This window comes from Stomoxys calcitrans, chromosome 1, assembly GCF_963082655.1.
Source record: "Stomoxys calcitrans chromosome 1, idStoCalc2.1, whole genome shotgun sequence".
Lineage (NCBI taxonomy): Eukaryota > Metazoa > Arthropoda > Insecta > Diptera > Muscidae > Stomoxys > Stomoxys calcitrans.
Window position 1 is genome coordinate 213,736,661 of NC_081552.1, and position 118,881 is coordinate 213,855,541.

A 118,881-nucleotide genomic window follows, 5' to 3' on the forward strand; every position below is an offset into this window, starting at 1 on the left:
TTACTCAAAATTTCACATTTTATTTTTTTGCATGTTTTTTAGCAAAGGTTATGAAAATTTTCAATTTTTGATGCGAAATTTTTTTTCGAGTTGATTATACAGCATTGAAGGTTGTGGCAAAAGATTCGGTTTAGCGCAACTCCTATGTTTTTTCTTCAAAAAAAATAAGCTCAAAATCACAAAATTCTTATCGAAAAATGACAAGAAAATCAACGAGAGTTTGCAATTCCTATAACATCTTTAGTTTTCCAAACTTCCCAATTTTTTAGACACCATTGGATTCGTGAAGAAGATCTCTTTCCGCAGAGGTGCTGGATGAAGCAATACTGTGAAATTTTCTATGAAAAACATCGCAAAAACTATTTTTTTTTTGGGTGTAAAATTTAAGGTCGTTTTCAAGGCCAGCAACGCTGTAACTCCTTCATTTTTTCGAATTTCGAAAATTTTCTACCATTCCGCAGTTCGAAATTCGAAGACGATTCGTCCAATAAACAGAATTAATTAAAATTTCACATTTTATTTTTTTGCATGTTTTTTAGCAAAGGCTAACCCCTTATGAAAATTTTCAATTTTTGATGCGAAATTTTTTTTCCAGTTGATTATACAGCATTGAAGGTTGTGGCAAAAGATTCGGTTTAGCGCAACTCCTATGTTTTTTCTTCAAAAAAATAAGCTCAAAATCACAAAATTCATATCGAAAAATGACAAGAAAATCAACGAGAGTTTGCAATTCCTGTAACATCTTTAGTTTTGCAAACTTCCCAACTTTTTAGACACCGTTGGATTCGTGAAGAAGATCTCTTTCCGCGCAGGTGCTGGATGAAGCAATAATGTGAAATTTTCTATGAAAAACATCGCAAAAACTATTTTTTTTTGGGTGCAAAATTCAAGGTCGTTTTCAAGGCCAGCAACGCTGTAACTCCTTCATTTTTCGAATTTCGAAAATTTTCTACCATTCCGCAGTTCGAAATTCGAAGACGATTCGTCCAATAAACAGAATTAATTAAAATTTCACATTTTATTTTTTTGCATGTTTTTTAGCAAAGGCTAACCCCTTATGAAAATTTTCAATTTTTGATGCGAAATTTTTTTTCCAGTTGATTATACAGCATTGAAGGTTGTGGCAAAAGATTCGGTTTAGCGCAACTCCTATGTTTTTTCTTCAAAAAAATAAGCTCAAAATCACAAAATTCATATCGAAAAATGACAAGAAAATCAACGAGAGTTTGCAATTCCTGTAACATCTTTAGTTTTGCAAACTTCCCAACTTTTTAGACACCGTTGGATTCGTGAAGAAGATCTCTTTCCGCGCAGGTGCTGGATGAAGCAATAATGTGAAATTTTCTATGAAAAACATCGCAAAAACTATTTTTTTTGGGTGCAAAATTCAAGGTCGTTTTCAAGGCCAGCAACGCTATAACTCGTTCATTTTTTCGAATTTCGAAATTTTTCTACCATTCCGCAGTTCGAAATTCGAAGACGATTCGTCCAATAAACAGAATTACTCAAAATTTCACATTTTATTTTTTTGCATGTTTTTTAGCAAAGGCTAACCCCTTATGAAAATTTTCAATTTTTGATGCGAAATTTTTTTTCGAGTTGATTATACAGCATTGAAGGTTGTGGCAAAAGATTCGGTTTAGCGCAACTCCTATGTTTTTTCTTCAAAAAAAATAAGCTCAAAATCACAAAATTCTTATCGAAAAATGACAAGAAAATCAACGAGAGTTTGCAATTCCTATAACATCTTTAGTTTTCCAAACTTCCCAATTTTTTAGACACCATTGGATTCGTGAAGAAGATCTCTTTCCGCAGAGGTGCTGGATGAAGCAATACTGTGAAATTTTCTATGAAAAACATCGCAAAAACTATTTTTTTTGGGGTGTAAAATTCAAGGTCGTTTTGAAGGCCAGCAACGCTGTAACTCCTTCATTTTTCGAATTTCGAAAATTTTCTACCATTCCGCAGTTCGAAATTCGAAGACGATTCGTCCAATAAACAGAATTACTCAAAATTTCACATTTTATTTTTTTGCATGTTTTTTAACAAAGGCTAACCCCTTATTAAAATTTTCAATTTTTGATGCGAAATTTTTTTTCGAGTTGATTATACAGCATTGAAGGTTGTGGCAAAAGATTCGGTTTAGCGCAACTCCTATGTTTTTTCTTCAAAAAAATAAGCTCAAAATCACAAAATTCATATCGAAAAATGACAAGAAAATCAACGAGAGTTTGCAATTCCTGTAACATCTTTAGTTTTGCAAACTTCCCAACTTTTTAGACACCGTTGGATTCGTGAAGAAGATCTCTTTTCGCAGAGGTGCTGGATGAAGCAATACTGTGAAATTTTCTATGAAAAACATCGCAAAAACTATTTTTTTTTTGGGTGTAAAATTCAAGGTCGTTTTCAAGGCCAACTACGCTGTAACTCCTTCATTTTTTCGAATTTCGAAAATTTTCTACCATTCCGCAGTTCGAAATTCGAAGACGATTCGTCCAATAAACAGAATTACTTAAAATTTCACATTTTATTTTTTTGCAGGTTTTTTAGCAAAGGCTAACCCCTTATGAAAATTTTCAATTTTTGATGCGAAATTTTTTTTCGAGTTGATTATACAGCATTGAAGGTTGTGGCAAAAGATTCGGTTTAGCGCAACTCCTATGTTTTTTCTTCAAAAAAAATAAGCTCAAAATCACAAAATTCTTATCGAAAAATGACAAGAAAATCAACGAGAGTTTGCAATTCCTATAACATCTTTAGTTTTCCAAACTTCCCAATTTTTTAGACACCATTGGATTCGTGAAGAAGATCTCTTTCCGCAGAGGTGCTGGATGAAGCAATACTGTGAAATTTTCTATGAAAAACATCGCAAAAACTATTTTTTTTGGGTGCAAAATTCAAGGTCGTTTTCAAGGCCAGCAACGCTATAACTCGTTCATTTTTTCGAATTTCGAAAATTTTCTACCATTCCGCAGTTCGAAATTCGAAGACGATTCGTCCAATAAACAGAATTACTCAAAATTTCACATTTTATTTTTTTGCATGTTTTTTAGCAAAGGCTAACCCCTTATGAAAATTTTCAATTTTTGATGCGAAATTTTTTTTCGAGTTGATTATACAGCATTGAAGGTTGTGGCAAAAGATTCGGTTTAGCGCAACTCCTATGTTTTTTCTTCAAAAAAAATAAGCTCAAAATCACAAAATTCTTATCGAAAAATGACAAGAAAATCAACGAGAGTTTGCAATTCCTATAACATCTTTAGTTTTCCAAACTTCCCAATTTTTTAGACACCATTGGATTCGTGAAGAAGATCTCTTTCCGCAGAGGTGCTGGATGAAGCAATACTGTGAAATTTTCTATGAAAAACATCGCAAAAACTATTTTTTTTTGGGTGTAAAATTCAAGGTCGTTTTCAAGGCCAGCAACGCTGTAACTCCTTCATTTTTTCGAATTTCGAAAATTTTCTACCATTCCGCAGTTCGAAATTCGAAGACGATTCGTCCAATAAACAGAATTACTTAAAATTTCACATTTTATTTTTTTGCATGTTTTTTAGCAAAGGCTAACCCCTTATGAAAATTTTCAATTTTTGATGCGAAATTTTTTTTCGAGTTGATTATACAGCATTGAAGGTTGTGGCAAAAGATTCGGTTTAGCGCAACTCCTATGTTTTTTCTTCAAAAAAATAAGCTCAAAATCACAAAATTCATATCGAAAAATGACAAGAAAATCAACGAGAGTTTGCAATTCCTGTAACATCTTTAGTTTTGCAAACTTCCCAACTTTTTAGACACCGTTGGATTCGTGAAGAAGATCTCTTTTCGCAGAGGTGCTGGATGAAGCAATACTGTGAAATTTTCTATGAAAAACATCGCAAAAACTATTTTTTTTTTGGGTGCAAAATTCAAGGTCGTTTTCAAGGCCAACAACGCTATAACTCCTTCATTTTTTCGAATTTCGAAATTTTTCTACCATTCCGCAGTTCGAAATTCGAAGACGATTCGTCCAATAAACAGAATTACTTAAAATTTCACATTTTATTTTTTTGCATGTTTTTTAGCAAAGGCTAACCCCTTATGAAAATTTTCAATTTTTGATGCGAAATTTTTTTTCGAGTTGATTATACAGCATTGAAGGTTGTGGCAAAAGATTCGGTTTAGCGCAACTCCTATGTTTTTTCTTCAAAAAAATAAGCTCAAAATCGCATAATTCATATCGAGAAATGGGAAGAAAATGAACGAGAGTTTGCAATTCTTGTGACTTCTTTAGTTTAGCAAACTTCCCGATAGACACCGTTTAATTCGTGAAGATCTCTTTCCGCAGAGGTGCTGGATGAAGCAATACTGTGAAATTTTCTATGAAAAACATCGCAAAAACTATTTTTTTTTGGTGTAAAATTCAAGGTCGTTTTCAAGGCCAACAACGCTGTAACTCCTTCATTTTTTCGAATTTCGAAAATTTTCTACCATTCCGCAGTTCGAAATTCGAAGACGATTCGTCCAATAAACAGAATTACTTAAAATTTCACATTTTATTTTTTTGCAGGTTTTTTAGCAAAGGCTAACCCCTTATGAAAATTTTCAATTTTTGATACGAAATTTTTTTTCGAGTTGAGTATGAAAAACATCGCAAAAACTATTTTTTTTTTGGGTGTAAAATTTAAGGTCGTTTTCAAGGCCAGCAACGCTGTAACTCCTTCATTTTTTCGAATTTCGAAAATTTTCTACCATTCCGCAGTTCGAAATTCGAAGACGATTCGTCCAATAAACAGAATTACTCAAAATTTCACATTTTATTTTTTTGCATGTTTTTTAGCAAAGGCTAACCCCTTATTAAAATTTTGAATTTTTGATGCGAAATTTTTTTTCGAGTTGATTATACAGCATTGAAGGTTGTGGCAAAAGATTCGGTTTAGCGCAACTCCTATGTTTTTTCTTCAAAAAAATAAGCTCAAAATCACAAAATTCATATCGAAAAATGACAAGAAAATCAACGAGAGTTTGCAATTCCTATAACATCTTTAGTTTTGCAACCTTCCCAACTTTTTAGACACCGTTGGATTCGTGAAGAAGATCTCTTTCCGCAGAGGTGCTGGATGAAGCAATACTGTGAAATTTTCTATGAAAAACATCGCAAAAACTATTTTTTTTTGGGTGCAAAATTCAAGGTCGTTTTCAAGGCCAACAACGCTATAACTCCTTCATTTTTTCGAATTTCGAAATTTTTCTACCATTCCGCAGTTCGAAATTCGAAGACGATTCGTCCAATAAACAGAATTACTTAAAATTTCACATTTTATTTTTTTGCAGGTTTTTTAGCAAAGGCTAACCCCTTATGAAAATTTTCAATTTTTGATGCGAAATTTTTTTTCGAGTTGATTATACAGCATTGAAGGTTGTGGCAAAAGATTCGGTTTAGCGCAACTCCTATGTTTTTTCTTCAAAAAAATAAGCTCAAAATCACAAAATTCATATCGAAAAATGACAAGAAAATCAACGAGAGTTTGCAATTCCTGTAACATCTTTAGTTTTGCAAACTTCCCAACTTTTTAGACACCGTTGGATTCGTGAAGAAGATCTCTTTTCGCAGAGGTGCTGGATGAAGCAATACTGTGAAATTTTCTATGAAAAACATCGCAAAAACTATTTTTTTTTTGGGTGTAAAATTCAAGGTCGTTTTCAAGGCCAACTACGCTGTAACTCCTTCATTTTTTCGAATTTCGAAAATTTTCTACCATTCCGCAGTTCGAAATTCGAAGACGATTCGTCCAATAAACAGAATTACTTCAAATTTCACATTTTATTTTTTTGCAGGTTTTTTAGCAAAGGCTAACCCCATATGAAAATTTTCAATTTTTGATGCGAAATTTTTTTTCGAGTTGATTATACAGCATTGAAGGTTGTGGCAAAAGATTCGGTTTAGCGCAACTCCTATGTTTTTTCTTCAAAAAAATAAGCTCAAAATCGCATAATTCATATCGAGAAATGGGAAGAAAATGAACGAGAGTTTGCAATTCTTGTGACTTCTTTAGTTTAGCAAACTTCCCGATAGACACCGTTTAATTCGTGAAGATCTCTTTCCGCAGAGGTGCTGGATGAAGCAATACTGTGAAATTTTCTATGAAAAACATCGCAAAAACTATTTTTTTTTGGTGTAAAATTCAAGGTCGTTTTCAAGGCCAACAACGCTGTAACTCCTTCATTTTTTCGAATTTCGAAAATTTTCTACCATTCCGCAGTTCGAAATTCGAAGACGATTCGTCCAATAAACAGAATTACTTAAAATTTCACATTTTATTTTTTTGCAGGTTTTTTAGCAAAGGCTAACCCCATATGAAAATTTTCAATTTTTGATGCGAAATTTTTTTTCGAGTTGATTATACAGCATTGAAGGTTGTGGCAAAAGATTCGGTTTAGCGCAACTCCTGTGCTTTTTCTTCAAAAAAATAAGCTCAAAATCACAAAATTCTTATCGAAAAATGACAAGAAAATCAACGAGAGTTTGCAATTCCTATAACATCTTTAGTTTTGCAACCTTCCCAACTTTTTAGACACCGTTGGATTCGTGAAGAAGATCTCTTTCCGCAGAGGTGCTGGATGAAGCAATACTGTGAAATTTTCTATGAAAAACATCGCAAAAACTATTTTTTTTGGGTGTAAAATTTAATGTCGTTTTCAAGGCCAACAACGCTGTAACACCTTCATTTTTTCGAATTTCGAAAATTTTCTACCATTCCGCAGTTCGAAATTCGAAGACGATTCGTCCAATAAACAGAATTGCATAAAATTTCACATTTTATTTTTTGCATGTTTTTTAGCAAAAGCTAACCCCATATGAAAATTTTCAATTTTTGATGCGAAATTTTTTTTCGAGTTGATTATACAGCATTGAAGGTTGTGGCAAAAGATTCGGTTTAGCGCAACTCCTATGTTTTTTCTTCAAAAAAATAAGCTCAAAATCGCATAATTCATATCGAGAAATGGGAAGAAAATGAACGAGAGTTTGCAATTCTTGTGACTTCTTTAGTTTAGCAAACTTCCCGATAGACACCGTTTAATTCGAAATTCGAAGACGATTCGTCCATTAAACAGAATTACTCAAAATTTCACATTTTATTTTTTTGCATGTTTTTTAGCAAAAGCTAACCCCATATGAAAATTTTCAATTTTTGATGCGAAATTTTTTTTCGAGTTGATTATACAGCATTGAAGGTTGTGGCAAAAGATTCGGTTTAGCGCAACTCCTATGTTTTTTCTTCAAAAAAATAAGCTCAAAATCACAAAATTCATATCGAAAAATGACAAGAAAATCAACGAGAGTTTGCAATTCCTATAACATCTTTAGTTTTCCAAACTTCCCAATTTTTTAGACACCATTGGATTCGTGAAGAAGATCTCTTTCCGCAGAGGTGCTGGATGAAGCAATACTGTGAAATTTTCTATGAAAAACATCGCAAAAACTATTTTTTTTTTGGGTGTAAAATTCAAGGTCGTTTTCAAGGCCAGCAACGCTGTAACTCCTTCATTTTTTCGAATTTCGAAAATTTTCTACCATTCCGCAGTTCGAAATTCGAAGACGATTCGTCCAATAAACAGAATTACTCAAAATTTCACATTTTATTTTTTTGCATGTTTTTTAGCAAAGGCTAACCCCTTATGAAAATTTTCAATTTTTGATGCGAAATTTTTTTTCGAGTTGATTATACAGCATTGAAGGTTGTGGCAAAAGATTCGGTTTAGCGCAACTCCTATGTTTTTTCTTCAAAAAAATAAGCTCAAAATCACAAAATTCATATCGAAAAATGACAAGAAAATCAACGAGAGTTTGCAATTCCTGTAACATCTTTAGTTTTGCAAACTTCCCAACTTTTTAGACACCGTTGGATTCGTGAAGAAGATCTCTTTCCGCAGAGGTGCTGGATGAAGCAATACTGTGAAATTTTCTATGAAAAACATCGCAAAAACTATTTTTTTTTGGGTGTAAAATTCAAGGTCGTTTTCAAGGCCAGCAACGCTGTAACTCCTTCATTTTTTCGAATTTCGAAAATTTTCTACCATTCCGCAGTTCGAAATTCGAAGACGATTCGTCCAATAAACAGAATTACTCAAAATTTCACATTTTATTTTTTTGCATGTTTTTTAGCAAAGGCTAACCCCTTATTAAAATTTTGAATTTTTGATGCGAAATTTTTTTTCGAGTTGATTATACAGCATTGAAGGTTGTGGCAAAAGATTCGGTTTAGCGCAACTCCTATGTTTTTTCTTCAAAAAAATAAGCTCAAAATCACAAAATTCTTATCGAAAAATGACAAGAAAATCAACGAGAGTTTGCAATTCCTGTAACATCTTTAGTTTTGCAAACTTCCCAACTTTTTAGACACCGTTGGATTCGTGAAAAAGATCTCTTTCCGCAGAGGTGCTGGATGAAGCAATACTGTGAAATTTTCTATGAAAAACATCGCAAAAACTATTTTTTTTGGGTGTAAAATTCAAGGTCGTTTTCAAGGCCAGCAACGCTGTAACTCCTTCATTTTTTCGAATTTCGAAAATTTTCTACCATTCCGCAATTCGAAATTCGAAGACGATTCGTCCAATAAACAGAATTACTTAAAATTTCACATTTTATTTTTTTGCATGTTTTTTAGCAAAGGCTAACCCCTTATGAAAATTTTCAATTTTTGATGCGAAATTTTTTTTCGAGTTGATTATACAGCATTGAAGGTTGTGGCAAAAGATTCGGTTTAGCGCAACTCCTATGTTTTTTCTTCAAAAAAATAAGCTCAAAATCACAAAATTCATATCGAAAAATGACAAGAAAATCAACGAGAGTTTGCAATTCCTATAACATCTTTAGTTTTCCAAACTTCCCAACTTTTTAGACACCGTTGGATTCGTGAAGAAGATCTCTTTCCGCGCAGGTGCTGGATGAAGCAATACTGTGAAATTTTCTATGAAAAACATCGCAAAAACTATTTTTTTTTGGGTGCAAAATTCAAGGTCGTTTTCAAGGCCAACAACGCTATAACTCCTTCATTTTTTCGAATTTCGAAATTTTTCTACCATTCCGCAGTTCGAAATTCGAAGACGATTCGTCCAATAAACAGAATTACTCAAAATTTCACATTTTATTTTTTTGCATGTTTTTTAGCAAATTATGAAAATTGTTTTTTAGCAAATTATGAAAATTTTCAATTTTTGATGCGAAATTTTTTTTCGAGTTGATTATACAGCATTGAAGGTTGTGGCAAAAGATTCGGTTTAGCGCAACTCCTATGTTTTTTCTTCAAAAAAATAAGCTCAAAATCACAAAATTCATATCGAAAAATGACAAGAAAATCAACGAGAGTTTGCAATTCCTGTAACATCTTTAGTTTTGCAAACTTCCCAACTTTTTAGATACCGTTGGATTCGTGAAGAAGATCTCTTTCCGCAGAGGTGCTGGATGAAGCAATACTGTGAAATTTTCTATGAGAAACATCGCAAAAACTATTTTTTTTTGGGTGTAAAATTTAAGGTCGTTTTCAAGGCCAGCAACGCTGTAACTCCTTAATTTTTTCGAATTTCGAAAATTTTCTACCATTCCGCAGTTCGAAATTCGAAGACGATTCGTCCAATAAACAGAATTACTTAAAATTTCACATTTTATTTTTTTGCATGTTTTTTAGCAAAGGCTAACCCCTTATGAAAATTTTCAATTTTTGATGCGAAATTTTTTTTCGAGTTGATTATACAGCATTGAAGGTTGTGGCAAAAGATTCGGTTTAGCGCAACTCCTATGTTTTTTCTTCAAAAAAATAAGCTCAAAATCACAAAATTCATATCGAAAAATGACAAGAAAATCAACGAGAGTTTGCAATTCCTGTAACATCTTTAGTTTTGCAAACTTCCCAACTTTTTAGACACCGTTGGATTCGTGAAGAAGATCTCTTTCCGCAGAGGTGCTGGATGAAGCAATACTGTGAAATTTTCTATGAAAAACATCGCAAAAACTATTTTTTTTTGGGTGTAAAATTCAAGGTCGTTTTCAAGGCCAGCAACGCTGTAACTCCTTCATTTTTTCGAATTTCGAAAATTTTCTACCATTCCGCAGTTCGAAATTCGAAGACGATTCGTCCAATAAACAGAATTACTCAAAATTTCACATTTTATTTTTTTGCATGTTTTTTAGCAAAGGCTAACCCCTTATGAAAATTTTCAATTTTTGATGCGAAATTTTTTTTCGAGTTGATTATACAGCATTGAAGGTTGTGGCAAAAGATTCGGTTTAGCGCAACTCCTATGTTTTTTCTTCAAAAAAATAAGCTCAAAATCACAAAATTCATATCGAAAAATGACAAGAAAATCAACGAGAGTTTGCAATTCCTGTAACATCTTTAGTTTTGCAAACTTCCCAACTTTTTAGATACCGTTGGATTCGTGAAGAAGATCTCTTTCCGCAGAGGTGCTGGATGAAGCAATACTGTGAAATTTTCTATGAGAAACATCGCAAAAACTATTTTTTTTTTGGGTGTAAAATTTAAGGTCGTTTTCAAGGCCAGCAACGCTGTAACTCCTTCATTTTTTCGAATTTCGAAAATTTTCTACCATTCCGCAGTTCGAAATTCGAAGACGATTCGTCCAATAAACAGAATTACTTAAAATTTCACATTTTATTTTTTTGCATGTTTTTTAGCAAAGGCTAACCCCTTATGAAAATTTTCAATTTTTGATGCGAAATTTTTTTTCGAGTTGATTATACAGCATTGAAGGTTGTGGCAAAAGATTCGGTTTAGCGCAACTCCTATGTTTTTTCTTCAAAAAAATAAGCTCAAAATCACAAAATTCATATCGAAAAATGACAAGAAAATCAACGAGAGTTTGCAATTCCTGTAACATCTTTAGTTTTGCAAACTTCCCAACTTTTTAGACACCGTTGGATTCGTGAAGAAGATCTCTTTCCGCGCAGGTGCTGGATGAAGCAATACTGTGAAATTTTCTATGAAAAACATAGCAAAAACTATTTTTTTTTTTGGGTGCAAAATTCAAGGTCGTTTTCAAGGCCAACAACGCTATAACTCCTTCATTTTTTCGAATTTCGAAATTTTTCTACCATTCCGCAGTTCGAAATTCGAAGACGATTCGTCCAATAAACAGAATTACTCAAAATTTCACATTTTATTTTTTTGCATGTTTTTTAGCAAATTATGAAAATTGTTTTTTTAGCAAATTATGAAAATTTTCAATTTTTGATGCGAAATTTTTTTTCGAGTTGATTATACAGCATTGAAGGTTGTGGCAAAAGATTCGGTTTAGCGCAACTCCTATGTTTTTTCTTCAAAAAAAATAAGCTCAAAATCACAAAATTCTTATCGAAAAATGACAAGAAAATCAACGAGAGTTTGCAATTCCTATAACATCTTTAGTTTTCCAAACTTCCCAATTTTTTAGACACCATTGGATTCGTGAAGAAGATCTCTTTCCGCAGAGGTGCTGGATGAAGCAATACTGTGAAATTTTCTATGAAAAACATCGCAAAAACTATTTTTTTTTGGGTGTAAAATTCAAGGTCGTTTTCAAGGCCAGCAACGCTGTAACTCCTTCATTTTTTCGAATTTCGAAAATTTTCTACCATTCCGCAGTTCGAAATTCGAAGACGATTCGTCCAATAAACAGAATTACTCAAAATTTCACATTTTATTTTTTTGCATGTTTTTTAGCAAAGGCTAACCCCTTATTAAAATTTTGAATTTTTGATGCGAAATTTTTTTTCGAGTTGATTATACAGCATTGAAGGTTGTGGCAAAAGATTCGGTTTAGCGCAACTCCTATGTTTTTTCTTCAAAAAAATAAGCTCAAAATCACAAAATTCATATCGAAAAATGACAAGAAAATCAACGAGAGTTTGCAATTCCTGTAACATCTTTAGTTTTGCAAACTTCCCAACTTTTTAGACACCGTTGGATTCGTGAAGAAGATCTCTTTTCGCAGAGGTGCTGGATGAAGCAATACTGTGAAATTTTCTATGAAAAACATCGCAAAAACTATTTTTTTTTGGGTGTAAAATTCAAGGTCCTTTTCAAGGCCAACTACGCTGTAACTCCTTCATTTTTTCGAATTTCGAAAATTTTCTACCATTCCGCAGTTCGAAATTCGAAGACGATTCGTCCAATAAACAGAATTACTTAAAATTTCACATTTTATTTTTTGCATGTTTTTTAGCAAAGGCTAACCCCTTATGAAAATTTTCAATTTTTGATGCGAAATTTTTTTTCGAGTTGATTATACAGCATTGAAGGTTGTGGCAAAAGATTCGGTTTAGCGCAACTCCTATGTTTTTTCTTCAAAAAAATAAGCTCAAAATCACAAAATTCATATCGAAAAATGACAAGAAAATCAACGAGAGTTTGCAATTCCTGTAACATCTTTAGTTTTGCAAACTTCCCAACTTTTTAGACACCGTTGGATTCGTGAAGAAGATCTCTTTCCGCGCAGGTGCTGGATGAAGCAATACTGTGAAATTTTCTATGAAAAACATAGCAAAAACTATTTTTTTTTTGGGTGCAAAATTCAAGGTCGTTTTCAAGGCCAACAACGCTATAACTCCTTCATTTTTTCGAATTTCGAAATTTTTCTACCATTCCGCAGTTCGAAATTCGAAGACGATTCGTCCAATAAACAGAATTACTCAAAATTTCACATTTTATTTTTTTGCATGTTTTTTAGCAAATTATGAAAATTGTTTTTTAGCAAATTATGAAAATTTTCAATTTTTGATGCGAAATTTTTTTTCGAGTTGATTATACAGCATTGAAGGTTGTGGCAAAAGATTCGGTTTAGCGCAACTCCTATGTTTTTTCTTCAAAAAAATAAGCTCAAAATCACAAAATTCTTATCGAAAAATGACAAGAAAATCAACGAGAGTTTGCAATTCCTATAACATCTTTAGTTTTCCAAACTTCCCAATTTTTTAGACACCGTTGGATTCGTGAAGAAGATCTCTTTTCGCAGAGGTGCTGGATGAAGCAATACTGTGAAATTTTCTATGAAAAACATCGCAAAAACTATTTTTTTTGGGTGTAAAATTCAAGGTCCTTTTCAAGGCCAACTACGCCGTAACTCCTTCATTTTTTCGAATTTCGAAAATTTTCTACCATTCCGCAGTTCGAAATTCGAAGACGATTCGTCCAATAAACAGAATTACTTAAAATTTCACATTTTATTTTTTTGCATGTTTTTTAGCAAAGGCTAACCCCTTATGAAAATTTTCAATTTTTGATGCGAAATTTTTTTTCGAGTTGATTATACAGCATTGAAGGTTGTGGCAAAAGATTCGGTTTAGCGCAACTCCTATGTTTTTTCTTCAAAAAAATAAGCTCAAAATCACAAAATTCATATCGAAAAATGACAAGAAAATCAACGAGAGTTTGCAATTCCTATAACATCTTTAGTTTTCCAAACTTCCCAATTTTTTAGACACCATTGGATTCGTGAAGAAGATCTCTTTCCGCAGAGGTGCTGGATGAAGCAATACTGTGAAATTTTCTATGAAAAACATCGCAAAAACTATTTTTTTTTGGGTGTAAAATTCAAGGTCGTTTTCAAGGCCAGCAACGCTGTAACTCCTTCATTTTTTCGAATTTCGAAAATTTTCTACCATTCCGCAGTTCGAAATTCGAAGACGATTCGTCCAATAAACAGAATTACTCAAAATTTCACATTTTATTTTTTTGCATGTTTTTTAGCAAAGGCTAACCCCTTATTAAAATTTTGAATTTTTGATGCGAAATTTTTTTTCGAGTTGATTATACAGCATTGAAGGTTGTGGCAAAAGATTCGGTTTAGCGCAACTCCTATGTTTTTTCTTCAAAAAAATAAGCTCAAAATCACAAAATTCTTATCGAAAAATGACAAGAAAATCAACGAGAGTTTGCAATTCCTGTAACATCTTTAGTTTTGCAAACTTCCCAACTTTTTAGACACCGTTGGATTCGTGAAAAAGATCTCTTTCCGCAGAGGTGCTGGATGAAGCAATACTGTGAAATTTTCTATGAAAAACATCGCAAAAACTATTTTTTTTGGGTGTAAAATTCAAGGTCGTTTTCAAGGCCAGCAACGCTGTAACTCCTTCATTTTTTCGAATTTCGAAAATTTTCTACCATTCCGCAATTCGAAATTCGAAGACGATTCGTCCAATAAACAGAATTACTTAAAATTTCACATTTTATTTTTTTGCATGTTTTTTAGCAAAGGCTAACCCCTTATGAAAATTTTCAATTTTTGATGCGAAATTTTTTTTCGAGTTGATTATACAGCATTGAAGGTTGTGGCAAAAGATTCGGTTTAGCGCAACTCCTATGTTTTTTCTTCAAAAAAATAAGCTCAAAATCACAAAATTCATATCGAAAAATGACAAGAAAATCAACGAGAGTTTGCAATTCCTATAACATCTTTAGTTTTCCAAACTTCCCAACTTTTTAGACACCGTTGGATTCGTGAAGAAGATCTCTTTCCGCGCAGGTGCTGGATGAAGCAATACTGTGAAATTTTCTATGAAAAACATCGCAAAAACTATTTTTTTTTGGGTGCAAAATTCAAGGTCGTTTTCAAGGCCAACAACGCTATAACTCCTTCATTTTTTCGAATTTCGAAATTTTTCTACCATTCCGCAGTTCGAAATTCGAAGACGATTCGTCCAATAAACAGAATTACTCAAAATTTCACATTTTATTTTTTTGCATGTTTTTTAGCAAATTATGAAAATTGTTTTTTAGCAAATTATGAAAATTTTCAATTTTTGATGCGAAATTTTTTTTCGAGTTGATTATACAGCATTGAAGGTTGTGGCAAAAGATTCGGTTTAGCGCAACTCCTATGTTTTTTCTTCAAAAAAAATAAGCTCAAAATCACAAAATTCTTATCGAAAAATGACAAGAAAATCAACGAGAGTTTCCAATTCCTATAACATCTTTAGTTTTCCAAACTTCCCAATTTTTTAGACACCATTGGATTCGTGAAGAAGATCTCTTTCCGCAGAGGTGCTGGATGAAGCAATACTGTGAAATTTTCTATGAAAAACATCGCAAAAACTATTTTTTTTTTGGTGTAAAATTCAAGGTCGTTTTCAAGGCCAGCAACGCTGTAACTCCTTCATTTTTTCGAATTTCGAAAATTTTCTACCATTCCGCAGTTCGAAATTCGAAGACGATTCGTCCAATAAACAGAATTACTCAAAATTTCACATTTTATTTTTTTGCATGTTTTTTAGCAAAGGCTAACCCCTTATTAAAATTTTGAATTTTTGATGCGAAATTTTTTTTCGAGTTGATTATACAGCATTGAAGGTTGTGGCAAAAGATTCGGTTTAGCGCAACTCCTATGTTTTTTCTTCAAAAAAATAAGCTCAAAATCACAAAATTCATATCGAAAAATGACAAGAAAATCAACGAGAGTTTGCAATTCCTGTAACATCTTTAGTTTTGCAAACTTCCCAACTTTTTAGACACCGTTGGATTCGTGAAGAAGATCTCTTTTCGCAGAGGTGCTGGATGAAGCAATACTGTGAAATTTTCTATGAAAAACATCGCAAAAACTATTTTTTTTTTGGGTGTAAAATTCAAGGTCGTTTTCAAGGCCAACTACGCTGTAACTCCTTCATTTTTTCGAATTTCGAAAATTTTCTACCATTCCGCAGTTCGAAATTCGAAGACGATTCGTCCAATAAACAGAATTACTTAAAATTTCACATTTTATTTTTTTGCAGGTTTTTTAGCAAAGGCTAACCCCTTATGAAAATTTTAAATTTTTGATGCGAAATTTTTTTTCGAGTTGATTATACAGCATTGAAGGTTGTGGCAAAAGATTCGGTTTAGCGCAACTCCTATGTTTTTTCTTCAAAAAAATAAGCTCAAAATCGCATAATTCATATCGAGAAATGGGAAGAAAATGAACGAGAGTTTGCAATTCTTGTGACTTCTTTAGTTTAGCAAACTTCCCGATAGACACCGTTTAATTCGTGAAGATCTCTTTCCGCAGAGGTGCTGGATGAAGCAATACTGTGAAATTTTCTATGAAAAACATCGCAAAAACTATTTTTTTTTTGTGTAAAATTCAAGGTCGTTTTCAAGGCCAGCAACGCTGTAACTCCTTCATTTTTTCGAATTTCGAAAATTTTCTACCATTCCGCAGTTCGAAATTCGAAGACGATTCGTCCAATAAACAGAATTACATAAAATTTCACATTTTATTTTTTTGCATGTTTTTTAGCAAAAGCTAACCCCATATGAAAAATTTCAATTTTTGATGCGAAATTTTTTTTCGAGTTGATTATACAGCATTGAAGGTTGTGGCAAAAGATTCGGTTTAGCGCAACTCCTATGTTTTTTCTTCAAAAAAATAAGCTCAAAATCGCATAATTCATATCGAGATATGGGAAGAAAATGAACGAGAGTTTGCAATTCTTGTGACTTCTTTAGTTTAGCAAACTTCCCGATAGACACCGTTTAATTCGAAATTCGAAGACGATTCGTCCAATAAACAGAATTACTCAAAATTTCACATTTTATTTTTTTGCATGTTTTTTAGCAAAAGCTAACCCCATATGAAAATTTTCAATTTTTGATGCGAAATTTTTTTTCGAGTTGATTATACAGCATTGAAGGTTGTGGCAAAAGATTCGGTTTAGCGCAACTCCTATGTTTTTTCTTCAAAAAAATAAGCTCAAAATCACAAAATTCATATCGAAAAATGACAAGAAAATCAACGAGAGTTTGCAATTCCTGTAACATCTTTAGTTTTGCAAACTTCCCAACTTTTTAGACACCGTTGGATTCGTGAAGAAGATCTCTTTTCGCAGAGGTGCTGGATGAAGCAATACTGTGAAATTTTCTATGAAAAACATCGCAAAAACTATTTTTTTTTGGGTGTAAAATTTAATGTCGTTTTCAAGGCCAACAACGCTGTAACACCTTCATTTTTTCGAATTTCGAAAATTTTCTACCATTCCGCAGTTCGAAATTCGAAGACGATTCGTCCAATAAACAGAATTACTCAAAATTTCACATTTTATTTTTTTGCATGTTTTTAGCAAAGGCTAACCCCTTATGAAAATTTTCAATTTTTGATGCGAAATTTTTTTTCGAGTTGATTATACAGCATTGAAGGTTGTGGCAAAAGATTCGGTTTAGCGCAACTCCTATGTTTTTTCTTCAAAAAAATAAGCTCAAAATCGCATAATTCATATCGAGAAATGGGAAGAAAATGAACGAGAGTTTGCAATTCTTGTGACTTCTTTAGTTTAGCAAACTTCCCGATAGACACCGTTTAATTCGTGAAGATCTCTTTTCGCAGAGGTGCTGGATGAAGCAATACTGTGAAATTTTCTATGAAAAACATCGCAAAAACTATTTTTTTTGGGTGTAAAATTCAAGGTCGTTTTCAAGGCCAACAACGCTGTAACTCCTTCATTTTTTCGAATTTCGAAATTTTTCTACCATTCCGCAGTTCGAAATTCGAAGACAATTCGTCCAATAAACAGAATTACTCAAAATTTCACATTTTATTTTTTTGCATGTTTTTTAGCAAAGGCTAACCCCTTATGAAAATTTTCAATTTTTGATGCGAAATTTTTTTTCGAGTTGATTATACAGCATTGAAGGTTGTGGCAAAAGATTCGGTTTAGCGCAACTCCTATGTTTTTTCTTCAAAAAAAATAAGCTCAAAATCACAAAATTCTTATCGAAAAATGACAAGAAAATCAACGAGAGTTTCCAATTCCTATAACATCTTTAGTTTTCCAAACTTCCCAATTTTTTAGACACCATTGGATTCGTGAAGAAGATCTCTTTCCGCAGAGGTGCTGGATGAAGCAATACTGTGAAATTTTCTATGAAAAACATCGCAAAAACTATTTTTTTTTTGGTGTAAAATTCAAGGTCGTTTTCAAGGCCAGCAACGCTGTAACTCCTTCATTTTTTCGAATTTCGAAAATTTTCTACCATTCCGCAGTTCGAAATTCGAAGACGATTCGTCCAATAAACAGAATTACTTAAAATTTCACATTTTATTTTTTTGCATGTTTTTTAGCAAAGGCTAACCCCTTATGAAAATTTTCAATTTTTGATGCGAAATTTTTTTTCGAGTTGATTATACAGCATTGAAGGTTGTGGCAAAAGATTCGGTTTAGCGCAACTCCTATGTTTTTTCTTCAAAAAAATAAGCTCAAAATCACAAAATTCTTATCGAAAAATGACAAGAAAATCAACGAGAGTTTGCAATTCCTATAACATCTTTAGTTTTCCAAACTTCCCAATTTTTTAGACACCATTGGATTCGTGAAGAAGATCTCTTTCCGCAGAGGTGCTGGATGAAGCAATACTGTGAAATTTTCTATGAAAAACATCGCAAAAACTATTTTTTTTGGGTGTAAAATTCAAGGTCGTTTTGAAGGCCAGCAACGCTGTAACTCCTTCATTTTTTCGAATTTCGAAAATTTTCTACCATTCCGCAGTTCGAAATTCGAAGACGATTCGTCCAATAAACAGAATTACTCAAAATTTCACATTTTATTTTTTTGCATGTTTTTTAGCAAAGGCTAACCCCTTATGAAAATTTTCAATTTTTGATGCGAAATTTTTTTTCGAGTTGATTATACAGCATTGAAGGTTGTGGCAAAAGATTCGGTTTAGCGCAACTCCTATGTTTTTTCTTCAAAAAATAATCTCAAAATCACAAAATTCATATCGAAAAATGACAAGAAAATCAACGAGAGTTTGCAATTCTTGTGACTTCTTTAGTTTAGCAAACTTCCCGATAGACACGGTTTAATTCAAAATTCGAAGACGATTCGTCCATTAAACAGAATTACTCAAAATTTCACATTTTATTTTTTTGCATGTTTTTTAGCAAAGGCTAACCCCTTATGAAAATTTTCAATTTTTGATGCGAAATTTTTTTTCGAGTTGATTATACAGCATTGAAGGTTGTGGCAAAAGATTCGGTTTAGCGCAACTCCTATGTTTTTTCTTCAAAAAAATAAGCTCAAAATCACAAAATTCATATCGAAAAATGACAAGAAAATCAACGAGAGTTTGCAATTCCTATAACATCTTTAGTTTTACAAACTTCCCAATTTTTTAGACACCATTGGATTCGTGAAGTAGATCTCTTTCCGCAGAGGTGCTGGATGAAGCAATACTGTGAAATTTTCTATGAAAAACATCGCAAAAACTATTTTTTTTTTGGGTGTAAAATTCAAGGTCGTTTTCAAGGCCAGCAACGTTGTAACTCCTTCATTTTTTCGAATTTCGAAAATTTTCTACCATTCCGCAGTTCGAAATTCGAAGACGATTCGTCCAATAAACAGAATTACTTAAAATTTCACATTTTATTTTTTTGCATGTTTTTTAGCAAAGGCTAACCCCATATGAAAATTTTCAATTTTTGATGCGAAATTTTTTTTCGAGTTGATTATACAGCATTGAAGGTTGTGGCAAAAGATTCGGTTTAGCGCAACTCCTATGTTTTTTCTTCAAAAAAATAAGCTCAAAATCACAAAATTCATATCGAAAAATGACAAGAAAATCAACGAGAGTTTGCAATTCCTGTAACATCTTTAGTTTTGCAAACTTCCCAATTTTGGATTCGTGAAGAAGATCTCTTTCCGCAGAGGTGCTGGATGAAGCAATACTGTGAAATTTTCTATGAAAAACATCGCAAAAACTATTTTTTTTTTGGGTGTAAAATTCAAGGTCGTTTTCAAGGCCAGCAACGTTGTAACTCCTTCATTTTTTCGAATTTCGAAAATTTTCTACCATACCGCAGTTCGAAATTCGAAGACGATTCGTCCAATAAACAGAATTACTTAAAATTTCACATTTTATTTTTTTGCATGTTTTTTAGCAAAGGCCCCCCCCCCCCCCCCCCCCCCCCCTTATAAAAATTTTCAATTTTTGATGCGAAATTTTTTTTCGAGTTGATTATACAGCATTGAAGGTTGTGGCAAAAGATTCGGTTTAGCGCAACTCCTATGTTTTTTCTTAAAAAAAATAAGCTCAAAATCACAAAATTCTTATCGAAAAAATGACAAGAAAATCAACGAGAGTTTGCAAATCCTATAACATCTTTAGTTTTCCAAACTTCCCAATTTTTTAGGTTGGATTCGTGAAAAAGATCTCTTTCCGCAGAGGTGCTGGATGAAGCAATACTGTGAAATTTTCTATGAAAAACATCGCAAAAACTATTTTTTTTGGGTGTAAAATTCAAGGTCGTTTTCAAGGCCAGCAACGCTGTAACTCCTTCATTTTTTCGAATTTCGAAAATTTTCTACCATTCCGTGATAATTCATATCGAGAAATGGGAAGAAAATGAACGAGAGTTTGCAATTCTTGTGACTTCTTTAGTTTAGCAAACTTCCCGATAGACACCGTTTAATTCGTGAAGATCTCTTTCCGCAGAGGTGCTGGATGAAGCAATACTGTGAAATTTTCTATGAAAAACATCGCAAAAACTATTTTTTTTTTTGTGTAAAATTCAAGGTCGTTTTCAAGGCCAGCAACGCTGTAACTCCTTCATTTTTTCGAATTTCGAAAATTTTCTACCATTCCGCAGTTCGAAATTCGAAGACGATTCGTCCAATAAACAGAATTACATAAAATTTCACATTTTATTTTTTTGCATGTTTTTTAGCAAAAGCTAACCCCATATGAAAAATTTCAATTTTTGATGCGAAATTTTTTTTCGAGTTGATTATACAGCATTGAAGGTTGTGGCAAAAGATTCGGTTTAGCGCAACTCCTATGTTTTTTCTTCAAAAAAATAAGCTCAAAATCGCATAATTCATATCGAGAAATGGGAAGAAAATGAACGAGAGTTTGCAATTCTTGTGACTTCTTTAGTTTAGCAAACTTCCCGATAGACACCGTTTAATTCGTGAAGATCTCTTTCCGCAGAGGTGCTGGATGAAGCAATACTGTGAAATTTTCTATGAAAAACATCGAAAAAACTATTTTTTTTTGTGTAAAATTCAAGGTCGTTTTCAAGGCCAACAACGCTGTAACTCCTTCATTTTTTCGAATTTCGAAAATTTTCTACCATTCCGCAGTTCGAAATTCGAAGACGATTCGTCCAATAAACAGAATTACTTAAAATTTCACATTTTATTTTTTTGCATGTTTTTTAGCAAAGGCTAACCCCTTATGAAAATTTTCAATTTTTGATACGAAATTTTTTTTCGAGTTGAGTATGAAAAACATCGCAAAAACTATTTTTTTTTTTTGGGTGTAAAATTTAAGGTCGTTTTCAAGGCCAGCAACGCTGTAACTCCTTCATTTTTTCGAATTTCGAAAATTTTCTACCATTCCGCAGTTCGAAATTCGAAGACGATTCGTCCAATAAACAGAATTACTTAAAATTTCATATTTTATTTTTTTGCATGTTTTTTAGCAAAGGCTAACCCCTTATGAAAATTTTCAATTTTTGATGCGAAATTTTTTTTCGAGTTGATTATACAGCATTGAAGGTTGTGGCAAAAGATTCGGTTTAGCGCAACTTTTTCTTCAAAAAAATAAGCTCAAAATCACAAAATTCTTATCGAAAAATGACAAGAAAATCAACGAGAGTTTGCAATTCCTATAACATCTTTAGTTTTGCAAACTTCCCAATTTTTTAGGTTGGATTCGTGAAAAAGATCTCTTTCCGCAGAGGTGCTGGATGAAGCAATGCTGTGAAATTTTCTATGAAAAACATCGCAAAAACTATTTTTTTTGGGTGTAAAATTTAAGGTCGTTTTCAAGGCCAACAACGCTGTAACTCCTTCATTTTTTCGAATTTCGAAAATTTTCTACCATTCCGCAGTTCGAAATTCGAAGACGATTCGTCCAATAAACAGAATTACTTAATATTTCACATTTTATTTTTTTTGCATGTTTTTTAGCAAAGGCTAACCCCATATGAAAATTTTCAATTTTTGATGCGAAATTTTTTTTCGAGTTGATTATACAGCATTGAAGGTTGTGGCAAAAGATTCGGTTTAGCGCAACTCCTATGTTTTTTCTTCAAAAAAATAAGCTCAAAATCGCATAATTCATATCGAGAAATGGGAAGAAAATGAACGAGAGTTTGCAATTCTTGTGACTTCTTTAGTTTAGCAAACTTCCCGATAGACACCGTTTAATTCGAAATTCGAAGACGATTCGTCCATTAAACAGAATTACTCAAAATTTCACATTTTATTTTTTTGCATGTTTTTTAGCAAAGGCTAACCCCTTATGAAAATTTTCAATTTTTGATGCGAAATTTTTTTTCGAGTTGATTATACAGCATTGAAGGTTGTGGCAAAAGATTCGGTTTAGCGCAACTCCTATGTTTTTTCTTCAAAAAAATAAGCTCAAAATCACAAAATTCATATCGAAAAATGACAAGAAAATCAACGAGAGTTTGCAATTCCTGTAACATCTTTAGTTTTGCAAACTTCCCAACTTTTTAGACACCGTTGGATTCGTGAAGAAGATCTCTTTCCGCAGAGGTGCTGGATGAAGCAATGCTGTGAAATTTTCTATGAAAAACATCGCAAAAACTATTTTTTTGGGTGTAAAATTCAAGGTCGTTTTCAAGGCCAACAACGCTGTAACTCCTTCATTTTTTCGAATTTCGAAAATTTTCTACCATTCCGCAGTTCGAAATTCGAAGACGATTCGTCCAATAAACAGAATTACTTAAAATTTCACATTTTATTTTTTGCATGTTTTTTAGCAAAGGCTAACCCCTTATGAAAATTTTCAATTTTTGATGCGAAATTTTTTTTCGAGTTGATTATACAGCATTGAAGGTTGTGGCAAAAGATTCGGTTTAGCGCAACTCCTATGTTTTTTCTTCAAAAAAATAAGCTCAAAATCACAAAATTCATATCGAAAAATGACAAGAAAATCAACGAGAGTTTGCAATTCCTATAACATCTTTAGTTTTGCAAACTTCCCAATTTTTTAGGTTGGATTCGTGAAAAAGATCTCTTTCCGCAGAGGTGCTGGATGAAGCAATGCTGTGAAATTTTCTATGAAAAACATCGCAAAAACTATTTTTTTTGGGTGTAAAATTTAAGGTCGTTTTCAAGGCCAACAACGTTGTAACTCCTTCATTTTTTCGAATTTCGAAAATTTTCTACCATTCCGCAGTTCGAAATTCGAAGACGATTCGTCCAATAAACAGAATTACTTAAAATTTCACATTTTATTTTTTGCATGTTTTTTAGCAAAGGCTAACCCCTTATGAAAATTTTCAATTTTTGATGCGAAATTTTTTTTCGAGTTGATTATACAGCATTGAAGGTTGTGGCAAAAGATTCGGTTTAGCGCAACTCCTATGTTTTTTCTTCAAAAAAATAAGCTCAAAATCGCATAATTCATATCGAGAAATGGGAAGAAAATGAACGAGAGTTTGCAATTCTTGTGACTTCTTTAGTTTAGCAAACTTCCCGATAGACACCGTTTAATTCGTGAAGATCTCTTTCCGCAGAGGTGCTGGATGAAGCAATACTGTGAAATTTTCTATGAAAAACATCGAAAAAACTATTTTTTTTTTTTGTGTAAAATTCAAGGTCGTTTTCAAGGCCAACAACGCTGTAACTCCTTCATTTTTTCGAATTTCGAAAATTTTCTACCATTCCGCAGTTCGAAATTCGAAGACGATTCGTCCAATAAACAGAATTACTTAAAATTTCACATTTTATTTTTTTGCATGTTTTTTAGCAAAGGCTAACCCCTTATGAAAATTTTCAATTTTTGATGCGAAATTTTTTTCGAGTTGATTATACAGCATTGAAGGTTGTGGCAAAAGATTCGGTTTAGCGCAACTCCTATGTTTTTTCTTCAAAAAAATAAGCTCAAGATCGCATAATTCATATCGAGAAATGGGAAGAAAATGAACGAGAGTTTGCAATTCTTGTGACTTCTTTAGTTTAGCAAACTTCCCGATATACATCGTTTAATTCGTGAAGATCTCTTTCCGCAGAGGTGCTGGATGAAGCAATACTGTGAAATTTTCTATGAAAAACATCGCAAAAACTATTTTTTTTGGGTGTAAAATTTAAAGTCGTTTTCAAGGCCAACAACGCTGTAACTCCTTCATTTTTTCGAATTTCGAAAATTTTCTACCATTCCGCAGTTCGAAATTCGAAGACGATTCGTCCAATAAACAGAATTACTTAATATTTCACATTTTATTTTTTTTTGCATGTTTTTTAGCAAAGGCTAACCCCATATGAAAATTTTCAATTTTTGATGCGAAATTTTTTTTCGAGTTGATTATACAGCATTGAAGGTTGTGGCAAAAGATTCGGTTTAGCGCAACTTTTTCTTCAAAAAAATAAGCTCAAAATCACAAAATTCTTATCGAAAAATGACAAGAAAATCAACGAGAGTTTGCAATTCCTATAACATCTTTAGTTTTGCAAACTTCCCAATTTTTTAGGTTGGATTCGTGAAAAAGATCTCTTTCCGCAGAGGTGCTGGATGAAGCAATGCTGTGAAATTTTCTATGAAAAACATCGCAAAAACTATTTTTTTTGGGTGTAAAATTTAAGGTCGTTTTCAAGGCCAACAACGCTGTAACTCCTTCATTTTTTCGAATTTCGAAAATTTTCTACCATTCCGCAGTTCGAAATTCGAAGACGATTCGTCCAATAAACAGAATTACTTAATATTTCACATTTTATTTTTTTTGCATGTTTTTTAGCAAAGGCTAACCCCATATGAAAATTTTCAATTTTTGATGCGAAATTTTTTTTCGAGTTGATTATACAGCATTGAAGGTTGTGGCAAAAGATTCGGTTTAGCGCAACTCCTATGTTTTTTCTTCAAAAAAATAAGCTCAAAATCGCATAATTCATATCGAGAAATGGGAAGAAAATGAACGAGAGTTTGCAATTCTTGTGACTTCTTTAGTTTAGCAAACTTCCCGATAGACACCGTTTAATTCGAAATTCGAAGACGATTCGTCCATTAAACAGAATTACTCAAAATTTCACATTTTATTTTTTTGTATGTTTTTTAGCAAAGGCTAACCCCTTATGAAAATTTTCAATTTTTGATGCGAAATTTTTTTTCGAGTTGATTATACAGCATTGAAGGTTGTGGCAAAAGATTCGGTTTAGCGCAACTCCTATGTTTTTTCTTCAAAAAAATAAGCTCAAAATCACAAAATTCATATCGAAAAATGACAAGAAAATCAACGAGAGTTTGCAATTCCTGTAACATCTTTAGTTTTGCAAACTTCCCAACTTTTTAGACACCGTTGGATTCGTGAAAAAGATCTCTTTCCGCAGAGGTGCTGGATGAAGCAATGCTGTGAAATTTTCTATGAAAAACATCGCAAAAACTATTTTTTTTGGGTGTAAAATTTAAGGTCGTTTTCAAGGCCAACAACGCTGTAACACCTTCATTTTTTCGAATTTCGAAAATTTTCTACCATTCCGCAGTTCGAAATTCGAAGACGATTCGTCCAATAAACAGAATTACATAAAATTTCACATTTTATTTTTTTGCATGTTTTTTAGCAAAAGCTAACCCCATATGAAAATTTTCAATTTTTGATGCGAAATTTTTTTTCGAGTTGATTATACAGCATTGAAGGTTGTGGCAAAAGATTCGGTTTAGCGCAACTCCTATGATTTTTCTTCAAAAAAATAAGCTCAAAATCGCATAATTCATATCGAGAAATGGGAAGAAAATGAACGAGAGTTTGCAATTCTTGTGACTTCTTTAGTTTAGCAAACTTCCCGATAGACACCGTTTAATTCGAAATTCGAAGACGATTCGTCCATTAAACAGAATTACTCAAAATTTCACATTTTATTTTTTTGCATGTTTTTTAGCAAAAGCTAACCCCATATGAAAATTTTCAATTTTTGATGCGAAATTTTTTTTCGAGTTGATTATACAGCATTGAAGGTTGTGGCAAAAGATTCGGTTTAGCGCAACTCCTATGTTTTTTCTTCAAAAAAATAAGCTCAAAATCGCATAATTCATATCGAGAAATGGGAAGAAAATGAACGAGAGTTCGCAATTCTTGTGACTTCTTTAGTTAAGCAAACTTCCCGATAGACACCGTTTAATTCGTGAAGATCTCTTTCCGCAGAGGTGCTGGATGAAGCAATACTGTGAAATTTTCTATGAAAAACATCGCAAAAACTATTTTTTTTGGGTGTAAAATTCAAGGTCGTTTTCAAGGCCAACAACGCTGTAACTCCTTCATTTTTTCGAATTTCGAAAATTTTCTACCATTCCGCAGTTCGAAATTCGAAGACGATTCGTCCAATAAACAGAATTACTTAAAATTTCACATTTTATTTTTTGCATGTTTTTTAGCAAAGGCTAACTAACCCCTTATGAAAATTTTCAATTTTTGATGCGAAATTTTTTTTTCGAGTTGATTATACAGCATTGAAGGTTGTGGCAAAAGATTCGGTTTAGCGCAACTCCTATGTTTTTTCTTCAAAAAAATAAGCTCAAAATCACAAAATTCATATCGAAAAATGACAAGAAAATCAACGAGAGTTTGCAATTCCTGTAACATCTTTAGTTTTGCAAACTTCCCAACTTTTTAGACACCGTTGGATTCGTGAAGAAGATCTCTTTCCGCAGAGGTGCTGGATGAAGCAATACTGTGAAATTTTCTATGAAAAACATCGCAAAAACTATTTTTTTTTGGGTGTAAAATTCAAGGTCGTTTTCAAGGCCAACAACGCTGTAACTCCTTCATTTTTTCGAATTTCGAAATTTCTCTACCATTCCGCAGTTCAAAATTCGAAGACGATTCGTCCAATAAACAGAATTACATAAAATATCACATTTTATTTTTTTGCATGTTTTTTAGCAAAGGCTAACCCCTTATGAAAATTTTCAATTTTTGATGCGAAATTTTTTTTCGAGTTGATTATACAGCATTGAAGGTTGTGGCAAAAGATTCGGTTTAGCGCAACTCCTATGTTTTTTCTTCAAAAAAATAAGCTCAAAATCACAAAATTCATATCGAAAAATGACAAGAAAATCAACGAGAGTTTGCAATTCCTGTAACATCTTTAGTTTTGCAAACTTCTCAATTTTTTAGACACCGTTAGATTCGTGAAGAAGATCTCTTTCCGCAAAAAAATAAGCTCAAAATCGCAAAATTCATATCGAAAAATGACAAGAAAATCAACGAGAGTTTGCAATTCCTGTAACATCTTTAGTTTTGCAAACTTCCCAATTTTTTAGACACCGTTGGATTCGTGAAGAATATCTCTTTCCGCAGAGGTGCTGGATGAAGCAATACTGTGAAATTTTCTATGAAAAACATCGCAAAAACTATTTTTTTTTTTGGGTGTAAAATTCAAGGTCGTTTTCAAAGCCAACAACGCTGTAACTCCTTCATTTTTTCGAATTTCGAAAATTTTCTACCTTTCCGCAGTTCGAAATTCGAAGACGATTCGTCCAATAAACAGAATTACTTAAAATTTCACATTTTATTTTTTTGCATGTTTTTTAGCAAAGGCTAACCCCTTATGAAAATTTTCAATTTTTGATGCGAAATTTTTTTTCGAGTTGATTATACAGCATTGAAGGTTGTGGCAAAAGATTCGGTTTAGCGCAACTCCTATATTTTTTTTCAAAATGCAAACTTCCCAATTTTTTAGACACCGTTGGATTCGTGAAGAAGATGTCTTTCCGCAGAGGTGCTGGATGAAGCAATACTGTAAAATTTTCTATGAAAAACATCGCAAAAACTATATTTTTTTGGGTATAAAATTCAAGGTCGTTTTCAAGGCCAACAACGCTGTAACTTCTTCATTTTTTTGAATTTCTAGAATTTTAAAGCATTCCGCTGTTTGAAATTTGAGGGCGGTTCGTAAAATAAACATAATTACATAAAATTTCACATTTTATTTTTTTGCATGTTTTTTAGCAAAGGCTAACCCCTTATGAAAATTTTCAATTGTTGATGCGAAATTTTTTTCGAGTTGATTATACAGCATTGAAGGTTGTGGCAAAAGATTCGGTTTAGCGCAACTCCTATGTTTTTTCTTCAAAAAATAAACTCAAAATCGCATAATTCATATCGATAAATGGCAAGAAAATCAACGAGAGTTTGCAATTCCTATAACATCTTTAGTTTTGCAAACTTCCCAATTTTGGATTCGTGAAGAAGATCTCTTTCCGCAGAGGTGCTGGATGAAGCAATATTGTGAAATTTTTTATGAAAAACATCGCAAAAACTATTTTTTTTTTGGGTGTAAAATTCAAGGTCGTTTTCAAGGCCAACAACGCTGTAACTCCTTAATTTTTTCGAATTTCGAAAATTTTCTACCATTCCGCAGTTCGAAATTCGAAGACGATTCGTCCAATAAACAGAATTACTTAAAATTTCACATTTTATTTTTTTGCATGTTTTTAGCAAAGTCTAACCCCTTATGAAAATTTTCAATTTTTGATGCGAAATTTTTTTTCGAGTTGATTATACAGCATTGAAGGTTGTGGCAAAAGATTCGGTTTAGCGCAACTCCTATGTTTTTTCTTCAAAAAAATAAGCTCAAAATCACAAAATTCATATCGAAAAATGACAAGAAAATCAAAGAGAGTTTGCAATTCCTGAAACATCTTTAGTTTTGCAAACTTCCCAATTTTTTAGACACCGTTGGATTCGTGAAGAAGATCTCTTTCCGCAGAGTTGCTGGATGAAGCAATACTGTAAAATTTTCTATGAAAAACATCGCAAAAACTATTTTTTTTGGGTGTAAAATTCAAAGTCATTTTCAAGGCCTAAAACGCTGTAACTTCTTCAATTTTTTGAATTTCGAGAATTTTAAGCATTCTGTTGTTTGAAATTCAAAGGCGATTCGTAAAATAAACAGAATTACTTAAAATTTCACTTTTTATTTTTTTGCATGTTTTTTAGCAAAGGCTAACCCCTTATGAAAATTTTCAATTTTTGATGCGAAATTTTTTTTCGAGTTGATTATACAGCATTGAAGGTTGTGGCAAAAGATTCGGTTTAGCGCAACTCCTATGTTTTTTCTTCAAAAAAATAAGATAAAAATCGCATAATTGATATCCTAAACTCAAAATCAAAAAAAAATCAACATGAGTTTGATTTGCTGTTACTTCCTTTGATTTTGGAACTAAACAAAACTGAAAACCCCATTAGATTCGAAGAGTAAGAGTTCTTTCCAGTTTTCTGCGAAAGAATCTATGGTACGAAAAAATCTTTTATTATTATTGTTATTTTCGAAAAATGAGGAAAATATCATGTTTAATGTCATACAAAAAACCCGAGTACGGAAATTCTGAAAATACTTCGTATTTTTGAAAATTCGAAAGCATTCCTGGATTAAATAGCAAATATTCCTTCCATAATAGTGCTGGTTAAAGCAATACTTCACAGTTTTCTTTGAATAAATTCGAAAATCGATCTTTTTGGGCGTAGATATTCAAGGCAATTTTCAAGTTTGAAAAATCTGTAACTGCTTCATACTTTCGAATATTGAAAAATCCAAGGGCAATTCTAGATTCGAAACTCGAAGAGGAATCTTAAGTTTTTGTCTGTGCTTTTTTAGTTTGATCTTTAAAATCTTTTCGTGATTTTTCGAACATTTTCCAGCTCGGGATCATATTCAATACTTTCTATTTAAAGAATGTTTTAAAAGTTGAGCAAGTGTGTGTTATTATTCAAAACACTTTGACTGGCTAGTGGATCATGATTTCGGATACGCCATGTATCCTCATTAACACCTTTTAATTGCTGTCATTTCCACAGATTTGCGAACTTCAAAATTTTTAAATACCATTGGATTCGAGAAGTAAAGATCTTTTGATTTGTTTTTAATTATAAAAAAGACAAGGTTGATCCTTCGTTTTTTTCAAATCTGGCAAATCCGAAAGCATCCGAAAGCAGGATTAGAGAAGAAATATTCTTTCCGTAAAGGTTTCCAGTTTTCTCTCAGTTATGTTTGGTTAGTTTGGAGTGGCAGACTACTTTTGTTCTTTGTGATACCACAGAAGTGACAGAACAGGCCTCTGGTGGGAATAAAAGCCACGATCGGCGCACTGGTAATCCGAGCCCGGTGTCAGGGTGCTTCAAAACATAGATACAAATAAAACTGGCATAAAATAAAAGAAACTTTAACATCACAGAGTATGTGTCATCCATCATCAAGAGTTTTGAAGAAATATAGGGTGAAGAGCATGTAAAGAAAGCTATTGAAAAGAGAGCAAACGATGAAAAAATAGACTTATAAATGTATATTTTTATAGGTCTTTTCGTGTACTTTTCCAGTAAAAATTTGCTGGAGAGTAAGAGCTATTTTACTTTCTTACTTTTAAAAAATTTGCAAGTGAAAGTACGCGAACGACTTTCAGTGAAAATTTGCAGAAAAACATGTGATCTTTCTTTTGGTTGGGTTTTTATTTGCTTGCTTGGGAATGCAATTTTTTTTAAATAATGCTTGTGAGGTATTTTCATTCGCCGTATCCATCATCTCCGTGCCGCTGGACAGCCATCACAAATTATGGTGCACGGAGCTACGAATGTCATCCGTGGCGTCAAGTCGCGCAAGGTGTTGGTCCCAGACGGAATATCTACACTTATGCTGAAGAATCTGGATTTGCCTGTAGTCGAGTACCTTACAACTGCCCTCAGCCTGTCTGAACACTATTATAGTACTCGATGTTTGGAAGATGGATATTGTGATCTCGCTACTGAAACCTGGAAAGGACACGAGCGTGGGGGAGTCGAACAGACCTATATCCCTTCTCTCATCAGTAGACAAGACGCATGAGGGATTACTTCTCCCGATCCTCTCGTTGGACAATTTCCATTCACTGTGCATCAGCAATTTCCATTCACTTCACAATTGCTTTACATTCCATCACCGTACACAATAGTAGGACTAACCATCTAATGCTTCTGGATATTGTGGCTTGACAAATAGGTACGACTACTGATGTAAGGCTAAGGGAGCTTTCTATTTGGTCATGTAGCGGCTACAGACACTTTTTAATCCTGGAAGATATTTGTATTCGTTCGTAATTGGCAGACTTATTTGCACAAATTTTTTCTAATCCCACTGTACGTCACTTTTCTAACTGCCCAGTCAGACCCATTCAATCTTACGGCAGCATCTTCCCTCCTTAACTAATTCAAAGGAACGGTGTTGGTTTCATCGTAGCTCTCCGAAAAGGATGATTCTGCCAAACACTTAAGAAACCGATAATCGCTCTTTTCTTGGTATCTGGAAGGATACAATGTTTTAATTTTTCAAGATTTTCCAAATAATTCCACAAATTTTACACTTACCTTCCCTTAATGTATGACAACCGACTTGATGTATAATTACATCATTTGGCGTGTTTTCTGTACCTGAGCACTGGCTGCTGCCTTTAATCTTTATTAAAAGTAAATAAATATGAAACAAATTTAAAAATTTCCAATAAACAATATTTTTATTTTTTACTTACCTCTGCCTTTTTGATGCATTTTGGTATTAGCTTTTGTATTTTCATGTAACGGCTGCTTTTCATAAAACAGTTGATCAGGGATTAGTCGGCATTCTCCATAAACGCATTATTTATACATAAAATCCAATTTTAATTAATATGACGCAGAACCCCTGAGTTTGAATCCTGACAAGAACATAAAAAAATTATGTTCTAATGCTAGCGAAATTTGTGAGGTACTATACCATTTGGTTTGGCAGCCATAAAAAAGCTTCTCCATAAAGAGGTGTCGTACTGCAACACGCTGTTCGGAGCTTTATTTTGAATCGGACAGCACTCATTAATATGTGAGAAATTAGCCCCTGTTCCTTAATGAAATGTTCATGGGCAAATTTGGATTTGCAATTTTAATTTACAAAAAAAAGAGGCAAAAAGGGCTAATTTCGACCGATCAAAGTATTGAACACCCATGGATACGTCTAGAAATTTATAGTTCTTAATATTTGATTTATTTTGAAGAAATAACATATGCTTATTGGAAGGTTAAAGTGTACTTCACGTACCGAATTTCAGCCAAACCAGATCAAAACTGAGACGTCTATGGTTGCTGTCAAATCAGCAGATCGGTTTATATGGGGGCTGTTGTTGTAGTGTGGTAGCAGTTTGTTGTGTTCTATCTTTCGTCCGCTTGATTCTCTTGAGTGTCAAGACCCAGGAACTCTGCGACTAAGATGGGGTGCGTCCACAGGAATCTGGCTCTGAGTCGAGTGGGTCTGGCAGGGCAGTTAAACAGGTGACGTGTATCGTGCGGTCTCTGGTTACAATCGGAACATACATCTTGCAGACCTGCTTGATATGCCGCTTGATCTAGAGGTTCTCTCTTGTAGCGCTGAACCTCACGCTCTAGAACATGTAGATCAACCTTAAGGCTTCTGGGCGGTGGATATCTATCCACTAGATGATGATTTGGATGGTCTTTGCGAAAACAGCCCAAAAGGTATTGCTTAGACAGCATATAGTTATGTCTTCGCTCTGGTAGAATCTTTGTCTCCTGATGGAGGTGGTCTACATGAGAACTGAGGAGACAGCCGTCGCAGTTCGGAGGGCGGCATTCTGACAGATCTGAATATTATTCCACTGCATGTCACAAAGCTGACGAGACCACACTGGCGCTGCATAACTAACCACAGACCAGCCAATTGCTTTGTACGTTTTCAACAAGGTTTCTTTGTCTGCACCCCAAGTACTGCCGGCAAGTGACTTGAGGACCTTGTTTCTACTTTAGACTTTATAGCAAATTGCTGTGGCACATGGGGATAATGTGTAAGAGCTGTCAAATGTGACACCAAGTATTTTGGGACACTTGATGGCCGGAATCATTTTTCCATCGACCATAACAGTCAGCTTAGTATTAACCTCACGCGTATTTGTAGTGAACAATGTGGCTGTAGATTTGGTGGCAGATATCTTGCAGCGAAATATGAGGCAAGTTCGTTAAGGTAGACGAACAAATAGTTTTGACGGTCAAATGATCACATGACGATCTTGCAATATCAGTTGACGCACAGCATCAATGGTTTTTGGAGCAACAACTGATTTTGGACGATCTCGGTTGAATTCACCATACCATCGATAAACACTGATCCTTGATGGAGCTTCAACGCCAAAATTTTAATTAAGTTCATCGATACACCGTTGTTGAGTTAATCTACGTCGAAAGTTGAAAAAAATAAACGCACGAAAATGTTCACGATTTAATTTCATTTTTTAGGCGAGATGAATCTTTTAAGGTACTGTAAACAACACAAATAGCGCTCACATGTCAAAACATTCTGAGTACGTCTAATTTCAAAAATGTCAAGCTTAACGATACAGCTGTCAGTTGGCAAATTGCAACACAAGGGTTGATCAATCCCGAAATATAAAGGGCAACCCTCGCACTGCCTATTCTTTCAATATAAGTTTTCGCTCCAAAAATCGGGATTTTTCGCAAATTTTTTCGAATAGTCTGGATAGACCCAGAAACTCGGGATAACCCCGTCCAATCCATGCGAACCAATAACCCCAGTACTACGGCACTCTTGTATTGTTTGATCCCTGATAAATGTTGCAGCGCTATCCAATGAGCGAGCAATGCTTTGTTATTACCAAGGTGACCGCAAATTTGTAAACAGGGCGAAGAAAATTCGATTCGCCCTTACATTTAAAATTTTCGGCAAATTTGCTTCGACCAATCAGAGCGAGAAGAAAGAAGTATATTATTATATAGTTGAATCGGACTGCACTCATTGATAGGTGAGAAGTTTGCCCCTGTTCCTTAGGGGAATGTTCATGGGCAAAATTTGCAGTTTGCAAAATTCTATTTAGCTCTAGAGGCTTTACCCACAAAACCCTCAACCCGTAGATAGCTACTAAGTGAAAGCTGATGTTGAAAGGCGGGATAATTAACGTATACTAACAAATGGCTCAAATAGGAGAAGATTGTGATTAAAGCACAATCACCACAAGGAGGGGTTGTGTACCCTTTTTTGGCCCTTGGATATCTGTGGAATTTTGAGGTCATTTGAAAAGGACGATTTAAGTTTGTTGGCTACGGGGATGACGCTGTTATCATGGTGGGCAATGGCCTTTACGTAAACCCCTGAACGATCAAGTTGGTACTATTCACCAATACTAGGTAACTTAGTATATTCTGGGGACCTCTCCTGTATGTGACGGCTCTGCCGCTTTCACTACTGAAGCTGATAGGGAATGACGTTGTTAGACGCGTAGCAGCAAACACAATTTTTAAAATATTCATTTTGAAACATATATTTTTGTATGGCGAATTTAAAAATTAATTGATTAATTGATCAGCTGGGTTGATGCGACCCACCTGATAAATACGCCTTGGTTATTACCTTATAAAAATTTTAAGCATGTTTCTTTTTTGACATTAAGTGTCACACAAAAATTTATTTACTTTTCCATTTGAATGTATTACAATATTTTTAATTTTTTGTTTACGGATTTCCCATACATATATAAGTATTAAATTAAATAGTAGTAGTAAGTTTTCTTTCTTATATTTTTCAAAAAATTTGATTAGCACAAATATTCTAGGTTTTACAGGCTCATCACTTAAATGCCTTGTTCCTCATATATGGTAATTGATTTTTATATGATTAGTCGTTTTCATAATTCATAATTTCTTAAAACGTTATGACGAACTTAACTCATATAGGTATATAAGTTTTTCTGGTAAGAGAGTTGTGGTACGAGTATGATGTTGGTTGTTGTTTGATTGATTTTGTGTGTATGAGTGTTGGTTCGTTATAATTTTTGCTTTAACTATAGCGAGAAGGAGGATGCAAACATTGTACTATTGTACGAGTAACAGCAATTCTACATAAATTTTAACGTATTTTGTGTTATCTTTTGTTTTAATTTTTCGATTTTCGATTTTCTTTCTCGTGGCTTTTCACTTCTATTTTGTTTTTAAAAGAGTTTAACCTCCTTAACTGCTGCTCACTAGCAAGTTTAATAAATGTATATATGTTGTTTGTATGTTTTATAACTAGTCCTTTGTTTGTATCTTATGATTTTTATTCATTTCAATTTGGTATAAAAGCATATTTGTATGTATGTATGTATATTTTTTAAAATAATAACAGAGAAAAAGTTCAAGTGTTGAAATAAAGCCAAATGGTTTTAAAATGAAATGTCGTACAGTACATTTTTTTTATTAAATAATTATAAAAACAACTTTCAGTTTAAATTAATGCACATAGATCGTTAGTTGGAAAAAAAGAAAACACAGTTTTTAATACATATTAAATAAGGGTGCTTCGAAAAATCATTGGTTGTTTAGTTAAAATTTTAGAAACGGAAGCAACAAAGAAGCGGTCGCTTTTCTTATTCTCCCCAAACCACAGAGGCTGGATTGACGTGACTCAGAATGAAATGGCCTATTGCACTGCACAAGCACTGCAATCGACTAGAGGGCTAGTTTTTGCAACATGTGGTTGGCTGCTGGTATGTTGTTTTTCTGTTGTGTTTGGTGGTTGATGATGAAAATTGTTTTAAGTGAACGGCTTAAACGTTAAAACACGTTGACCTGGTGATAATAACACTATTATTAATCAAAGGTCTGGAAGACCATAATTATTCTGTATCGTTCGTTCGTTACATGTAAGAATATTTTAACTATGGCTACAGTATACAACAAATATTTATTGAATTGGCTGGTTTTTTTTTGTGTTTCATGTTTTGAGAACGCTTCCATTTAGTTTTTTTTAATAGTTATTCTTCTGTGTGCTTAAGATTTTCCAGATTTCCCAGGTTTATGATGAAATTATAGCAACGTACATTTACGTTTTGACTTGGGCTGCAAGACGGGACACAATACTGAACGTATGGCTTCATCAAAGACGGTCTTCAGTCCTTTTTGTGTTAAGGCCGAACATTCCAAATACTTTACGGCTCCTATTTCTTTGGCCATTGCCAGTCCCTGTGGATAGGTAATGGGTGTCAATTTCTTGTCACGTAATTTTTCAATGGTGTTCTTGTCATCTCGCAAATCCAGTTTGGTACCCACTAATATTATAGGGGTATTTGGGCAGTGATGGCGTACTTCTGGATACCATTTTGCACGGACGTTCTCGAATGAGGCTGGATTAACCAGAGAAAAGCAAATTAGAAATACATCTGTTTGGGGATACGACAAGGGACGCAGACGATCATAATCCTCTTGGCCAGCTGTATCCCAAAGACCTAAATTAATGGGTTTGGCATCCACCATAACATTGGCCGAATAATTATCGAATACGGTTGGTATGTATTCTCCGGGAAATGCATTCGTTGTGTAGCTGATGAGTAGACATGTCTTACCTACCGCTCCGTCCCCAACCACAACGCACTTGATAGCCTGCATATTTGTTTCTTTTCGCTTTCTTTTTCTTTGTGTTGTGCTCTTTTTTTTGTGGGCAAAATAAATATATTCTATATGTGCTTAAGTACTTTTTATGTACTTCTTGTAAGATTTATATTTGTAAAGGAAAACTAATTCTTAATTCTTTTTTTTTTTGCACAATAGAAACTCGGGTTCACTAGGATGATTTTTCCATAGGTGAAATGTGTGTGTGTGCGAGCTCTAAAAGTCGACTAATCGATTTATCGACTAGTCGAAGTCGAAGCTAAAAGTCGACTTTGACTTGTGTGTTTGGAGATACGGGCCGTACACACCTTATGGTTAAATACCAATTGTGCTTAAACTAGGTATCTAAAAGTCGACTTTTTTGACTAGTCGATTAATCGAATTTTTGTGGGGAGTTTACACGGTATATCTGATGCGTGGATAACTGTATTGGTGAAAATTAATGTGTATATGTGTATGGATCGGGTCACCGTAGCTCGCAGTCAGGGCTGCCAGAGAAAAAAATTCAGAATTACTATGATTGACATTGTGTGACAAATCCGCATGATTGATTAAATTTGAAAAGGTAAAATAAAATGAACGCGATGAGCCTTGGTTTTGAGCGTCGCGGTGCAAAAATACAAGCCTGCAAACCAATCCCACAAAAGCAACACGAAAATTTTAAAGTTTTGAATTTTGACGATTAAAAAAACTATCCACATATGGCAGCACTAAATGACGCTCATTTTCAAGCGTCAAAGTAGTAAATTTTTTATCTCCACCGCGTTACTAATGTAGGATTTTTGTGCAGTGTGGCATTTTTACAACCTAAATAAAAACAATGCTCAACGCGTTCATTCTGTTTTGGCCTTAGAGGTCGATGTTGATTTTGAATAACTTTAACGCTTTGCTCGATTGTGTATCTTTCCATCATAAAAATTGAGTTAGTCTGAAATAGAGAAATGTCAAATGACATGCAAAAAAGTTTTTATGAACTAAAGGTATTGATTAGGTCTTCCACCCTTCGAAAATAGCACAATTAAATTGATTTAGACTAGTTTAAGACAGTGACGATTTTATGAGGATTTTTCTAAAAAGTCCTAGCAGCACTGCTCACTGGGTTCATTAAAGAAGGTTAGGTCACTTTTTCAAAATTTTTTAATTTCAGAGTTGTAGCCAAATCCTACTAGAGCGTCAAATGCTTTGTTTGGATTTTAAAGGTTATTCACATTTTTATTGTTTTAATTTATAATTTATATCATAAATTTGTTGCTCTTGTGGCTGCTACACATGATTATGCAAATAAAAACTAGAATGTCAATTCGGAAGTGTCCAGAAAATTGACAGCCTAGTGTGAATTTGCGCCACCATCACCACATTGTTGTATGGTTGATTTCGTTGTTGTTGGGCAAGCGACCCCAACTTCTTAAATCAACCATGGTAGCTCAGAGACTGGCATCCCCGCTTTTGATGCTAAACGCCTGGTTTCAAATACTGACGAGAACATAAAAAAAATATAAGCGGTGGGCATACCATTTGTATGCTGTCGCCACTTGTGATGTTTATTACCTTAGGTAATCAGCCGTTTAAACTTCTTTTCTAAAGGATGGTACTACGTTGTTTTAAGTGAAAATTTTCGGGAATCGGGTTTTAACCTATTTAAAATCCGGTTTTAGAAACTATAGTGATTTAGCGTTAAAAACTGATTTTTTTCTTAAAAATGCTCCTGCTAAGGGTTGGTATTCTTTTCTGCTTTCGGAATAATCGCAGAATTTTTAATTGTTCCGCGAGCGGAATTTGGCAGCAATCCAATGTTTTTGCTTCCATACCAAACTCGTTTCTTATCTGCACTTATTGTTTTCTCTACTATATATATTTTTTCTCAAATAAATAAAGAAAAACGAACCATTAAAACTAAAAAAACAAACAAAAATGATGCCGGCAATAGTTTCAAGTGTTGCCACTATAATAGTTTTTTGCCATTTTCCTTTCTATAAGCAGAGTACTACTTTTCCGCCTGTTTTTAGCCATAATTTCGTCGACGTTTTTTTATATGGAGTTTGACAGCATTCCGCAAATGACCCAGAAATCCGAAGCCTGGAGAGCGAATCGTACACATTAGCAAATGTAAGTGGGATTTAGAATTAATACTTTCCAAATTTGTGCATAAAAGTCCGCTGCAGTTGCTGCTTTACAGTCTCAGGCAAAAAAATGGGCTTTATTTTACATGGAGAAATCGGTGCTAATAAAATTACTGGCGACACATTCACCAATTAACGGACAGCAAAACAATTTTTGAACAATACACATATTAAAATCATGCACGCATAATTGCTGCGCGAGGTATGTCACTCAACCTTTAAGGAGTAAAGGTGGAGTTACATATTAGACCCGGAGAAAAATTGATATCAAAAGTGCTCATTTCAGTACCATACGGTAGTGATAATAAAGCAACACCGTATGGTATAAAAAAAATACCGGATGGCATGGATGAAACATAAAATGATTAGTACCGCTTTATACTAGTCTTATCACCGAAATAGTATTGGTTTTAATACCAATAAATTACTGGTTTTACCACCAGACCGTTATTGGTTTTAGTACCAAACCGTTATTGATTATTCCACCCTCTAATGAACAAAAAACCACATTAAAAATCATTTCAATCTAATTTTATTTCGATTACTTATGTTAATAATTACAAAAAGTAATGTTTCACCATGACCAACCTCAATTCTTTGTATTCAGCAATTGATTTCCAGAAGTGATTTTCATATGAATACACCAACACATCATCTTATTCCACACAAGAGACTAGCATGATGTAGACTGTCCTTATAATTTGTTATTTTCATCGCTTTCGAGAATTTGAACAGGTTTTTACGCAAATATGATACGGGAAAACGAGGTTGTAAAAAAGTCTAATGTACATTGGGGCGCCCCATAAGGTAGCGTGCTTGGATTACCAGTGCAGGGGTAGTGGGTTCGATTCCCGCCAGAAGCCTTGGTCTGTCGCTACTGTGGCATCACAATGGACCTAAAATTGTCTAAATGAGTCTGTAAAGCATCGCCACACTTCCTTAACCCCCACCTAGCCCTAATTCATCTTTATAATTAATAATATCGGAATTCATGTTAATATATATTCTTAGGCATATTTTGACGATTAGAAAATAGAGGACCTGCAAATTTCTACTGGGACTTTTTTCGCCAGCAGAAATTTGCAACTTTGAACATATGTTTTGTAAAGGTCAGCTGTTTTATGAAAAGCATGAAAATAAAGGGTGATTTTTTTGAGGTTAGGATTTTCATGCATTAGTATTTGACAGATCATGTGGGATTTCAGACATGGTGTCAAAGAGAAAGATGCTCAGTATGTTTTGACATTTCATCATGAATAGACTTACTAACGAGCAACGCTTGCAAACCATTGAATTTTATTACCAAAATCAGTGTTCGGTTCGAAATGTGTTCATTCACCGTTCAGCGATGAGGCTCATTTCTGGTTGAATGGCTACGTAAATAAGCAAAATTGCCGCATTTGGAGTGAAGAGCAACCAGAAGCCGTTCAAGAACTGCCCATGCATCCCGAAAAATGCACTGTTTGGTGTGGTTTGTACGCTGGTGGAATCATTGGACCGTATTTTTTCAAAGATGCTGTTGGACGCAACGTTACGGTGAATGAACACATTTCGAACCGAACACTGATTTTGGTAATAAAATTCAATGATTTGCAAGCGTTGCTCGTTAGTAAGTCTATTCATGATGAAATGTCAAAGCATACTGAGCATCTTTCTCTTTGACACCATGTCTGAAATCCCACGTGATCTGTCAAATACTAATGCATGAAAATCCTAACCTCAAAAAAATCACCCTTTAAAAAAGCTAACGACAAAATGGATCAAAAAGACAGAGGTAAGTAAAAAATATAAATATTATTTATTGGCAATTATTAAATTTGTTAAATTTTTATTTACTTTTAATGAAGATTCATGGCAGCAGCTAATGTTCTAAATTGGAAGGTACGTGCAAAATTTGGAGAATTGTTTGGAATATCTTGAAAAATTAAAACATTGTATCCTTCCAGACACCAAGAAAAGAGCAATTATAGGTTTCTTAAGTGCTTTGATGGAATCATCCTCATCGGAGAGCTACGATGAAACCAACACCGTTCCTTTGAATTTGTTAAGGAGGAAATATGCTGCCTTGGGATTGGGTGGGTCTAGCTAGGCAGTCAAACAAGTGACGCACAGTGGGGTTAGAAAAAATTAGCGCAAATTATTCTGCCAATCGTGAACGGATACAGATATCTTCAAAGATAATAAAGTGTCCGTAGCATATGACCAAATAATTATCTAGCCACAATATCCAAAAGCATTAGATGGTTAGTCCAAGGTATCTTTGTCAGCACAACAAGTGTACTTTAGTTACGGTGATGGCATGTAAAGCAGTTGTAGTCCTATGCAGCCTTCGAAATGCATGCTGATGCTCGGCGAATGGAAATTGTCCAACGAGAAAAGCGGGAGGAGTAGTCCCTTGCCTCTTGGCTGCTGATAGGAGAAGGGCGATCGGTCTGTACGGCTCTTCCCTGATCGTGTTATTTTCAGGTTGCAATACTGCCTATCTTCCAAACATCGGGTACTACAATAGTGTTCAGACAGGCTGAGAACAGTTGTAAGGTAATCGACTCCAGGCATATCCAGATTCTTCAGCATCAGTGTAGAGATACTGTCTGGAACCAGCGCTTTACGCGACTTGGCGCCACGGATGATGCACGGTTGTTGTTGTTGTTGCTGTAGCAGTGTGTTGTCCACTGAAAGACTCCTTTGGGGCAATAAAAAACGGCATCGAGTCAATGAGGTACGTACAACCGGCTGTCATGGAATTGCACAGTAATTTGTGATGGCTGTCCAGCGGCACGGAGATCAAATGGCTCCCCTTCTAGTCTTTTCACTCTGGGGTCAATAAATTGACGTTTATTTAAGGAAAATATCTCACAAGTATCGCCAGCATTTTTAATTAAAAAAAATGTTTTCCAAGCAAGCAAATAAAAAACAAACCAAAACAAAAATCAGCTGTTTTTCTGCAAATATTCACTGGAAGTCGTTCACGTACTTTTGCTTGCAAAATTTTTTAAAGAGAGTAAAATGGCTCTTACTCTCCTGCAAATTTTTACCAGAAAAGTACGCGGACAGACCTAATAAATCAAACATGTATGTAACATGTGTTGTTGACCAATCGCTAGTATATGTCGATAACATATGTCCGAGGTGCAGTTCAGAATCACATTTTATCCACGTCAAACATGTTCAAAAACCATACTAATTTGTTTACATTGGCTGGGTGGACCACTCATCGTTTGACGGCATACCGGAACACACCTTTGATTTTTTTTGGTCATTTAAAAAAACATCATGAGTGGTGATATTGTTTATATAGTAGAAGCAGCTAGAACACCAATTGGTAAGTATACCGAAAAAATTATCGCATCACACTTTATGATAGCTGGTTCCCTAATGCACGGCATTATAGGCGTGATCAATAAAAATACTTTAATAAGTTGTTATTGGTTATTGTTAGATAACTTTCTCTTTTCATTTCCATGTCATTAACTTTCGTCTGTGTAAACAAAGGCAATTTTAATGGCACTCTTTCCAAGTTGAAGGCTTCCGATTTGGGAGGAATAGTAATTAGAGATTTGTTAAAACGGGCCAATGTAAATGCAAATGAAGTCAATGAAGTCATAATGGGGCAGGTATGTAAATATAGATTTTATGAAAGATGATTTTTTAACAATAAATTGTTTCGTCTTTGGCATAGGCACTTACTGCTGGTCAAGGACAAAACCCAGCAAGACAAGCTGCCTTAAAGGGGGGCTTGCCAATTGAAGTACCTGCTTACAATATCAATATGCTGTGTGGTTCTGGCTTAAAGTTTGTAACATTATCGTTTTAGGAATACAGATTCTAATTTGGATAAACTCTTAACCTTTTTGTCTCTTTGTTCTATAGAACTGTTGCCTTAGGTTACCAATCAATACGTTGTGGTGACGCGTCTATCGTCATTTGTGGTGGTCAAGAGAATATGAGTTTGGCTCCACATGTCATTCATTTGCGTCATGGTGTTAAGATGGGGTCAGGCACCATGCTCGATAGCATGACACACGATGGTCTTACAGATGCTATGGAATGTATTCATATGGGAATAACAGCGGAAAACTTGGCAAAAGACTATAATATCTGTAGAGAAGATCAAGATAAATATGCGGTGCGATCACAAAACTTGGCAGAAAACGCTCAGAAAAATGGCTATTTCGATAAAGAAATAACACCAGTGGAAATAGTCGATCGCAACGGGACCACATTGTTTGACAAAGACGAGTACATAAAAACTGGAGCCAAGATTGAAAATTTGCAAAAGTTGAAATCTTGTTTTATCAGTGTAAGTTTATAAAATGTTTCTAATTTTCTTTACTGTTAATGTTTTTGGAAAATATTCAGGATGGTACTGTAACACCGGGAAATGCATCTGGTATTAATGATTCCGCTGCTGCAGTATTACTTATGTCAGAACAAGAGGTGCAGAAGCGGGGTTTAGTACCTTTGGGCAAAATTGTGGCTTGGGCACAAACTGGTATAGAGCCCAAAGTTATGGGCATTGGTCCAGTTTCAGCAGTTAATGCAGTGGTAAATAATATGATATGATTTATAACAAATAATACCAATAATCATATACTTTGGTTAATTCATATTGATATGATTAGGTGGAATTGATGCCATCTGGATTTCAGAATACTAAAATTAAAAATATAATTTTCAGCTTGCAAAAGCCAAATGGACGAAGGATGAAGTTGATTTATATGAATTAAATGAAGCATTTGCTGCCCAATCATTAGCTGTTCTAAAGGGCCTAGGTTTGGATGAAGCAAAAGTGAACATTAATGGAGGAGCCATTGCCTTAGGTCATCCTATTGGAGCTTCCGGAGCCCGTGTACTAGTCACTCTCCTATATGCACTCGAACGTACCGGTGGGCGCAAAGGTGTTGCCAGTCTTTGTATTGGTGGAGGAATGGGAATTGCTATGGCTGTGGAACGTGTATAAATAAAATTGTGCATTGTTATTCTAAAAACTTTTTTTACGATAGATTTTATTGTAATTGTGAATTTGAATGCATGGTTTGAGTCGGAATTTTTGAGTTACTTTCAAGTTGGAATTCACGTTGGAATTCATTTTACAATAAAATCTATAGGAAGAAATATATAAATTGTTGAACCAATTATGTATTGTAATAAATTTGTATTGTTTTTACTATCTAAAAAAAAAGTTGTTTCAAATTGAAAAACAGAAAATTCTTGTGGAATTTCACCTATATATGTTTCAAATGATTAAAAACATTGCAGCCTGCTTATAAAACTGGTAAAATCTCATACAATATGCCACATTTACTGATCTAAAACATTTTCGTTTTGCATTGATTGTCTTATAAATGGGAAATGACAAATAAAAAAGTTGTTAAAAATATTAAAGTAGCCAAAACTCATCTTTTACTGCTTATGATTTTTCATTGTAGGTTAAAATCTTGATCTCTAAATACAAGTTATAATAATTGCAGGCACATTTAATTTGTACTCTTAGTAGACATTTATCTACAAAAACACAACGATAGTGATGACCCTTAAACCCATTAACATTCATAATTTACTGAAAATTTAAATTTTTTTCTTATGGCCATAGGCGAGGTCTGTTTAATAGAAAGGTGATTTTTTTAATACCAAAAAGAATATGAAACGTCCAATCGTCTTGCTTGTCCGGACCAAAATAAAACAAGCACAAAAATAATGAACAAAATACCCAAAACAATGTCCCGTCCACCATATTACTTACTGCAACGTTTTCCTGTTCCCAAATTAAGGAAATTGAAGAGGAAACATTTGTAATATCAAAGGGGGAATACCTTCGTGAGAACCTAATTTAGTCAATCCCATGGCAGCCGGTTGCACGTATTGGATTGACCCGATGGAATCCTTTATCGGCAAGGTTAAAGAATAAAATAAAGCGTTTGAAAAATATTTGAATCCACTTTTAGTGAATAGAACACGCATTTTGTACCATATTTAAATAGATTTATAAATGAGTTTAATTCTCTTTTTGTGTTTCGTGTTACTTTTAAAAAGAGAAATCACAATAAAATATCAAAATTTCGCAAAATATAACCAGATCTTATTTAGTACAATTAAACATAATGTCTTTCACTTAATGACTGCTTTCAAAATTATTATGCTTACGTTTTTATTACATATTCAGTGAATGTGACTTGCAACAACTTTTAATTCGCATATACATACATACCACAAATTATCAGTAAAAACTCTTAATTGAAGAATTTATATTCAGAATGGAAAGGAAAAAGCAAAAACATACGGGCTTCACAATTACCTAATGGTTGGCTTAAAACGCTGTGAGCTAAAATTTTTTTATACATGTGCAACAATTATCACCTTACAATTGTTTGTCCAACAACTTAGCTACAGGTACATGCGCATCACACTTCATGGCATTCTAGGTAACGACCAGCGTGACATAGCTTTGGCAGGGCAGATTGAAGGCTACACGTTTTGCACAGTGAATGAGGATGCCCCCACTAGGATTACGAGAAGGTGCAGCAGCTCGCCAGACATTTCCATTGCATCCCCTGATCTCCTGAGGGACGTATCCTGGCAAGCCGTTATCTTTTTGGGTTCAAACCTCCTCCCCATAATCCTCACCATCGACCGACCACCCGACTTCATAACCTCTGAGCCCTGGACGTTTATCAATCAGAAAAAGGCCGATTGGGCTGACTTCAAAGAGTATACCAATCGCTCCTTCAGTGAACTGCCATCCCCCTCGGATGTGCTAGTGGCAGAGAGGAAATTTCGAAACATTATTAACGCAGCAGCCGCTCGCTTTGTTGTGCATCCCGAGAGTGACAGGGCATGGAGGAGCCGTATTCGTGGTCTCCGAGTCGATGGACAGCCATCACAATTTACCGTGGGCGCCAAATCATCCAAGGTGTTGGGACCCGACGGAATCTCTACATTGATGTAGAAGAATCTGGATTAACTTGGAGTTGAGTACCTTACTACTGTCCTCAATCTGTCTTTGAATACTCTTATACTACCCGAAAAAACCTAAAGAAATTGACCTCCCCCGGCAAACCAGAGTAATTCTGGCTTAATTACGTTCCGGCAGATGCAGCCGCCTCAACTCTTACAGAGCAAAGATTGATGCCGACGTGCAAGATGTATGTCCCGATTGTAACCAGGGACCACACGATATACGTCACCTGTTTAACTGCCCAGCCAGACCCACTCGACTCAGACCCAAATCCCTGTGGACGCAACACCATCTTAGCCGCAGAGCTCCTGGGTCTTGACACTCAACAGAATCAAGCAGACGAAAGATAGAACACAACAAACTGCTACAACAACAACAGGTTACATGGTAACTGACACGAAGTATTACCAAGTTCACATTGTTATATCTAGCAAACCAGAAATGATAGCTACATGGTATTTGTTTTTTTTTTTTGACAGTACATTATTTTTTAAAAAGTCACTGCTTCATTTACTTCTGAGTTTATTTAAGAAGAAAGTTATTCGTAACTTGATTAACTGTAAAATCACAACCGGTTATTGTCTGCAAACTCAAACACCTCAAAGTGTACAAAATGTTTGTGTATCGCACCTCACGGGTTGTAACTCTGAGCTACGATTTGTGTGCTATTCATCGTCATCACGAGAAGCAGATATTTATGTATTTAGACATTTACATTTGTTTCCTTGTTCGCAAGATCTTTCAAAATCATGCTTCACGTATGGGGATATCTCTTATAGTGTACTAGGTCTTGACATTTTGACATATATTTTTTAACTATATTTTGCGAAAATAACAAGAAAAACAAGTAAAAAGGCATTAGTTCGGCCGGGCCGAACTTTGGATACCCACCACCTCGGGTATAAATGTAAACCCCCTTCGTCACCAATCCGATGAAAATTGGATAACATATGCACCCAAATAAATATAAGTGACTGTTCAATTTTGTATTTCAAATTTCAACAAAATCAGGTAATAAATAAAGACCCTTAACCATATCGGCATATCGGTATATATGGCAGCTTTATCTATATATAGTCAAATTTTTAACATATTCGGGTCGGATGGTGTGTGGCCTCAAACTACTCACTGTTTTAAATTTCAATGAAATTGGATAAAAAAAAATGCTTTTATGGGCTTCAGACCCTATATCGGGAGATCGGTCTATATGGCAGCTATATCTAAATAAAGTCCGATCCAAACAATATTTGGGACGGATGTCGGGAGACCTAAAACTACCCACTGTTTCAAATTTCAGCGAAATCGGGCAATAAATAGGGCTTCAGACCCTTTATCGGTAGATCGGTCTATATGGCAGCTATATCTAAATATAGTCCGATCTGAACCATATTTAGGTTCGAAGTTGAGCGGCCTGAAAGTACTCACTGCTTCAAATTTCAGCGAAATCGGTTAAAAATTAAGCTTTTATGGGCTGTTGGCCATTTATCGGGAGATCGGTCTATATTGCAGCTTTATCTAAATATAGTCCGATCTGAACCATATTTAGGTCAGATTTCGGGAGGCTTAAAATAATCCACTGTTTTAAATTTCAGTCAAATTGGGCAATAAGAAAAGCTTTTATGGGCTTCAGACCCTTTATCGGCAAATCGGTCTATATGGCAGCTATATCTAAATATAGTCCGACCTGAACCATATTTGGGTCAGATGTCGGGAGGCCTAAAACTACTCTCTGTTTCAAATTTCAGCGGAATCGGATGAAAAATTAAGTTTTTATGGGCATTAGAGCCTTTATCGGAAAATCGGTCTATATCAGCTATATCCAAATATGGTCCGATTTGGCCCGTTCAAGAACTTAAGCAGCACGCATCAAAAAGACGTATCTTTGCCAAATTTCAGCTCAATATCTTAATTTTTGAAGCCTGTAGAGTGATTACAACAGATGGACGAACAGACGGACACACACACGGATCGTTAAATCGTCTTAGTATTTTACGGCGATCCAAAATATGTATACTTTGTAGGGTCGGAAATTGATATTTTGATGTGTTGCAAACGGAATGACTAAATGAATATACCCCCTATCCTACGGTAGTGGGTATAAAAAGTACAAGGGGTAACAAGGAAACAAATTAAGCCAGTAAGGAAGGGCAAAAGTCGGGCGGTGCCGACTGGATAATACCCTACACCTACCCTATAAATACAATGTGGGAGCTATTGGGTTGCCCAAAAAGTAATTGCGGATTTTTCATATAGTCGGCGTTGACAAATTTTTTCACAGCTTGTGACTCTGTAATTGCATTCTTTCTTCAAAATCTGAAGAACATAAATATATATGAGAGCTATTTCTGAATTGAAACCGATTTCGAACAAACTTCTCAAATATTGTGGTATTCATCGAGGAAAGCGTTGTGCAAAATTTTAGCAAGATTGGTCATTAAATGCGCTTGCAGTGGCTCTTGGAGTGAAAATCGGGCAATATACATATATGACAGATATATCTAAATCTGGGCCGATTTCTTTGAAATTCACCTGTAATGTCGAGAGTCATAAGAAAATCCTTCCTGCCAAATTTCGAAGTGGTTAACAAATATTCACTTTATTGCAATATTTCTCAAAATCGGACGAACATATATATGCGAGCTATATCTAACTCTGAACCCATTTCTATGAAATTCACTAATAATGTCGAGAGGCATAAGAAACCTTACTGCCAAATGAATAGGTTAACAAATGAGCAATTTCTTGCAATATTTCTCAAAATCGAACATATATATGGGAGCTGTATCTAAATCTGAACCGATTTCGAACAAACTTCTCAGATATTGTGGTGGTCATCGAGAAAAGCGTTGTGCGCCAAATTTTGACAAGATTGGTCAATGAATGCGCTTGCAGTGGCATTAGGAGTGAAAATCGAGCCATATATATATGAGAGCTATATCTAAATCTGAACCAAATTCGACGAAAATAACCAGTAATGTCGAGAGTCAAGAGAAAATCCATCCTGCCAAATTCGAGACAATCGGTTAACAAATGACCATTTTATTGCATTATTACTGCAAAACGGACGAACATATATAAGGGAGCAATATCCTAATCTTAATCGATTTTTCCCAATTTCAATAGGCTTTGTCTCTACGCCAAAAAAATGTGCCAAATCTGAAGACGATTGCATGAAAATTGCGACCTGTAGTTCGTACACAAATTAACTTGGACAAACGGACAGACGGACATAACTAAATCGAATCAGAAAGTGGTTCTGAGTCAATCGGTATACTTATCAATGGGTCTATCGCTCTCCTTCTGGGTGTTACAAATAAATGCACTATGTTATAATACTCTGTACCACAGTAGTGGTGTAGGGTATAAAAAAAAACTTCTTTAAACTCTGAGTCCTGTCGGATTAAGATTTTGCTTCAATGATTAGGAACCTTCTGTTTTTGTGCCGATTTCGACACCACTTGGCTGAATACCTTCTACATATCGCCAATAGTAGAGAGGGGATAAGCATCGCTAAATCTAGACGTTTAGAGGAGCTTAAAGGGGCTCATTGTCAATATAACCTTTCTCCTCACGATTCTGCAAAGCTAATGCAATAATTAGTTAATTTTTTGCATTATAGAAACCGCGCTTAGTTTTGCAATATCAATATTTTTGTAAAAAGAAAAACTGTCCTATTACTATAGGGTAGTCAAAGTTCGACCTAATAGAAAATTAAAAGTTGTTCTACATAATTAAAGATATCTGCTGAATTATATTCACTGTTTAATATTCACTCGCATTTGTAGTTTAACTTTTATTGACAACACACCAACAAATTTTTGTTGAAGTAAATAGGAAAAAACGACATGGTTGACACGGTCTACATAGTAGCTGCAACAAGAACTCCAATTGGTAGGAAATAGTAAATAAAAAATAAGTGGCTAAATAAAGACTTCATAAAGTGTAACAATATTTTATTAATATTTATTAATAAATTATTATAAAATTTGATTTATATCCATGCTATCCTAGGTAACTTTAATGGATCGCTATCCATGCTGAAAGCTTCCGATTTAGGTGGCTTTGTTATAAAAGAATTGCTGAAAAGATCGAATGTAGATGCAAATGACGTTGATGAAGTCATAATGGGTCAGGTAAATAAACTGTGTATTTATATCCACCACCATAGGGTTTGGTCATGCTAGTCTAAAATATAAACAGCCTATGTTTGTCATAAAAAAATCAAAAATTTTTTTGCATAAAAATCTTTTTTTCTATAAAAACAATTCTTGTTGTTTTAAACCCATTAAACAATAAATAGCAAATTTAACAAAAGAGACCCTACCTCAACGAACTTGCCTCATATTTCGCTGAAGGAAATCTGAAGATATCTGCCACCAAATCTTCAGCCACATTGTTCACTACAAACACGCGTGAGGTGAATACTGAGCTGACTGTGATGGTCGATGGAGAAATGATTCCGACCAACAAGTGTCCCAAAATACTTGGCGTCACATTTGACAGCTCTTACACATTCCCTCCACATGCCACAGCAATTTGCTATAAAGTCAAAAGTAGAAACAAGGTCCTCAAGTCACTTGCTGGCAGCACTTGGGGTGCAGACAAAGAAACCTTGTTGACCACGTACAAAGCAATTGGCCAGTCTGTGGTAAGTTATGTAGCACCAGTGTGATCTCGTTAGCTTTGTGACACACAGTCGAATTATATTCAGATCTGTCAGAATGCCGCGCTCCGATCTGCGACGGACTGTCTCCTCAGTTCTCATGTGGACCACCTCCATCAGGAGACAATGATCCTACCAGTGCGAAGACATAACTACATGCAGTTATGTCTTCGCAGAGACTATCCAAATCATCATCTTGTGGATAGATATCCACCGCCCAGAAGCCTGAAGGTGGATCTACATGATCCAGAGCGTAAGGTTCAGCGCTACAAGAGAGAACCTCTAGATCAAGCGGCATATCAAGCAGGTCTAGACAACATTCATGAAGACACGGTAGCAGATGCGGTAAATGGCTACCAAGTGGATGTAGTCCTTGGAGAACGACCGCCTCCCATTGCACCTCAACCTGTCTTTGAATACTCTTATACTACCCAAAGAAACCTAAAGAAATTGACCTCCCCCGGCAAACCAGAGCAGTTCTGGCTCAATTACGTTCCGGCAGATGCAGCCGCCTCAACTCCTACAGAGCAAGTATTGATGACGACGGGCAAGATGTATGTCAGATTGTAACCAGGGACCGCACGATACACGTCACCTGTTTAACTGCCCAGCCAGACCCACCCAGATCCCTGTGGACGCACTCCATCTTTGATAACCAAATTTGATAATTTGAGCCCTTCCAAGACTTAGGTCTACTAAATTTTACTGATATTTAATATTCAATACGTTTATGATCCGCAATACATCCATACACCTAAAGGGCCCAGATAGAGCCACAAATAGATAAGATCCAATATAAACCAATGTCCCAATTAGACTTCTTGAGGTCCTAAAATTCGCTTTTGTTTCTATACAACAATTCACGTATAATCTTGACAAATTTATATAAATTTGTAGCAGAACCCATGGTGGTGGACATTTTTACTATTTCCTCGTATTATTCCTTACTTATGATAGGCACTAATGGCGGGAGAAAGACAAAACCCTGCAAGGCAGGCATCTTCTAAAGGGGGTCTGCCATTCAAAGTTCCCGCTTACAATATAAATATGCTGTGTGGTTCTGGATTAAAGTAAGCATAGTAAGATTGAACGAAAAAAAAAACATACCAAACTAATCTAGAAAGTTGTCTCCAACAGGACAGTTGTTTTAGGTTATCAATCAATATGTTGCGGTCATGCTTCCATAGTTATTTGTGGAGGACAGGAGAATATGAGTGGGACTCCTCATGCTATATATTTACGCGAAGGTATTAAACAGGGTACCGGTACCATGTTTGATACCATGTTACATGACTGTCTCATCGATCCTGTGGAGGAAACGCATATGGGTATCACAGCGGAATGGCTGGCCAAAGATCAAAATATCAGCCGAGAAGAACAGGACCAATTTGCATTACGCTCTCAACATTTAGCGGAAAAAGCCCAGCAAAATGGTTATTTCGATAAAGAACTTACACCAGTGACATTGATCGATAGTCAAGGTACAAAGACATTTGACAAGGACGAATTTATCAAATTGGGAACTAAGTATGAAAAATTGCAAAAATTGAAACCCTGCTTTATTAAGGTGAGTTTGGTACTTTAGCCTTTATTCAGTGTTTTTGATAACTATCTGTGTTTACAATGCTTTAGGAAGGTACTGTGACTCCTGGAAATGCTTGTGGTATCAACGATTCTGCCGCAGCCGTTTTACTCATGTCTAAGCAAGAAGTGGAAAAACGAAAACTTGTACCTCTAGCTAAAATAGTGGCTTGGGCTCAAACTGGTCTCAAACCCATAGCCATGGGATTGGGTCCCGTCTCAGCTATTAACTCTGTGGTGAGCAAGATACCAATTACCACAATTTTTATTATTATCTAATGATTAATATATCACATTTAGCTTGTCAAAGCCAATTGGTCTAAGGAGGAAGTCGATCTATTTGAAATAAATGAAGCATTTGCTGCACAATCTTTGGCAGTGGTAAAATGTTTAAAATTGGACGAATCAAAAGTAAATATTAATGGAGGAGCCATTGCCTTGGGTCATCCTATTGGAGCTTCTGGTACTCGCATTCTCGTAACACTATTATATGGCCTTGAACGTATAAATGGACAAAAAGGTATTGCAAGTCTTTGCATTGGCGGAGGTATGGGAATCGCTATGGCTGTGGAAAGAGTTTAATAGTCTACCTGAAGTCAATAAATTGAAAATGTTAACATGTTTTTAAAAATGTTAAAATGTGATTTCTTTTTATGTATATATTCACTAACTTTGTTGAAAGTGCTACAATCCCCTTTTCTTGGCCGAGAACATACGATTTTTTTATGCCCTTTGCTCAGCGCTTCCTTTTTGACACAAATCTTGGAGTTTGTTTTTTTAATTATCTTGCCATCAAAGTTTTGTTCTTCACTACCTGCGTGAGCTATCCTAAGTTGTTCTATCATATAACTCCCTCGCTGGTGTAACTTTCTCCATTCTTACAACATGGCATAGCCAACATAGACGTTGCAATCTAATATGTTAAAATATTACAAGTCGGGTTATATGTACCTGATTCAGTTCATGTTTCCGATAATTTTCGTCAATGTGGGAAACCTTTGCTTATCTTCTTGGCAAGATCCGAACTAGTCGTTTGCGCTGAACGAAAAGTTAGCCTATGCGCAGCCTTTTAATGCAATATCGCTCATCTACTTGTTGAAGAGTAGCAAAACTCTAAAAATTGTTTTTACAGGCAACGCATTGTAATATCTCAATTCCTTTTACACATGATAAAACATGATAAGGAACGTATTTATAAAATTAAGCTGACCAAGTAAAAAAGTGGTAAGTTCGGCCAGGCCGAATCTTGGGAACCCGAAACCATGGATTCTGCTGAAAATTTCTACCAAATCAGGCAAAATTTTAAATTATAAACCGATTTTGACCATACTTTATAAGATTGTTGGAAATCGTAACATAACACTATATGTAAAAAATGCTGGGAGCTACCGTGCGCGTCCACAGGTTGCGGATAGTGGAATGCTACCAACGGAGTAGCTGCAATTGCAGTCGGCGGTATCGAGCGGAGATTCTCAGTGAGAGGTCGAGCGGCACCAGCTCATGCATAAATACTGATTGCCTATGATGTTTGATTTGACAATGCGTGTTATTGGCGCTTTTAAATAACCAATGTACATCATGTTCCGGTGGCGATTGGTTCTTTGGGCCGGAACGAGCTTGCTTACCTAAAGGAGCTTGGCGAGGATCGTCACCTCCACATGCAAATATGGCTACAACAAAAATAACCTTCTTCAATAACAGGTACTACTACCAAATTTCCTATAAACATTCCACTAAGGAAGAGGGAACACTTCTCCCATATCAAGTTTAAGCTCAATGGTAAGGGGCCTCCATTTTTATGCCAAGTCCGAACTGTGTGCCGCATAGTGACACCACAGAGAAATGTTAACATGGCAGGATACCTTAAGTGTGGCCAGCATTACCTTACCTTAATAGGCTATGACAGAACATTTGTTCCACTAGCGGAAAGTAGAATAGCGTTCCAAGCGCAGCAGTCTTCTGCACTCATTTTAAATCTCTGACACCAAGTTTCGAGGTGTCTCCCACCACTTGATCTTTTCATCGGGCTTTTGGTCTTCCCGGTTTGTTTGTACCACCGTGTTTGCCTTCAAAAGACTTTTGATACGTGTAACTATCGTCTTCATACAGCTCGTGTTTCATACGTCGCCTATATTCTCCATTAACGCCAGCTGGTCCATATATTTTAAGAAAAATCTTTCTCTCAAACGCTCCAAGCATTTTGGGAGTTGATACCATCCATTTCGTCTTGTTTTCATTTACAACCAGACCCATTTTCACTGATTCCCTTGCAATTCTTTCAAAGGCTGCAGTTACTACTTCCGGTGACCGACCTATGATAACGATGTCGTCGGCAAAGGCAAGTAGCATTTGCTGTCCTTTGAGTAATGTGCCCTATCTATTCACATCTGCACCTCGTATAATCTTCTCCAGCAGGATATAAAAGAGATCAAACGATAGGCTGTCTTCTTGTCTGAAACCTCGTTTGTTATTAAATGGTTCGGAGAGCATCAGCAAGTGCCATCCTACAGAGTATTATTAATTTTGTAGGGATTTGGTATCCCTACTCAAACATGGTTTTAAATACCTTTGAACGTAAAGGAGTGTCGAAAGCAGCATTGTAGTCAGCAAAGAGATGGTAGGTGTTGATTTGCCCTTCTCGGGTCTTTTCCAGGATTTGGCGCAGTGTGAATATCTGGTCCAGGGTGGATTTACCAGGTCTAAAGCCGCATTGATAGGGCTCAATTTTCTCATTGACTTCAGGGTTTCATCTTTCTCATAGTACGCTCGAGAGTATCTTGTATGCGATAGGGAGGAAACTTATACCTCTGTGGTGGGCACATTCCGTCTTGTCTCCTTTCTTGTGTATGGGACAAGTATGCCGAGGTTCCAATCATCGGGTATGCGTTCTTCTAGCCAGATTGCGCACATAAGCTGATGCATACGCCTTATCAACGTGTCGCCTCCGGTCTTAAATAATTCAGCGGGTAACCCGTCGGTTCCTGCTGCCTTATTGTTCTTTAGCCGGGTCAGTGCTATCTGGACCCTATTCTGACTAGGAGGTAAACATTCTATACCATCATCATTGATTGGTTCTGCGGTATCCTCTTCGCCGCCAACGTCGGACACTAGCAGTTGGGTAAAATGTTCTTTCCATATCCTCAGCATGTTATCTGTGTCAGTTACCACATTTCCTTCTTTGTCTCTGCAGGAGGATGTGCCTGCACCAAAGCCATCGGTTTGATGTTTAATTCTTTGGTAAAATTTCCGGACTTCATTCTGACTCCTGTACATCGCAATTCGCTCACACTCACGCCTTCCATTTCCTTTTTCTTTCTGCGGGACGTTTCTCCTCTCACCCGATACCTCTCCTTCATCTGGCGCGTCGCTACTGCTTGCAGGGTTGCTCTATATGCCGCATTCTTGGCTTCAGTAGCATCTCGACACTCATTGGGTTTCTTGGAGGAGGCTTCCGGTACCCAAGTACGGATTTCGCGGCATTTTCCATGGAGTAGGCAATAGTTTGCCACTGCACCATTATATCATCCGAACAAGGAGTGCTTTCATCAAGCAGTTGGGTCATTCGAGTGGAGTATGCCGCTGCCATCTGTTATGTTTGCAGCTTTTCAATGTCAAGTTTCCTTGCAGTGTAAGATCGTACTTTCATCGCCATGCTTAAACGGGTGCGAACCTTAGCTGCAACAAGGTGGTAATCCAAATCTATATTCTCCCCACAGATCGATCGTAGATCTAACACGCTGGATGATTGCCTTCCATCATCACAATGAGATCAATTTGGTTCCTCGTGTTTTGATCGGGTGACAGCCATGTGGCATTGTGAATATTTTTGCCGCGGCGAAATTATTAGCCTTAACCTATTACTGGATGTTATCTCGTGGAGGCTAAACTTTCCGACTGCTGGACCAAAGATCCCTATCCTTCCCTATCTTCGCATTAAAATCTCCCAGAACGATTTTAATATCATGGGCGGGGCAGCAGTCATATTCTCTCCCAAGGCGCTCGTAGTAAATATCCTTGGTCTGCTCGTCTTTGTCTTCCGTCGGGGATAATGGTATTACTTACGGAAAATGTTGACAAAACTTCCTTCTATTGGGTTGCCCAAAAAGTAATTGCGGATTTTTTAAAAGAAAGTAAATGCATTTTTAATAAAACTTAGAATGGACTTTAATCAAATATACTTTTTTGCACTTTTTTTCTAAAGCAAGCTAAAAGTAACAGCTGATAACTGACAGAAGAAAGAATGCAATTACAGAGTCACAAGCTGTGAAAAAATTTGTCTACGCCGACTATATGAAAAATCCGCAATTACTTTTTGGGCAACCCAATAAATTTAGAATACTAAGTAATAACATTTGACTCCAACTTTTATGTCTGTAACAATTTCTTCGTGTGTTTTGGCAAACTGTCAATCCGGTTGATGGCAAAATTGCGGATTGCATTTGATTTGAGTTTGTTGTACAAGTGAGACCACCTTTAATTGTTTCGCCATGCTACTCCGTATAGAGCATTCCACTATCCGCAACCTTGTGGAATGCTTCTCCTTGCTCTGATTAGTCGAAACAAATTTGCCAAAAATTTTAAATGTCAGGGCGAATCGAATTTTCATCGCCCTGTTTACATATTTTGACATATCAAGTTCCCAAAAAAGATGCTTTGTTGTAGCAATTCGCCGATGCGGCCACCTTATTAATTACGCCTTGATTAGGATGTTCTATTCAAATGACACAAATATGTTACTTGAATTTATGAATTTGTTTTGTTTTTGCTGTATTTGTTTTAGATTTTAAATATTTTATTTTAAAATTAGACAAATTTTACAAAATAACGATGTACTTTACTACCACTTTTACTACAATTTAAAAAAATAATTAAGATTAGTGTATTTATTCAGTATTCATTCATATGCAATTCAAGTGAGTGGCAGTGTACTTTATGGGGTCATAGATTAATATTTCGAGGGGTTGCAACGGAAGGACTAGATTCGTATGTCCCCATCCTATGGTGGTGGGTATAAAAATTGATTTTTATTGTTATAAAGGGTGATTTTTTTGAGGTTAGGATTTTCATGCATTAGTATTTGACAGATCACGTGGGATTTCAGACATGGTGTCAAAGAGAAAGATGCTCAGTATGCTTTGACATTTCATCATGAATAGACTTACTAACGAGCAACGCTTGCAAATCATTGAATTTTATTACCAAAATCAGTGTTCGGTTCGAAATGTGTTCAAATTTTGACAAATTTTGTTCAGCGATGAGGCTCATTTCTGGTTGAATGGCTACGTAAATAAGCAAAATTGCCGCATTTGGAGTGAAGAGCAACCAGAAGCCGTTCAAGAACTGCCCATGCATCCCGAAAAATGCACTGTTTGGTGTGGTTTGTACGCTGGTGGAATCATTGGACCGTATTTTTTCAAAGATGCTGTTGGACGCAACGTTACGGTGAATGAACACATTTCGAACCGAACACTGATTTTGGTAATAAAATTCAATGATTTGCAAGCGTTGCTCGTTAGTAAGTCTATTCATGATGAAATGTCAAAGCATACTGAGCATCTTTCTCTTTCACACCATGTCTGAAATCCCACGTGATCTGTCAAATACTAATGCATGAAAATCCTAACCTCAAAAAAATCACCCTTTATATGCACTCTTCAAGTGCATGAGCAATACGTGCTCTTATTTAAACCAGCAATCTTGTTTTGCAAATAAAACCATTGCTCGTAAGAACCAAACACGAAGAGTGCTTTCTAAAAATGCCTCACAGCATTACTATTTAGACTTTTGAAATATGTAATCCATCTCTTTATCAGTTCATACATCAACGAGTCTGGCTTCTCGTTTTGTGTTTATTTTGGGAAAACAATTACATTAGCTGTTAATATAGACAAAGGTCAAATGTATGTGCATACATGCTGGAGCGTTAGAATTAACTTAAATACTTAATGAAATTATGGTTTTTATAATCAGAAAGTAAGTTATATTGCATTTATTATTTAAGAAAATTCGTACAGCAAAAAAAAAAAAACTTGGACGCACCTTAATATTAGTTTTTTACAAATTGAGAATAGTAATCCCAAATAGAAAAATACATAATCTTATGGCCATCGGTTAACGATAACACGTGTCAAATTTGTATCTAGCATTTTCTAAGGGATACGGTTGAGGGTTTTAGATCTTATAAATAAATTCTTTAACAAAGTACATCTTTATACGGCTTTTAGCGCTAAAACATGAACTGTACCCTACACCGCAGTGATGTGGTGTGACGACAGCCTCAGGAACGTCTCCTAAATCGGTTAAGCCATGTCCACATTTCTTTTCGGTACCGTTCGTCTGTCCGTCGTTTTTATACCCACCACCATAGGAAAAGGGGGAATATTCATCAAGTCATTCCGTTTGCAACATATTGAAATATCAATTTCCGACCCTCCAAAGTATATATATTTCGGATCGTCGTAAAATTCTGAGACGATTTAACTATGTTCGTGTGTCTCCCCGTCCGTCTGTTGTAATCACTCTACACCTTTCTGAAATTTGGCACAGATACGTCTTTTTGATGCACGCTGGTAAAATTCTTGAACGGGCCAAATCGGACTATATTTGGATAAAGCTGCTATATGGACCGATCTGCCGATAAAGGGTCTGAACCCCATAAAAACTCTATTTTTTATCCGAATTTGCTGAAATTTGAAACAGTGAGTAGTTCAACGCATCCCAACATAGGACCCAAATATGGTACAGATCGGACTATATTAGATATAGCTGCCATATGGACCGATCTGCCGATAAAAGGTCCGAAGCCCATAAAAACTTTATTTTTATCCGATTTCGCTGAAATTTGAAACTGTGAGTAGTTTTAGGCCTCCCAACATAGGACCCAAATATAGTACAGATCGGACCATATTTAGATATCGCTGCTATACAGAACAATTTCCCGATAAAGGGTCTGAACCCCATAAAAACTCTATGTTTTATCCGAATTTGCTGAAATTTGAAACAGTGAGTAGTTCAACGTATCCCAACATAGGACCCAACTATGGTACAGATCAGACTATATTTAGATATAGCTGCCATATAGACCGATCTGCCGATAAAAGGTCTGAAGCTCATAAAAGCTTTATTTTTTAACAGATTTCACTGAAATTTGAAACAGTGAGTAGTTCTACGCCACCTAAAATAGGACCCAAATATGGTTTTAAGGGTAAAAAAACTCATAAAAGTTTTTGTTTATTTTGTTGTTGAAATTTTAAATACAAAATTCAACAGTGACTTATATTTATTAGACCACGCAATATCCTTGCTGACTTTGGGTGCATAAGTTAACTATTTGCACCGGATTGTGATGAAAGGGGGTTTGCATATATACCCGAGGTGGTGGGTATCCATCTTCGCCATGCCGAACTTAATGCCGTTTTACTTGTTAGTAATCAAGGTGCAGGTAACTTTTGTTATCCAACCATCAAGAAGATCGATATCCAGTTATCTTATCCGCCTTTTCCAAAACTGCAGTAACGGATAACTTTGATCAACCCATGATGTGTATATCATTGACATAGATAAATATATTTAAAGGTGCTGAAAAGATTTCCAGATGGTATTCACTGCGGAAATTCCACAGCATCCTAGAAAAAGTACCCTCTAAGAAGTAGCATCTCACAAACGTTGTCTGGAAGCTACTGTGAGGCAGCACCCTATCTAAAGGAATGGGCAATCACAATACCAGGATGAGGCATCGGTTTATTAGCTAACCCTTTAAAAACGCAAGAACCATATGCCTTTATGAAGAAAATTAAAAACGAATTCTTCTAAAGTTAATAATTTTGTAAATATACACATTTTACTTTGATCTTATAGTAAAAATTTATAATTTCACATTTGAACTGAGTTTTCTATTTTAAAAAGTTAAGAAGTATAGTAACAACCATAAATTTGATTTTTGCTTGTCATTGGTTTTTCATCTTGTATGTCACAGAGAAAAAAATATATGTAGCCTTTAATCCACTAACTGATCGTTTGACAGATTTGAAGCATAGCGTTGAACATCACGAGATAGAAATTTCTCTTGATGAGGAACATCGACTATAGCATCCATATTTGGAATACATAATTGTGAACAGTTCGCAATAATACCGGACCATAGAGTGAATTTTTCATTCACACAAAAATAAGATCCCCAGGAAGATGAATGTACTATAGGTCTGTACTCATATCCATTTTCATATTCTAAAAGTTCTTCACATATAGCTATAGAATCCATAGATGCCTTGGTGTATGGTGCATATACATCTTGCAATAAATTATCTCCAAAATATAGGCAATGAGCGTCACTTACATCTATGCTAAGAATATGTTTACATAGACTCTCTTTTAACTGTTGCCAATTGCCCTGGCTGAAGCTGTTTCCTTTTGATAGCAGATCATCTTGCAGTGCTATTTCACTACACGGTATTTCGACCAAGTTGTCATTTTGAAGAAAATTTCTTTGCATATAAAAGAAACCAGGCTTCAGGGCGAATGATATAACACAGTGAAATAAATCCCTCCAATTGGTTCCCAATGCATAAGAAGCCGTAAAGTTGGCAAAATCTATATTCGAACCTGTCAATAAATATACAGCCTTTCCTGCGAAACGCAAATCTTTAAGGTGTTGTATTACTTTGTGGTCTGTCTTCAGAATGTATTTCTCCGGATTTTCCTTTAATGCCTTAAAATAACCGCTTTCTCCATTGGAAAAATTATTTCGCGAATACAAATTCACCAATCCTGATAATATATCTGGCCAGACGTTACTATAGTCGGTTTTTCGCAAACCATTATTTTTATTTGGTGTGTCTTCTTTTTCGTCCAGTATATCAACAGCTTGGGCAAACACCAAAAACGCCGCTATATTAAAATAGTCCACCAATGTTCTTATTTTTTTCGACAACGGTCCATTCCATGCAGCCAGGGGATCTTTGATGTAGTCTTGAGCTACATCCCATGTATTTGTCGTTCCATAAATTTCTTCGATTTCGTCAGCCCTAAGGAAACGTGTACCATGGGCAGCTTTTAGAATTTCGCCATTGACTGCTAATTTTAATAAATTCCCTCGCTCTGCATCTAATATCAAACCTTTTTGTAGAAAATCACCATCGAAATTCTTTTCGAGAAAGACAGGTGGATAATTTCTCTCCACCAAATATTTGACTAAGAGTTCGTATACCAATGGAACCATATTATTAAGATTAAACCTTAGCAACGTGCCATCCAAATCAAATCCAATTATATCATATTCCAGAAGATGAAATTCCTTCAAATGCGACATTTTTTGTTTTAGGAACCCAATCTGGCTGTTATTTTTAAATATTGCTTCGCCCCTCTATCAATCGTTACGTTTCCATAAAAATATTAATTAAAAATAGATTTTTTTTAGCGTATATTTAGAATACTTAATGAAAATTTCTAGTAATCGGTATCCAAACTATTTTTAAGAAAATAAAAGCGTGCTAAGTTTGGCCGGGCCGAATCTTGTATACCCTCCACTATTGATCGCAATTGTCAAGTTCTTTGACCAATATTTCTTTATAGGTAAACAAATGATAAGAATTGCTATTGATTAAAAACGATTCAAGCACAATAGTCTACTAGACCATACGTCAACGGTGAAAAGCGAGCCTCCAGATTTCGACTTCCATTTTTTTCTCAAACTTTTTTTTATACCCTTCACCATAGGATGGGGGTATACTAATTTCGTCATTCCATTTCTAAATTCAAATTTTGCCCATGAACATTCCACTACGGTACAGGGGCAAACTTCTCACATATCAATCAGTGCGGTCCGATTCAAGTTTAAGCTCAATGATAAGGGGCCTCCTTTTTATAGCCGAGTCCAAATGGCGTGCCGCAGTGCGTCAACTTTTTGGAGAGAAGTTTTACACGGCATAGTGCCTCACAAATGTTGCCAGCACAAGGAGGGGAAACCACCGCTGAAAATTTTTTCTGATGGTCTCGCTAGGATTCGAACCAAGGTGTTCAGCGTCATAGGCGGACATGCTGACCTCTGTGCTACGGTGACCTCCTTCCGTTTGTAACACATCGAAATATTGATCGGACACCCAATAAGGTATATATATTCTTGGCCGTCTTGACATTTTTAGACGATTAAGCAATGTCCGTTCGTCTGTCCGTCGAAAGCACGCTAACATTCGAAGGACTAAAGCTAGGTGCTTGAAATTTTGCATAAGTACTTCCTATTAGTGCAGGTCAGTTGAGATTGTAAATGGGCCAATTCGGTACATGTTTTGGTATAGGTGTCATATAAACCAATATGAGATCTTGACTTCTTGAGCAGCTAAAGGGCGCAATTCTTATCCGATTTGGCTGAAATTTTGTATGAAGTGTTTTGTTCTAACTTTTTACAACTGCGCCAAAAATGGTTCAACCCGGTATAGGTATAGCTCCCACATAAAGCTTTGGGATATTGACTATTGAACCGTTAGAGGGCGCAATTGTTATCCAATTTGGCTGAAATTTAGCATGATGTGTTTAATTTTGACTTCAAATCACGTATGGTGAAGGTCATAGCAAAATTCATTGTGTAAAATTTACTAAATCGGATTAGAATTGCGCCCTGTAGACGATCAAGAAGTAAAATAAGGTGATCGTATTATATGGAAGTTATATCAGCTTATGGCCCGTTTCAGACTATATTAAGTACGTATGTTAGAGGTTATAGAGACAGGATTACGATGAGGATTGCGTCCTCTAAAGGCTCAAGAAGTAAAAAAGGGAGATCGGTTTATATCGGAGTTATATCAGGTTTAGAACCGATTCACACCACATTTGGCACGTTTTAATCAAATCGGGCAAAATGCGCCCTCTGGCAGCTCTCGAAAAATCGATTTATATGGCAGCTATGTCAAAACATGGACCGATTTTGATTTTCAGTATACCCCAATCCTATGCTGAAGAGTATAAAAATTGTCAACTATGTATCTTAAATTTTATGATTAAAAAAGACCTTTCATTCCTATTTCAATGCGTTGCATTTAAATTAAAGAAATGGGAGAAAATTGCAATCAACATCAATAATGCCAAGGCAATTGTATCTATATTTCATTCTTTTGTTTAAAATTTTAAAAAAGTTCAAAAAGAACGGAACGAGTTTTTACGGCCAATGCAATCTGCACTAAAATTCTATTGAGGAAAGCAAGGCGATTTAATATAACTCGTATGTATCATCGATATGAGAGACGTTTCTGTATTTTGTTTTTTTTTTATTTATTTCTGAATTTTGTAATTTTAAAGCCCTATTAGAGCCCATGAATGATGAAGAAAACCATCGGGTCAATCCGGTATGTACAAGCGGCTGTCATGGGATTGATTATACTATTGTTGTTATTGATATAGCAGTGTGTTGTATACTGATGCGGCAGCCCTTGCCGATGAAGTACTCCATCGGGTCAATCCGGTACGTACAACCGGCTGCCATGGGATTGATCATACTATTGTATTTCATCAAAGTGGCGAAGGAGTTTTTCTTCGATATGAATCATTGGCATAATTAAAAATATGCAAGAAGTAAGGAAGTATTTCGGTATCGAGCGGAGAGTCTCAGTGAGAGGTCGGACGGCACCGGCTCTTGCACAAATACTTAGTGTCTATCATGCTCGATATGACAAGGCAAGTTATTGGCGTTTTTAAATAAACAATGGTCACACAGACCGGAACGAGCTTGCTCACCTACAGGAGCTTGATGAGGATCGCCACCTCCACATAAAAAATGTGGCTGCAACAACAACAACAAGAAAGAGATTAAAACAAGTAAAAAAAGCTTTAAGTTCGGCCGGGATACCACCCCCTCGGGTATATATGTAAACCCCCTTTCGTCACAATCTAGTGAAAATTGGATAACTTATGCACCCAAATTCGGCACAGACATTGAGTGGTCTGATATTTATAAGTCACTGTTGAATTTTGTATTTCAAATTTCAACAAAATCGGGTAATATATAAAGATTTTAAGAGCTTTAGACCCTTAATCGGCATATCGGTCCATATGACGGCTATATCTAAATACAGTCCGATCTTTACCAAATTTAGGTCAGATGGGTCAGACAGGACTACTTACTGTTTCAAATTTCAGCGAAATCGGATAAAAAATAAAGCTTTTATGGGCGTCATACTCTTTATCAGGAGATCGGTCTGTATGGCAGCTATATCTAAATATAGTTCGACCCGAACCATATTTGGGATGGATGTCGGGTGACCTAAAACTACCCACTGTTTCAAACTTCAGCGAAATCGGATAAAAAATTCAAGCTTTTATGGGTTTCGGACCCTTTATCGGCAGATCGGTGTATATGACAGCTATATCTAAATATACTCGGACCACATCCATATTAAGCTCGAATATCGAGAGGCTCAAAGCAACTCACTGTTTCAATTTTCAACGATATCGGGTATTAAATAAAACTTTAATGGGCTTCAGACACTTTATCAGCAGATCGGTCTATATGACGGCTATATCTTAATATAGTCCGATTTGAACCATATTTGGGTCCTATGTTGGGAGTCCTAAAAATACTCGCAGTTTCAGCGAAATCGGTAAGAAAATAAAGTTTTATGGGTTTCGCGAGATCGGTCTATAGAGCAGCTATGTCCAAATATGGTCCGATTTGGCCCGTTCAAGAACTTAACCAGCGTGGATCAAAAAGACGTGTCTGTTCCAAATTTCAGCTCAATATCTCATTTTTTAAAGTAGAGTGATTACAACAGACGGACAGACACACGGACATCGCTAAATTGTCTTCGAATTTTATGACGATCCAAAATATATATACTTTGTAGGGTCGAAAATTGATATTTCGATGTGTTGCAAACGAAATGAATAAATGAATATACCCCCTATCCTATGGTGGTGGGTATAAAAACGCAATTGACAAATTGGTTAATATGGGGGTTATGGGGGGAGAGTTGTGTAAGCATTTATAAACGAAATTAGTGACGCAATCTATGTACTTTAAGGGTTAAATAGGGCGATTAAATAAGATGAAATCAGGAATAAGGTTTTTTGTTGTGGCCACATTTATATATGTATAAAGGTGACGATCCACGCCAAGCTTCATGAGTGAGCAAGTGTGTTCGGCCAAAAAAAGTCATATTAAAAGGAACAAGGAAATCAATTATTTTCCTTATATTTTGAATTATTCATAGTTGAATTGTGAAACTCCAGTTGTTTAAATGTCTTGAAAACATATGGACCACCATAGCGCTGATTTTAGCTTGTCCGCCTATGACGTTGAACGATGGTGTTGAATACTTTGCAAAAAAATAATGTTCAGCAGTCGTTATTCCCTTACTAATGCTGGCGCCATATATAAGATATTCAGCCATGTAAAACTTCTCTATGAAAAATAGAGATAAGATATTCAGCCGAAATAGAAAGAACGCGTTGAACTTTGATTTTGGGCGTCGCATTGAAAAAATGCAACTCTACAACCAATCCCACAAAAGCAACGCGGAAAAGGAAAAAAATTTTAAATTTTTCACACGTTAGTAGTGTTTTTAGTCATCAAAGTTAAAAATTGTTTAGCTTTTGCGAGTTGCTTTTTTGACAGTTGTTTGAAGAGTTGCATTTTCAACGCGACGATCCTCAACGCGCTTATTCTGAGCAAAATTTTAATCAGCCGGTACTCATTTATATGGGAGAATGTTCGTGGGTAAATTAACATTTACGTATGGGCCATTGAAAATCGGTATACCTACATCATATTCACTTTGAAGGCTATCAGAGAATATATATTTCCAAGCACCTTGTCCTTATCTAATTTCAAGATGTATTTTTCCACTTTGCTCTTATATCGAATTTTTGGTCTTCCCTTTTTGCATTTACCATCTCGGATAAAACGACCTAGCCAACTTATTCGTTGTATTTTGATACGATTAGTCCAAACATTTTACGAAAAAACTCTCTCAAACCTCTGTCTCATCTGTTTTCGTAAGTACCCATGCTTCGGAATGATATAACAACACGAATTGTATAAGTTTTTTGCATAGTGTATTTTATGTCTGTCGTTTCTTGCTTGCTTAATCCAAATTATATTGGTATAGGGCGTTCCAAGAGATAATAATATCCGCTCTCTTCGATCTTTTATGAGACTGCAGGTAGTGCTCTGTCGATTCTCTGACTCGTAAATCCATGGCGTCGGCGTTAGCGAGCATCATGTGTTCTTTTGTGAATAGTGTGTCATGCGAAATCACTGCATCTCCTACAATCAAACCCATGGCAGCCGGTTGTACGTACGGATTGACCCGATGGAATCCTTCATCGGCAAAGGCTGCCTCCTCGGTGTACAATACACTGCTACAACAACAATCAATGTCTCCAGCAGGATATTAAAGAGATCACGTGAGGAATGTGAGTCACCCACCAATAGGCGTCTCTCAATGTGGTATCAATTTTGCAAATATACCAAACTCAGACATGGCTTGAAATAAGTTTGAACGTATAGGGCTGTCGAAAGTGACTTTTTAGTCGACGAAAAGATGGTAAGAGTCGATCTGTCCTAGTAGCCATCTAAGGCAAGGCAACTTAGGAATACAAACCAAGCAGACGAAAGATAGAACATAGCGCACTGGTACAACAAAAACAACCCATTCATATGTATATATATAAACACAGGTTGCCTCTTTGAACTTAGATCTGTGTGATGTTCATTGTTTTTACAGGTTTCCGCAGGTTTCTGATGGTGGAATGCTTTATACAGAGTAGCTGCAACTCCAGTCGAGGACAATCAGAGAAACGCCGGACGGCACCGGCTCTCGCATAAATACAGAGTGCCTAGGGTGTTCGATATGACGAAGCGAGTAATTGGCTCCTCTAAGTAACAAATGCCATCACGTTCCCGCGGCTTTCAGTTCTTTGGACCGGAACAAGGTTGTTCACCTGCAGCAGCCTGACGAGGATCGCTACGTCCATTTTTAGACATGTGGGTACAACAACAATATTTATTCTTCTTTTCCAAAATAATACGAAATCATCATGTAATTAAAACAATTTTTTTTTTTCAAGTATGTTGTCCTTATAAAAACATTTTTATTTTGAACAATTATATTTCTATGATGTTTTAAAATGAAATAAAGAGAAATTTCGAATCATAAATTCTTCGTAATTGTTAAGGATACACGTTGTTACTGAGATTTCGTTTAAAATTTTCATCGTTGACTGAAACTATTAGAAAGCATGTATAAATTACTTATCAACGATATTGTAAGTCTAGTATAGCCAATGGCACAAGCATAATTATTGTTTAAGGGGCCGAATTAATCGTCTAGAAATGTACTATTAAATTAAATTTACTTTAACAATCTGAAATACAAAATACTTTTGTTGACAATTTCTGATGATAAAATGTTTTGTTTATGAAACGTACATACATATTGTACATTAATAATTTAACATTAGAACTACATAAATAAATATGTATGCATAAGTAGGTACACCGAACATGTTACAAATATATTGATGAAAAATATTTTCATTGTTAAATTTGAACCAACAATCGGTCTACCTTTCCTGATAAGTTTTGTACAACAGCTTCGATAATCTACTAACGTATCCCTGATTTAAGACGGTACATAATATTTCCTCATATAACAACAACAGAAACATAGTCAGTTTTTTATGACTATACATATAAATATTGAATTTAAAAGAAATAAAATTAGTATGCATGTGCTAGTTGGTACAATAAAATATTAACAACGTTACATTTAAACTATACATTGTTTCAGTTATATAAATTATTTTTCTTTTAGTTTATTATTTTGTACGTAAAACGCAGTCGTTTTGCCTATTATTGTAGTGTTCAGAAAAATCACAGCTTCTATTGAACTAACTGACCATTGGGTACATTCGGAAAGAAACCATGTTGGTTTCCACATTGTATTTTCTCTTTAACAGGTACATTTGCTATAACATCCATTTGTGAAATACATAATTTCGAATAGTTTTCAATAACACTAAACCATAACGTAGGTCTTCCGTTAAGATTAAAATAGGATCCCCAGGATGATGATTGTATAATTTTATAGTACTCGTAGCTACTTTTATTTTCGAACATTTCTTCGCTAATAGCAATAGCATCCATAGATGCTTTAGTGTATGGCGCATAAACATCTTGTATTAAATTATCACCAACATACAGACTACGGGATGTTTTATTAACATCTTTACATAGAACATGCTTGCATAGGCTTTCATTTAATTGCTCCCAATTGCCCTGACTGAAGCTTTTGCCTTTTGCTAAGAGATCATCTTGCAAGGGCATTTCACTATTTGGAACTTCGCTCAAGTTGTTGTTCTGAAGAAAACTTCTTTGCATGAAAAAGAAACCAGGTTTTTTGGCAAACGATACGACACAATTAAAAAGATCTCTCCAGTTTGGACCCAATGCGTAGGACGCTGTGAAGTTGGCAAAATCTATATTGGAGCCTGTTAATAAATACAGTGCCTTTCCCGAAGAGCGAAGTTCTCTTAGAAGTTGTATTACCTGTTGGTCCGTTTTAAAGAGATATTTTTCTGGATTTTGTTTTAATGCTTCAAAGTATGCGCTCGTGCCGCTTGCAAAATGATCTCGGGAATACATTTGTATCAAACCGGATAATATATCCGGCCATACTTTATAGTCGTTTTTCTGCAGAACGTTTGTATTGGTATAGACGGTTTCGTCAAGTGCGTCAACAGCTTGAGCAAAAACCAACGATGCTGCTATATCGAAATAGTCTAATAACGTCCTTAGTTTTTCCGATACAGGACCATTCCAGGCAGACAGTGGATCGTTTATATAATCTTGAGCTATATCCCACTTACGGGACTTTCCATAAACATCTTCAATTTCAGCAGAACTAAGGAATCTTGTACCATGAGTAGCCTTGAGTATTTCGCCATCCGCTGCTAATTTTATTAAATTTCCCCGTTCAGCATCAACTATCAAACCTTTTTGTATAAAATCAGAATCGAACTGCTTATCAAGCAAGACACGTGGATACTTTTTCTCCATCAGATATTTAACCAAGAGCTCGTATTCCAAGGGTACCATGTTATTGAGGTTGTACCTTAGTAAAGTCCCATCCAAGTCAAAGCCTATTACGTCGTAGTCCGATATGCAGAAGTCCTTTAAGTTCAACATTGTGTTGTTACTGTAGAAACGTCTTTGGATATTTGTGTTTACACTCAAACAGCGAGCAGCTGTTTTAAAACTAATATAATTACGTAACTTCACTAACGTAAACAAAACAGTGTCTACTTGAATTTTCGTAGATTGCACACACCGAACACCTAAGTTAAACATTTTAATATTTAATAACTTATGTCTATAAAATTCACTATTAAACTACACTACGATTAGATTAAGAATATTGCTTTATGCATTGAACAAAGTTCGTTTATCAGTGAATAAAGAAGCTGTAAACAATATTGCCATGACGTCATATGTAACATCTATCTCACCCCTAGCAATGGCAACCCCCTTCATTAAGAATATTATCTTAAAGTGGCAACTTCTGCGCATGGGAAATTATGTACACCGAAAAAAAATTTTGTCAATGTTGGTACCCTCCTCTGTTTCAAAATAGGTACCCCCCATGTTCATATTAAGACGAAATTTTTTAGCTAAAAAATTTAGACACAGTATCCACTAATAAGGCGAAGCCATGCGAAGAGCTGAGTACAATTTTTTTATTTTTGTTTTGATTTTGCAGTAAAACTAATTGTCAAAGGCTTGTTGTCACAGCTGTGATATTTTACTTAAAAAGATGTTCTATTTCATCCGATATTCCACATATAAGCAACAAAACAGTGTTATAATAATAAAAATACATATATAAAACACATTTGAAAAAGATATATTATAAAACAACTATTTTGGTTGTTGTGCAAATAACGCTACCTCTTAATTGTACCATAATACTCAGCCTAACAAGGTGACATTATCTCACACTTGATCATCAGTCAAAACAGAGAAGAAAGTCTCCTACCCATTCAGTAACAAACAACGAGGCAATCTGTCATGTGATCTTTTCACCTTTACCTCTTTACCTTTAGGAAAATTGGGAAATATTCCGCCTACATTGACTGGGATTTGAATGAACCCAAGTAGTTGCTCCAATCAAAAAGTCATGGGAATAAATATCTGGCGGTTCATACAGACAGGAAATTCAGATATTAGTCGCACAACAGTAACACTGGATATAAGCTGTGTTCAAAATAATATGAGTGCTACCACTAAATTTTTACGTCAAACTTGTTGGTATATCAAGTTCATAACAAATATTACATATATGATGTTATAGGTTCCATTTTCGTTTCGTCTTTGGGGCCAATATATATTCATGTATATGAAAACCCTAAAAATAATACAGTACTTTGTACATGAGTGTTAGTGTTTACAACAAACATCAAACCACGCAGTTAATACATGGTATATTCACGTTTATTTTTAAGAACAGTCTCAATTCTCTTTGTCGTGGATGAAATTAACTTACGGCAAATCTCTACCGGAATACTATGCCATGCTTTTTGAATATATTCAGAATATTAGAAACATGTTACTTAAGTTCACGATAAAGGTTCTCAATGGGATTGAGGACGGGGGACTCACTTGGCAATTCAACATCGTTCAAATTATGATCCCGAACCCATTCACTCATCAATTTTGATGAGAGTTTCGGGTCATTGTCCTGTTGAAATCTGCATACAATCCTCAGCGTATGGTAGCATAACTGTATCCAACAAAACCTTGTAAACAAATATTTCCGTTGTGTTTTCAATAAAATACTTCGGAACTACTCCCTCCACAGCCCCATACATGACATTTCCTCCTCCTTATATAAACGTTTTTATATAATATTTTTCAATATTTTTTTCTTTGTTTTAAGGCTTTTGATACGAAGTTTTCAACCCGTTCTAACGATTTGGCTATAAATTTATAGGTTTTTCCGTCCTTTCGAAACTGCTGAACTAGGCGTCTTTCGTCTTCACTGCTTGATGTGCACGACCCCTCAAACATTGTTATAAACTTAATTTAAATTTACATTTATTCCCGATTGAGTTTATTTCACCTAAATACTTATTTTGTTTATACATTTTACAAAAAAAACTTGATTTCACAACTTTAAACAAGACGCCCCTATTTCACTGACCAAGTCAGAAAGCTACTATAATTTTGTTACTACAAGCGTTTTCACTAGTGAATTCCCCTGTTTCATTTTAAAATAGCATAGCCAGATGTATATGTTTATTATGAGCTTGATGAGAGTTGTTTCTTAAAATGTAAACACCGTTTACACTGCTCATTCAATCTGGATTTAAGGCTTTCGTCGGGTGATTTTGTAAAATGAAAACATATGATCGAGCCATTAAATCCGGATTCAAAGAGCAGTGTAAACGTGGGTTTATATTAGATTTTAAAAAAAAAATTCAACCTGTCAACATGTGTAGCTCCACGTATATACATTAAACAATTTTCACTTATGGAGCCGTAATAAACTCATTTATCAACAAATATTTGCAAAGACTGGACTTTTTTTTTATCCAATTTGGACATTTCTTTACTTTGGTTAGGGTTTCTAAAAGTGACGTTCGCATCACTTTGTTATTTGCTTGAATTTTTTTGTAGTGTTAAATAAACAGACTTTTTTAAGAATTGACTTTTTGAGCGACCTTTCAAAATTCACGGTAATAAACGTAACAAACGGTAACTCTGCTTATATCATTTCAAAGCCATCATCGGTCAAATATGCATCCCAGGGAAATCAAAACGAAAAAAGGAGTGTTTTATTTACCCATTAAGCGGATTTTCTCGCTTAGTTTGGAGAAAAATACTATCCCCGTTTAGCTAACCGTCTACTCTCATCGCCGTTAATTAAAAGATATTGTGTCATCATTCAATTTGAATGACAAAACTACAAGAGTAGGTTAGGTTAGGTTAGGTAAGAGTGGCAATCCTTTACAGACTCACTTAGACAATTTTAGGTCCATTGTGATACCACAGTAGCGATAGACCAAGGATTCTGGCGGGAATCGAACCCATGACCCCTGCACTGGTAATCCAAGCACGCTACCAACTTGGCTACCGGGGCGCCGAGCTACAAGAGTAAGAACGCAACAAAAATTGCAAAAAATGCTTAGGATTTTAAACAATCACATCTATGGACTCCGAGAAACATTTATTTTGTTTATTTTGTTGATATATAATTATTTCAGATGTGGTATCAATGCTGAAAACGTAAACATTTTCCGAAAATCGTTCTTTTGTTGTTTGACATGGTTACCACATTTTATATATTTTTTGGGTTTCTTTGGCCAAAATGTTGCCATCAGAATGCAATTATAATGTGAGGTCATGCTAACAGCTGAGTACAATTATTTTATATTTGTTTTGATTTTGAAGTAAATCTAGATGTCAAAGGCTGGATAACACATGATCTATTTGATCCGATATTTCACACATTAGCAACAAAACAGTGTTATAATAATGCAAATACAAATAAAAAACACGCTCCTTCACAATCGTTATTACTTCATACATATTTATTGCAACAGCCTTTTATGAAAAAGACATAAATTTTTTTATTTATTTTAGAAGTATATTTATTTACATTTATATACAAATACTTTCTTATTTATGCATCCACACCCCGAATAAGTACATGTGATAAATATCACTAACTCTAACAAACACTTTGTTACAAATCGAAGTTTGGCGATCGCGTTTATTTTACGTAAAAAATATACTTGTTGCGATTGTGGTTGTGTTCTTTTTGGGTGTCGTGAAATGCAAATTTTCCTTCCATGAAAAAACAAGTCATCTATATTTTCTTCTTACTTTTGTAAATGGAGTTTCACCGCGAAAACCGAATACAGTACCAACGAATCCACTAGAATGATTAACACATCAAATATGCTACGAAAAGTTAAAATAAAAGCGACCTTATGAGAATTTTTTTCTAGTGTATTAAAAAATTGTTTTTACAAATATCTGGCAACTTCATTCTAAATACTGTTATTAGCCGTCATAATGAAATCCCACTAATTTTGACATTTCGGTTTGACATTTTTTTGTGGAGAACACAAGTTTTGCAGAGTTTTTACATAATATTCTCCTCGCCAATTTCGGGTAAAATTCTAAAAATTCCGTCGATATAAAGTCTAAATTAATAAGAAAAATAAATAAAACTTAATGATCTGACTTTTTAGGTTTGCAAACATGTCGCTGACACAAATCGCCCGTAACTGTGCTCGTTTGGCCGTCCGAGCCAATGGAATCCGTGTAATCACTGCCCAACCACAGATGCTTTTGCACAGATTGGCCATGCCAGCCATGTGCAATGGAATTACACAAGTGAGTGCATGAAATAGTGGAAAATTTTCAATCCTTAGGAAGTGCTCTCTATAGGTTCAAATTAATTAAATTCCTAACCTCACTTTAGTGAAGAAATTTTACACGGACCATAGGAATATGGTTTGTTATCAGTTTAAGCATTGCGGCTGAGCCGGTAGTTTTCTAAATACTATGTTAAAGCCTTGAATATTATCATATTATTCAAATTATCAATTGAATGGCTTATTAATGTTGAATTTCATCTAAACTAAATGTTTGTTTTGTTACGTAGAGCATTTTGAAGACCCGATCTGGTAATGCACAGGTGCGTTGTTATTCCTCCAAGTTAACGATGGAAGATATTAAAGATCGTGTATTAAAAGTTGTGTCTTCCTATGATAAAGTTACTAGCGCCCAGGTAATTATGACATATGGACAGAATAATACTAATGCGTCTTTTTTTGTTTTATTTTTCTTTTATGTCACACCAGGAAAGCAAAAGCTGGCAATGGCAAACAGCACGCAAATATTCAGCAAAACCTCCACTATCCCTGAAATTAATTAATGAACGAGTACTGCTCGTTTTGAAATTGTACGACAAAATTGATCCCAGCAAGGTAATTGTTGTTTGCGCCTTGCCAGGCCAACCTTTGCTTTCTTTTAAAAATGCCACTATCTGCGTTTGGTTAATATACATTTTTAACATATTTTTTTCATTCTTTTTCAATAGCTTCGTGTAGAGTCTCATTTCATTAATGATCTGGGTCTAGACTCTTTAGATCATGTAGAAGTAATCATGGCCATGGAAGATGAATTCGGCTTTGAAATTCCAGATTCAGATGCAGAGAAGTTATTGAGGCCAGCTGATATTATCAAGTATGTTGCCGATAAGGAGGATGTTTATGAATAAATGTGTTTATTGTAAAACATACGTTTAAAAAATCAGAATATAAACATAATTTAAAATAGAAGGCAAATGTAATTTGAAACCTTTTGCAAAAAGCTTAACCGAAAAATACAGCATGTAAAATTTACTTCTAAATGTTAAACTATAAATATAGCAAAATTAGTTTTAATCCACATCTGCTTCTTTGTGGGGATATAAAACTTCCGGTCGTGCGAAGCAAATCTATTATCTATGGATTTATTTGGATATTTAATAATTAAATGGACACGAAAAAACCTAGCAAATAGTGGTATGCCAACAAAAAGCTAATATTGTTGTTGTTGTAGCAGGGTGTTGTTCACTGAGGCAGCAGCCCGTACCGATGGAAGACTCCATCGGGATAATCTTGTACGTACAACCGGCTGCCATGGGATTACAATAATATTTTTGTAGATTTTACGAAAAGATCGACTTTTGTACTTAACAAATATTCATTTAAGGGCCCAAGTGTTGATGATGTAATAGTGTGTCCATAATGAAAATTTAAAGATTTTTGGAACATATTTTTAGCAATATGTGTATTTGCTGGGTGAGCTTCATTTGTTAAATAGTTAGACTGGTACAAAATAAATGAAAATAAGTGAAAACGTGCTACGTTCGGCCGTCCCAAGCTTGGATAGCCACAATCACCCATTCTGCTGACTATAGGTTTACTTGGTGTCTATATTTATTCGGTTTGGCTATTAAAATGCATAGGTGTACTTCACTTACTCCATTCTAACCGAAACGGGGAAAAAGTTTTTAAGATTTCAATTTCCAAGATTGTTTTTTATGCATTTATTTCTATTTATGAACATGCCGAGGTGTTATTCGCCAAAATGATGGAGAAAAATAAGAACTAGGGCTCTAGAAGTCAAATAGGAAAATTGGCTGATATGAACCTATCTCGACCGTATTTAGTGTGGATATTCAATGATATAAAAATCGCAATATAATTGAGGAATATGGAAGCCATTTCTATTTATGGATGGTCTCTTCGATGGTTGTGTGCTTTAATAAGAATTCAAATCGGGGTATCGATTCATGTTAGGGTTTCATCTATTTATGGAAATGGGAATGTTTCAGCGTGTAAATCGGCTTCACATACCAAATCGGGTAAAATCTCATGTGCTTAAGAATAGGAAGTAACTGCTAACCCTAGCCCGTAGTTGGCTGCATCTACCGCAACGAAATTGAGCCATAACTACTTTCGCTGCTGGGATAACAGCCCAGTAGATTGTCACAGTTCGTAGTGCAACGTGCTGGCAGGCTTGGAGCGTTTTATACTGGTTGTCGCTCAACTGGCGAATTCATACAGGTAGTTAACCACTGACCGGCCAATTATCTTATATGTACTCAACAAGGTTTGCTTGTCTTGTACCAGTGTGTTGTACGCTGAGGCGGCAGCCCTTGCAGGTGAAGGACTCCATCGGGTCACTCCGGTACGTACAGCCGGCTGCCATTGGATTGGCTCACCAAGTGATGAGGCCAAGCGATTTAAGGACCTTGTTTCTACCCCTTTCTCACAAACTGCAACAGCATATGCAGACTCTCACAAGTAGCCCGGCACGGGATAGCTGTGACAACCACAAAGGCTGGTGCATTGAGCTTCAATCTCAATGCACCATACATCATACAAAAAAATTTTGGGTATAAAGTATCTCCGCTGGTTTTGGAGATATTCGACATAAAATTGTTATTTTTTGAAATTTTGGCCAAGATTGGCTTTGTGTTTGGCGATTTATGTAGGCACTTGTGCATCGATTTTCATTTTGATTGATTGGTGGTGACAAAAGTTAACATGAATATGCTGCAGTATAGATCAACATCCAATAGTTCAGTTAAAAGTTATACGTCAAAAAGATGAAAAAATGGATTTTTGAATTTTTTGGTAAAAAAAAATGTTATTGATTAGTCATTATTTTAAAAATGTGTTTAAATATCTTATGTTTTTTTTTTGTAAAGTTATGGAAGATGTGTATTAGGAGAAGTTTGAACAAGATTTGTCAACTTAAACGGGTGCAATATGTACTTCAATATTGGCGATTTGTTATAAAAAATTGAAAAAACCCTCGAGTTCTCAAAACGCAAAGCCCAGATCCCTCATTCGGCAAAAAGTTTTTGTTTTTACTTCATATGTCCCCTAAACACATGCAAAAAATATTTTGAACCAAACAATATTTATAGCCTCCACAGCAAATTTACTAAAAACTTCAGATTTTAAAATCATCTTTCCCGAAATGGGTATTTTGGGGATTTCTGTAAAAAAATTCGAGCAGAGTTTATTTTAAGGGTTTTAAAGAGACTTTTATCTGCAAAAAAATATCAAAAAGAATTATTAATTTGTCTCTATTAGCTTTTTTCTTACATATGAAATTTGCACATGATCTCGTGGATATTTCAGTTCTAACCATTTTTAATGTTCAAGAGTGATCTCTACACGTTCTCAAACGACATATTTTTACCAATTTTTTTCGGTTCTATCCCATTATGCGATGCCTTACAGATTCACAAGAAATTCCAACAGCACGAATTGACCTGGTGAAGACCCGGTTGATATTTGCGGGGGTGTAAGTAAAACTCTTGTCACGCTGTTCAGTTTACGAAATTCGTCCTAATGCTCGGCACTTCGATACTCTTCAAAAAGATTTGGGCAAGTATTGCTTCAGGCCACTGTAGCGATGTTCCTTATTTGAATTCTTCAAAATGATCGCACATTCTTCCCATTATCCACACTAAAGTAGGCCAAAATTGAACTAAGCAGATGAACCCTTGAAGCGCAGTCACGTTCAATAATTGAATGAAATAATTTTCAAAGATTAAGTTATATAGACCGTATTATCACTTCGTTTCTTTTTCGCCCTAAGTTTTAAATTACAAGTGAATACAAGAAGTGACATGGCATAAGACAACTACATGCGGTGTAATAGCGACTTTAGTGAGAGGCTCTTGCTTAAATAAATACTGACACCGGTATTCACAAAACTTAATGTGGATTTAAAACAGGTTTATTTGATAGATTTCCTTTATAGAACTGTCAAATAAACCTATCTAAGGCTTAATTGAGGTTTGTGAATAAGGCCGCAAGTTCTTATGATATGACAAGGAGAAGCATGTTCCCGCAGCGATCGGTTCTATTGACAGGAAAAAGCTTGCTCGCCTATCGCTACCTCCACATGCAAAAATGTGGATACAACAACAATCTATAGTTTCAATAGTACAATGCAAAACCAAAAAAAACAATAGTTTTAAATTTGCTAGTGCTGTGTCAGCTTACACAGCATTGATATGCGATCTCTGATACCGAACGATTTTATTTATAATAACTCATAAGTATATCTATTGGAGAACTTACCGGTAGATGCTGTTTTTTTATCCATCTTTTTGTATAAATTTTTGGCTTTAAAACGGGGGAACATTTGAATTTGTAATTAAGCTCTCAGCTCGACTGTGAAGGTAAACATACCACACTTTCATATTTTTTTTGCTCTAAAAGAACGTTTACACGTACGAAAATTTTCCCAATTTAATAGATAGATTATTGTTATATTTTTGTGTTTCTATACTTAATTTGGACATTGTTTATTGATATGTGATGATTTTCACTTCACAGTTGCTGGATTGCCTAATTCATATCACCCTATACCATGATAATATTGCAAGCGGTCTGTCTGTGGTAACGACATATAGGGTTTAAACCAACAAAACTAAGGTCTGGTAACATGTTTATAGCGTTATTGTGAATAATTTTTCTGATAATTTTTATTCGAATTTTTAAGCATATGTTTTTGACAGGCAAGCCGCCTTTCCTTTTATATTTAATAGAAGTTTAAAGAAAAAAGTTTAAGCTAGAATGTCGTGTTCGGGAAGAAGTCTTATAGATAAAATAGTGCACGAGTTAAGTATGTTGATCTTCAAAAAACGCAAAGCCCAGATCCCATGACCATTAACCTCAAATTCTTATATTTAGGAGAAAGCCGTGGTTCCATGGAGTCACAGTCACAAGAAATAGGTGATGTCCTAGATAAATCTAATAACGCTTTGCTGCAAGTTGAAGCCTCACGTACGATTAAGCCAGCAGTAAATAACGCCAATGTCACGCCCTATACATACAATAAGGAAACAATAAATGATTTAAGTAAAATAATTGAGAAGTTCACGCATTTAATGAGTATACCTGTAACCACAGCGGATGCGGCCACAAGCTTTGATGATTACCTGGAAACTGCAAGTCAACGCTCCGAATATTTAGGTAGTAACGTTAGAAAACTTTTAGCCATCTGGGATACGGTGCAGCAGATGCGAGTAATGCTGTCGCATCAGGAGATGGAAATGGATAATGATGCTGATGACTATCAAGAGGAAAACAAAGAAAACCAATTTACTTAAAATACCGATTTTTATTTCATAAATGTAAATAAATTAATTTATATTGAATGAATTGGCTGCTATTAAGCAATGTGACAAGATGTCTACTAGACTATCCAAACGTTGAGAGTTTGTATATATTGGATTGCTTTCTTGGGAAAATATGCCTTGGTTGTCACGTATACAATTTAAGTCATCCATTTTATTTACTAAAGCTCCTAATATGTTTTCTTCCTCTGTCGTTAAGGCCGACTGGCCTACTTTTTCTTTAGGCAGCAGTTTTTCTAATTGCTGCGAAAAGTTATTTAGCTGTTTGAGTTTCGCCATGTAATCTTTTTCGATACTCTGATCTTCTATTTCAAGTGTGATTTGCTTCAATTGTTTTTGAAATTTGCAAAAGTTGCTATAAGTTTCTGAAGGTTTAACAAAATTTTCTTCAAATTTAGCTATATTTAATGAGCTGTTTGAGGCATCCTTTTGATTTAGACTTGAATTTGATGCGCTTGTACATAAATCATTGAGTGATGATGTGGATGATCTTGATATTGTTGAATTCATACGGTCTCTTGTTATTGGTGCAGCTTTAGGCTTGGGTTTCTGCAAATTTGATGGATGGTTATCCAGTAGCTTAAAGATTTCTGCAAACATTTCCAACGAGGGTGTGTTCTTTACGGGTCCGACTTCTTCGTCGTCAATGGCCTTTTCTTCTTCTTGGTAAAATTTATAAAAATCCTTAAGCTCAGTAATGTTCATTGGTTCCAATGCACTTTTAACGCCATCCTCATATTTTTTGGTAATAGCAGATTCTATTTTATCAAAATCACTCATCGCGGCACACTGAGATTGTAAATGCATGTACAGTTCTTAATGTGGCCACTTCACAAATAAATAATATAGTTTATACAGTACGACAAAGGTACAGAAATTATCAACTGTAGGATAAGTGTTGCCATTGAAAAACTATGCTGAATTGCACTTCATTCAGCACTGAACAATTTCGAAAAATCTATTGTGAATTCCCGCCTATCGTAGCCACATTTTGACGATAATTGGCGGGGAAAGGATTATGCGATTTATCGACCAGTTATGTTTGATGTTATGGGTTGTTCACACCTAAACGCGCATTTTTTCTAGTAATACACTGCCGAACTTAGCAATATTCAAAATCAAATATTTTGCAATGTTCGGATTTTTGCATCTCATCAATTCCCATATCAAAACATTCGACAAAATTAAACAATAATAGAAAAAGTGTAACCCAAGCAAATTAAATTTAAGACTAGAATTGGCCATATGAATTGAATTCCGAACTAAACAATAAACAAAATCAAGTATTTTGCACAGTTCAGATTATCGCATGTCTTCAATTACCTTATCAAAACATTCGATAAAATTAAACAATCACCGATAAAATGTAACCCAAGCTAATTAAATTTTGGACTAGACTTGGCCACATGAATTTAAGCAAGGTAGGGCCAATTGCCCATTGTGTGAAATTTGTGAACAGCTCACCCAGTGGGTGAAATTTGTGAACAGTACCGCGATCATGTTTTATTATGCAAAGTTCTTCATGTATATTATGCAAAGTTTTATGACATCAATGAAAAATCATAAAAATGTATGTATTTTGAAATTTGAAAAAAAATGAACGATCATACGTTCATAAAAAAGTTCTATATTTATTAAATTTTGTTTCATACATTTAAAGAAAATTTTATATAAAAAAATTTGATTTAAATATGCATTTGAACTTTTATGGTGAAACTTAACCAAAATTAAGCTTAAGAAAATCTTTCGTTTTGCGTTTTCGAAAACCGAAACATGTCTCTTTATTTTTAACATATACTATGGCATATATATACATTTCACAAATTTTATTTCATGTTTGATTTTCATAAATGTTATAATATTGTTCAATGACCCCATATGTTGAGTTTTCTGAAGCATCTTTCAGAAATGAATTAAACATTTTTCATAAATGTTATGACAAAATCAATTATATAATGTTAAAAGTAAAACACAAAATCAAGAAATCATAAAAACTTATATATCAGTCGTATACTTTTTGTTATCATAGGGTTGGAACTAAGATATATTCATTTACAGGTAGTAACAGTTGCCCAACAACAAAATATTGAGTGCATTATCTGTCATTGATTAGTGCAACTCTGATTTTGTGTATGTTACTAGTTCGCACCATTTTTGGTTGTTTGCGTGTGGTCATAGCGATACAATTAAAAGTGGTCTAATTTGTACAACAACCACAAAAATCGTGCCATCCGCCATTTTGCCATCAAACTGATCAGCGGTTTGCCAACACACACAATGAAATTTGTGCGCGTGTGGCATACGTGTGCGTACATGAGCAGAGAATATGCGAGAAAGAAGATGACAACAAAGAGAATGCCGTCAAACCGGCTGTTAACAGCTGTCCGCGTGAGACCACCTTGTTAAAGCCGACTTGGTGTATGGTATGGTTCTTAACTATAATACACACACAACCAAAACTCGTTGACAGATAGTGCACTTCGCGAGAAAAATTTGTACTCAGCTGCTTAGGATACACTACCTGGTAATTATGTCATAGTTGGAACTCTATTCGGTTTTAGACGTGTAAAAACGTGTGAAACAAATAAATGTTTTTTTTTTACTCTGATGGCTTAACAAGAGCACTAAAATACTATTAATCCTAGCGTAATATGAACCTATGATTGTGTTAGTAAAGAAATGTTCATGTAATTTGGTTTAAAAAATTATATTTTGTTAATATTTTTTCTGCAACTATTCCGTAAGCTGAAAATAATACTAAATCAGAGTATTCTGTTCAGCTTTCGGAATTGCATGAAATTTACATGAAATTTTTTGAAATAACTCAATCTTATATTCGTATTACACCAGGATTAATACTTTTTAAGTGCCATTAGCTTCAAAAAGGCCTTAATTTTTTCATATGTTTCTAGTTAATACGTTTTTTTATATGGAGTTTGATAGTTGTTTACGTGAAAAGCTAGCCAGGTGAATCCTAATAAAGAACTCTGTACAATTTCAGCGTCGCAAGATGACAAGCGTTTCCATCTATAAAAATCTCTGAATATTTTACAAAAATTCTCGGGGTAGTTATCTAATACATTCAAACTCAACAATATGGCAACTCCACACAAATTGATAGTATTGTGAATGGGCGGACATTTTTCGAACAACGAAAAACGGTACCACATAACGAAGGTTCTTACATTCGGCAACACTGCCCTGTAAGTTGAAAACGAAGACGGCCACATTGCCTGCAAAATTTGCTGTTTCGTAATCGGTGAGTGCAGAAGTTAGGTGACTGGTGTGTGAAAAAATTTTCTTAATTATTTTTCCAAAGAAATTATTGCCTAAAATAGTGTTACAATTATTTTAAAATTGTTCAATTTCAGGAGCGCGTTCACCTTAATTACTTTCTTTAACGGCAAATTAAAAAAATAACGAGAAAATGTTCTCTGCCGCACGCTCGGCCTTAAGCAGGTCAGATAAGAAAGTTATATCACTACTTGCCCAATCCCAACGTGAGTATGCCAAGGCTGCCGCTAAGGCTGCTGCTGTTGGAAATGGCAAAATTGTGGCTGTCATCGGTGCCGTCGTCGATGTCCAATTCGAGGATCAATTGCCCCCAATTTTGAATGCCTTGGAAGTAGACAACCGTACTCCCCGTTTGGTGTTGGAAGTAGCCCAACATTTGGGTGAGAACACCGTACGTACCATTGCTATGGACGGTACTGAGGGTTTGGTGCGTGGACACAAAGTCATCGATACTGGCTTCCCCATTCGTATCCCTGTCGGTGCTGAAACTTTGGGCCGCATCATCAACGTAATTGGTGAGCCCATCGATGAACGTGGTCCCATCCCCACTGACAAGACCGCTCCCATTCACGCTGAAGCCCCCGAGTTCGTGGACATGAGCGTCGAACAAGAAATCTTGGTAACTGGTATCAAGGTCGTCGATTTGCTTGCTCCCTACGCCAAGGGTGGTAAGATTGGTTTGTTCGGCGGTGCTGGTGTCGGCAAGACTGTATTGATTATGGAACTTATCAACAATGTAGCCAAGGCTCATGGTGGTTACTCCGTATTCGCCGGTGTCGGTGAACGTACCCGTGAAGGTAACGATTTGTACAATGAAATGATTGAATCCGGTGTCATTTCCCTTAAGGACAAGACCTCCAAGGTAGCTCTTGTCTACGGTCAAATGAACGAACCCCCAGGCGCCCGTGCCCGTGTCGCTTTGACTGGTTTGACTGTTGCTGAATACTTCCGTGATCAAGAAGGCCAAGATGTATTGCTTTTCATTGATAACATTTTCCGTTTCACCCAGGCTGGTTCTGAGGTATCTGCCTTGTTGGGTCGTATTCCATCTGCTGTCGGTTACCAACCAACTTTGGCCACTGACATGGGTTCTATGCAGGAACGTATTACCACCACCAAGAAGGGCTCCATCACCTCTGTCCAGGCCATCTATGTACCTGCTGACGATTTGACTGATCCTGCTCCAGCCACAACATTCGCTCACTTGGACGCCACCACTGTGTTGTCCCGTGCTATCGCCGAATTGGGTATCTACCCAGCTGTGGATCCCCTCGATTCCACCTCCCGTATCATGGACCCCAACATTATTGGCAGCACTCACTACAACGTTGCTCGTGGTGTGCAAAAGATCTTGCAAGATTACAAGTCCCTTCAAGATATCATTGCCATCTTGGGTATGGATGAGTTGTCTGAAGAAGATAAATTGACTGTCGCTCGTGCCCGTAAGATCCAACGTTTCTTGTCTCAACCTTTCCAAGTTGCTGAAGTTTTCACCGGTCATGCCGGCAAATTGGTCCCTCTCGAAGAAACCATCAAGGGCTTCACCCAAATCTTGGCCGGTGAATACGATCACCTTCCCGAGGTTGCTTTCTACATGGTTGGTCCCATTGAAGAAGTCGTCGAAAAGGCTGAACGTTTAGCCAAGGAAGCCGCTTAAGCGTCGTCATAACATAACCTAAAAAAATCAACTTTAGTTCTAGAACAAAAACCAACCAACCAAACCACTCAAAAAACAACAAGAGCATCAGCAAGCGATTCAATAATTGAGTTGTCTAGTGTTTTTCCAAACAAATTACACTGCGAAGGATTGTTGCCGCCAGGAAACCTTCCTCTATTTGTTCGTTTAAAACGATTTCGTAAGAGATAAAATTATAACTTAACTAAAAGTGAATGTTAAATAATCAACAGAGAAAATATCTTTAAAACAAGATGTACGCTAAAACAAAACGAAAAACAATAAAAACATAAAATAAAAAAGTAATTCAGATGCTGGACTTTTGATTTTCCAACCAAAAATTTTCATGGAGATTACATATTCGATGTGTTGCATAACACTTTGTATTTTTTCTTCTTTCTCAGTGGCTGGCTGTTTGTTGTGGGGTTGCGGTGTTCGTGTGAGGTAAGGGGAAATGGCGATGAATGTTTAGGAGTGTTAGTGTTTCTTAGTTGTTGTCCCTGTGTGTGTTTGTGGGGGGCTAAAATGCTACTCGATAAAATGATATGGATGGAATTCTAAGTTGAAAGAAACCATATTTCGAAATAGGTGCATTTAAAGAGAACTGCAGGTCATTATTGGAAAACTAAAAACAAATGATATCTGAGAGCAGTTACGTCATTGAAAAAATGTTATAGATACAGATTAAAGCAAATAATGCCGAAAGATTTTGGTGGCAGTTGTTGAAGCAACATCGTGTCTAACTGGTACGTACAACCGGCTGCCGTGGGTTTGATTGGGACAGTGTAAATGGAGTGTTATTGTTGTCTGCTAACTGCTTTAGAAAGTGTGTAAAAACACATATTTGCCGAAGTCTTCAATTGACTTATATGTGTGTTACGTGACAACCAGAACTAAATTCTACAGATTATGCAAAAAAGGCTCTCTAGCCATAGCTTACGAGTGAACTCAGAACTTTACATGTTCATGATGTAAAGAAAAATAATTTAGGATTGGGATGTCTTTTACCGCTGTTCATAAAATAAGCGAGTTCTACCAGTGCAAAAGGTCGGTAGCCGGGCAATTAATATTTATATTCAATTGCCGTTGCACTCGCACGCCCACAAAGTTCAAGGTTCTTAAAAAGTGCAACGGACCCAAATTGCGGCAAGATTGTTGGTATTCCTGAAATCAATCACTGTTCTCAGAATATAAAAACGTACATAGATCACAAAAAATCGAACTTTTCAACCTAGAAGAAAATATTGTAGATATTTGAAATCATATGAACAATTATTTTGTTTTGTCTTCGATATCTGCTTCATTGTATTAATTTTCAACCTAACCTCAAAAGTTACGTCAAAACAAAAGGCAACAAAACACGGGGCAGTGGAATGCTTAAAACTTTTCAAGCCATTATAATCGTTCATTTTGACCGCATTGTTTTTGTTGTAAGCCAAAAATGACAAAAGTCGGTAAATGTATTTTCCCTTATTATTATATTTGTCAATATGTATACGAAATATTTTCATGTTTTCTCTTTTTTTACATTCGCCCTATTGAAAGACACAGGGCTGTATAAACGTTCTTTCGTGAAATGTCAAACAGATGTTTTCAGCTCAATATCCAAAAGATACAACAGACAAAAATATTAATAGCTAGACTGTAGTCGTACTCAGGATTCACTGAATTATTAGTGAATCCTGAGTCGTACTGTTGCAGTGAATATTTTCAGAAGAGTAAAAATGTATGATGAGAAAGAACTAGGTAATAACATGATTACATCCCTGGTTGGTAGTTGTGCTCCAGGTAATAAGCTTGCCATTAGTTGTCCGGTTATAGGCGTTTGGAACAGGGAGATTTCATTTCGCATCATCTGTTATGGAGGCCACTCTCTAGAGGTTAGCATGTCCGCCTATGACGCTGAACGCCTGGGTTCGAATCCTGGCGGTACCATCAGAAAAAAGAAGAAAAAATAGCGGTGGTTTTCCCCTCCTAATGCTAGCAACATTTGTGAGGTACTATGCCATGTAAAACTTCTCTCCAAACAGGTGTCGCACTGGGGCACGCCGTTCTGACTCGGCTATAAAAAGGAGGCCCCTTATCATTGAGCTTAAACTTGAATCGGACTGCACTCATTGCTATGTGAGAAGTTTGCCCCTGTTCCTAAGTGGAATGTTCATGGGCAAAATTTGCATTTTATCATCTGTTATGGTATCTCTTCTAGATAACGACGCAGGATTCACGGAATAAGGTTAATTCAAGCTATCAGCCGGCATACAGTTTTTTTTTTAATTTTTGGCATTACTTGGCGTTGCGGATGTCAACGTGCTCTCTTTATACATTCATTCTTTGTTTACGTTTTCTATTCTATTTGATGACATTTTCAATTGGCAGATTTGACATCTTTAATGATGTTCATGGGGCCTATCCACTTTATGTTTTCGCAAATGACCTTACCTTCTATATGACCTTACCTTCTCTGAAAAGGTTTCCAGAAATCTCGCTTCAAGAATTTTGAGAAAATTTTTGTTTGTTTTTTGAGCTATAAAAATTGCCGATTTTCGACAAGACCTTATATGACGGGAAACATTTTTGTAACTAGTTTCATTCGTTTTTTCTACGTCAATCTAAATTTCTTTAGGATACCTCTTTCCTAACTCGAACTACAATTTGTATAAGACAGTTCTATTCTTGGGTATATTTCTGCCTATTCGTCGCTAATGGGTTAAGTCAGTTTAACTGTATTCGTCCATCCTTTCGACAGATAGCCGAAATCCCGAAAGAGTTCGAACAAACAAGGTTATCCGCATTAAATTTTTCATAGATCGCCTCAGAATCACTTTCTGATTCGATTTAGCTATGTCCATCAGCTTGTCCGTTTTTTTTTAATTGAAAAAAAGTCAGTCCAGATTTTGGTGTAGCTCTCATATATGTATATGTTCGTCCGATTTGGATTAATACTGCTATTTCATAGAATATCTTACAAAATTTTAATGACATGGGTTTTGGAGGTGGTGAGGCCCCTCAGACACCAATTTTTATGTCAGATTTGTACTCCACTTTTTAATACTTTTAATTTGTGTTCTGTTGTGTTCTGACCTCCCCGAACACTTTGTGTGTAATTTGTATACAAAGTTCGTACTCTACTCTTTAATACCTTTCATTGCATACCCATATCGTTCCAATTGGTAAACATGTCCCTTCGGGTGGGATGGGGCGTCCCCCTATCCCAAAACCCACCCCATGTGATTTGACCCCAAATTTTATACCAATTTCGTGTTTTTGGGTATCACAAGATGTTATACAAAATTTCGCTTAAATCGGTGCACCCGATGGTATAATAAATATAAGTCACTAATCAATTTTGTGGAACAAAATATTGGATGTCGCAAAGCCTAAAATAAGTCACTGGTCAAACTTCAACGAAATCGGATAATAACTGCGCTTTTTATGGGGCCAAAATCTGGACCGATCTGATGAAATTAAACAAGGATATAATAATCATCCTATTTTATTATAACTCCACTAATATATTCGTAGTTAGATCTTAATAGGGCCTGGTCTCGATCATATTTATTCAGGTCCCGAGAACTCATATCGAGTGAAATTTTCAGACAATAAATCTGCTTTATGGGATTAAAACCCTGAATTGGAAGATCAGTCTATATGACAGCTATATCTATATAGTCTGATCTGACTCATACTTGGGTCGGATGTCGGGAGGTTTAAAACAACTCACTTTTTGCAAATTTCAACGAAATCGGGTAATAAATAAAGCTTTTATGAGTTTCAGACTCTAAATATCTAAATCGGGTAATAAATAAGGGTTTTATGGGCAGCAGAGCCCTAACCGGCAGATCGGTCTAAATGACAGCTATATCTAAATATAATCTGATCTAAACCATATTTAGGCCGGATGTTAGTAGTCTAAAAGTACTCACTGTTTCATATTTCAGCGAAATCGGATAAAAACTAAAGCTTTCTGACAGCTATATCCAAATATAGTCCGATCTAAACCATATTTAGGTCAGATGTTGGGAGGCCTAGAATTACTCGCTGTTTCAAATTTCAGCGAAATCTGATGAAAAATAAAGCGTTTATAGGCATTATACCTTTATCGGCAGATCGGTCTACATACCAGCTATATCCAAATATGGTTCGATTTGGCACGCTCAAGTTCTTAACTAGCGTGCATCAAAAAGACGTATCTGTGCCAAATTACAGCTCAATATCTCAATTTTTGAAGGCTGTAGAGAGATGACAACAGACGGACAGACACACGGACATAGTTAAATCATCTTAGAGTTTTACGACAATCTGAAATATATATACTTTGTAGGGTCGGAAATTGATATTTCGATGTGTTGCAAACGGAATGACTAAATGAATATACCCCCTATCCTATGGTGGGGGTATATTCAAGGCCTTAAGATTTCAAATCGGGAGATAGTTTTATTCGGCTTACATGGGGGCTGTTATAACATGTTACAAACCGAACTGGACCGTACTTGGTACGATTGTTAGAAGTCTTTACAGAATACTACGTGTATTTCAGTCCAATGGGGTAAAAATCAAAAGACCACTTTATATGAACCGATATGGCCCAAAATTTCAAGGAGATAGCATCATTCGTTCGACCACCATCGCGATTTCGACAGACGGACTGACATGGATAGATCGTTTTTGAATGTTAAGAATATATGTATAAACCTCATCGGGTCATTCGAGGTGTTACGAACGGAATGACTAGACAAGTACACTCCCCATCCTATGGTGGTGGGCAAAAAAAGTTACGTTAAAAATTTGAATGCCGCGACCTTTGCCGACTTTAAATTGTTAGAAACATTTCCAGTTTCCGATGGAGTAAGATCTATGCCTCCTGATGGGCTTAAGCCTATTTCTATATTCCTGATTGAACAGAATGGATGAAGAAGCTCCAGCAAAGAAGTCTTTTGAAGGCAACCATAAAAGAAAACGCAAAAGGAGAAGACCAAAACTCCGATGGAGTGACCAAGTGGAGAGCGACATCTCGAAACTGGGTGTCAGAAATTGGAGAAGAAGCGCAGAAGATCGATGCGCTTGGGCATATATCCTACGTTCGGCTAGAGAAATAAATTTTCTGTAATGGCCAATTAAAGTAAAATAATATATTTATCCCAGTCCATATTTTCATGTAGCTATATAGATCGATATCTAGATTAAACATCTTAAGCCTATAAATTGAGAATATATCGAATATGGTCCATATCGGTACATTTTTAGGTGTAGGTCCCATATCAACGTACACCCAATTTTCGGTATTTTTGCTCTAAAACCCACATTTTTGGTCCAATTTGTTTAAAATTTGTAAGCAACATTTTCTCGGCCAGGCGAAAGTATAACCCTTGGACGAATGAACCAATATTTTATAGTAGCCCTTATATAAGGGTACATAGCACAAATAGAGATTTTTGCACCGAATTTAGCGAAGTCTGGATGGAATTTAGAATAGATAGACTCCGATTTGGGGTAGACAGTAATTATTCATCTTTGATGGTGACGACAACAACACAATTTGGAAAATTATACATTTTTGAAGAAAATGGCCTTTGATAATGCCGGATACATAAAACCGAATAGAATAGATTTTTTTGTGTTTCTTTTTGGGTTTTAAAGAGGAAGTGATAAAGAATTAAAGTTCGTTACTCATATTTGCAATAAAATGTGATGTTCTACTTGGGTTTTAACACTCAGAAAAACATTAGTTGAAAATCGGCTAGGATATATATATATATATATATATATATATATATATATATATATATACATATATATATATATATATATATATATATATATATATATATATATATATATATATATATATATATATATATATATATATATATATATATATATATTTATATATATATATATATACAAAAAAGGGGAAAAATAAGCGAAAAAATAAAAAAATTTGAAATTTTGTAAAAAAAATATAAGCCATATTGGCTTTACGATGGCGGGGTGGTATGATATAAAAATTCTCATTTTTATTTTTTTGCATTTAAAATTTTTCTTAATACCTCCCTTTATGAAAATACAAAGAAATTATCATTTCTTGATGGCAAAAGTTTATGAAAACTTGTAGGAAATTTGAAAATTTTCCCAATTGTTGACAAAAATTCGAAACGTCTACTTTTTGCAAAAGTCCCTTTTTGATAAAGTCGAAAGAAGAAAATTCTTGAAGTCGACTTTTGCCATTTTGATAAAATTTTAAAAGTCTAGAAGTCTACTATTCGTCCCATCTTGACATCCCTTGTGTGTTCGATTAAAATAGAGCTCGCTTTAATCATTAAAATTACATATGTATTCCAACATATTTTTTTCACATAAAATGTTTCATACCTATCAGACGATGTGTTTAACTTTTGCATAAGCTAAATTTGGCATATCATATGACAAATACATATCGTGTAATACCAGCTTAAGTAAGAATTTTACTACACACAAAATAATCGAGAAAATCCTCTTATTGGGTAAATAAAACAATTCGATTATTGTGACAGCCTTTTTACTTCATTATGATCGTTTGAATGTGTAAATAATAAAGCATAACTTTAGGTGATTTCTTTCTTTAAACGTCGATTCATGATAATTTGTCATTTAAAATATGAAGCAAAATAAAAACAAATCAATAAGCGCAGACTAGCGTTTTTATAGTCCTCACCATGGGATGAAATGTAGATATTTTATATGATTTCGTTGATATTATATAAGACATCCTTTTTTCACATAAAAAGTTTCATATGTATCAGACGATGTGTTGAACTTTTGCATAGGCTAAATTTGGCATATCATATCACAAATACATATCGTGTAATACCATGGCGAAACAATTAAAGGTGGTCTCATTTGTACAACAACCACAAATCATATGGTGCAATTCGCCATCTTGCTATCAAGCTGATCGACGTTTTGCCAACACAGGTAAAGAAATTTGTGTGCTTGTGTGTATACGTGTGCATACATGAGCAGAGAATATGCGAGAAAGATGTTAACAACAAAGAGAATGCAAACAAAAATCTGACATCTTAATACTGTCAAACCTGGCCGGCTGTTAACAGCTGCTCGCGTGAGACCACCTTATTAAATCCGCCTTGGTGTAATACCAACTTTAGTCAATCTCATGGCAGCCGGTTGTATGTACCGGATTGACCCGATGGAGTTCTCCAACGGCAAGGGCTGCCGCCTCAGTGTACAACACACTGCTAGAACAACAACAACCAACCAACCAACTTTAGTAAGCATTTTTCTACACACAAAATAATCGAGAATATGCTCTTATTGGGTAAATAAAACAACTCTATTGTTGTGACAGCCTTTTTATTTTCATTACGATCGTTTGAATTTGTAAATAATAAAACATAACTTTAGGCGTTTTTTTTTCAAACGTCCATACATGATAATCAGTCATTTAAAATATTTAGCAAAATAATAAGAAATCAATAAGCACAGAATATCGTTTTTATAGCCCCCATCATGGGATGAAATGTATATTATTTGCTGTGTTTTATTTTAGTGCTGGATAGATAAGCCATGAAGGGCAAGAATAAAACGCACAAAAAGTTACCAGTGCAAGTCTCCTTTGTTTACCATGACGTGTCAAAACAATGCGAGGAAAAAAGTATAAATATTTGTAAAATTTAAATATAAAAAAATAAAAAAAAACATGTGTGGGCATAGCAGTCAAATAAAATTAAGTACACGCAATTATATAATTAATTGGTTTTCATTTTATTTTACCATTCAAAATAGAGGTATTTCAGCAAGTGGCTACACTTATTTGTTAAAAATATATCATGACAATCCTGACAAGAGATTTTCGTTATCCTGGATAGATGTAATTTTCATACAAATTTCATTGCAATGCTCTAAATGGCACTAAAATAAAACACAGCTATTGTATCATTTCCTTGACAGTTGACAAAAACAAATGTTTTTGACTTGATTTACTGATGTTTGATGTGTTTGTTGTAACAGTATGTTGTGTCTGCATATTTAACTTGCTTGCTGGGTTCTGTTAGATATCCAGATATGGAAACTCAGCTACTTGGTGCGTTCAGAGTGATCAGGTAATAGGATTGGGATTGAGTAGGATTGGCTAGACAGATGATATATGTCTTGTGGTCCCTGATTACAAGCGGAATACACATACAGATTCTGTCGTAGTTTGGCCGGAGAGATTTTCTTATGACTTCCGACTTTACTGGTGAATTTCATAAAAATGTGTTCAGATTTAGATACAGCCGTTATATATGTATAACGCCCGATTTTCACTTCTAGAGCCACTGCAAGCGCATTTATTGGCCAATCTTCCCAAAACTTTGTATAACGCTTTCCTCAACAACTACCACTATATCTGACAAGTTTGATCCAAATCGGATCTGATTTAGATATAGCTCCCATATATATGTACATTCGATAGCCGATTCTCTCGAAATTTGGCAGGAAGAATTTTCTTATGACTCTCGACATTACTGGTAAATTTCGCAGAAATCGGCCCAGATTTATACATAGCTGCCATATTTGTATATCGCTCGATTTCCACACCAAGAGTCATTGCAAGTACATATGTTGCCCAATCTTGTCAAAGTTCTGCACAACGCTTTCCTCGACGACTACCACAATGCCAGATAAGTTTGTCAACCATATTTATTATAGTTTGAACACATTTGCTCGAAATTTGATAGGGATTGTTTAAGAACCCATCTGAAAACGTCCGCCGAGGTCCATTAAAATTGGTTCAGTATTGAATATAGCTCCCACATTGTACTTTAGGGTAAGTGTAGGGTATTATACAGTCTAGATTTTGTAGTTTGAACAGGAAATAACTGCCACATGTTTGCTTAAACACTAATGCTTGCTATCCTCAAATAGCAAACTTGTGTGCTACTTGGAAAAAGAAATTTCGTTACTACCCAGCAAAAACTTAGTAAATACATTTCATTATTTGTAACATTACCATTCATACGTAGATATATCATTACTCTCAACATTACTGGTGGCTTAAAAATAACGACGTATTCATAGTTATACCTCCGTTATTACCAGTAATGCAAGAGAGCAACGGAATAAATGAAAACGACAAAGTTTTTGAATTGAGTTTTGCCCGCGCTTTTAAACTCAATAGTTTCAGTAAAGTACCAGTTGCCACCTTCGAAAAAATCCAGAAATAGGTTGATATAGTAAATCCGTCAATAACTCGACAAAGTTGAAGGTATCAACACCCATAAGATTCGAGTTTCATAAAGCAACTTTGATGTGGTTGGCGATTTATTTATTTTTTTTTAAAGATGGGATAACCTCTTTTACTTACGTAGGTTTTAATTTTAATTACATGTATCAATTATTCCAGCGTTGAAAACAAACAAATTTAAATGTTATTAATGATTCATTGGCAATTATTATTAACAAATAGCGGCATTATGGTAAATATGATAAACATTTAATTTACGCAGTGTTTTACATTAACAAAATACCTAAATTGAAAACTAATTTATGAAATGATTTTAATTGGGAAGAATTTAATAGAGGGGGGTTTACCTTCAGGCTACGGCCTGAAGCTGATACGTACCCAGTCATTGTTTGCAAATGTTAGCAGATGATAAATAGACTATGTCGTCAATGCTGAAGCCAAAAAACCCAGAGTTTTTCCATCGTAGACGGGAATGGGAAACAGACCATAAAATAATGGAAAAATTTGGGGAACTTTCATTCAGGTGATTCATTCCAGGAAAGCTAGTTTTTTCGGTATTTGACTAACCTATTTTAAAACAACTGGATTAATCATAATTCAATTGGTTCTTGTTTTTTATAATTAAACATTCAAGTACAATAATTAATTAAAAAAAGACTGAAGCTAAAATTTACCCTTCAAAGAGCTTTTGAGAAACGGCCAACCAGATACAACGTGAAAGAAACACGAAAGGAAAATTTAAGTTATGACTGTGTGGCAGATTGAAAAGTATGAACATCGTACTCTACCTGAAAACGAATAGTGAAATGCAACACAAATTGTAAGTTTGTCCACGAATATTCCATTAACAGTAGAAAAAATTATCACATGCGCCAACTATATAGGATTTCTAGGTGAACCGGACCCGATCCGCTGCGCCTGTTTTTACTTTATATGGAGCAAGATTATCCTTTAAATAATTTTTTTCGACAATTAAACAGCTTTTAGTGTAATACCATGCTACGAAAATAGTATATGCATATCGCTTGACTAACACTATAACAATATAAGTTCCTTTATCTGAATCCCATATGATCTGTATTGGACCACGAAATCGCTCGGAGAGTTTAATGTCATTCTAAATAGACTTTATTTCCGCCCGATATTCTCATGATGTCCGATTTAGGAGTGTTTTCGGAGTTGAGGTGGTCCCCTAGACACTTGGCCCTGTTGTCCTGTCTAAAATACAATAAATGGTGTTTTATTGTATTATTATATTATATTTATAAACCCCATATTAACATTGGTTTAAGTAGAGTTTATAGAGTGACGCGTCCCCCAAACACTTGGCCCCAAAATTGGTTATCAAATTAGCATTCTAATCTCAAATACCTTTCATTTGAGCCACATATTGGCATGGTCGGCAAATTTTTACCCTTTGGGGGGTTTATGGGGAAAGAGCGGTGACCCAAATACATGATTTCACATTTGGATATTCGTATTTAACTCCCAAAGATCTTCCTTTGAGCCCCATATTGCGATGGTCAGTAAATAATTGCTGTTTGTGGTTTATTTTGGGAAGGGGTGGACCCCCAGAAAATTGGTCCCGAAAATGGGTATAAATTTCGTGATCTACTTCCTAATACCTTTCATATTAGCCCCACATTGACATGATCGGTAAATATGTCCGATTTAGGGGTGTTTTGGGGATTGGGGTGGTTGTCCAAACACTAAGCCCTGAAAATATATCAGCATAGAGCGCTATTCTCATGTATCTATATCATTTATTTGAACCGCATATTTGCATTGACCTCGAAATTAGATATCAAATTCGTCTTCTTATAGCAAAAGCCCGTTTCCCTTATAGCAAAAGCCAGCAAATATGTCTGGTTTGGGGTATGGGCCCCAAAAACTACCAATATCGAGCTCCACTGCCTTGAAGATCCAAATTGTCTTGGTGAGCAAATACGTCCTATTTGGGGGTTGTTATGGTGGTTTGGACGTCCCCTAGACAGTTGGTCCCGAGTGTTGATAGTAGATTCGTGGTCTACCCTCAAATACCTTTAATTTGAGCCCCATATTTCCATAGTCGGCAAACATGACCGGTTTGGGGGGATGGGGCGGCCACTCATTGACTTGGCCTTGAAAGTATATATCATGTTCGTGTTCTACTTTAAAATACCTTTTATTTGAGCCCCATATTGCAATGGTCAGCAGCTACATCCTATATAGGTGGTTTTATGGAAATGGGGTGGCCCCATAGACACTTTCCCGAGTATTGATATAAAATTCGTGCTATACTCCCAAAGACCTTTCATTTGAGCCCCATATTGCTATGGTCTTAAATTTGTCCTCTTTGGGGGATGTCTTTGGGGAGGAACGGCCTCCCAAATACTTGGTCCCACATTTGGATATCAGATTCGTATTCTACGCTCAAATATCTTTTATTTAAGCCCCATATTGCCATGGTCAGTAAATAAGTTATATTTGGGGGGTGTTTTGGGGAAGGGGTGGACCCCCAGAAACTTGGTCCCACATTTGGATATCAAATTCGTATTCTATTCGTAAATACCTTTCATTTGAGTCCCATTTTCCCATGGTGGTGGTCCCCCAAACACTTGGTCCGACAATTGGATATCAGATAAGTTTTCAAATATTAAATACCTTTCATTTGAGTTCTATATTGTCGAGATTGGTCTATATATATATTTTGTAGGTTTTGGGGGTGGGGTGGCCCCCAGGGACTCCATCCGAAATTTGGATACCAAATTTTTGTTTTTACACACACAAAATTTTGCTTAAATTGCACCACCCATCTCCGAGATCTTGCGCCCCCCTTCACATATCAAAAAATGTAGCACCCTATTTTCACCACGGTATCATTGTGCGCCATTTGTGAAAATTTCAATAAAATGGGTTCAGTCGTTTTTGAGTCTATAAGAAACACACAAACAAACAAACTGAGAAACAAACACAAATTGATTTTTATATATAAGATAGGCAGACTAACAGGACAGAACACAATGCAGGAAAAAAACTGAAATGAAAATCTTTTCACTTATACTGCTGATCAGTGTAGTAGGTGTGAGGACTACTTTTCATAAAACATACGTAATGTGAAGTACACCGAGTATTTAGGTACTCAACCCCAGCTCTTATAATACTCTATTCCACCAAGGAGGAAATAGCAGAAGCAATTCTTAAAATTAAACACAATAAATCAGCAAAAGAGGACGGAAAACCTCTAGGGCTTCTCAAAACATATTCCAAAAGAGAGATAATCATATAATTATATGTAATTCCGGTAAGCTGGTATACATAATTATATGTATACCAGCTTAAAGCGTAACAAAAATTTTAACAAGTAAAAAGGGTTTAATTTCGTCCATGCCGAACTTTGGATTCCCACCACCTCTGGTATATATATAAACCACCTTTCGTCATAACCCGGTGCAAAATGCATAATTTATGCCCCCATAGCAGCTATATCGAAATATGGTCCAATTTGGACCAAATTCGGCACGGACATTGAGTGGTCTAATAAGTACAAATCATTGTTCAATTTTGAAGAATAAAATATTGGTCTTTTTGGTAGCTATATCCAAATATAGACCGATCTGAACCATACACAACACGGATGTTGAAAAGCCTAACATAAGTCACTGTGTATATTTCAGCGAAGTCGGATTATAAATGCGACTTTTATGGGGCCAAGACTTTAAATTGAGAGATCGGTCTATATCTAAACCCAAATCTGGACCGATCTAAGCCAAGTTAAAAATGTGGAAATAACCTATGGTAATATGAGTCTTTTATTTGGTGTGGTTTATCTTCCCCCTGTCGGCGATATCATGTCTTTTGAGGAACTACACTATGACATTCTTTTGAACTACTCAAAGGTCATTATTGTTGGTGATTTTAACTGCGATTTATTTAATGTATCGAGATCTACCTTATTGCGATCTGTTTGTAGTAGGCTTGATTTATCTATTGTACACAATTCTAGACCGACCTATTATAGTGTTGCTCATGGATCATCATCTTTAACAGATTTTATGCTTGTAAGTGATGGCTCAATGACCTTTTACTCTAATCAAGTTCAGTGTCCATCCATTTCTCACCACGCACTTATTTTTTCATCTTTTAATATTGTTTTGGCGGCTTTTGAAGACATAATAGGGTACCGGGACTATGGAAATATTGACTGGGACGGTTTGATGCAATGCTTATCTGCCTTTGATTATGCAGCCTTCTTTAACACTTCTGAAGTCGATGATTTGAGTGCTCGTATCACCTTACTTTTTGATTATCTTTTTGCGTTTGTGCCTGTTGTAAGCAAAAGGATTCGTAATGACGGCGGTGATTGGATGAAGTGCAGAAGGATTTTGTCTGCTCAGAATCTTAGAGATTTATCATATAGTGCATATCAAGAGCATCGTACTCCTGAGAATTGGAAGACTTTTTGTAAATATCGGAACAAGGCCAAATCCGTTATACGGAAGGAAAGAAATAGATATTATTCTGAACGATTTGGTAGTTTAGATTCCAAGGGCTTTTGGCGTGTTCTTAAGGGTTCTGGTTGCTTTGGCGATGACAGCCTAGTCTATGATGGTGATGTTGATACGATTAACAATTTTTTTGGTTCCGGTGTTCAAGCTAACCAATCTATTAATATTGACTTTGAATCATTTCCTGATATTGGAGATTCGGTATCCTTTCGTTGTGTAAATATTAATGATGTTGCGGTAGCTTTAGGAAAAATTAAAGCTAGGTCCATTGGTGTTGATGGTATTCCTATCAAGTTTCTTAAACTTTTATTTCTCTACATTTCTGATTTGATTTTGCATTTATTTAATTCTATTTTGACTTCTTCTGTGTTTCCTGATGTATGGAAAATTTCGCGTGTAGTACCAATTCCTAAGTCTTCTATTATTCGTGGTCCTGATGATCTAAGAGCTATTTCAATTCTTCCAGTACTTTCTAAAGTTTTCGAACCTATTCTTAAAGATCGGATAATGTTGGGTGCTGGGCATAAAATTGTTGATTCCCAATATGCGTTTCGATCAGGTCACAGCACAACATCTATGCTGCTTCATCTTACTGAGTCAATACGGAATGGCTTGAATAAATGGAAAGATTGTGTCCTTTTGTCTCTTGACTTGACTAAGGCATTTAATTCTATTTGCTTGGTACTATGGTTAAGAAATTAAGGGATAACTTTAAATTTTCTAGATCTGCTTGCAGGCTTGTTATGTCGTATATGTGCGGTAGATCACAATTTGTTGATTTTAATGGAGCTCGATCTAGCATTATTCCCCTCTCTTCTGGAGTGCCGCAGGGTTCGGTCATAGGACCTCTTCTTTTTATACTCTACATTAATGATTTTTCTGAATTCCTTGGACATAACTTGTGTGACACCTTTCTTTTTGCAGACGATATATATCTTCTTTTTAGTGTGGATCGTGGTTTTAGCAATATTTTGGAGATGAATATTAATGCTTCTATAGGACGAATCTTGTTATGGTCTAGTCTTAACTCGCTTTCTATCAATCCTTCAAAAACTAAGGCATTACAGTTTGGATCCCAGATGCAGCCTGGATTTGATATTTTTGTGGGAAATTCTAGAGTTAATTTTGTTGACAGGATTAAGTGTTTGGGGATAGTGATTGATAAAGACCTTAATTTCGGTTGTCATATTGACTCTCTCCATTCTCGTGTTTATAGTGTTTTGCGTCGGTTGTATTCGGCAGGTATTTATTTCCCTTCGTGGGTGAAAGTCAGACTTGCTCACGCTCTGTTAATGCCTCAACTTTTATATGGCTTGGAGATAACGTCAGGAACGTTTGACTATAATCTTCTTAAACTGAAACGGGTAATGAATGCAGTAGCTAGGTTTGTATATAATGTACGTGTTCCTGACAACATTTCAGGGTATGTCAAAACCTTTTTGGGAACTTCTTTTGACCGTTTTATTGATCTACGAAATATATTATTCTTTTACAAAGTTATAAGAAGTGGAACACCGGTTACACTGCGTAGATACTTCAATTTTTCTCGCTCGAGTAGGAGTACTCAGATAAACTTGCCTCGTATATTTAGGTCTGTTTTCGAAAGATCATTCTGTATTCGTGTGACCAGGGATTGGAATGTATTGCCCGCTGAGTTAAGAATCTTTTCACACTCGAATAATGTATTTCGCTTAAAACTTAAAAAATCCAACAGTTTAAATTTTTGCATAATCTTGTTATGGCTGGGGAGCCAATTAAAATGAATTAGGCTAAGAATCCTACATCTATATGTAACTGTGAAGTATTTAATTTTTTTAATGTTTATTTAGGAATATATATCGTTGTAATACGTTTTTTTGGCCGAGGAGGCTTATGTATTACTATCAAGAAATAAATAAATAAAAAAAAAATAAAATAAATAAAAAAGGATGTTGAAGGGCGTAACACAACTTTTTGTTCCACATTTCAGCAAAATCGGATAATAAATGTGGCTTTTATGGGCCAAAGACCTTAAATCGGCGGATGGGTCTATATGGGGGCTATATTAAGATATAGCCCATCTTTGAACATAACCTGCCTATGGAAAAAAAAAGTATCTGTAGAAAGTTTCAGCTCAATATCTCTATTTTTAAAGACTGTAGCGTGATTTCAACAGACAGACGAACGGACATGGCTAGATCGTCTTGGATTTTTACGACGATCAAGAATATATATACTTTATTGGGTCGGAAATGGATATTTCGATGTGTTGCAAACGGAATGACAAAATAAATGAACCCCTAATACTTCGGTGGTGGTGAGCAAGAAATAAGGTAACATGAAACCAGTAAGGAAAGGCAAAAGTCCGGAGGTGCCGATTTTATAATACCCTACACCTACCTTCCCAGTACAAAGTTGGAGATTTACCTAATTCTGAAACAATTTTGATGGACCTCGGCGGATGGGTTATTAAACAATCCGTATAAAATTTCGAGCAAATATGTTCAAACTGTAATAACTACAATTGACAAATGACATTTTTGCAAAGTACCCAAAATCTGGTCTGATGAGAGCTATATCTAAATCTGAAACGATTTCGACCAAACTTCTTAAATATTGTGGTAGTCGTCGAGGCAAGCACTGTGGAAAATTTAAAAATAAATAAAAAATAAATGCGCTTGCAGTGACTCTAGGAGTGAAAATATATATATATGAAAGCTATATCTAAATCTGAACCAATTTCTATGAAATTCACCAGCAATGACTAGAGCCAAGAGAAAATCCTTCCTGCCGAATTTCGAAAGCACGCTAATTTTCGAAGGAGTAAAGCTAGGCGCTTGAAATTTGTATAAATACTTATTATTATTATTGTAGGTCAGTTGGAATTGTTAATGGACCAAATTGGTTCATGTTTTGATATAGCTGCCATATAAAACGACTTGGGTCTTGACTTCTACAGCTTCTAGAGGATGTAATTCATATCTGATTTGCATGAAGTGTTCTGGTATGACTGTGTCAAGTATGGTCTAAATGAGTCCATAACCTGGTATGACCGCAATATAAACCGATCTCCCGATTAGATTTTTGAGCCTCTAGAGGGTGCAATTCCCATCCAATTTCACTGAAATTTTGCATGATGTGTTTCATTATGACTTCCAATAACTGTGCAAAGTATGGTTCACATCGGTCCATAGCTGCCATAAAAGCCGATCTTGGGTCTTGACTTATTGATCTTCTGGAGGGCTCAATTATTATCCGATTCGAACGACATTTTGCATGATGTGTTTTATTTTGACTTCCAACAACTGTGTCAAGTATGGTCTAAATCAGTCCATAACCTCATATGGCCGCCATAGAAACCGATCTCCAGATTAGATTATTGAGCCTCTAGAGGGTGCAATTTCTATCCTATTTGGATGAAATTTTGCATGACGTGTTTCGTTATGCCTTCCAACAACTGAGCTAGGTATGGTTCAAATCGGTCCATAGCTGCCATATAAGCCAATTTAAGGTCTTGATTTCTTGAGCTTCTAGAGGGAGAAATCGTTATCCGGTTCGGCCGACATTTTGCATGAGGTGTTTTATATTGACTTCCAACAACTGTGTCAAGTATGGTCTAAATCAGTCTATGGTTGCCATATAAACCGATCGCCCAGTTTGATTTTTTGAGCCGCCGGAGGACGCAATTACTAATCGATTTGCCTCAAATTTTGGAGGTGGGATTTTTCTATGGCTGGTGTTTTTCTATTTGAAAAAGTAATTCAAAGAACTTGACAAATGCGAACTATGGTGGAGGGTATGCAAGATTCGGCCCGGACAAACTTAGCACGCTTTTATTTGTTCATATTAAATTTTTCGTGTGTATCACACGATGTGCTCATATTACAATACATATCGTGTGATAGCAGCTTTATAAAAGTGTCGCATCCATTCTTGCATAGTTCAATCTGCAACCCACCGGCATGGTTATTACTATACTCCCTCAGTTGGATTAGGTGTCATTAGGTATTCGTTCTATGGTATCTTAGTCATCGTACAGTGGGACAAGATCGAAAAAACTAGTAAAAAATCCATTAAAATTCACTTTCACAGATACGAAAACAACGATAGATAATAGCCTCTCGTGGCATTCGAGCGACGACCCAGCACTGATAAGTTAAGTTTGAAACCAACCAATAAGCTTTCCATTTCGCTTAACTTTTAAGGGAAATACTAATTTTTCCAGATATACCCAATCACAATTTTTCAAATTTTTCCATAAATGCAAGAAAATGGAAAACAAACAAATTTTTTGTTGACCTTATTGGGGTAATGAACTGTCGTGACGACTTAGCCCCAAGAATGAAATAATTTTATTAAATTGGTTCTTATTCAAAAAAAAAAAAAAAAAAAACAAGTAAAAAATTGTCGTAAATGTTTTTCTACTTTAATAAATTCATCAAATTAGTCCATCATTAAGGTGAAAAACGTTTTTGTTTCAGTTCTCTATATGACGACAAAATAATGATGATATGAAGGTGGTGATGATTTTACCAATGTGTCTGGTCAAGTTCAATGGCATAACGGTGGAAAAATGAGGAAAATTTTTAATATAAATACTAATGGATGTATGGAAATGGCTCACAGTTTGATTTGAAACATTCGGAGATAATAAACCTCAACAACCTCAACACTAAAGTGAAAATGGCAGCGATTATTTATTTGGCAATTATAACAACACTCATATTGGTAATAGCCATGATTAAGGAAAATTGGATTAGTGTGGAAATTTTTAAAATAGAACATTAGCGAAAGTGATTTTAAGTGACTGCAAAATAAAATAAAATAAAAATTTGCCATAAATAAAAGGACAGTTAAATGGTTGTGGAGTGAAAAAATGTTGCATATGTAAAAAAAAAAAACTTAAAAAAATTGCATAAGGGAATTGCATAAGTGCGTGGCAAATCAAATTTATATTTAATAGTTCGCTTCTTAAGGAGGCCGGTCCACCTATGACGATGAATACCTGGGTTCGAATACTCGCGAGAACATCAGGAAACAATTTTCGGTGGTAGTTATACCCTTCTAATACTGGCGATATTTGTAAGGTTCTATTCCTTCTCCCCAAAGAGGTGTAGTACTGCGGCACATCGTTCGGACTCGGATATAAAAAGGAGGTCCCTTATCATTGAGCATTTGCAGTTTGCTTCTTATAAAGCGATGTGCGTAACGCAGAGGATCTACACGCCTGAATTACTCACATTGGTAGAGAACTCAATCGGCTACTGTGGCTTCAAGTGGTTGAACTGAATTACAGATACCGCAGGAATCTACATGACTGAAATACTCACATTAGGTAGAGGGCGTTCTTGTCGGCTCCTCTTGTTTCATTTTTCTTCAACTGAGTTACAGTTATTTTAAGCCAATTCTATCTAGGTTCTACCCAGAGATGGCCTTCGGAAAGTCTGACGTATATGGCATACAATTTCGACGTATAATACATACGTCCAAAATGTCGCAAGCCTAGCCAAAAAACTAGTTTTTGACAGAGTTAAAAACTGTTTTTAATTTTCGAAAATTTTGATTACGGACAACCTGGTGCATATTAGAATCTATTATATAACAAGCAAAAGCGAGCTATGTTCGACCGGGCCGTGTCTTTTATACCCTTCAGCATGGATCGCATTTGTCAAGTTTTTTGAATGACTTTTTCAGGCAAATCTAGTAAAAATTGCGCCCTCCAGTGACACAGAGTGTCAAATTGGGAGATCGGTTTAATTACAGATATATCAAGTTATAAACCTATTTAAACCAGACTTAGTCATTTGTTGGAAGTCATACCAAAACGATATATGCAACATTGCAACCAAATTGAATAAGAATTGCGACCTCTAGAAGCTCAAGAAGTTTAATCCAGAGAGCTATATTTGATAATGAACTGATTTAGATAATGCTTGGCACAATTGTTGAAAGTCATTTCCCAACGACATGTGCAAAATTTCAGCCAAATCGGATGAGAATTGCGCCCTCTAGTAGCTCAAGAAGTCTAATCGGGAGATCGAGTTATATGACAGCTATATCAGGTTATGAACCGCTTTGAATCATACTTAGCACAGTTGTTGGTTAAAACACCACGTGCAAAATTTGAGCCAAATCGGACCCTACCCTTACCGCAATTTCGAAAACGCCAGATCTCGGAGATGGGTGCACCGACTTAAGCGAAATTTTGTATGCCACGTTATGGTACCCCAAAAAATACGAAATTGGTGTAAAATCTTGGGGTCAAATAACCTGGGGGGACGCCCCATCCCAATACCCACCCGAGCGGACTTGTTAACCGATTGGGACAATATGGGTATCAAATGAAAGGTATTTAAGAGTAGAGTACGAATTTCGAATAAAAATTTCACCATAAATGTTCGGGGGGTCCACCACACTCAAAAACCCCCAACAGGGTACTTTCACCGCTTTGGGCAATATGGGTATCCAATGAAAGGTATTTAAAAGTACAGTACAAATCTGGCATCAACATTTATGGCCCAGTGGTGAAAAAAAGGGTACTTAATTTTTTGATATCTCAAGGAGGGGCGTACCTTCCCCTAATTTTTAGAAACGCCAGATCTCGGAGATGGGTGGTAGGAGTTAAGCGAAATTTTGTATACTCCCTTACAGTAACTAAAAACAAAAAGTTGGTATCCACATGGCGGATGGGGTATCTAGGGGGGCCGCCCAACCCCTAAAACCTTCCAAATATATATATATAGACCAATGACGACAATAAGGGATTCAAATAAAAGTTATTCAAGAGTAGAAAATGTATCTGATATCCAATTGTGGGACCATCCCACCCCCCAAAACACCCCTAAATCGGACATATTTACCGACCATGGCAATATGGGGCTCAAATGAAAGGTAGAACGAATATGATATCCATATTGGGGGTGAAATATCGAAAAGGCATTAGGACTTATTTTCTGACCCTGCCAGTGTAGGGCTCAGATAAAATAAGAGAGTGAAAGATTCTAGATAAAATAAGAGAGATGAAAAGATGCGGCCACCGTAGCACAGAGGTTAGCAAGTCCGCCTTTGACGATGAACGCCTGCGTTTCAATCCTGGCGAGAACATCAGAAAATCTTTTTCGGTGGTGGTTATCTCCCCTAATGCTGAGAACATTTGTGAGGTACTTTGCTATGTAAAAGCTTCTCCCAAAAGAGGTGTCGCTCTGCTGCATTCCGTTCGGACTCGACTATAAAAAGTATGCTCCCATATCATCGGAGAGCACTCATTGATACATGAAAAGTTTACTCCTGTTCCTTATGGAATGTTTATAGGCAAATTTGCATTTGAAAGATGGCGCAGCGGAGCGGGCCCTTTTCAGCTTGTAGTCTATAACAAAAAACGTCTGGGTTTGAATACTGGCGAGAACATGGAAAATTTTTCGGCTGTTGTTAGCCCTCACCATTGGTGGTGGTATTTGTGATTATCTTAATGTGGTCAAACTACTCCGCAAGGCGGAGGGCAGACCACTAAAAGATCTACAGCAAACCCTTTTATCATGTCTAAAATTTTGAAATATTTAACATATTTATTGGATTGCTGATCAATATTTCGAGGTGTTACAAACTATTGTAAATGACTAGATTAGTATACCTCCATCCTTTGGTGGTGGGTATAAAAATTTGCCTTCTTTTTGCTAAAGAAGTTGTATTTGTATAGCAGTTCATATGGGAACTCTATAAAGTATGGTTCTACAGAACCCAAATTTTTACTTGGCCAAACTTTGACATGATAAAAAGCTTCTGAGTAAAAGACAGTAACATTATTACAACAGAATAAAACGGCATTGTTATTATCTTCCTCTAATTGTTTACACTTTTTCTTTTCAGCCCTTGCAATCTCAAATTTATCCCAGTTATCCCTATTATTATTACAACACACGCCCACCATTTAGCGTCCAACCCACTTTTTCACAATTGACAACAACAACACCCACACCATTTATATATCGGCCATTCTACAATGGGAACACAAATGGCATTCGTATTTGGCCGTATGTCATAGGATACTCGGGATATTATGGTAATAGGTATTTATACACCTTTGACGAACAAACCAATCCAACGGCTCCAACTCTGGACACGGTTGGGCCAAATTCGTGGTTTTACAATAATAATTGGAATACGGGCAAAAAATGAGATTTTTTCCCAATCGATTAGTGGTAGATGTTAGTTTAGATTTCTAAGTTTAACTGTTAAATCGTAGTTATGTATATTCATAGACCATATACTTCCATGTGCATGCATAATTCATTGTATTTTAAGTGGTATTAATTAAATACAATTAAAACAGATTATACGTTGAATATTTTTGAGTAATTTACTAAATAAAAACAAGTCAATTTCGGCCGGGCCGGGCCGAATCTTATGTACCCTCCACCATAGATCGCATTTGTCGAGTTCTTTTCCCAATATCTCTTTTTGGCAAACAAGGGATAAAAGAAAATAATTGCTATAATATTGGAGCTACATCAAGTTATGGTCCGATTCGGACCATAATTGATTTGAATGTTGGAGACTATAGTAGAAGTGATTGTGTAAAATTTCAGCCAATTCAAGTAAGAATTGCGCTCTCGAGAAGTAAAATAGAGAGATGGGTTTATATGGGAGCTGTATCCGGTTATAGACCGATTCGGACAATATTTAGCACGTATTTTGAAGATCATGGGAGAAGCCGTTGTACAAAATTTCAGCCAAATCGGATAATAATTACGCCCTCTGGAGGCTCAAGAAGTCAATATTACAGATTGGTTTATATGGCAGCTATATCAGGTTATGGATCGATTTGAACCATATTTAGCACAGTTATTAAAAGTCATAACAAAATACGTCATGCGAAATTTCAGCCAAATCGGATAAGAGTGGCTCAAGAAGTCAAGATTCAAGATCGGTTTATATGGCAGCTATATCAGGTTATGAACCGATTTAGACCATACTTGGCACAGTTTTTGAAAGTCATACCAAAACGCGTCGTGCAAAATTTCAGCCATAATAATAAGTCATAATTAAACATCTCATACAAAATTTCAGCGAAATTGGGTAAGAATTGTGCCCTTTAGTGGCTCAAGAATTCTAGATCCAAGATCGGTCTATATGGCAGCTATATCAAAACATAGACCGATATAGCCCATTTACAATCCCAGCCGACCTACAGTAATAAGAAGTATTTGTGAAAAATTTCAAGCGGTTAGCTTTACTTCTTCGAAAGTTAGCGTGCTTTCGACAGACAGACGGATTGACAGACGGACGGACGCACATGGCTAGATCGATTTAAAATATCATGGCGATCAATAATATATATACTTTATGGAGTTTTAGATGAATATTTGGAGGAGTTACAAAAAGAAGGACGAAATTAGTATACGCCCATGTTATGGTGGAGCGTATAAAAATTAACTTCTCTGCGCACTTGTAACGGTTGAAGTTGTTGTTTTATTTTGGCATGTTTTGTTCGAAGCAAAAAAAAAAAGCTCAGCCAGTGCGATGTCGTTGTTTGTTGTTGTTTTTTTTTATAATACGACGAGTGTACAACAAGAAAAGTACCAAAAACAACGAATGCGTACTTATGAAAAAACGAACTGTCCCCAACATAGAGACATTGATATCGGTGTTTTCACCGGTTTATTCTCAAAATTAAAAAAAAAAATACGCCAAAGCAGCCAAACAATTGACTAAAATGTTTGGTAATATGACCGGTTATTTGTGTTAATAGGGATTAATTTACCCCAAAACATCCTGCAGGGAATATTCTATAAAAGACACTGATACTAGCCGTGTTGTTATATTGTTCTGAAGCATGGGTGATTGCGAAAACAGAGAAGATTCTTCGTAAAATTATCGTTCAATCTGCGTTGATGGACAATATCAGGGTAGTATATCACTGACTTTTTAATGATTTAAAATTTGGATAAAATCTTAAATTGCTATAGTCAAAAATCGTTTTAGTTATATAGGATCCCAAATGAACTATAGATCTAGATATGCTAGTACAGAAACGAATTAGCAACAAAAGCGAATTAGTCAATCTTAGTTTAATGACTGAAAAAATTTATGTTATATGAATTCTCTTTGAACTACACTCAACCAAATTTTTTGTTTAAAACAGCAAAAATTTTTGCTGTTTTTGTCTGCTGAAAATGAGAAAGCAGATATTATTGCTGCTTCAGCACACATAGGGCTGCAGTATTAGCAAACATTTTCTTACTGCTATTTAAACTAACAAAATCTGATGTTTTGAGTACAAAAGTCTGTAGAAAAAAAATTGTATGCTACTTTTTATGGCTGCTTGTTGCTTGCTTTGATTACTTTAGACATTTTTTTTAGAAATTTTGTTGGAAGAGATGATTTTAATCAGTGGAATATTTCTCTAAAGAAGCTACCTGATCCATCCATTGGTATACATTTCGAAATGTGGCTGAGATTGCTTGCATTTTTGTTATCGCTCTACTGATGTGCACATGACTGGCTTTTTGTATCTAAATTTAAAGAAAAGAGGTCATGGAATGTATACATTTAGTGGTGATTATCAACATCCACTGAGACACACATTACCACATGTTTTCTTTTTTTCTTCTAATATCCCCTCCATAATTAAGCAGCTGTCATTTTCAGCAAACAACAGACTTTTCAGTAGCAAGCCCGCTGCTCTGAAATTGCAGTACTACTGCTGTAATAGCAGAACTATTGCTACAAGTATAGGTACAACAAATTAACTACTAATATTCAGCAGACAGTGTTTGCTATTTTTAGCTAACTTTTTTCTATGAGTGTACATAGGCAGGCTAATCACCATATCTTGGGGCGATTTTCTAAGCGATATCGGTCATTATTATTTCATCTTCAACAGAACTAAAACCCCGAAAAATAAGTATTAAACTCATCTTATTGTCTTAATTACTTGTCAAACCCAATTCCTAATTGGTGATAATGATTTACTTTGAGAATCAAAGTGTTGGTGTTATAAGTCATTTAACATTACCCATAAGTAATTCTCGTGACTTCGAATCCTATTTGGAACTCTTAACTATTTCATCAGAAAATAAAACAGTTACATTGATACTCTGACATCTGTTTCATAGGTGAATTTTCCATTATAGCCCTCATAAAACACAATTTTTCAATTCGACATAAACTCATGCAAAAAAAAAAAAAACAAAAAAATAGACAAATAAAACTTATCAATATATAACCTAATTACGTTATATCACTACTGGTATGATGTTATGTTTTAATGCTTTCGTTTTGTTACAACAAGATGTAATTACAAATGTGACCCTAAGTTGCACAACTTGCCTGGGTACTTACCCCCCTGTTGTTGATAACGACATAAACACATAAAAATAAAATGCACTAAATAAAAACAATAATATTTATGTTGACACTGGTAAACTTAATGTGAAGATCATAATAGTCAAATTAAAGCGTAAAAAAATAATTATTTAAACGTAATATGGGTTTGTGGAACTATCGACTTATATTAAGTCGGTTACAAATACATAACAACTTAAATGAGGACGGAAAACAAGATCCGGAAATGAAAAACAAACAAAATGATATTTCTCCAATAATGATATTTCTTGGTCGAAATTGAATCCGCGATACGGGTAACAAGTCAAATGATTCTAGCAACAAAACACAATGTTGCTGACTTTTAAATGGTTTTTGCTATACTTTTATTTGAATAGAAAGCATTAAACAATGGTCTAAAGCCGGACAATATCCTGCAATGGAACATCTATATTGTCCAATAAAATCAGTTTTAAATGTATTTGAAAAAATGCTTTCAAAAATTAAATTAAAAATGAAAATTAATTTATTAAAACAAAATCGAATTTTAATGATTGTGTTTTTGAAAACTTTTAAGAAAGAATCAAAACTCGACAAAATTCTCCTTAATAGAAAATTCTGAAAATTAAGAATAAACAAGAAGAATGGTTTATAAGGGAGCTTTATAAGGTTACATACCGATTTGTACAAAACTTGTATTGGATGAAGGAAGTCGTAACAAAATATCACCGGCAAATTTTCCATCAAATCGGATATGAACATAGGTTAAACAAGTAAAAGCGTGCTAAGTTCGGCCGGGTTGAATCTTGGTGGGTACGCCACCATGGATTCCGCTAAAAATGTACCCTTATCAACAGAGTTTGTATTTGAATTATTTTGGTCTCAAGAAGTCATATCGGGATATCGGTACTTAGGTGGGCCTATATCACCATACTCAGCATGTATATTGAAGATAATAACGTTAGTCTTTGTTCTAAATTTCAGCCAATTCGAATGATAATTGAGGTTTCTAAGTGCTTAAGAAGTCAAATCCGGGGATCGGTTTTTATGAGGGCTATATCTGTTTATAGACCGATTCGGATCATAGTTGGCATGGATGTTGGAAGTCATAACACAAGTCTTTGTTCCAAATTTCCGCCAAGTCTGATGAAAATTGAGGTTTGTAATGGCTCAAGAAGTCAAATCCGGGAATCGGTTTATATGGGGGCTATATCTTTTATAGACCGATTCGGATTATACTTGAAAATCAAGGCCTCTAAGAGCTCAAAAAGTCAAATCGGGGGATCGGTTTATATGGGGCTATATCTGTTTATAGACCCATTAGGATCATACTTCGACTGGATCTTGGAAGTCATTACTCAAGTCTTTGTTCCAAATTTCAGCCAAATCAGATGAAAATTGAGGCTACTAAGGGCACAAGAAGTCAAATCCTGGGATCGGTTTATATGGGGGCTATATCAGATTATAGACCGATTCGGATAATACTTGGCATGGATGTTGGAAGTCATATGGGGCTATATCTGTTTATAGACCCATTAGGATCATACTTCGACTGGATATTGGAAGTCATAACACAAGTCCTTGTTCCAATTTTCAGCCAAATCGGAAGAAAATTGTGGCTTCTAAGGACTCAAGAAGTCAAATCCTGGGATCGGTTTATATGGGGGCAATATCTGTTTATAGACCGATGCAGATCATACGTGGCATGGATGATAGAAGTCAAAGAACAAGTCTTCGTGTTAAATTTCAGCGAGATGGGATGAAAATTGAGGCTTTGAAGGACTCAAGCACTCCAAAACGGGGATCGGTTTATATGGGGGATATATCTTTTTATAGACCGATTCGAATCATACTTGGCATGTATATTGAAGATCATAGCGTTAGTCTTTGTTCTAAATTTCAGCCAATTCGGATGAAAATGGGGGTTTCTAAGGGCTCAAGAAATCAAATCCTGGGATCGGTTTATATGGGGGCTATATCTGTTTATAAACCGATTCGGATCATACTCGGCATGGATATTGGAAATCAGAACTCAAGTCTTTGCTCAAAATTTCGGGGATCGATTTTTGTGGAGGCTACATCCAAATCTGAACCGATTAGGTCCATTTGCAATCCCGAACAACCTACATCAATAAGAAGTGTCTGTCCAAAATTTCAAGCGGCGAGCTTTACGCGTTCGACAGCTATCTTGATTTCGATGGACGGACGGACGGACGTGGCTAGAACGGGTCAGAACGTCGAGACGATCAAGAATATATATACTTTATGTGGTCTTAGACGCTTATTTTGAGGTGTTAAAAACGGAATGACTAGATTATTGTACCCCCATCCTATGGTGGTGGGTATAAAAAGTGAAATCGGTATGAGGGTTTATATGGGGGTTGCACCCGCTAGAGGCTGAAGAAGTCAAGTCGCGAGATCGATTTATATTGGATCTACACAAACGCGGCCCTATTTGGTCCATTTAAGAGTCTCACCCATTTACCATGCATCACAAGTAGGCTTGTCAGGTCCCCAAAAGCGTGAAGTCGGGAAACTCTACACTACCAGTCGGGATTAGTCTGGATTCTCCAAAAATCCAAGACCTTGCCCAAAATCAAATTTTAATTTACAAATAAGGAAACAAATAAAAAACGAATATTGGACAGCCACTACCATGGATCACCCCAGGTATTAAACTATATACGTTGCTAAGATTATTTTATCTAGGAAGTGTGAGTCTTACCATAGATTTGTCTCTTTAGTGAACAGACAGATCTTTGTTTCTCTCGTAACCCCCTCGATCTCACAACATAAAAATTTGGATTTTTTTCTCAGGCGTTGGAGGGCTTTAGTGTACATCACGTGGCATCTGGGGGCTCAAGAAGCCAAATCAAGGGATTGAGTTATATGAGAGATCTACATCAATAAGAAGTACATGTGTAATATTTTAAAGACTATCGTGACTTCGCAGGCGGTCGGACGGACATAAAAAATATAAAGGGTGATTTTAAAAAAGATATAGGAAAGTTTTTCAAAAAAACACTTAAAATGGTAAAAAATGCATGAAATCTTTGTTGGAATCGATAGTACGGTCCATATAATTTAATGTTTAAAGATTAATTCATGCAAATGTTGACCGTGACTGCACCTCAAATCGTCCATCCGCTTAGTTCAATTTGGCATACTCTTACTAACATTTCGGCCGGTATCTCACGAATAAGTGCTTCAATGTTGTCTTCCAATGCGTCAATTGAGGACAAACCCGCGTCTGTATATACATAAGCTTTAATATAGCCCCACAAAAATAGTCTAAGGGCGTTAAATCGCACGATCTAGCCGGCCAATTGCCGGTCCCGAACGTGAAATAAAAGTTTCATCAAACTCCCCTCTCAATAAGTCCATTGTTACGCGTGCTGTGTGGCATGTGGCACCGTCTTGTTGAAACCATATGTTATGCAAGTCAAGCTCTTGCATTTTGGGCAAAAAAAAGATGGATATCATCGCACGATAGTGCTCACCATTCACAGTTACGTTACGATTCGCAGGATCTGAGAAGAAGTACGGTCCAATGATACCACTAGCCCATTAACCGCACCAAACTGTGACTTTCTCAGAATATATTGGTAACTCTTGCAATGCTTCTGGCTGATCTTCACTCTGCTTATTTACGTACCCATTGAGCCAAAAATGAGCTTCGTCGTAAAATGGTGAACTTTCTTAACAGAGTACGCATTTTGATAATAAAATTCAATAATTGCAAGCAATGTTCGTTTGTGGGACGATTCTAGTTAAATTATAGACCAAAGAAAATATATTTGACAGTGAAACAAAACACGAAACGTGTGTGAGCTATTTAAACCAGTGTTGTCAAAAAGATAATAGCTAAAAAATCAACCTTTATATACTTTACAGGGTCGTAGACAAATATTTTGAGTCATTACAAACGGAATTATTAGATTAATATAGTCCTAACCGTTGATGGTGGGAATATAAAAACGAGAAGAATTGTGTATCGATCTGTAAAACAGTCAAAAAGAAGTCCTCACGTCTTAACAAACATCGCAGGACCAAACTGAGAGCTGTAGGTCTAGATCATTTTCCTTAAAATTTAATGGTAACGAATACGGTGTGAGTGGCGATGATGTGAAATGAAAAGTAGATGCAGCATCAGAAGTACACTAGCATCGAATCCTTAACGCTATTAAAGCAGTTGTGGGCACACTAACACATGCTCTTGTTCTTGTGCACGTCTGCAAAAATGTACAATAGTGTGTGTGCTTTTGCCCACTATACTACGTAGTAAGATCTTGAGTAACATTAAAATAGCAGTGACTCAACGGAAGATTTTTGGTTGCTTTTTTGCTATCCTTTGGCCCAATATATGATAACTAATTCTTTATTGTATAGGCGGTGAAATTATTTACAGTTGGCTCTTCAGGCCGACCTCATTTAATGCATAGATGTAAGGCATTAGAAACAATGGTAAAATTGAGAAGGAATGTCAATATAAGGTGATGATTTACAACATTTTTTGTTTAAAACAACAGAAGCTAAATGAGATCACTTTCATTTGTCAACATAACAATGATAAGAGTGTTTAGAAAAAATCAAAATACTTAAGAAACGAACTTCATTAGTTGTGGGCCCAGAATGGAAAGTTTTATTGAGCTCCCTGATGTTTTATTGACAAAACATCATTCATATCGTTCATTCAAAACTATTTAGGTCTAGCTATTCTTTGTAAATGCTTCTTCTCAAATAAATAAAAATTTATAAAACACAAAAAGGGAGCACATAAAAATATGATGTCACTATCATCTTTAAAAACTAAATACCGTTAAATCATTTTTGATGATTATGAAAATTGAAGCATTAAAGTATGTGTAAACATTTTTTATTAGATGCATTCTGGCTTATATTTCCTGTTTTAAAAAAGAATACAACTGAAATTGGACTGAATGAGGCAAAGAAAACAGCCGCATGCATAATCAACGTCAAAAGGGGCAGTTGTTTTACTAACATGCTACACACTGAAACAGCATTCATTCATCATACATAAGACTTAGTTAATTGTGAACGAGTATGTTAACTAAATGTGTTACAAAACTCATATCAAGTGTATAAAATAACCGTTGTCACAATAAACAAAAATCAGCCCAAGTGGAATGTGAAATATAAACAAATGTACTGTGACAATGTTTACATTTAAATGCTTTCTCGCTACTCTGTTTTGTGACGTCACGCCTTTAGTCATAACTGCTGGGTTGGGCAATGGGAGATTATTTGAACAACACTTATTGTTTATGTCTTTGCCTTTACTCTTTTTCTTTCCCTTTTTATAGGAAGATGTTAATCGGAAACAGTGGGAAAATATGTCAGTGTGTAATGGAAACTTGATGCATAACATTTGGGAGAATTAACAAACTTTTCGCAATAACTTGACTGAAGTTAGAATTGTCTTTATATGTTTTCAGTGATGTCAATGTTAAATGATTTATGAAATTCATATAATCGCGTGTCTTACATTCAAAGGGGAGATTATTAAATGAGTTTTGAAGAAAATAAATTGCCAGATTTTTTCAGACAAATCAGGACATAGATACCACACAACTGGGGGACGCGTTTCAATGAAAATTATTATCTAACCGATAATCGAAAAGCGTCCACCAGTAGTGTGGTATCTTTGTCCTGACTTGTCTGAAAAAAATTTGGCGTTTTCTTTTCTCCAAAACTCATTAAACAATTTCCCCTTTGTGTGTTACATTCGATTGGTCACTCAGTTCGAATAAAATACGCGATTATATGAATTGATTGATTCGTAGCCGCTACGAAAATAATATGTGTATATCACTTGGCTAACAGCATAACAGTATAAATACTTTTTTTAAATCCCATATGATTTTTATTGTTCTATGAATTTGTCATAGGGTTAAGGGTCATCAAAGTTTGGATGTGAGATGTACTCCACTTAAAAAAAACTTTATTTGATCTAAAATCCCCATGGGAGTGTCGGGATCCACCACCCTGGAGGCCACAGGGCCCATATTGCCATGGCCAATAAAAAAAAGTCCTATATGGGGGGTGTTTTGAGATTCGAAATCTACCCCAAATACCTTTGTGCCCCATATTTCTGTAGTCGGCAAACATGTCCGGTTGGGGGGTTGGAAAGACCATTCGGTGACTCGGCCCTGAAAAAATATATCAGATTCGTATTCTACATTTGAGCCACATATTGCTATGGTCGGTAAATTTGCCCTCTTTGGGGGTTATTTTGGGTCCCCAAGCACTTGGCTCCACATTTGAATATCTGATTCGTACTCTACTCTCAAATACCTTTCATTTGAGCTCCATATTGTCATGGTCAGTACTTAAGTCCTGTTTGGCAAAGCGTAGGATCCCCAGAAACTTGGTCTCGAAATTGGATATCAATTTCATGCTCTACTGCCAAATATCTTTTAATTGAGCCCCATATTGGCAGCCCGGTAAATATGTCAGATTTATGGGTGTTTTTAGGGTGGCGACGCATGCAAAAAATTGTTTTTTCGATATTTTTTCTCGTGAGTCGTAAGTGTCTCTTGAGTCTTGATATTCTGATGAGTCGTGATTTTTTCGTGAGTCGTAATTTTCTCATGCGTCGTGATTTCCTCATGCGTCGTGATTTTCTCGTGAGTCGTGATTATTGTCTTGAGTACGATTTCACTCACTCACGCACGAAGAATATTAATTCAATCAAGGTCACGCACGATCGCGTGATTGGCTTTAGATCTCACTTACGAATCTCGTGACTCACGCTTGACACGACAACTCATTACTCACGTGCACACCTCTAATTGAAACCAATCCACCGTTATGACTTCTCCAGCCCCTTGAAGTCTCATTCATTACCCGATTTGATTTCTTTGAAATAATCTATAGATATAAAAGAGTTGAGTGACTGACTGATTGATCATCGCCCAGCCCAAACAGCTAAAGCTGGAATCATGAAATTTTTCACGAATGTTGGTCTTGGATTGTAGGCATGGGATAAGGCTGGATTTCGTGATATTCGTACGTGTAGGTACTAAAAAGTAAAAAAAAAGTACGAAATGGTACATATTTGCCCAGCGCAAACGGAAATGAAAATCGTACGTTTAGTACTGCAATTGGTACTATTTGGTACTTTCTTTGTTAGTAGAGCTAAAAATCTGAATTTTTGAACTTGGGTACACTTTGGAATTTTGTAAATTTAGGTACTAAAAAGGTACGAAATGGGGTAAACTTTGTACAGGACGGATGGATAGAGGTAGAATTTTGAAATATGATTTAAAAGACTTTTGGAGCAAAAGGGTGAGGGAAAACAGAAAAATAGTACTGGTAACGGGGGGAATGTATATTTATACCGCAATTGGTACCATTTAGTACTTTTATTAAAGATGGAGTTAGAGGTCTGAAATTTGGCATGTAGGTAGAACTAGGAAATAGATGATGTGTGATTATGATGATTTTACAATTCGTAAATTTTGGTACCAATATCGGTACCATTTTGTACTTACTGTCAGATGGATCTTGAGGTCTGAAATTTGGCATGTGGGTACAACTAAGAAATAAATATTCGTCGGCTCCGTATCATTCGCACATTTTGTTGCCAAAATTGGTACCATTTGGTACTTTCTTCATAGATGAAGCAAGAGGACTGAAATTTAGCATGTAGGTACAACTAAGAAGTATATGATAGGTGACTAAATGATCTATTAAAAATTCATAAATTTTGGTACCGAAATTGGTACCATTTGGTACTGTGTTTGCAGATGGAGCTAGAGGTCTGAAATTTGGCATGTAGGTACAAGAAGAAAATATATATTGGGGGACTAAATGATCCATTCACAGTTGTAGGTTGGTCTGGAAGGAAACATAGGCTATAAAATTTCTGGATATCGGAAAGGGGCGAACCTTTCTCTTAACCCAAAAAATACTACCCATAATAAAAGTGTATCGATCGGGACAATACGGGACTCAAATGAAAGGTATTCAGGAGTAGATTACGTATTTCATGTTAAAAATTGGGTCCAAGTAACTGGGGGCTGCCCCAACCCAAAAACCCCTTAACATAGGTTTATTGGACGAGCATGACAATATAGGACTCAGATGAAAGGTATTCGGGAGTAGATTGCGGATATGGGCAGGAGGGAGGAACAGGATTTATAATTTGTTGATATAGGAAGGGGGCGCACCCTCCCCCATTATTCCAAAAACGCCACCAAAAACCAAACGTGGACCGATAATTTATGGTATTGAAGAGTAGAATGGGAATTTGGTATTAAAATTTGGTCCAAGTACTCAGGAATTTGCCTTAACCCCAAAACACCTCAAAGCAGACAAATGGAAAGTTCATATCAATATGGGGCTTAAATGAAAGGTATTCGGGGCTAGATCTGGCATACAAAATCAGATTGAAGTATAGGGGGTCACACTAACCCCCCGAAAACGTCCTAAATGGGCATATTAACCAATAATGACTATATGGGACTCGGTTTGTTTGTTTGTTTGTTCCGTAGACTCAATAACGGCAGAACCGATTTTCTTAAAATTTTGGCAGATTGAGTAGGTTGGTCTGGAACGAGACAGGCTATATATTTTTTTGATATTGGATGGGGCCGGAACTTCCCCCATACCCCAAAAACACCAACCAAAATCAAAAGTTGGGCGATAGGCACATTATGGGTATGAAATGAACGGTATTAGAGACTAGAAATCGAATATCATATTAAAATGGTTCCAAGAACCCAGCGGGCCGCTCCAACCCCAAAACTCATCGTTACAGATATATTCGACGTTCATGTCAATATGGGGCTCAAATAAAAAGTATTTGGCAGAAGATTACAAATATGGCATATAAAATTACATCCACGTAATGGGAGGTCGGCCCACTGGGCACTTTAACCGACCATGACTTTTTAATAGTAGAATACGAATCTGATATCCTATTTTAAAGCAAAGTGTTTGGGAATACGCCCTAAACTGAACTTCGTTTCCGACTATGCCAACATGGAGCTCAAATCAGCGGTATTGAATTTTATTTCTATTTTCAGGGCAAAGTGCCGGTGGGAGCCCTATACCCAAAACACCCACCTTGTTTATCGGCCATGGCAATATGGGTCTGAAATTAAGGGGATTTGGGAGTGAAGCACAAATTTAATATTGATGTTTGAGTCGAAATGTCTGAGGTGCCATCTCTCCCTTAAAAAGCACTTCTCTTCACTCTAATTTTCAAAAAAAAAAAAAAAAAAAACAAAAAATAGATCTCGGAGTTAAGTAATGCGATTCGTGTTTTTTCACTCTTACAGTCACCTAAAACAAGAAATGGTTTCTATTGTTAGGGTCGGGTGCCTCGGGGGCCATCCAAAAACCTGCAAATGGATAAATAGCCCAATCACAAAAATTTAGGGCTCAAACGAAAGGTGCTTGAAAGAAAAAAACGAATTTGATATACAATTGAAGATCCATGTGCTTGAGGGTCGCCCCACCCCAAAATATCTTCCTAATCGGTCGTATTTACCGACCATTGCAATATATGCCTTATATACAAGCTATTGGGTTGCCCAAAAAGTAATTGCGGATTTTTCATATAGTCGGCGTTGACAAATTTTTTCATAGCTTGTGACTCTGTAATTGCATTCTTTCTTCTGTCAGTTATCAGCTGTTACTTTTAGCTTGCTTTAGAAAAAAAGTGTAAAAAAAGTATATTTGATTAAAGTTCATTCTAAGTTTTATTAAAAATGCATTTACTTTCTTTTAAAAAATCCGCAATTAGTTTTTGGGCAACCCACCCTCAAACAGAACTAATTTTCCGATTCCCATATAAAATGTATCTGAAAGTGGAGCAAGAAGATCATATTTACTTTAAAGGCCAAGTGTCTGGGTGACCACTCCACTCCCGAAATACCCTGTTAACAGGAAATATTTCAAACGTGGTAATATAGAACTCCCAAAAAAGATATTTGGGAGTAGAGTAAAATTTCGTCCATGAACTGGGCAGGAGCAAACTTCTCACACATCAATGAGTGCTTTCCTATTCAAGTTTAAACTCAATGATAAAGAACGGCATGCCGTAACCTCATTGAGGAGAGTTTACATGATCATGCATGGCTTGGTACCTCGCAAATTTCGACGGCATTAGGAGGGGATAACCACTGCTTTAAATTTGTTTCGATTTTCTCGCCAGGGACAGAACGCGGGATTTAATCGTCATAGGCGGACATGGGCTACAGTGGCTTTAATTCGCTATCCACATTCACTGCGAAGTATCCCCATCCTAAAAAGACATTAGAGAGTGAAGAAGGCGCAGCGGAGCGGGCCCGGTTCGGCTAGTTAAAATATAAACTCACTTAATAAAGGTCAATATTTAACAGAAACCATGTTGGTAAGTATGTAAGATTTGGCTATACTGAACTCCTTCCTTAAATTTAAATTTTGTAGCATCTTCAACGGTCGCAATTGTTGCTTTATTTGCAAAAAGTGATAAGAGTTGACAGCATCAATGCTGTCTGCTTCTAAAACAAAAGCAAACC

At 35.7% G+C, this 118,881-nt stretch overlaps 10 protein-coding genes and 1 long non-coding RNA gene across 15 annotated transcripts; 7 read left to right on the forward strand and 4 right to left on the reverse strand.

Moving 5' to 3' along the window:
* Positions 1–35,550: 35,550 nt before the first annotated feature.
* Positions 35,551–36,593, reverse strand: LOC106084831 (ras-related protein Rac1). Its single transcript, XM_013248763.2, has one exon. It carries the CDS (start codon positions 36,346–36,348, stop codon positions 35,770–35,772), a length of 579 nt encoding a protein of 192 aa, XP_013104217.1. The 5' UTR covers positions 36,349–36,593; the 3' UTR covers positions 35,551–35,769.
* A 5,033-nt stretch (positions 36,594–41,626) lies between these two features.
* LOC106084818 (acetyl-CoA acetyltransferase, cytosolic) lies at positions 41,627–43,621 on the forward strand. Its single transcript, XM_013248747.2, has 6 exons — positions 41,627–41,793; positions 41,964–42,085; positions 42,151–42,263; positions 42,342–42,771; positions 42,831–43,016; positions 43,150–43,621. Exons 1-6 carry the CDS (start codon positions 41,745–41,747, stop codon positions 43,429–43,431), a joined length of 1,182 nt encoding a protein of 393 aa, XP_013104201.1. The 5' UTR covers positions 41,627–41,744; the 3' UTR covers positions 43,432–43,621.
* Positions 43,622–49,245: 5,624 nt separating this feature from the next.
* On the forward strand, positions 49,246–52,252 carry LOC106084824 (acetyl-CoA acetyltransferase, cytosolic-like). Its single transcript, XM_013248754.2, has 6 exons — positions 49,246–49,317; positions 49,438–49,559; positions 51,047–51,159; positions 51,227–51,656; positions 51,722–51,907; positions 51,971–52,252. The coding sequence occupies exons 1-6, from the start codon at positions 49,272–49,274 to the stop codon at positions 52,250–52,252; spliced, it is 1,179 nt and encodes a 392-aa protein (XP_013104208.2). The 5' UTR covers positions 49,246–49,271.
* Positions 52,253–59,666: 7,414 nt separating this feature from the next.
* Positions 59,667–61,006, reverse strand: LOC106084829 (5'-nucleotidase domain-containing protein 1-like). Its single transcript, XM_013248760.2, has one exon. The coding sequence runs from the start codon at positions 60,975–60,977 to the stop codon at positions 59,667–59,669; it is 1,311 nt and encodes a 436-aa protein (XP_013104214.2). The 5' UTR covers positions 60,978–61,006.
* A 1,616-nt stretch (positions 61,007–62,622) lies between these two features.
* LOC106084830 (uncharacterized) lies at positions 62,623–66,814 on the forward strand. Of its 2 annotated transcripts, none has more exons than XR_001220871.2 (4): positions 62,623–62,882; positions 62,960–63,006; positions 66,045–66,316; positions 66,382–66,814. It is a non-coding gene; the product is annotated as an uncharacterized LOC106084830 (long non-coding RNA). The 2 variants fall into 2 exon arrangements; XR_001220872.2 differs by having other exon boundaries at positions 66,045–66,290.
* A 610-nt stretch (positions 66,815–67,424) lies between these two features.
* Positions 67,425–70,047, reverse strand: LOC106084828 (5'-nucleotidase domain-containing protein 1). Its single transcript, XM_013248759.2, has one exon. The coding sequence runs from the start codon at positions 69,003–69,005 to the stop codon at positions 67,539–67,541; it is 1,467 nt and encodes a 488-aa protein (XP_013104213.2). The 5' UTR covers positions 69,006–70,047; the 3' UTR covers positions 67,425–67,538.
* Positions 70,048–72,723: 2,676 nt separating this feature from the next.
* Positions 72,724–74,090, forward strand: LOC106084816 (acyl carrier protein, mitochondrial). 3 transcript variants are annotated; one of them, XM_013248744.2, is made up of 5 exons: positions 72,724–72,830; positions 72,911–73,055; positions 73,327–73,359; positions 73,526–73,651; positions 73,765–74,090. In XM_013248744.2, exons 2-5 carry the CDS (start codon positions 72,921–72,923, stop codon positions 73,942–73,944), a joined length of 474 nt encoding a protein of 157 aa, XP_013104198.1. In that variant the 5' UTR covers positions 72,724–72,830; positions 72,911–72,920; the 3' UTR covers positions 73,945–74,090. The 3 variants fall into 3 exon arrangements, with proteins under 3 accessions (XP_013104198.1, XP_013104199.1, XP_013104200.1); XM_013248745.2 differs by lacking the exon at positions 73,526–73,651 and having other exon boundaries at positions 73,327–73,452; XM_013248746.2 differs by lacking the exon at positions 73,327–73,359.
* Positions 74,091–77,930: 3,840 nt separating this feature from the next.
* LOC106084822 (augmin complex subunit msd1) lies at positions 77,931–78,463 on the forward strand. Its single transcript, XM_013248752.2, has one exon. It carries the CDS (start codon positions 77,947–77,949, stop codon positions 78,346–78,348), a length of 402 nt encoding a protein of 133 aa, XP_013104206.2. The 5' UTR covers positions 77,931–77,946; the 3' UTR covers positions 78,349–78,463.
* Positions 78,340–79,210, reverse strand: LOC106084821 (augmin complex subunit msd5). Its single transcript, XM_013248751.2, has one exon. It carries the CDS (start codon positions 79,180–79,182, stop codon positions 78,382–78,384), a length of 801 nt encoding a protein of 266 aa, XP_013104205.2. The 5' UTR covers positions 79,183–79,210; the 3' UTR covers positions 78,340–78,381.
* A 2,317-nt stretch (positions 79,211–81,527) lies between these two features.
* LOC106084826 (ATP synthase subunit beta, mitochondrial) lies at positions 81,528–83,341 on the forward strand. Of its 2 annotated transcripts, none has more exons than XM_013248757.2 (2): positions 81,528–81,634; positions 81,747–83,341. In XM_013248757.2, the coding sequence occupies exon 2, from the start codon at positions 81,803–81,805 to the stop codon at positions 83,324–83,326; it is 1,524 nt and encodes a 507-aa protein (XP_013104211.1). In that variant the 5' UTR covers positions 81,528–81,634; positions 81,747–81,802; the 3' UTR covers positions 83,327–83,341. The 2 variants fall into 2 exon arrangements, with proteins under 2 accessions (XP_013104211.1, XP_013104212.1); XM_013248758.2 differs by having other exon boundaries at positions 81,570–81,658.
* Positions 83,342–101,516: 18,175 nt separating this feature from the next.
* LOC106084834 (uncharacterized) lies at positions 101,517–105,372 on the forward strand. The gene is made up of 2 exons (XM_059363903.1): positions 101,517–101,758; positions 104,897–105,372. The coding sequence occupies exons 1-2, from the start codon at positions 101,636–101,638 to the stop codon at positions 105,203–105,205; spliced, it is 432 nt and encodes a 143-aa protein (XP_059219886.1). The 5' UTR covers positions 101,517–101,635; the 3' UTR covers positions 105,206–105,372.
* The last annotated feature ends 13,509 nt before the right edge of the window (positions 105,373–118,881 follow it).

What these genes read in the sequence shown, in the direction of transcription:
- LOC106084821 (XM_013248751.2), bottom strand. Translation starts at nt 79,182, where the DNA reads ATGCATTTACAATCTCAGTGTGCCGCGATGAGTGATTTTGATAAAATA.
- LOC106084829 (XM_013248760.2), bottom strand. Translation starts at nt 60,977, where the DNA reads ATGTCGCATTTGAAGGAATTTCATCTTCTGGAATATGATATAATTGGA.
- LOC106084828 (XM_013248759.2), bottom strand. Translation starts at nt 69,005, where the DNA reads ATGTTTAACTTAGGTGTTCGGTGTGTGCAATCTACGAAAATTCAAGTA.
- LOC106084822 (XM_013248752.2), top strand. Translation starts at nt 77,947, where the DNA reads ATGGAGTCACAGTCACAAGAAATAGGTGATGTCCTAGATAAATCTAAT.
- LOC106084818 (XM_013248747.2), top strand. Translation starts at nt 41,745, where the DNA reads ATGAGTGGTGATATTGTTTATATAGTAGAAGCAGCTAGAACACCAATT. An exon ending in CTGTGTGGTTCTGGCTTAAA is followed by an intron (nt 42,264 to 42,341) that starts GTTTGTAACATT and finishes TTTGTTCTATAG; the next exon opens with AACTGTTGCCTTAGGTTACC. An exon ending in TTTCAGCAGTTAATGCAGTG is followed by an intron (nt 43,017 to 43,149) that starts GTAAATAATATG and finishes TATAATTTTCAG; the next exon opens with CTTGCAAAAGCCAAATGGAC.
- LOC106084826 (XM_013248757.2), top strand. Translation starts at nt 81,803, where the DNA reads ATGTTCTCTGCCGCACGCTCGGCCTTAAGCAGGTCAGATAAGAAAGTT.
- LOC106084816 (XM_013248744.2), top strand. Translation starts at nt 72,921, where the DNA reads ATGTCGCTGACACAAATCGCCCGTAACTGTGCTCGTTTGGCCGTCCGA. An exon ending in TGTGCAATGGAATTACACAA is followed by an intron (nt 73,056 to 73,326) that starts GTGAGTGCATGA and finishes TTTGTTACGTAG; the next exon opens with AGCATTTTGAAGACCCGATC. An exon ending in ACAAAATTGATCCCAGCAAG is followed by an intron (nt 73,652 to 73,764) that starts GTAATTGTTGTT and finishes CTTTTTCAATAG; the next exon opens with CTTCGTGTAGAGTCTCATTT.
- LOC106084831 (XM_013248763.2), bottom strand. Translation starts at nt 36,348, where the DNA reads ATGCAGGCTATCAAGTGCGTTGTGGTTGGGGACGGAGCGGTAGGTAAG.
- LOC106084834 (XM_059363903.1), top strand. Translation starts at nt 101,636, where the DNA reads ATGTATGGAAATGGCTCACAGTTTGATTTGAAACATTCGGAGATAATA. An exon ending in TTATAACAACACTCATATTG is followed by an intron (nt 101,759 to 104,896) that starts GTAATAGCCATG and finishes TTTTCTTTTCAG; the next exon opens with CCCTTGCAATCTCAAATTTA.
- LOC106084824 (XM_013248754.2), top strand. Translation starts at nt 49,272, where the DNA reads ATGGTTGACACGGTCTACATAGTAGCTGCAACAAGAACTCCAATTG. An exon ending in TGCAACAAGAACTCCAATTG is followed by an intron (nt 49,318 to 49,437) that starts GTAGGAAATAGT and finishes ATGCTATCCTAG; the next exon opens with GTAACTTTAATGGATCGCTA. An exon ending in ATGAAGTCATAATGGGTCAG is followed by an intron (nt 49,560 to 51,046) that starts GTAAATAAACTG and finishes TACTTATGATAG; the next exon opens with GCACTAATGGCGGGAGAAAG.